The sequence below is a fragment of the Bombina bombina genome, chromosome 9 (genome assembly GCF_027579735.1).
Source record: "Bombina bombina isolate aBomBom1 chromosome 9, aBomBom1.pri, whole genome shotgun sequence".
NCBI classification, from domain to species: Eukaryota; Metazoa; Chordata; class Amphibia; order Anura; family Bombinatoridae; genus Bombina; species Bombina bombina.
In genome coordinates, this window is record NC_069507.1 from 70,065,460 (window position 1) to 70,209,638 (window position 144,179).

General features: G+C 37.3%; 1 protein-coding gene across 1 annotated transcript; it reads right to left on the minus strand.

Annotated features, from left to right (window-relative positions):
• Positions 1-13,218: 13,218 nt before the first annotated feature.
• FAS (Fas cell surface death receptor) lies at positions 13,219-108,677 on the minus strand. The gene is made up of 10 exons (XM_053692203.1): positions 108,390-108,677; positions 51,881-52,034; positions 45,914-46,051; positions 45,378-45,501; positions 35,551-35,606; positions 34,390-34,467; positions 34,275-34,303; positions 26,374-26,421; positions 24,317-24,338; positions 13,219-16,596 (listed from the first exon to the last, which is right to left on the minus strand). The coding sequence occupies exons 1-10, from the start codon at positions 108,420-108,422 to the stop codon at positions 16,319-16,321; spliced, it is 960 nt and encodes a 319-aa protein (XP_053548178.1). The 5' UTR covers positions 108,423-108,677; the 3' UTR covers positions 13,219-16,318.
• Between the last annotated feature and the right edge of the window lie 35,502 nt (positions 108,678-144,179).

Below are 144,179 nucleotides of genomic sequence, written 5' to 3' on the forward strand. Positions count from 1 at the left end.
GTGTATGTGCAAGTTTGAGTTTGTGTGTGTGTCCATTGTCTGTTCCTTTTTAGGACATTTTGACCTTACTACTGATTATTCACATCTTTCTACAGACTTTGAGACTAATGAGACCTTTACGGAAGTCACCAATCCACCATTTAACCAATAAATTATTGTTTAGGCAGTTCAGGGCCCTTCCTTTCAGCCACTGCATGCTGTTGTCATCATTTAGTTGGCATCTTCCTTTACAAAAAGATAATCAGAAATCCATATTTTGTTTTCTAAATCTCCTTTTTTTTACAAAACTGTAGTTTACCTCATTACTTGTCAGGTCAATGTAAACAAGTGCTGAGTGTCTGTTTGGGTGTCTGTGTCTGAGTTTCTTTACGTGTCTGCTAGAGTGTCTATATGTGAATCCTTATGTGTGAGTGTGTTTGTATGTTTCAGTGTATGTTACTACCTTTACAACATTTCCAAGTTTAAATATACACTCAAGAATAAAGTGCATATATGTTTCAGTCACTTGGTCAAAAATTGCACATGTCAAAGGGGGGGGGGGGGCCCTGATCAATGGTTAAGTCAGGGGCCCCAAAATTTCTAGTGGCGGCCCTGACCGCGTGCAGCAAGCATGCTGCACCATCCGCTTTTGGGCCTATCTGTTGCCCTTGGTCTACCGCTCACACTGTGCCTTTCACTAGCAGCTCTCCTGAACTGCTGCACTTCATCCACAATACTCTCAGACCTCAGATCAGCACTTTGATTTTTCACCAGTTCACTCTGGCGGGCCATTCTAATAGCCCCATCCAATGTTAAATCAGCCTCCAACTGTAGCTTCAGTGAGATTTCAGCATCTGCAATACTTATGACTATTCTGTCTATGATTTGCTCCTCTTTAGCAACACCAAACTCACAGAATTCAGCTAGTTCATACAGGCTGCGCACAAATGACTCCACAGATTCTCCCACACGCTGAGCACGTTTATAGAAACAGGCCCTCTCTTGAATCACATTTCTTTTGGGCACAAAGTGAGCACTGATTTTTTTCATAACTATTTCAAAGTCAAATTCTTCCCTCTACTTGGAAAGTAAATGCATTGAACACTGGCTCCACATCTTTCCCCATAAAGTATAAAAGAGAATTAACTTGTACTTCACCACTTTCCTTGTCCAGCTTGGAAGCAATCCTGAAGCACTGAAACCGCTGACACCATGTGGGCTAAGCTGCAGGCTGAGAGAAATCAAAAGGCTCAGGTGGGGTAAACTTCAACATCGTCATTAATCAGGAAACAGACGCGCAGGCAAGTACTTCTGACACCATGTCATGAGATGCAGGACACAACATAGAAGGTACAACGCTATTTTATTGCAGAGCATAGAAGTATACAGCTTGTACAACACATCTAACTTGGTAACTGCGACATAGACAATAACGGCCCTAAACCACGCCCTCATCCGGTGACGTCATTTCCCACTCTCATCACAATAACCATTTTAGAATTATATTAATAAACCATTGTCTCCTTAGCCTTTTGAGCGCTTCTCTTTCTTTTATTTGTTTATTTCACCAGAAATGCTTGTGCAATGTTAAATGTCGACTGCGTATGCTGTCGGCATTTAGTGAGGTCAAGCAGAATCATGTCCGCTCGATCATTAATAAATCTAAGGCCTAAGCTTCAAGAGAACAGGATTTAATTAAGAGAACAGGTTTGAAGAGAGCTACAGGCACAGGAGGAAAACGTCTAAACATGGTTACTAGCAGTCATGCTATTGTAGTGGCCCCCAGCAGTTTAATGTCCCTTGTATAAATAATCAGAATTCAATGTCAGACGCAATTCAATGCTTTGGATAGAGTTGAACTTTTAGGATGGAAAGGGGAGCATATATACTATTACATTTTGAAATGTCAATCCCATATGGTCTTCTAAATTTTATCTATCAATATTATTTTGAATTTGCTTATTCCCCAGCTAATTAAGGTATGTTTCTTTAATTTATCATGGAGAGATGACAATCCTAGCAGCTACTGTGGACTTGGCGTGATGACCGGAAGTGACGCCGGCTGCAATACAATATTCCCATAGAGAGCCAACGGAGTGCCGTAGCAGTGGCGAAACCCAGCCACTATACAAGTGCAAGGTAAAGAAGGAAAGCAGGCACTGTTCAAAAGGGTTCCATAAAAGCTTGATCCTTTATTTCAACATCTTTAAAAAGTTAACAGCTTCAAACGCTGAAAGTTGCGTTTTAGAAAAAGGTACAAAAAATGACAAATACAAGGCAGGGGAAGTGTGACACAGATTGTCTGACTAGTTTCGAGTCCTCACAGGACTCTTATTCATAGACATGAGGAGGGAAAGGAGAAGCCTGCATTTAAAGGAAAACCTGTGTGCAGCAGGCAGCTGATTCCTATGTAAATTAATTAGGAAACTCAGTTCATGGTTAACCCCTAAATGTGCAGGTACCTCCTAAACCTCAACCAAAAATTTTTTTATTAAAAACAAAGTAATGAATATCCCAGTAACATAATGCTAGGTTTAACAGTTGATAATCTCATTTACAAACATTTAGCAAGATACATGCACTCAAACAATCACTGTGTGTAATGTATATAAAGGATTATAATTTCTTAGTATCCTTAATTTTGCAAAAAGATAACATAACAAACAATTATCTGTCTATTGGATGTTATGAAAATTATTTATTTAAAAACAAAACTATATTATTATCATGATAGAAAAAAAATTTTGGCAAAAATTTCTAAGTAAAGCAAAGGTCATATATGTATAAATGCACTATGGTGTGGCATTCTGTGTGCAAGTGATTTATTGCAAACATCCTTAGATGAAGATAAGCATTCTTAGATGAAGATAAGCATTCTTAGATGAAGAAAGATATTTATACATTAAGTGTCAATGAAGAAATTTATGTCGCATTCTCGATTCATGCCCCTAGGGGAACGAGTTTGTAATTTTAACATCCAATATAGTTCCTTCTTTTCCAAAGATTTAAATTTATTTCCAACTCTAATGGGTAATTTTACTATATCAATTATTTTTATGCTTATGTTTGCTTCATTTGTAAAATGGAAACTGTTGAAGTGGTTAGCTACTGCAGAGTCTTTATTGTAATTTTTGGTATCTCTTATGTGTTCATTGAACCGCTTTCTAACTTCCCTAGAGGTTTGTCCTGTATACTGCAATTTGCATATGTTGCATGTAAGAAGATATACCACAAAAGTGGTGCTGCAATTTGCATAAAAATCTATAGTGTATTCTTTTTCTGTGCTAGTGCTAAAAAATGCATTGCCTTCCTGAATATGATAACACATATTGCAATTTCGTCTTCCACATTTGTAGTTTCCTTTGTGTTAGCCAGTCATGTTTATTTCCTTTATTTCTCACAACTAAACAAGGGGTATTCTTTGTCCAAAAGTTTTTGATTTTTTAGAAACATATTTCATGTTGTTTATGAAAGGTCTGAGAATGTCATCTCCTGAGAGGATATGTGAATGTTTTTTTAGAATTTTTACAATGTCATTGTATTGTTTGGAATATGCTGTTGTGAAAACTATAGCATCTTTAAAACTGGATTATTTTCTCTTATTTTTATTGTTTTGTGTTCCTGATGTTGTATTGTAATTTTTAATTTCTTTTCTACATTTTTCTAAGCTGTTAGCATTGTATCCTCTACAAATTTATCTTTTTTTCAATTCTAAAGATTGTGTTTCATAAATATTGTCTGATTTTGTATTTCTCCGGATCTAATGAATTGACTACGTGGTATTGCTTTAATTAAATGTGTGGGGTGTTGTGACGTGGCATACAGAATGGTGTTGCCTGCAGCTTCCTTACGATAAGTGATAGTAACAATGCAGTTGTTGATAATTTCTAGTGTGAGATCTAGATAGTTTACAGCCTGTGTGCTAAATATCCCTGTGAATTTCAAATTAAATGGATTAATGTTAATATGATCCATAAAAATTTTAAATTCTACATCATTTAATGGTTTCTTTGCAATGACCAACAAATCGTCTATGTAACGAATGTACAATAAGATGTCCTCGAGCCAAGGATTTTGTGTACTATAGATATGTGACAATTCCCACCAGGAGACATATAAGTTTGCAAATGCAGGGGCAAACTTAGCCCCCATGGCGATGCCACATATCTGATTATAAAAACATCCGTCAAACCAAAAATAATTATGTGAAAGTAAGAATCTTAATACATCTCCAACATATTGTTTTATATGGACACTTATGTTCATCTCTCTCTGAAGGAAAAATTCTATTGCCTGTACCCCTAAATCTTGGGGGATGCATGTATATAAAGAACATACATCAATTACTGCCCATGAGTAACTGTCCTTCCAGCTGACAGTGTCCATAATTTCAATTAATCTGGCACTGTCTTTTAGATAGGAAAGCTGCTTCTTTGCAATGGGTTGCAATACATCATCCAACCATGCCCCCAAGGGCTCAAACAAGGACCAAGGGGTGGGTTCCTTGTTTGAGCCCTTGGGGGCATGGTTGGATGATGTATTGCAACCCATTGCAAAGAAGCAGCTTTCCTATCTAAAAGACAGTGCCAGATTAATTGAAATTATGGACACTGTCAGCTGGAAGGACAGTTACTCATGGGCAGTAATTGATGTATGTTCTTTATATACATGCATCCCCCAAGATTTAGGGGTACAGGCAATAGAATTTTTCCTTCAGAGAGAGATGAACATAAGTGTCCATATAAAACAATATGTTGGAGATGTATTAAGATTCTTACTTTCAGATAATTATTTTTGGTTTGACGGATGTTTTTATAATCAGATATGTGGCACCGCCATGGGGGCTAAGTTTGCCCCTGCATTTGCAAACTTATATGTCTCCTGGTGGGAATTGTCACATATCTATAGTACACAAAATCCTTGGCTCGAGGACATCTTATTGTACATTCGTTACATAGACGATTTGTTGGTCATTGCAAAGAAACCATTAAATGATGTAGAATTTAAAATTTTTATGGATTATATTAACATTAATCCATTTAATTTGAAATTCACAGGGATATTTAGCACACAGGCTGTAAACTATCTAGATCTCACACTAGAAATTATCAACAACTGCATTGTTACTAGCACTTATCGTAAGGAAGCTGCAGGCAACACCATTCTGTATGCCACGTCACAACACCCCACACATTTAATTAAAGCAATACCACATAGTCAATTCATTAGATCCGGAGAAATACAAAATCAGACAATATTTATGAAACACAATCTTTAGAATTGAAAAAAAGATAAATTTGTAGAGGATACAATGCTAACAGCTTAGAAAAATGTAGAAAAGAAATTAAAAATTACAATACAACATCAGGAACACAAAACAATAAAAATAAGAGAAAAGAATCCAGTTTTAAAGATGCTATAGTTTTCACAACAGCATATTCCAAACATTACAATGACATTGTAAAAATTCTAAAAAAACATTCACATATCCTCTCAGGAGATGACATTCTCAGACCTTTCATAAACAACATTAAATATGTTTCTAAAAAATCAAAAACTTTGGGACAAAGAATACCCCTTGTTTAGTTGTGAGAAATAAAGGAAATAAACATGACTGGCTAACACATAAAGGAAACTACAAATGTGGCAGACGAAATTGCAATATGTGTTATCATATTCAGGAAGGCAATGCATTTTTTAGCACTAGCACAGAAAAAGAACACACCATAGATTTTTATACAAATTGCAGCACCACTTTTGTGGTATATCTTCTTACATGCAACATATGCAAATTGCAGTATACAGGACAAACCTCTAGGGAAGTTAGAAAGCGGTTCAATGAACACATAAGAGATACCAAAAATTACAATAAAGACTCTGCAGTAGCTAACCACTTCAACAGTTTCCATTTTACAAATGAAGCAAACATAAGCATAAAAATAATTGATATAGTAAAGTTACCCATTAGAGGTGGAAATAAATTTAAATCTTTGGAAAAGAAGGAACTATATTGGATGTTAAAATTACAAACTCGTTCCCCTAGGGGCATGAATCGAGAATGCGACATAAATTTCTTCATTGACACTTAATGTATAAATATCTTTCTTCATCTAAGAATGCTTATCTTCATCTAAGAATGCTTATCTTCATCTAAGGATGTTTGCAATAAATCACTTGCACACAGAATGCCACACCATAGTGCATTTATACATACAGGTGGCCCTCGTTTTACAACGGTTCAATTTACACCGTTTCAGAATAACAACCTTTTTTTCCAGTCATGTGACTGCTATTGAAAAGCATTGAGAAGCAGTGCATTTATTAAAATAGCCAATAGGTGGAGCTGTCCGCTTGTGTTGCAGCAAAGCCAAGCAAGCTGAAATGAATCAGTTTAACCAGACCTGAGCTATCGAGCAGATTTCAAAGGAACAAGATCTTCCTGTCTATAAATCAGTCCATATTGGAATGCATAGAAAGAACTGTTTGCAGAAAAATGCAAGTGAAGTCTGTGTTGTGATTATTTTATTAGGTTTATAATGCTGTTTAGCAAATGTTTTTGTTCATTTAACTTAGTTTAATTATATATTCTGTGTTGTGTGATTTTATTAGGTTTATAATGCTGTTTAGCATTTAAAGTCTTCATTTCAAAGCTTTAAAAATAATGTATTAGGTGTTACTTATGACAATTTTGAGAGGGGCCTGGAACCTATCTCCCTCACTTCCCCTTGACTTACATTATAAATTGGGTTTCAATTTACAACGGTTTCGATTTACAACCATTCCTTCTGGAACCTAACCCCGGTGTAAACTGAGGGCTACCTGTATATGACCTTTGCTTTACTTAGAAATTTTTGCCAAAAAAATTTTTCTATCATGATAATAATATAGTTTTGTTTTTAAATAAATAATTTTCATAACATCCAATAGACAGATAATTGTTTGCTATGTTATCATTTTGCAAAATTAAGGATACTAAGAAATTATAATCCTTTATATACATTACACACAGTGATTGTTTGAGTGCATGTATCTTGCTAAATGTTTATAAATGAGATTATCAACTGTTAAACCTAACATTATGTTACTGGGATATTCATTACTTTGTTTTTAATAAAAAAAAAATTTGGTTGAGGTTTAGAAGGTACCTGCACATTTAGAGGTTAACCATGAACTGAGTTTCCTAATTAATTTACATAGGAATCAGCTGCCTGCTGCACACAGGTTTTCCTTTAAATGCAGGCTTCTCCTTTCCCTCCTCATGTCTATGAATAAGAGTCCTGTGAGGACTCGAAACTAGTCAGACAATCTGTGTCACACTTCCCCTGCCTTGTATTTGTCATTTTTTGTACCTTTTTCTAAAACGCAACTTTCAGCGTTTGAAGCTGTTAACTTTTTAAAGATGTTGAAATAAAGGATCAAGCTTTTATGGAACCCTTTTTGAGCAGTGCCTGCTTTCCTTCTTTACCTTTCTTTAATTTATCCCCTCATTCCAATATATTGGAAGGGAAACACAGGAGTGTTTTTTTTTTCTTTTAAAGGGTTAGGCAATTCAAAATTAAAATTGAATAATCCAGATTTTAAACAACTTTCCTATTTACTTTTATCATCAAATTTGCTTTGTTCTTTTGGTATTCTTTGCTGAAAGCTAAAGCTAGGTAGGCTCGTAAATTGATTTCTGAGCCGATGAAGACCGCCTCTTATCTCAGTGTATTTTGACAGTTTTTCACAGCTAAACAATACTAGTTCATGAGTGTCATATAGATAAAATTTAGTTTATGTGGAGTTATTTATGAGACTATTGGCTTAAATGCAATAATTTGATTTAAATGTTTAAGCACTCAAGACAAATAATGGAACTTTAAAGTATGTAAATCAGATAACTTGATGATATACTAACCTCTGGTGTAAAACTAACCAAATCTTTCAGATAAAGGTAATAAAAACATCAAATTTTAAACTAATATTACAACTTATTGTTCACAGTGAAAAGTCCTTTCACAGTGAAAACATAAAATGTGCACATAAACTATGCTCTATATATAAACATTGTCACCAGTTGCTGGCAGATAGGTAAAATAGGTAAAAGCCAGAGGAATTCAGTCTATGTCTCCAGTCTTGTAACCAAACCAATTTATAAATATGCTCCTTTCACAAAGTGCTGCATGTAGTAAGGTATCAATGTCAATTAGGAAATGCAAAACACAACCAACAGCGCATCTTCGATTCAAGGTAGAAGTTTGCTTTAATTGTAAGACATTGCTTCTACACGCTTAACAATTGCAATCACATTTGAAAATATAAAAACAAACACTTCAACGGGAGACCCTGTGTTACCCCAGATATGAGGTTTTGTCCTTGTCCTCTGTGTGTTCACCCGTACTCCATTACGTTAGCCGTCTTTCACTACTGTGATGTTCGTCTTTGGTGGGGGTCACATGGGTAATGACGTATACGGACACGTGGGTCTCCACGTCAGTAAAACAGATCGGCTTCTATGCGTTTCGTCTGAAAGACGGTCAGACTTTCTCAAAAAAAGTTTCTCAAGAGGGCAAGAACAAATCCTCATTTCTGGGATAACATGGGGTCTCACATTGAAGTGCTTGTTTTTATATTTTTAAAAGTGAGTGCAATATAAAATGTAAATTCACGTTCCAATTTACTTTGATTATTAAATTTGTTTTCTTGGCATCCTTTGTTGAAAAGCATACCCAGTAGGCTCAGGAGCAGCCATGTACTACATGGAGACAGCAACTGATTGGTGACTGCACATATATGCCTCCTGCCATTGACTCAAATGATGTGTTCAGCTAGAATCCAGTAGTAAAAATTTGATAATAGAAATAAATTCGAAAGTTGAATAAAATGGTTTGCTCTATGTGAATCATGAAAGAAAAAAGTAGTTTTTTTATGTCCATTAAATGTTAAGATATTTGGTCAAATCATCTATTGAATATGGTGACTTGTGCCAAACAATTAATATATTAAGGCACCTATTATATGCAATAATAGTATCTCAAAGTGTTTTCAAATGAGACAATATATTTAATTTCAAACCAGATCATAAAAATATTGGCATATGGCTGTGTCGCATGTTTCTAGATAAAATTGTCTCAGTAAATATTCTGTTGTTTTCACACAAAAAGAGATTAAAGTAGTTGAATAATTCACATAGAGGGTATTATCTCTAATGCTAGTATGCCAAATTCATGTGTGATATTTGAATAAAACGACACTACATGTATTGTACACTATTCATAGTTATTCTTCCAATTGAAGTCCTTTACATTCCCAGTAAATGCTGACAGTCTTTTAAATAGCCAAGAAGAGAAAAGACTATTGGATATAGGTGTAGATAAAACCAATTCCCTAATTTGTCAATGACAGAGCCAATCCCTGAAATTATCGAGGTCCCTGGTAGATTAACCATTCATGTATGTATTTTTTAACTACTATAAAAAGTGGTTCTTTCAGTTCTTTTAAAACTAAAAGTCAATTGTACTTTAGTACATACAACTTTCTTCTACAGCGATGTCAAGTAAATTCCTTAAATCCTAAATTAATCTGGGCTGTTGTTTATCAACAGGTCAATGACCCAAAACACACCTGCAGCTGCTTGAAAAATAAGAGAGCGAGGGTGTCCTTAGTAAAAAAATATGATCTTTCTGGAGTAATTCTAAAGTAATTGATGACTCCAGACTAATCATCAGAAGCCATCCTGAAGTACGCCCACAGGCCAAAATATTTAAATGAGATAACTAGAGTCATTCACTGGCTGCTCATGCTTGTGAAGTAATCAGTAAGGTAATCTACTAATCATCTGAAGTCAGACCAGTCACCCAGATTTTATTACCTTACTTTATGACTTTACAAGGCTGATGATGTCTGATGATGTGCAAATTACTTCTAAAGTAGTTTGATGATCATCAGATGACTCCAGGATGGTCTCTTAAAGGGGCAGTCTAGTCAAAAATAAACTTTCATGATTCAGATAGGGCATGCAATTTTAAACAACTTTCCAATTTACTTCTATTATCTAATTTGCTCAATTCTTTAGATATCCTTTGTTGAAGAAATAGCAATGCACATGTGTGAGCCAATCACACAAGGCCTCTATGTGCAGCAACCAATAAGCAGCTACTGAGTATATCTAGATATGCTTTTCAGCAAGTGATATCAAGAGAATGAAGCAAATGAGATAACATAATTTATGCTTACCTGATAAATTCCTTTCTCCTGTAGTGTAGTCAGTCCACGGATCATCCATTACTTATGGAATATATCTCTTCCTAACAGGAAACTGCAAGAGAATTACCCAGCAGAGCTTGCTATATAGCTCCTCCCCTCACCTATCATACTCAGTCATTCGACCAAAGCATATGAGAAAGGAGGAACCATAGGGTACAGTGGTGACTGGAGTTTAATTAAAATTTAGACCTGCCGTAAAAACAGGGCGGGCCGTGGACTGACTACACTACAGGAGAAAGGAATTTATCAGGTAAGCATAAATTATGTTTTCTCCTGTTAAGTGTAGTCAGTCCACGGATCATCCATTACTTATGGAATACCAATACCAAAGCTAAAGTACACGGATGAAGGGAGGGACAAGGCAGGAACATTAAACAGAAGGAACCACTGCCTGAAGTACCTTTCTCCCAAAAACAGCCTCCGAAGAAGCAAAAGTGTCAAATTTGTAAAATTTTGAAAAAGTGTGAAGCGAAGACCAAGTCGCAGCCTTGCAAATCTGTTCAACAGAGGCCTCATTTTTTAAAGGCCCAGGTGGAAGCCACAGCTCTAGTAGAATGAGCTGTAATCCTTTCAGGAGGCTGCTGTCCAGCAGTGTCATAGGCTAATCGTATTATGCTACGAAGCCAAAAAGAGAGAGAGGTAGCCGAAGCCTTTTGACCTCTCCTCTGTCCAGAGTAAACGACAAACAGGGAAGAAGTTTGGCGAAAATCCTTAGTTGCCTGCAAATAGAATTTCAGGGCACGGACTACGTCCAGATTATGCAAAAGTCGTTCCTTCTTTGAAGAAGGGTTAGGACACAGAGATGGAACAACAATCTCTTGATTGATATTCTTGTTAGTAACTACCTTAGGTAAGAACCCAGGTTTAGTACGCAGAACTACCTTGTCTGAATGGAAAATCAGATAAGGAGAATCACAATGTAAGGCAAATAACTCAGAGACTCTTCGAGCCGAGGAAATAGCCATCAAAAACAGAACTTTCCAAGATAACAACTTGATATCAATGGAATGAAGGGGTTCAAATGGAATGCCTTGAAGAACATTAAGAACTAAGTTTAAGCTCCACGGCGGAGCAACAGACTTAAACACAGGCTTAATCCTAGTTAAAGCCTGACAGAAAGCCTGAACGTCTGGAACTTCAGCCAGACGTTTGTGTAGAAGAATAGACAGAGCAGAAATCTGTCCCTTTAACGAACTAGTAGATAAGCCCTTTTCTAAACCCTCTTGTAGAAAGGACAATATCCTAGGAATCCTAACCTTACTCCATGAGTAACTCTTGGATTCGGACCAATGTAAATATTTACGCCATATCTTATGGTAAATTTATCTAGTTAGGCTGCAAGAGAATGACTGAGTATGATAGGTGAGGGGAGGAGCTATATAGCAAGCTCTGCTGGGTAATTCTCTTGCAGTTTCCTGTTAGGAAGAGATATATTCCATAAGTAATGGATGATCCGTGGACTGACTACACTTAACAGGAGAAAATAGAAGTAAATTAGAAAGTTGTTTAAAATTACATGCTCTTTCTAAATCACAAAAGAAAAAAATTGGGTTTCATGTCCCTTTAAGTAATTTGTTTGTCTTGGGTGTGCTACATCCAATCACCTGGCCTTAAAGGGCCACTGTAAGTAAATATTTTCTATGCCTGTTACTAACTAACTACCCCAAATACGCTCTTTATCAATAGCATTTCATTAACATATCTCTACCGTATATCAGAAATCTTGTCTGCAAATTTAATTGTTTTCCAAACCCACGCTGTGGGTATCCTTTGCTCTGTACCAATCCGCTTACAATACCTAGGTTTCAAAATGGCGCTTTAAACACAAAGTTATTGGTTTAAGTATTTTGAACACTCAGTGCTTAAAATAGTGGGCAGGATAACGTGACATCATCTGCGAATAAAAGATATAACTTTTATAACGTTATGAAACTTTGTTCTGGAGAAAATATAGGTCAGTAGGTTTTAATTAATGTTTATTAACTTTAATATGTTAGTTGTTTAGCTTAAAAATTATAACAGAAAGTAATCCTTTAAGTCACTTGAAGGACAAGAGGCTCACAAGTTCCCAGCATATATAGGAAATCCTTCAAACCTATTTGAAAAGCATTTAATGGGCAACTGTATAAAGTTGGTTGAAAGAATGCAAAAAGTGTGCAAAGCCGTTATCAAGGCAAAGTCCATCTACTTTGAAGACTCTAAAAATATCAAATAGTATTAATTTGTGCAACAGTGTTTGGTCACTTCAATTTGTATTTTTTTAATAGTTTTGATTATTCATTATTATAAAGAAAAGCTCTTATATCACTGAGTCTGTCAAGACTTTTGAATGGTACTATGATTTTTTTATTGATTTTTTTATTTTGACTTCCATATGCTATTAAAGCAAAGTAAACAGATATTAAAATTAGAAAGACGTATAGTTGTGCATATTGATACTAAAGTTAAGTATATATTGCTCTCTTGCTGTCACAGCTTTAGTGGTTGACAGGAGCAAGCCAGCTCCAACATAAAATCCCAGATTAGAAACTTTTAAGAAGTTTTCAGAAAAATAAATAAAACTAAACTCTTTTAGAAGCAAAAAAGGAAAATATTGACTTAACAGTCCTTTTCTAAAGGACAGTAAAGTCAGAATCGAAAATGTATGTGTTGCATAGAGTATGCAATTTTAAACAACTTCCCAATGTAATTCTATTATCTAATTTGCTTTATTCTCTAGGTATCCTTTACTGAAGTAGGCTTAGGAGCCGCAATGTACTACTGGTAGCTAGCTGATGATTGGTGGCTGTACATATATCATTAGCTCACCTGACATTATCAACTAGCTTCTAATAGAGCATTGCTGCTCCTTCAACAAATGATATCAAGAGAATGAATCAAATTTGATAATGGAAGTAAATTTGAAAGTTATTTACAATTATATGGTTTATCTGTACCATGAAAATAAGGGTTTCATATTCCTTAAATTATTAAAATTAATATAAACACACAGGCTTTCTTTATATTTCAAGTATATTTTAACATTTTATAGGTGAATAGAACTGTATGTTACAACAATTGGTAAATTATAAGCACAGAACATAATATGAAGACTTTCAAGTTTGAACCATTGCACCTCTTATGTAATAATAATATAAGCAATTATTTTTAATGTGCACATCTGCATTTACACAATACCGTGCAAGCTTCTCAATGCAAACTGCTCCACATTGTAGTCAGCAGGATTAATCTTAAAGATACTACGTTATCTTCATTCTTGAGAGAAACACACAGAAAATTTAGAGCGTACATCACACTGAGAGTACAAAGTAAATGTGTTGCTGAGGCAGGGAATAAATGCACCAAATGCTCTAAAGAGGACCTGGATTTTCTGCACCTTGTTTGGGTCTGCCCCAAGATTAGAGTTATATGGGGTAAAATCAGGTTCTGGTTGAGTAAAATGTGTAAAACCTATATTTATTTTCACAGTCTATTTTTACAGAAGGACAATCTACCTGTACGGCAAAGTAGACTATGGGGTAGATTTATTAAATGCCGGGCGGACATGATTTGCTGTAGCGAATCATGTCCGCCTGACATCGCTAAAAGCCGACAGCATACACTGTCGGCATTTAACATTGCACAAGCATTTCTTGTGAAATGCTTGTGCAATGCCGCCCCCTGCACATTTGCGGCCTCAAACAGGGGGTGTCAATCATCCCGATCGTATTTGATCGGGATGATTGCTATCCGCCATCTTAAAAGTGCTGGACAAGTTAATAAGCAGTGGTCTTACAACTATGGCTGCTTAACTTTAGTTTCCGGCCAGCCGGAAACTTCGGGCGGAGACAGCAGCATCCGCGGCTTGTTAAATCTAATCCTGCAGATCCCACAATTTTTTTCTTGACAACTAAAAGGTGTCAAGCTTTTCTCAAAACACTATAAATACTTATAACCCTAATAGAAAAACACATGCATACGAAAATATAGACAATTGTAAGATGATATACTCAGAAATCAGCATAATATGATTTATATTGGCTGTGGGATTTCATTTTTAAAGTGCGCCCCCTACTCACTGCTAACTTCGCTTTAAGTAGTGAAGTGTCCATGTCCAGCGAGCTCCATTACTTTCAATAGGAGCTATCTCGCCACTCGCAGGGACTGCCCCTTTTTTACGATCATTCCACCTGGGCAGCTCTTGCGAGAGTCGGACAGAAAAACTAGGATTGATCTGGCGAGGCTTAGATCATGAAGCCCTGAGTGGGAAATGTACCTACATTATCTCCCTAGAAATGTTAAATCCAAAATAATTGCACCATTTTGTAAGTCTGAATATGTACTTTAAGAACAAAGGAGATGTATATTGGATTAAGGGCAGGTTTCTTGATCTGGGTATGGTTTTGTGATAAGGATTTTTGGCTCCACATTTTCCTTTTTATTCTGCAGTCTTTATTATGGTTGCAACCTATGTATTGCCTTAACTTGTCATGCTTGACACATGAGCTGAGATATTGCTATTAGACTTGAACTGTTGAGAGAAGTTTGTTATGTTCAAGGGTGGGTGTTACATGTTGGTATGTTGGTATTTATAATTTAAAAAATACTTGACCAGCATGCAGATGTCTCTGTATGGATTTGCTGCAATTTGATTTCTCTATATTTGAGGCTTCTGTATGTATGGTTAAGTGCTAAATAAAAAACTTTTTTTTTTTTTAAATAGTCATAAGGGTTCAGTCTTTCTCTGCAATGTAGGAGTATACTGTGTAGTCAGGGCCATCTCTAACACAGGGCAAAAGGGGCAGCTGCCCAGGGCCCAGTTTCTGTTGAGGGGCCCAATAGTCCTTATGACATGTCCTTTTGACATGGGGAACACACACATTCAGTCCTAATACTGTCACAGTCAAAAGTACTCTGTTTATAAAAAAAAAAATTTAAAACTGTGCCAGACCGTGCCGGTGTCATGTGACATGCCAAGCTATTGCCATGTGCTGTTTTAGATGTGCACTGTGCAGCACTGAATGCAAAGCCCTAACTCGGCATCCAGCCATTCCCACTGCATCAGAAAAGGTCCTACTGGGGTTACCACTGTTAGGTCACTGCTCTAGTGGTGGGGATTTTTTCTGGGTAGGGCTGACTGTAGGCGCATGCAGCAGAAAGCTGGAGCGGCAAGGACGTGAGGATTTGATCATCTGTGCAGCTGCATACACTGCTCTCTTCAGTCTTGAGGCTGTGTGACTCATCTCACACTATCCATGCAGCCTTGGACAGACAGCATCCAGTCTGCTGGTCCCCTTAGCCCTGCTCTTTCTGCTGTTGCCCTAAGATCAACTAACTGAAGTTTGTTAGGGGAACAGTGCTTTGTAGGAAGGTGTCAGTGGGAAGAATAAGTGAGTGCACACACTACCCTCCCCATGCAGCATTGTCTAGTGCAGGGTGAGAGGGAACTTGTTCCTAGCAAAGAAGTGGCATGTACTGCTGTGGCTGATGTATACTGTCATGCTGATAGTTCACACATTAATGTAAGGTTTATTTTTATAGTTTTTGTTTTCTCTCTGTCTCAGATTTTACAGCTTCTCATAGTAGTTCTGCTGTTCGAGTGACTAAACTTATATTTGTCTGCACCTCTATGCTTCCTCCTCAGTCTTTACCTTGCTTTGCTCCTGTTGGCTGCCCTAAATCTCTTTAACCAGCTAACCTCACACCAGATTCACATTCAAAAGAATATTAAATTAATCCACAGTGGAGGAATTTATATATTTATTTACTTATTAGTACTGCTTAGGTCCAGTTTCACATATTGCAATCTATTTAATTTTTTTTTAAATGATTAGCCCAGCAGTGGATGATCCACTGCTGGGCTAATATTTTTTTAAAAAATTGATTTAGTTGTTTTTTGGGATGTTGGGGTGGGGAGCAAAAATGCATGGGGGGGGCCCAAGAAAATTTTTGCCCAGGGTCCAGTCAATATTAAAGACGGCCCTGTGTGTAGTATTCATGGTTGACAGAGCAAATTAATTTGGATGCTCCTATTTTAAGCACAGACAGGTTTAGATGGTCCAATTTTTTTTTTTTTGTAAACAGATATTACTAATACAAAAATTATTTAAACAAATCATTTAACAAGTTGTTGTATTATTCTTTCTGCTTCAGCTTTGTTTCCAATCTTCTGAAGAGTTTCCATAAGTCTTTTAAATGCTCCAGATCTTCCATTACTACTATACCAGTCTTTAAGCAACGCACGCTTCTGTTCCTGAGCATTCCCAGGGTTGTTATTTTTAATTTCATCAATTCTGACATCACTGACACCCAGTTTAAGCACACAAGATATCACAGTTTGCAATGTAAGTTCATTTGCGATTTCTTGTAGCAGAACATCTTTTAAGTCAATGTCTAAAGAGAAAAATAAAGGAAGTTATAGGGGTTATACTATAGATTACAGAGGCCTCATTGTGCAGTACAGAAATAAAAGCACTTTTTTTTCTTGCAAGGTGTTCACTGTTACCGCAGTGATCACCTGACTATACAGACAAAATTCATATATTTATTTAAGAGAGGGACTTGTCTAATAGAAAAAAAAAACTTTCGGCTAGATTACGAGTTTTGCGGTATGAGTGAAAAAGCAGCGTTATGGCTCTTTTTCACTAACGCTGGTATTACGAGTCTTGCAGGTTTAGCTGCACCGCACACTTTTTTGGCCGTAACGCAACGTAACTACCGCAGCTTTCAAAAAGACCTTTTTCAATGGGAGTTCCACAGCGCCGGTATTACGAGTTTGCCTGTACGGCCAAAAAGTGAGTGGAACAGCCTATACCGTCAAGATCCATACCGTAAACAGAAAGTGAGTAGTTATGGCTTTTATGTTAGAAAGCTGTAGCATAAAACTCATTACTAAAGTGCTAAAATGTACACTAACACCCATAAACTACCTATTAACCCCTAACCCGAGGTCCACCCGCATTGCAAACACTAAAATAAAATTATTAACCCCTAATCTGCCGCTCCGGACATTGTCGCCACTATAATAAACATATTAACCCCTTAACTGCCACACTCCCGCATTGTAAACACTAGTTAAATATTATCAACCCCTAATCTGCAGTACCTAACATCGCTGCAACCTACATTACTGTTATTAACCCCTAATCTGCTGTCCCTAACATCGCCGCCAAAATACAAAAGTTAAAAACTGCCAAACCTAACCCAAAGTCTAACCCTAACACCCCTTACTTTAATATAATTAAAATAAATCTAAATAAAACTTACTATCATTAACTAAATAATTCCTATTTAAAACTAAATACTTACCCGTGAAATAAAACCTGAGCTAGCTATAATATAACTAATAGTTACATTGTAGCTAACTTACGGCTAGATTTAGAGTTTTGTCGGTAACGACCCGCGTAGCTAAAGCTGGCTTTTTTCTGGCCGCACCTTTTAAATAACTCTGGTATTGAGAGTTCACAGAATGGCTGCGTTAGGCTCCAAAAAAGGAGCGTAGAGCATATTTAACACAACTTCAACTCTCGATACCAGAGTTGCTTACGGACGCGGCCAGCCTCAAAAACGTGCTCGTGCACGATTCCCCCATAGAAAACAATGGGGCTGTTTGAGCTGAAAAAAAACCTAACACCTGCAAAAAAGCCGCGTTCAGCTCCTAACGCAGCCCCATTATTGTCTATGGGGAAACACTTCCTACGTCTGCACCTAACACCCTAACATGTACCCCGAGTCTAAACACCCCTACCCTTACACTTATTAACCCCTATTCTGCTGCCCCCGCTATCGCTGACCCATGCATATTATTTTTAACCCCTAATCTGCCGCTCCGTAAACCGCCGCTACTTACATTATCCCTATGCACCCCTAATCTGCTGCCCCTAACACCGCCGACCCCTATATTATATTTATTAACCCCTAATCTGCCCCCCACAACGTCGCCTCCACCTGCCTACACTTATTAACCCCTAATCCGCCTCACTCCCGCCTCAATAACCCTATAATAAATAGTATTAACCCCTAATCTGCCCTCCCTAACATTGCCGACACCTAACTTCAAACATTAATCCCTAATCTGCCGACTGGAGCTCACCGCTATTCTAATAAATGTATTAACCCCTAAAGCTAAGTCTAACCCTAACACTAACACCCCCCTAAGTTAAATATAATTTAAATCTAACGAAATAAATTAACTCTTATTAAATAAATTATTCCTATTTAAAGCTAAATACTTACCTGTAAAATAAATCCTAATATAGCTACAATATAAATTATATTTATATTATAGCTATTTTAGGATTTATATTTATTTTACAGGTAACTTTGTATTTATTTTAACCAGTTACAATAGCTATTAAATAGTTAAGAACTATTTAATAGCTAAAATAGTTAAAATAATTCAAAATTACCTGTAAAATAAATTCTAACCTAAGTTACAATTAAACCTAACACTACACTATCAATAAATTAATTAAATAAAATAACAACAATTACCTACAATTAAACCTAACACTACACTATCAATAAATTATTTATTTAAATACAATATCTACAAATAAATACAATGAAATAAACTAACTAAAGTACAAAAAATAAAAAAGAACTAAGTTACAAAAAATAAAAAAATATTTACAAACATTAGAAAAATATTACAAAAATTTTAAACTAATTACACCTACTCTAAGCCCCCTAATAAAATAACAAAGCCCCCCAAAATAAAAAAATGCCCTACCCTATTCTAAATTACAAAAGTTCAAAGCTCTTTTACCTTACCAGCCCTGAACAGGGCCCTTTGCGGGGCATGCCCCAAAGAATTCAGCTCTTTTCCCTGTAAAAAAAAACATACAATACCCCCCCCAACATTACAACCCACCACCCACATACCCCTAATCTAACCCAAACCCCCCTTAAATAAACCTAACACTAAGCCCCTGAAGATCTTCCTACCTTATCTTCACCCTGCCAGGTTCACCGATCCGTCCTCGGAAGTCTTGATCCAAGCCTCGGAAGTGTTGATCCAAGCCCAAGCGGGGGGCTGAAGAGTGACGTCCATCCTCGGGCTGAAGTCTGGATCCAAGCGGCGACTGAAGAAATCCATCCTCGGGCTGAAGTAGGAAGTCCATCATCGGGATGAAGTCTTCTATCAAGCCGCATCTTCAATCTTCTTTCTTCTGGAGCGGAGCGGAACCATCTTCTTCCAAGCCGACGCGGAACATCCTCTTCAACCGACGACTAGACGACGAATGACGGTTCCTTTAAATGACGTCAGCCAATCGGAATTAAGGTAGGAATATTCTGATTGGCTGATGGAATCAGCCAATCAGAATCAAGTTCAATCCGATTGGCTGATCCAATCAGCCAATCAGATTGAGCTCGCATTCTATTGACTGTTCCGAGTCTCTAGCGCTGGTTTTCACGGCTACCGCCAAACTCTAAATCTAGGCCTTAGGTTTTATTTTTATTTCACAGGCAAGTTTGTATTTATTTTAACTAGGTAGACTAGTTAGTAAATAGTTATTAACTATTTACTAGCTACCTAGCTAAAATAAATACAAATTTACCTGTAAAATAAAACCTAACCTGAGTTAAACTAACACCTAACCTTACACTACAATTAAATAAATTACATTAATTAATAAAATACTATCTAAAAAAACCTAAGCTCCCCATTGCCCTGAAAATGGCATTTGGATAGGCATTGCCCTTAAAAGGACATTTAGCTTTTTTTCAGCCCAAACCCTAAGCTAAAAATAAAACCCACCCAATAAACCCTTAAAAAAACCTAACACTAACCCTCGAAGATCCACTTACAGTTTTTGAAGATCGGACATCCATCCTCAACGAAGCGGCAGAAGTCCTCAGCGAAGCCGGCAGAAGTCTTCATCCAAGCGGGCCAAAAAAAAGTCTTCATCCAGACAGCATCTTCTATCTTCATCCATCCGGTCGCAGAGCAGCTCCATCTTCAAGACATCTGGTGCGGAGCATCCTCTTCTGATGACGGCTAATAAGGTGAAAAAATCCTATTGGCTGATGCAATCAGCCAATAGGATTGAGCTTCAATCCTATTGGCTGATCCAATCAGCCAAAAGGATTGAGCTCACATTCTATTGGCTGTTCCAATCAGAATTCAAGGGACGCCATCTTGGATGACGTCCCTTAAAGGAACCTTCATTCTTCGTTAGCCGCAGAACGAAGAATGACGTCATCCAAGATGGTGTCATCCAAGGGATGTCATCCAAGATGGCGTCCCTTGAATTCCCGATTGGCTGATAGAATTCTATCAGCCAATCGGAATTAAAGGTGAAAAAATCCTATTGGCTGATGCAATCAGCCAATTTTATTTTTTCGCCTTTAATTCCGATTGGCTGATAGAATTCTATCAGCCAATCAGAATTCAAGTGACGCCATCTTGGATGACGTCCCTTAAAGGAACCTTCATTTTTCGTTAGCCATCGTTAGAAGAGGATGCTCTGCGCCGGATGTCTTGAAGATGGAGCCGCTCCGCGCCGGATGGATGAAGATAGAAGATGCCGTCTGGATGAAGACTTCTGCCGGCTTGGATGAAGACTTCAGCCCGCTTGGATAAAGACTTCTGCCGCTTCATTGAGGATGGATGTCCGGTCTTCAAAAACTGTAAGTAGATCTTCGGAGGTTAGTGTTAGGTTTTTTTTAAGGGTTTATTGGGTGGGTTTTATTTTTAGCTTAGGGTTTGGGCTGAAAAAGAGCTAAATGCCCTTTTAAGGGCAATGCCCATCTAAATGCCCTTTTCAGGGCAATGGGGAGCTTAGGTTTTTTAGATAGGTTTTTATTTGGCGGGTTGGTTGTGTGGGTGGTTTTACTGATGGGGGGTTGTTTGTATTTTTTATTTACATGTAAAAGAGTTGATTTCTTTGGGGCAATGCCCAGCAAAAGGCCCTTTTAAGGGCCATTTGCCGTTTAGTTTAGGCTAGTGTTTTTTTATTTTGATAGGGCTATTAGATTAGGTGTAATTAGTTTAAATATTTGATAATTTATTTTTTATTTTGTGTAATTTAGTGGGGGTTTTTTTTTGTAATTTAGTTAATTGTATTTAATTAATGTAATTTATTTAATTATAGTGTAAGGTTAGGTGTTAGTGTAACTCCGGTTAGGTTTTATTTTTATTTTACAGGTAGCTTTGTATTTATTTTAACTAGGTAGCTAGTAAATAGTTAATAACTATTTACTAACTAGTCTACCTAGTTAAAATATATACAAACTTGCCTGTGAAATAAAAATAAAACCTAAGCTAGATACAATGTAACTATTAGTTATATTGTAGCTATCTTAGGGTTTATTTTATAGGTAAGTATTTAGTTTTAAATAGGAATTATTTAGGTATTAATTGTAATTTTTATTTAGATTTATTTTAAGTATGTTAAAGTTAGTGGGTGTTAAGGTTAGGGTTAGACTTAGGGTTAGGTTTAGGGGTTTATAACTTTAGTATAGTGGCGGCGACGTTGGTGCGGCAGATTAGGGGTTAATAAGTGTAGGTAGGTAGCGGTGACATTGGGAGCAGCAGAGTAGGGGTTAATAAGTGTAGGTAGTTGGCAGCGATGTTAGGGGCGGCAGATTAGGGGTTAATAAGTGTAATGTAGGTGGCGGCGATGTCTCGGGTGGAAGATTAGGGGTTAATAAGTATAATGTAGGTGGCAGCGATGTCAGTGGCGGCAGATTATGGGTGTTTAGACTCAGGGTTTATGTTAGGGTGTTAGGTGTAAACATAACTTTTCTTTCCCCATAGGAATCAATGGGGCTGCGTTACGGAGGGTTTACGCTCCTTTATTGCAGGTGTTAGGCTTTTTTTTAGCCATCTCTCCCCATTGATGTCTATGGGGAAATCGTGCACAAGCACGTAAAACCAGCTCAAAGCAGCTCTGGTATTTGTGTGCAGTATGGAGCTCAATTTTGCTCAACGCTCACATATTGCCTGCTAACGCCGGGTTTATGAAAACCTGTAATAGCAGCGCCATAGGGAGGTGAGTGGTGGAAATAACTTGCATGTTAGCACCGAGCCGCTCATACCACAAAACTCGTAATCTAGCCGTTTATTAGGGCCTCTAGACATACCAGATTTTTTTTTATTGTATATATATATATATATATACACTATAAACCCTGTGTGTTTTGTTTTTACTTTATTTTTAAAGCTTTTCTTTTTTAAAAGATCATGTGATTATCTTTCAAATGAGGGGTCTTGGAGGTTTGTAGCTGCTATGGGAGCTGAGATTGAGGGGTTTGAAGATCCTCCCCCTATCCAGTTCCCTAGCAGCTACACTGAGCTTCCTGGTTCAGTCCCTTTGTGATGTCACCACATATGTACGTGGTGATGTCACTGGCACTCCAATGAAGCCTTGAAGTGCCACCCACTAGGACACCAGCCTGTTCTACCGGGGATAGCTGAAAACAGTGTTTTAACGACGATTCCCCTGCATGATAAAGAGGCATCATCATGCGCCTGCAGGCTGCGATATGCATGACGAACATAGTTTATCATGTGCATCGAAGGGGCTAAACAATTTTCCAAATTACTTCAATTAACAAATTTGCTTAATTCCTTTGGCATTCTTGGATCAAGGAGCAGCATTGCACTACAGGAAGCTAGCTGAAGACATTGGATGAACCAATGAGAATATGCATATATGTGCACTGTGCAGCCACCAATAAGCAGCTAGCTCCCAGTAGTGCTTTGCTGCTCTTGAGCCTACAGACATATTCTTTTCAATAAAGGATACCAAAAGAACAAAGCAGATTAGATAATAGAAGTAAAATGGAAAGTTGTTTAAAATTGGATGCTCTGTCTTTTGGGGTTTAATCCATTTCCAAATCTACCGCAGGACTCATTATGCGAGTCCTATTACAGTGGGCTACCTCTGTAAACTTGGGTCAGGACCTGCAGGAGTGCACATGTACCCACATAATGGTACAGCACATGCTGTTCCATGTATCCCCAATGTTCGTGCATTTGGGAACGTGCTCTGACCTCATAAATATACAAATCAATAGGACTTTGATTAATTAGTCTTAAGACCGCTGCTCCTTAACTAGTCTGGTGCCTCTGAGGCTGCGGACATTAATCCGCCCGATATCATACGATCGGGTTGATTGACACCCCCTGCTAGCAGCCGATTGGCCGCAAATCTGCAGGGGGCGACATTGCACAAACAGTTTACCAGAACTGCTTCTGCAATGATAAATGCAGACAGCGTAGCTGCCAGCATTCAGCAATGTCTGGCGGACATGATACGCTACAGCGTATCATGTACGCCAGACATTGATAAATCGGCCCCAAAGTGTTTAAATGAGGATTCATGGAGCATGCACAGGATATATGTTGCCAAAAGAGCAAAAATACTTCTTTTACAAGCTATCACTAATACAAGAATATTGCAAAAAAAAAAAAAAACTATTAAAAATTGAAATGCACCTATGCATATGTACATTTTCAGTATTATTGCACTTAAACCAAGATCTCCGCCCCCCTTCATTTCCAATGCACTTCAATATGTGTCTGTATATGTGTACATATGTATTTATGTGTTTATATGTGTATACTGTATATGTCTGTAAATACATATATACACATATAAATACATATGTATACACATACACACACATATATATATATATATATATATATATATATATATATATATTGTGTTTACTTTCAACTTGTAATACCAGCGGTAAGTGGGCACTTGTGATAAACCCCTTATAGCTTTTGCACTCCACTAATAATCTGGCCCATAGTTTTTTAAATAAGATTACATATTTGGCATTTGATTAGCTAAAGTTTACCATCACTTTAATTCAGTTCTTCATGATAACTGCCTAATGTGTGTGAATATTTTTTTTTTACTTATCCAATAGAACCAATTAATGGCTTATTCAATTAACAATTTCATATTATTTTTAGTAATTTTATAAAAATCATTGTTAAAGGGACATTTCTCATGCATTCCAAACACATGCAGACTGTCTCAACAAACATTTCCTAATCAGAACCCTATTGGACCTTAGCTTTTTTATTACATATAATAACTTCCTCATGTACTCATTCTTAGATTTTGTGTATATTTTTATATAGATACATTACCTTCAAGTTCTTGCGGAATAACCTGAAAAAAAGAAAAAATGTAGTCAAATGCTGTATAATCAGCAGTAAACTATATGTGTCATAGTATTGAATTTTTTTAATTAGTGGTTGGCAGCTTTAGTTCTCAAATCCCTACAAAAAGATATTACTTAAAAAGTAAAGTCAAAATTAAAAGAATACTGAACCCAAATTTTTTCTTTCATAATTCAGATAGAGCGTGCAATTTTAAGCAACTTTCTAATTTACTCCTATTATCAATTTTTCATCCTTCTCTTCGTATTTTTATTTGAAAAGCAAGAATATATATTTAAATGCCGGCCCATTTTTGGTTCACAACCTGGGTTGTTCTTGCTGATTGGTGGATAAATTCACCCACCAATAAACAAGGGGCTGTCCAAGTGCTTGTCTGACTCCTTAGCTTAGATGCCTTCTTTTTCAATTAAAGATAGCAAGAGAACGAAGAAAACTTGATAATAGGAGTAAATTAGAAAGTTGCTTAAAACTGCATGCTCTATCTGAATCATGAAAGAAAAAAATTGGGTTCAGTATCCCTTTAAATTTAAATGGGTTGGATAGGGCATGCAATTTTAAACAGCTTTCCAATTCACTTCTATTATCAAATGTGCATAGTTCTCTTGGTATCTTGGTAAATGTGCATAGTTCTCTTGGTATCTTGGTAAATGTGCATAGTTCTCTTGGTATCTTGGTAAATGTGCATAGTTCTCTTGGTATCTTGGTAAATGTGCATAGTTCTCTTGGTATCTTGGTAAATGTGCATAGTTCTCTTTGTCGAAGAGTAATTGTAGGAGAGCTCAGGAGTGTGCACTTTCTCCAGCCAGCAGTGTTTGCAACATTGTTTAAAGACAGCTGCTCCTTAACTCGTCCGTCACCTCTGAGGCGGTGGAGAGCAATCAGCCCGATTAGATACGATCGGGATGATTGACACCCCCTGCTAGCGGTCGATTGGTCGTGAATCTGCAGGGGGCGGCATTGCACAAGTATTTCACAAGAAATGCTTGTGCAATATTAATTTATTAATATACATTATGTCGGGTACAGCGGATCATGTCCTCCCGCATTTTAATAAATCGGCCCTATAGACTGAAACACTGCTGCCATAGATTGCTAAAGATATGTGCACGCTCCTAAGCTCTTATCAGCCTACCTAGGTTTACTCTTCATCAAAGGATAGCAAGAGAACAACACAAAATTGATAATAGAGTTGGAAAGTTGGACCAGGGGGGAACTGGGGTCAGGGGGGCTGTGGGACAGTCTTCAAAAATTTCCAGGGTCAGTCTGATTTCCCAGTCCAGCCCTGGGAAGAAGAGGTAAAAATTTTAGAAGATTCTAAATTGCACATTGTACATGGTTAAGGTTAGGATTAATTGGTCAGGAGTTACTATGTAAAATGTTCGTTACAGAGAGCCTCAGTGTACTGCAACACAATGCAATGTAAGACACAGCAACGTACAGATAGGCCAGCAACATGCAATATTTCACTGTTATTAGTAGTCAGATAATAGATATTGTGCACTGGTGACTACCTGATACTAGGGGGTCTATTTATCAAGCTCTGAATGGAGCTTGATGCTCCGTGTTTCTGGCCAGCATTCTGGTTTGCTAGAAACACAAGTTATGAAGCAGCGGTCTAAAGACCGCTACTCCATAACCTGTCCGCCTGCTCTGAGGCGGCAGACAGAAATCAACCTGATCGAATACGATCAAGTTGATTGACACCCCCTGCTAGCTGACGATTGGCCGCAAATCTGCAGGGGGCGGTATTGCAGCATATGCTTTCGGCATTTATCGATGTGCGGCGGACATGGTTCGCTATAGCGGATCATGTCCATCCGCACAATAATAAATAGACCCCCATGACTAAGGAGAATTACACTGGAAAAGGCAATAAATATAAATTATTTTGCTGGTTCAAAGACAACTTCATATAACAATTTATTAGGGTTTCAAAATGAAATATAGAAATGCAGATATTTTGACTATAATCTGAGACAAAAATAACCACACAGCTAATAAGAACAGCTTAAAGAAATAGATACCAATAGTGGAGTCTCCTCATCTGTGGGTTTCTTTGTATCTTGCGTATTCTTTAAAGGAAGAAAAAATAGTACAGTAAATATGTAGCATTGTTGATTGTGGAGACAGCAATTACTACAGGAATCCCATTACCTCCTGAATGAATGTCTTAAAGGGATACTAACCTCAAATTGTTTCTTTAATGATTCAGAAAGAGCATGCAATTTTAAGCAACTTTCTAATTTACTCCTATTATCAATTTTTCTTTGTTCTCATGTTATCTTGATTTGAAAAAGCAATAATGAAAGGTTAGGAGCCGGCCTATTTTTAGTTCAGCACCTGGGTAGCGCTTGCTGATTAGTTTGCTACATTTAGCCACCAATCAGCAAGTGCTACCCAGGTGCTGAACAAAAAATGGTCTGTCTCTAAAGCTTACAGTACTGCTTTTTCAAATCAAGATAGCAAGAGAACAGAGAGAATTTGATAACAGGAGTAAATTAGAAAGGTGCTTAAAATCTCATGCTCTATCTGAATCATGAAAAAAAAATGGGTTTAGTATCCCTTTAAAGGGACATGAAACCCTCATTTTCTTCTTTCATGACTTAGATAGTGCATACGGTTTTAAGCAACTTCCCAATATACTTCTATTACCTAATTTGTTTAGTTCACAAGATATCCTTTGTTGAAAAGGATACCTAAGTAGACTTAGGAGCTGCTGATTGGTGGCTACACATATATGCCTCATCTTATTGGCTCACCCAGTGCATTCAGCTAGCTCCCAGTAGTGCATTGCTGCTTCTTCAATAGAAATAAATTGAAAAGTTATTTAAAGTTATATTCTTTATCTGAATAATGAAAGAAAAAATTGGGGTTTCATGTCCTTGAGAATATATCAGCTACAGTGGATATAAAAAGTGTACACACCCTTATGAAATTGCAGGTTTTTGTAAAGACTGAAATAACAACAATGTAAATGTCACAATTATTCCATCTGCAATGTGATTCTTCCAACAAACAAAAATCCTGAGAAAAATAGTTCATTATTAGGAACATTTTATATAAAAAAAATACCCAACCAACCTCTAACCCATGCACATATGGACTATAGCTTTATTACTGACTGGCCTGATGTGCCCCAATCACTCCTGGTCCTGAAATTTAAAACATTGGGAAAAACACTGTATCACATTTATTTATTCCCTTGGAAACCATCAAACCGCCCTGCAGCACCTCAGTCACTCCCACACCCTCATAAAGCCTCAGATCAGACCCCTGGCTGCCATGTTGGAATCTAAGTTTCACTGCATTCCAGTGCTTAATCATTCTTCAGACACCTGCAGTGAAATCTAGGTTCCAATATGGCAGCACCCATAATAAGAGAGAGGCACATGAAATGTATTTAGTACTAAATTACAAGTGGAGCGGCAACGTTAGTGCAGGCACGATATAGCAATATCGAGACCGCACTAACACGTTCATATTACAAGTTGAAAGTTGCACTAAACACAACAAAAAAGGAAAATAAAATATTCTGACATATACAATTTAAATCCCTACACTATTTAATTCCTAAATCACCGCAATCCCAATCACAATTAACCCCTACACTATTAACCCTACATTTCCACAAACCCCATCGCAATTAACCCCCTACACCACTAATTCCTAAACCACTACAATCCCCATTGCAATAAACCCCCTAAACTATTAACCCCCTAACAGCGAACGCCTCATGACCTCTAACCTAACCTCCTGAGTTACAAAAAATTAAAAAAAACACTGCCAGTTAAAAAAAAAAGAAAAAAGACACAAAATGTAAAAAGCCCTATACTAAAACTAAAATACCCTAAAAAAATAAAAAAGCCCACCTAAAAAAAAACCATGATAAAACTAAAGAACCCCCCCCCCCCCAAAAAAAAAGTTTCCTAAAGTTCCTATCCTAAAAAAAACACCCTCAAAAAACCTCTATAATAAAAATAAATTCCGCCCAAAAATGACCTAAAAGTTTTAACTCACCATCTTGAATCTGGTTTCTTAGGGGGTCAGTGGCAGGGCCACAGCTGTAGTTCTCTTCTTCCATTGCAGCGACAGACCTCTTCTTCCATGGCGGTCCTCTTCTTTTCTTCCACCCGATCAGCATTTATGCTGTCCCTGCGAAATACTGACGTTTAAAAGCAGGTTCCCCCTTTTTATAGGGGTGTCCTAACATTTCTATTGGTTGATTTTTCAATTCAAATTCAAATCAGCCAGTAGAATGAATTGAAAAATCAGCCAATAGAAAGGCTATAAAAAGGGGGTACCTGCATTCAAACTTCAGTGTGCTACTGGGCCAGCATGAAGACAGATCGATGGGCAGAAAAGGACAACCGGAGAGGACCATTCCGGAAAACCACCATAGAAAAAAAGGACCCCACCGCCATTAAAGAAGAGGACCAAAACCTCCTTGGAACAAGAAGACCACCGCCATGAAAGAAGAGGACCACCACCGCCATGGACCCCCTGCTGCAGTAGACCTGCCACTGTTCCACTAAGGAGCCAGATTCAAAATAGTGAGTTAAAACTTGGAGTTCTAGCATTAGGGTTTTTTTTGGGGTGGTATTTTTAGTATAGAGGTTTTTTAAAGGATATCATTGTTTTTAGGATAGGATTTTTTTTTTAGGAAAGAGTTTTTTTTTGGGGGGGGTTAATTTAGTTTTAGGATAGGGTTTTAAGGTGGGATATTTTTTTTTACGGTACTAATTTTAGTAAAGGGCTTTTTTATTTTTGGGTGTTTTTTTTATTTTTTTTTAACTTAAGGGGTCTTAGGTAAGTGGTCTCGAGGGGTTAGTTGTTAAGGGGTTAATTGCGTAGGGGTTAATTGTGGGGCGGTTGTGACGATTTAGGGGTTAATTTTGATGGGGCTGTGGCAGTTAAGGAGTTAAGTAGTTTAGAAGGGTAATGTGATCACGATATTTGAAGTTTAGCTTTTTGCGTGCATCAGGTTTTACGAGAGAGCAAAGTTTAACTTTCAAAAAGATAGCGTGAGCGCTAAATACAGCTCCACTTGTAATCTAGTCCTTACTGTTTAATGTCTCTTTAAAGGACACTAAACACATTTCATGCACCTCCCTTTGCATAAATGTTTTGTAGATGATCCATTTATATAGTCCATACAGGTTTTTTTGTTTTTTTAAATGTATAGTTTTGCTTATTTTTAAATAACATTGTGCTGATTTTCAGACTCCTAACCAAGCCCCAAAGTTTTAGCTGTATACTGATGTATACAGACTTCAGACTGCTTCTGTTTGTATAATGGATCTATTCATATGCAGGGGTTGGGGAGTGGGTTGGGTCTGCTCTCCGTCCCTTTCAGTGGGTGTTCCAGACTAATCTCATCAACAGTGCTACATTCGGTGCTTCTAAGTACGTTTTTAAACGGTTTTATACTGGATTTTTATATCAGTATCTGTGCATGTTATTCTTTATAGTAGTGTCTATTACATGCAGTTAAATTAAAATTGGTGTATACTGTCCCTTTAATGTCCCTTTAACATATTGCAGTTAGGGAGAATGGCCAATGCTTGTTCAAATGTAAGAGTGTGAATTTGCTGCAGGATGCAATTCAAGTCCAGTAGATTTACATCACATTTCATACAAAATATAACAAATAATGACCACTTTATACTATCTCTGCACCCAATAGAGTTTTAGTGATGATTTGTATAAAAACATATAAAATGTTTATCTTTCTTTTGGTATCATAAGGCAGGGATATGAGTGTGCACGTGGCAAGATTCATAACATTGTTACAAGCACTGTTCCCATATAGAGCTCTATGTGCACCATCTTGAGCCTACCTATATATGCTCTCATAGAAAGGAGCAAAGGGCCAGGTGATCTAGCCTCTCCACAAGATTATCTAACAAGTCTCGTCAGTGCTGCGAGGTACCTTAAAGAATTTTAGAAATGTAAATTGTAGCTTCAGAGCTGTTTATCTATCTATGCAGAGTTCTGGATGTGAAGCATAGAAACATAAATTACAATATAATGCTCAGAAATAAGCCCAAAGATTTTGCCAGATTTCTCTTTGTGCCGGCAAGTTTTTGATGATTAGCCCATTAGGCCCTATGTTTAAAAAAAATAAAAACAAAACCAAGAAAAATATGTATATCATAAAATAAGTCAGTTGGAAAGTTTTTTAGATGTGTACACTTTATCTCACTGGTTTTCAAACCTGTCCTCATACCTCCCTAAGAGGCCAGGTTTTGAGGATATCTAAACTAGAGCACAGGTGAATTAATCAGCTGATTAGTAAACATGCGGCTAGATTACGAGTTTTGTCGGTAAAGCTGTGCGGTGCTAACGTGCAGTTTCTGCTCACCGCTCACCTACAGACAACGCTGGTATTACGGGTTTTTACAAACCTGGCGTTAGCCGCAGAAAAGTGAGCGGAGAGCAAAATTTAGCTCCACGTCTCACTGTAATAACAGCGCTGCTTACGGTAGCGGTGAGCTGGCTAAACGTGCTCGCGCACGATTTCCCCATACGAATCAATGGGGGAGAGCCGGCTGAAAAAAAACCTAACACCTGCAAAAAAGCAGCATTCAGCTCCTAACGCAGCCCCATTGATTCCTATGGGGAAATACATTTTATGTCTACACCTAACACCCTAACATGAACCCCGAGTCTAAACACCCCTAATATTACACTTATTAACCTCTAATCTGTCGCCCCCAACATCGCCGCCACCTACATTATATTATTAACCCCTAATCTGCCGCTCCGGACACCGCCACCACCTACATTATATGTATTAACCCCTAATCTGCTACCCCCAACATCGCCGCCACTATATTAAAGTTATTAACCTCTAAATCTAAGTCTAACCCTAACACCCCCCCCAACTTAAATATTATTTAAATAAATCTAAATAAAATTACTACAATTAACTACATTATGTGTAATACTTACCTGTAAAATAAATCCTAAAATAGCTACAATATAACTAATAGTTACATTGTAGCTATCTCAGGCTTTATTTTTATTTTACAGGCAACTTTGTATTTATTTTAACTAGGTAGAATAGTTATTAAATAGTTATTAACTATTTAATAGCTACCTAGTTAAAATAAAGACAAATTTACCTGTAAAATAAAACCTAACCTGAGTTACAATTACACCTAACACTACACTATAATTAAATTAATTCCCTAAATTAACTACAATTAATTACAATTAAATACAATTATCTAAAGTATGGAAGAAAAAACACACTAAATTACAGAAAATAAAATAATTACAAGTTTTTTAAACTAATTACACCTAATCTAATCCCCCCAAAATAATAAAAAGCCCTACCCTATACTAAATTATAAATAGCTCTTAAAAGGGCTTTTTGTGGGGCATTGCCCCAAAGTAATCAGCTCTTTTACCTGTAAAAAAAAGTACAATACCCCCCACCCCAACATTAAAACCCACCACCCACACACCCAACCCTACTCTAAAACCCACCAAATCCCCCCTTAATAAAACCTAACACTAATCCCTTGAAGATCACCCTACCTTGAGAAGTCTTCACCCAACCAGGCAGAAGTCTTCATCCATCCGGCGCAGAGTGGGTCCATCTTCAAGACATCCGACGGGGAGCATCCTCTTCCATCAACATCGACTGTAGAATGAATGTTCCTTTAAATGACGTCATCCAAGATGGCGTCCCTTCAATTCTGATTGGCTGATAGAATTCTATCAGCCAATCGGAATTAAGGTAGAAAAAATCCTATTGGCTGATCCATTCAGCCAATAGGATTGAAGTTCAATCCTATTAGCTGATCCAATCAGCCAATAGGATTGAGCTTGCATTCTATTGGCTGTTCTATTGGAACAGCCAATAGAATGCGAGCTCAAACCTATTGGCTGATTGGATCAGCCAATAGGATTTTTTCTACCTTAATTCCGATTGGCTGATAGAATTCTATCAGTCAATCGGAAATGAAGGGACGCCATCTTGGATGACGTCATTTAAAGGAACCTTCATTCTACAGTCGACGTCGATGGAAGAGGATGCTCCACGTCGAATGTCTTGAAGATGAACCCGCTCCACTCCGGATGGATGAAGATAGAAGATGCCGTCTGGATGAAGACTTCTGCATGTCTGGAGGACCTCTTCTTCCCGGCTTGGATGAAGACTTCTGCCCGTCTGGAGGACCACTTCGCCCGGCTTCTTTGAGGACTTTGGCCCGGTTGGGTGAAGACGTCTCAAGGTAGGGTGATCTTCAAGGGGGTTAGGTTTTATTAAGGGAGGATTGGGTCGGTTTTAGAGTAGGGTTGGGTGTGTGGGTGGTGGGTTTTAATGTTGGGGGGGTATTGTACTTTTTTTTACAGGTAAAAGAGCTGATTACTTTGGGGCTATGCCCCGCAAAAAGCCCTTTTAAGGGCTATTTGTAATTTAGTATAGGGTAGGGATTTTTATTATTTTGGGGGGCTTTTTTATTTTATTAGGGGGATTAGATTAGGTGTAATTAGTTTAAAAAACCTGTAATTATTTTATTATTTTCTGTAATTTAGTGTTTGTTTGTTTTTTCGTACTTTATATAATTGTAGTTAATTGTATTTAATTGTAGTTAATTTAGGGAATTCATTTAATTATAGTGTAGTGTTAGGTGTAATTGTAACTTAGGTTAGGTTTTATTTTACAGGTAATTTTGTAATTATTTTAACTAGGAGGTTATTAAATAGTTAATAACTATTTAATAACTATTGTACCTAGTTAAAATAAATACAAAGTTGCCTGTAAAATAAAAATAAACCCTAAAATAGCTACAATGTAACTATTAGTTATATTGTAGCTATCTTAGGGTTTATTTTATAGGCAAGTATTTAGTTTTAAATAGGAATAATTTAGTTAATAATAGTAATTTTATTTAGATTTATTTAAATTATATTTAAGTTAGGGGGGTGTTAGGGTTAGACTTAGGTTTAGGGGTTAATACATTTAATATAGTGGCGGCGACGTTAGGGGCGGCAGAAAAGGGGTAAATAAATGTAGGAAGGTGTTGGCAATGTTAGGGACGGCAGATTAGGGGTTAATAAAATGTAACTAGTGTTTGCGAGGCGGGAGTGCGGCGGTTTAGTGGTTAATATATTTATTATAGTGGCGGCAATGTCCTGTTCAGCAGATTAGGGGTTAAAAAATGTATTTTAGTGTTTGCGATGTGGGGCGATCTCGGTTAAGGGGTTAATAGGTAGTTTATGGGTGTTAGTGTACATTTTAGCACTTTAGCTAAGAGTTTTATACTACGGTGTTAGCCCATAAAACTCTTAACTACTGACTTTAAAATGCGGTACCAGGCTTGACAGGAGAGGGTGTACCGCTCACTTTTAGGAAGACTCGTAATACCGGCGTTAGGAAAATTCCATTGAAAATATAGGATACGCAATTGACGTAAGTGGATTTGCGGTATTTTCGAGTCTGGACGAAAAAGTGAGCGGTACACCTGTACCTGCAAGACTCGTAATACCAGCGGGCGTTAAAAAGCAGCGTTAGGACCTCTCAACGCTGCTTTTTAACCCTAACGCAAGACTCTTAATCTAGGCGACGGTAATTTTACCTGCTCTCATCCAAGGTAATCCTGAAAGCCTGGCTTGTTGGGGAGGCCTGGGGATGGGTTTGAAAACCAGTGATCTATCCGAATCATGAAAGTTACATTTTGACTTATCTCTTTAAAGATTTTAATTGATTAAAGCAACTCAATTGATCATTCTAACATGTTGCATATTTGCAATCATATAGTTGCAATCTTTTAACTTTATTTTTTTCTTCTATTTACCATTAAAGTCTTAAGTCCTTACATTCACTAGAAAGACAATAGAAGGTTACTAATGTTTTAAAGAAGCCAAGATACCTAATTTTTACACTTACTTTGATACACAAGTTAAATATACTTACTTTTCTTTGGTTAGCTTTGAATATAAACCCTATAAAATGACAAATAGAAATGAGCATTTTTATTTTACAAGAAAAAAAACAGTTTAATTTGAAAAATGACGTTATTGATACTTACGCAAACTTAATATTAGTGCTACCACAAACAGCAATGCCGACAGTATTATAATAATCCGAAAAGTTCTGTAAGATGTCACTAAAAAAACATAATACAAAGAAAAAAAATGTATCTAGACCAGCAACATCAGAGATAACAGAAATAAATGTGTAATAAATAGCATTGAAATTGAAAATATTTCAGAAGGTAAAACTATCTATAAATATTTTTTCACTTTAAACCTATGCATGCCATGAAAAATATATATTACAATCCAGTTGTAATTAAGAATTCTAGTGACAATAGATTATAAGAATTCACTGTTATCTATTTAAAAAATAAAATAAAAATCGCACTTATTAAGGGTCAGTTAACAAGTGGAGCACAAACGATATAGGGTTTTCGCAATCGTTTCCACGCAGGTTAATTACGAGTTAAAAGTTATTGTGATTGCGTGAGCACAAACGCGATTTACGCTAGAATGAAAACCGTGACTTCAGAGCAGTGGTTAACTATTTTGCGAAAATAAAAAGTATCACAAAACACATAAAAAATGCATTAAAAAGTACAATTACACATAACACTATTTAGATATTTGTGTAAGAGTAGGGTTTTAGTATTTTTTCCACTTTTTTTCTCTCCATTGACTTCTATGGGGGAATAGGTTATCGTTTGTTTTTGCCGGATAGTCTAATTGCACTTAAAGTAAGCTATTTACACTTGTCGGGTTAGAGCGAGAGCACAAACTTTTTACCTTCATAATATGAGCGCAACCCAACGGGCCCAAAAAGTTTTCTTATAGCGCAATTAGCGCTCCAGCATAAACGCGAAATAGAGCACCACTTGTAATCTGGCCCTACATACAGTATATATATTCTTACACTGATAACAAAATCCCTAGAATTTTAACATTATAAAACATTATTTTTTTAAATCTGAAAAGGAGCCCCTTGCAAAACTGTGCTCCAAACACATACACACCTAAGCCTACCTACCTGCTTTTCAACAAAGGAAATAGAGAAAATTGCTCTATTTGAATAAATTATTATGCCTCATATATTAATACTAATAAATATATTCTCACAACCAGGGACCATAATGAGTAGCAAGACTTGGTACTAGACAGATTTTTCGGCCTTTCATTCTGAGAAATAGAATAAAATTGAATACAATTGCAATTACCTTTGCATACAGTATTTTTTCTATCCGTGCAATTTTCAACAATGCCATGTTCACATCTAGAATAAACGTACAACGTTTGGTAATTGTCCTTTTCATCTGCAAATAACTGTCAGTTATATATACTGTAGGTTCACACAATACACAGACATTTATAGGAGAAATATGAAATACCATTTATATTATGTATATATCCTAACTTGCGAGAAATCTACAACAAAAAGTGCAAACAAATGCATATTTTTTTATTACAATTTCAGTAAACAAGATTGCAAACAATAGTCTGTGTTCAGACCTTACAAAATAGGTGGCTAGATATTAGGGACTCATGAGAATGACGAGGGGCTTTGCCTTTTTGTGGGTGGAGCTGTGTTGGGTGTGGGTTTCGTTGTTCGGTGGGCGTGTCTAAACAGTTAATGGGTGTGTCTGTGTGGTCTATGGGCGGGGCTAAGGGAAACTATGCAAATAAGAATAAATGGCAATCTCAGAGGGCAGAGCTCAGAATTAGGGACTGCCTCTCAAATAGAGACAGTTGGGAGGTCTGTGTGTGTGTGTTCAGAATAATCCCTTCTTTTGAAGTGTTTAGAAGGACTGCAGGTATTGAAAATATTGCTAGCAAACCACAGTTTAAATGTTTTCTGAGCACTCTCTGTTTGTGCTGGTTTTTTTTTATTTTTTTTCTTCATTCTATTCAGCATATATGATATTGTAGAAGGCTGTGTTTTTAAAGAATTTTTAGATATAGGAGAATATATTTTTATTATATACTTTTTATTTTTATTTAAAAGGGCACCCTAAATGGTTACAATTTGTAGCCAGTTTTGAGGGAGATTACAAGTTGTGCGGTACGGCTATACCGATGAAAAATTGGCCTTTGAGCGTGCAATGGCAGGTTGCGCGTATTACAAGTGGCAGCGGTACTGCTATACCACTAGCGTTTTAGCCTGTACCCCAACTCTCTATTCCGCACTGGAATTTTCAGGTCTCCTCTATTACAAGTTGTTCAGTCAGGCTATTACGCTAGAGTTATAGCTTATACTGCAACGATCCATTCCGCGATCAAAGACCAGTAGTTATGGATTCTGCAAAACAAAAATGTTTCACAAAACTCAGAACAAAAATGTTACAAAGTACATTTTTTAAAAATATTAATGTTAGGTTTTTGTTTAAGCTTAGTTTTTTTTATTTCACAGGTAAGTTTTATTTATTTTATGGTAGTTATATTGTAAGTTTAATTTAAAGTTAGGGGGTGTTAGGTTTAGGGGTTAATAGTTTAATTTAGTGTGTTGCGATGTGAGGGGCCGGCGGTTTAGGGGTTAATAGGTTTAGTTTAAGATTAGAGATGTGGGGGGCCGGCAGTTTAGGGGTTAATAGCTTTCTTATAGTAGTTGCGATGTGTGGGGTGGTCAGCTTAGGAGTTAATAGCTTTATTATAGTAATTGCCATGTGGGGGGCTGGCAGTTTAGGGGTTATTTGGCTTTATTATAGTAGTTGTGATGTGGGGGGCCGGCGGTTTAGGGGTTAATAGGTTTATTTAATGTCGGCAATGTCAGGGGCGGTGGTTTAGGGGTTAATAGATTAATTTAGGTGTTAGCGATGCGGGGGGGGCGGTGGTTTAGGGGTTAATCACTTTATTTAGTGTTGGCGATGTCGGGGGGGGGCGGCGGATTAGGGGTATTTAGACTAGGGGTTTATGTTAAGGTGTTTTTACATAACAGAAGAATGAAGGAGGCAGCACACAGAAATATCCAGATAAAAACTGAGCTTTATTCCAGCATTACAGAAAAAAGACAAACACAAGGAAAAAAAGGGTGCGTGTCCTTACGTGTTTCGTGCTGTGCGGCACTTAGTCATAGGATCATGTTTTTACATAACCTTTTTCCCTTAGACATCAATGTGGAATGCTTTATAACGATCGCCATTCCTTAATCGCAGGTGTTAGTTTTTTTCTAACACTTTCTCTCCATTGATGTCTATAGGGGAAAATGTGTACGCGCACGTCAAGTCAAGCCTTGGCTTTTGTGCGGTATGGAGCTTATCGCACAATACCGCACAACAAAAGAATTTTTTTCTGTAACGTGTAATGGCAGCGCTATGGAAAGTGCGGTACCGCTAAATTTTTGCGCTATTTACGCACCGGGTTTAGCGCACAACTTGTAATCTTGGTGTTTGTTTGTTGTAGGTTATCTTTAATGCAATGCAGGGTTGGTGCTGTGTTAATTAGTGATAGAATATAAAGTAGGGAAGATAGACTGAAGAACAGATCTAAGTTTTCTAATAGGAAAATGTAACTAATATTGTTTCAAAACATAATGAAGATAAAATACCTGAAAAAATATTTTGGAAATCAGAGGATCTCTTAAAAAAGGAAGCTAGACTTAAAGGGACAGTTAACACCAGAATTTTTGTTGTTTAAAAAGAAAGATAATCCCTTTATTACCCATTCCCCAGTTTTGCATATCCAACACAGTTATAATAATACACGTTTTACCTCTGTAATTATCTTGTATCTAAGCCTCAGCAGACTGCCCCCTTATTTCAGTTCTTTTGACAGACATGCAGTTTAGCCAATCAGTGCTCACTCCTAGGTCACTTTACGTGCATTAGCTCAAGGTTATCTATATGAAACATGTGAACTAATGCCCTCTAGTGGTCAAAATGTATTTAGATTAGAGGCAGTCTTCAAGGTCTAAGAAATTAGCATATGAACCTCCTAGGTTTAGCTTACAACTAAGAATACCAAGAGAACAAAGCAAAATTGGTGATAAAAGTAAATTGGGAAGTTGTTTAAAATTGCATGCTATATTTAAATCATGAAAGTTTTTTTTGGAATTGACTGTCCCTTTAAGTGCACATTACATTTCCTAAAGAAATATCATTAAATAAAACAAAGCCCTAGGGGTTTAAGGATTTTTAAAGGAATGTTCTTTTAAAAGGATTCAATTGCTAATTTCACATAAAGAATCCTTGGTAGAAAAAAATACGTATTGAAATAGATCAAGTTCAGGGAAAGTTAGACTATTTTAGAGACAGTCTAGTCAAAAATTAAATTTTCATGATTCAGATAGGGCATGCAATTTTTAACAACTTTCCAATTTCCTTTTATTATCAAATTTGCCTTGTTCTCTTGGTATTATTTGTTAAAAGCTAAACCTAGGTAAGCTCATATGCTAATTTCTAAGACCTTGAAGGCCGCCTTCTATCTCAGTGCATTTTCACAGGTTTTTTAGAGCTAGACAGCATTAGTTCATGTGTGCTATATGGATAACATTGTGCTTACTTCCGTAAAGAGTTACCTAGGAGTCAGCACATGATTGGCTAAAATACATGTCTGTCAAAAGAACTGAAATAAGGCAGTCTGCAGAGGCTTAGATTATGATACAAGGTAATCACAGGAGGTAAAAAGTATATTAATTTAACCACATTGGTTATGCAAAACTGGGGAATGGGTAATAAAGGGATTCTCTTACTTTTTAAATATAAATTCTGGAGCAGACTGTCCCTTTAAATCAATGGAAGAGTGTTTTTTACAAGAAAAAAAAGAGAGAAGAATTTTTGGTTAAAAATAAAAAGACTTTTAGGGATAAAGATGATTTATCTTAAAGGGAAGTGTTTCATTTAATAGGATGAAATCAAATGTATTTGAACTATTTACTGATCTAAATAGATTGGTGGCTACATTTAGGCACCAATCAGAAAGTGCTACCTAGGTGCTGATCCTAAAATGGGCCGGCTCCTATGCTTACATTCTAGCTTTTTCAAAAAAAGATACCAAGAGAATAAAGGAAATTGAAAATAGGAGTAAATTAGAAAGTTGCTTAAAACTGCCTGCTCTATCTGAATCATAAAAGTTTATTTTTAACTAGACTATTCCTTTAAGTTTTCTTTTTTTAAGAAATTGCATTGTAACAATTTCATTTAAGGTTTTATAGTAATCATTTGTATAAATGGAAATAAAAAGACAAATAATTTATTTCATAGAAGAAGAAATTGCAATTATGTGAGATAATTACATTAATGTTTTGAAACAGATATTTTTTAAAAAAGCAAAAAATATCAATAGATCTATTTTTTTCAAGTAAAAAAAAGAGAACTTGGTAATACGAGTCGAGATAGGGCAAGTTGTGTTTTTAAAACTACCCCACAATTAAGAAGAAATTGGCACCAAATAAAGTAGTTTCTTCTAAATTATTATTTTTTTTAAAATAGACTACAAAGCAATGTTTTTAATTTCTAAATGTGGAAAGAATATATATATTCTTATATATGATTACGAATGTATTTGTTTTGTAAACCAGGGTTTTGCAATATTATAGTAGTTAAAGGGACTTTTAAAGGGACTTAATACTCATATGCTAAATCACTTGAAAGTAATGCAGCACAACTGTAAAAAGCTGACATGAAAATATCACCTGAGCATCTCTATGTAAAAAAGGAAGATATTTTACCTCATAATTTCCTCAGTTTACCAGAGTAAGTGCTGTGTAAACAGTTATACTTCAGCTGCTGTCCAGGGAAAAGGAAGAAATGAACAGCAGCCAATCAGCATGAGTTCATGAACTGTGATGTCATGAGATTTCATAGTAAACGTCCTTAAACTAAATAAGGAAATAGCATGAGTGCATGAGGTAAACTCCCTTGCAGGTCCTGGGACAGGCAAACTGATTTGCTGCTTAAAGTCCTTTACAATGAGGTGTTAATTCTTAGGACATTTTGAGGTAAAATATCTTTCTTTTTTACATAGAGATGTTCAGGTGATATTTTCTAGTCAGCTTTTTACAGTTATGCTGTATCACTTCCAGGTGTTTCAGCATTTGGGTATCATGTTCCTTTAAGTGAGGAAAATAAATGTTTTAATATGTTAAAACATCTTAGTATTGATTATATTGTCACCTCCTAGCTGAAAACATCTGGTGAGTCAATGACAAGAAGCATATGTGTGTAGCCACCAATCACCAGCTAGATCCCATTAGTACATTGCAGCTCCTGTGCCTACCTATATATGCTTTTCAACAAAGGATACCAAGTCAAGAAAGTACATTTGATAAAGAGAAGTAAAAATTGAAAGTTTGATTTTGTCTTTCAGATTGCTTTAAATATCATTTTAATGTGTGGTGCTGGTGAAAAGGTTGCAAAATCCCAAGCTTCAAGAGCAACAAAAATAAATCAGTGTGATATAAAACAAAAATATGTGTCACGTATCCCAAGAGTATGTCAGTCCTTCAATTCTTGTAACTCAGTCTTACATGGGGAATGGAAAATAAACTATATATGCCCAATTCTGCTTTTCACAGAGGAACTTTCAACAAAGGATACCAAAAGAACAAAGCAAATTTGACAATAGAAGCCAATTTGAAAGTTTTTTTTTTTAAATTGGTTGCTTTATTTGAATCATTTAACCTCTTTAACCTCTAATGTGTGTGGTTCTATATATAAAATTAAAAACGATGGCAAGCACAGTCAGATTAGGAGGACTTGATTAGCTAAATAACCCTAAGTAACATAGTAACATAGTATATGAGGTTGACAGAAGACAGAAGTCCATCAAGTTAATCCTATAAGTAACCTTTAGGTGTTACTATATTTTATTGTCTTTAACCCCTTAACGACCGAGGACGTGCAGGGTACGTCCTCAAAAAAAGGCAGTTAACGCCTGAGGACGTACCCTGCTCGCTTGCAGCTGCTTTGCAGTTATTGCAGTGATGCCTCGATATGGAGGCATCTTGCAATAACCTTTTTAAGCCATCTGGTGCAGAGAGAGCCACTCTGTGGCCCTCTCTGCACCGGAGATCGGTGGTTTACTGCGTTGGTGGGTGGGAGCCGGACCGGGAGGCGGGTGGCGGCCATCGATGGCCCTCGTCATGTGGAAGGGGGCAGGATCGTGGGCGAGAATGCCAGGGGGCATGCACTGACGTGCGCACGTGCATGGGAGGGCGGGGGCAGGCGCGGGCACAGGGAGGGAGCGGGTGGGAACCGCTACACTACAGAAAAAAAAGTGTAGGTAGTGTTGAAAAATGTAAAAAAGTAAACAAATTAAAAAAAAAACATCAGTTAGGTGGTGGGGGTTGGTCTGTGGGGAGGGGGAAGCTACACTACAGAAAAACTGGGTAAAAAATAAAAAAAACATATTTTTTTGCAAACTGGGTACTGACAGACAGCTGCCAGTACCCAAGATGGCACCCAATAAGGCAGAGGGGAGGGTTAGAGAGCGGTTTTGGGGGGGATCAGCGAGGTTGGGGGCTAAGGGGGATCCTACAAAGTAGCATATGTAAATGCTAATTAACCCCTTCACTGCTAGCCATAATACACGTGTGAGGCGCAGCAGCATTTAGCGGCCTTCTAATTACCAGAAAGCAACGCCAAAGTCATATATGTCTGCTATTTCTGAACAAAGGGGATCCCAGAGAAGCATTTACAACCATTTGTGCCATAATTGCACAAGCTGTTTGTAAATGATATCAGTGAGAAACCTAAAATTGTGAAAAATTTAATTTTTCTTTTTTAATCTGATCGCATTTGGCGGTAAAATGGTGGCATGAAATATACCAAAATGGGCCTAGATCAATACTTTGGGTTGTCTACTACACTAAAGCTAAAATTAACCATACAAGCTCCCTACAAGCTCCCTAATTAACCCCTGCACTGCTGGGCACAATACACGTGTGGTGCGCAGCGGCATTTAGCAGCCTTCTAATTACCAAAAAGCAATGCCAAAGCCATATATGGCTGCTATTTCTGAACAAAGAGGATCCCAGAGAAGCATTTACAACCAGTTGTGCCATAATTGCACTGTTTGTAAATGATTTCAGTGAGAAACCTAAAATTGTGAAAAATGTAAAAAAAAATTTAATTTGATCGCATTTGGCGGTGAAATGGTGGCATGGAATATACCAAAATGGGCCTAGATCAATACTTGGGGTTGTCTACTACACTACACTAAAGCTAAAATTAACCCTACAAGCTCCCTAAAAGCTCCCTAATTAACCCCTTAACTGCTGGGCATAATACACTTGTGGTGCGCAGTGGCATTTAGCGGCCTTCTAATTACCAAAAAGCAATGCCAAAGCCATATATGGCTGCTATTTCTGAACAAAGGGGATCCCAGAGAAAAATTTACAACCATTTATGCCATAATTGCACAAGTCGTTTGTAAATAATTTCAGTGAGAAACCGAAAGTTTGTGAAAAAATTTGTGAAAAAGTGAACGATTTTTTGTATTTGATCGCATTTGGCGGTGAAATGGTAGTATGAAATATACCAAAATTCGCCTAGATCAATACTTTGGGATGTCTACTAAAAATATATATATATACATGTCAAGGGATATTCAGGGATTCCTGAAAGATATTAGTGTTCTAATGTAACTAGCGCTAATTTTGAAAAAAAAAATGGTTTGGAAATAGCAAAGTGCTACTTGTATTTATGGCTCTATAACTTGCAAAAAAAGCAAAGAACTTGTAAACATTGGGTATTTCTAAACTCAGGACAAAGTTTAGAAACTATTTAGCATGGGTGTTTTTTGGTGGTTGTAGATATGTAACAGATTTTGGGGGTCAAAGTTAGAAAAAGTGTGTTTTTTTTTCATTTTTCCTCATATTTTATAAAAAAAAATTATAGTAAATTATAAGATATAATGAAAATAATGGTATCTTTAGAAAGTCCATTTAATGGCAAGAAAAACGGTATATAATATGTTTGGGTACAGTAAATGAGTAAGAGGAAAATTACAGCTAAACACAAACACCGCAAAAATGTAAAAATAGCCTTGGTCCCAAACGGACAGAAAATGGAAAAGTGCTGTGGTCATTAAGGGGTTAAATAAATGATACTTTTACTAACCAATCACTCCTTTGATTGCTTCTTAACTTAATGGGACATTAAACCCAAAAACTGTATTTCATGATTCAGACAGAGACTACAATTTTAAATAACTTTCTTATTTACTTCTATTATCTAATTTGATTCATTCTTTAGATATCCTTTGTTAAAGAAATAGCAATGCACATGGGTGAGCCAATCACATGAGGCATCTATGTGCAGGCACCAATCAGCAGCTACTGAGCCTATCTAGATATGCTTTTCAGGAAAGAGTAGCAAGAGAATGAAGCAAATTAGATAATAGAAGTAAATTAGAAAGTTGTTTAAAATGGTATTCTCTATCTGAATCTTGAGAGAAAATCTACGGGTTTAATGTCCCTTTAAGTTTCTGACGAGCCAGAAACTTCGGGAGTAGATTGCAGCATCCGTTGCTTGATAAATCTACCCCTCTGTGTACGAATTGAAGAGAATAAGGACTAACATACTGTGGGGATATATTAACAAAAGTGTATCTAGAAAAAGGAGTTTCCACTAGGGCGCTTTGTGAACATGGGTATTTTTGGGCTACCCCTAATAGTTGTGTATAGGGCGGCATATGTAGTTACATTTTTTAATAACAACACATCCCTAGATTGGGATGAAGAAGAAAGAAATGCCTCTAAACACAAGACTAGGATTGTAGGAAGATTTAAGGAAATAATGTTTAAAATGTAACCTTTATTGTTTCATAAAGATAAAAAGACAGCTCCATGCAAATGGATACCCTGTTAGCTGCCCACATACAAAGACAAATTAAGAACACTTCAACACTGGTACAAGTAAATAATAACTCCAAATTATATTAATTGTGGTTATCGTTGATAGTCAAAATACCGATAAATGTGTGAGAGTTTGCTTTGTATACACAGGTTCATGTAGGTCCCCCACAAAAATCAGGGTTAGCCTGTATATTATTGTATTATAATATATTAATGTGATATTGCTATAGCTGCAGTAATGGTCTAATAAATGAATATCTATATTAAAGGGACAGTCTACACCAGAATTTTTATTGTTTTAAAAGATAGATAATCCCTTTATTACCCATTTCCCAGTTTTGCATAACTAATACAGTTATAACAATATACTTTTTAACCTCTGTGATTATCTTGTATCTAAGCCTCTGCAAACTGCCCCTTTTTTCAGTTCTTTTGACAGACTTGCAGTCTAGCCAATCAGTGCCTGCTCCCTAACTTCTCGTGCACGAGCACAGTGTTATCTATATGAAATACGTGAACTAACACCCTCTAGTGGTGAAAAACTGTTAAAATGCAATCTGAAAGAGGTGGGCTTCAAGGTCTAAGAAATTAGCATATGAACCTCCTAGGTTAAGCTTTCAACTAAGAATACCAAGAGAACAAAGCAAAATTGGTGATAAAAGTAAATTGGAAAATTGTTTAAAATGACATGCTCTATCTGAATCATGAAAGTTTATTTTGGCCTAGACTGTCCCTTTAAGGCTAAATCAGTCGTGTCAGAAGTCAGCAATACCTATATAATATCTCATTGTATCATCCTTATGGACATAATTGTCATTAAGGTTATTGCCTTATTGTTGTAAAGATTTCTAGCCTATTGTGGGTCACCATGTATACGTATATATTTACTCTGATCAGGCTGATTGCTGTCCGCAGCCTCAGAGGTGGCGAACGAGTTAAGGAGCAGCGGTCTTATGACCGCTGCTTCTTAACTTAAGTTTCTGGTGAGCCAGAAACTTCGGGAGTAGATTCCAGCATCCGCTGCTTGATAAATCTACCCCTCTGTGTACGAATTGAAGAGAATAAGGACTAACTTACTGTGGGGATACTTGCCACATATTCTTGACACTTATTTTTGTTTTATGTCGCATTGATTTCATTTTTTATTTCATAATTTGTGATTATTGTTGCACCAAGTTTTTACATTTAGGAACAATCAGAATTCTGTCATGTCACTATAATGCCATAAGAGGTTCAAATAAAAATATCGCTTACCTGTCACATGGCAGACATTCTATGCAGTGACCTGGAAACGCTTTAGTCTTGTTACAAAAATAACCTTCTATACATTTGCACAATGTATCTTGAACAGGTGTGCAGTCTATAAGTACTGCCTCACCTGTAATGCACAAAAAGGTATATTATAAATATCAATATAAGTATTATGAGCAAAAATAGGTTAACACTAAGATTGGGCTTCAAGTATTGTGAAGTTCTCAGATAGTATTATAGTATTCAGGGTATATTTTGGCCTAGGCCAACAAGGACTACACCAAGCACAGCAAGATTTAGAGGGGGAGGGCGGAATGTATTTTCCAAAATGGCGTCGTCCATTACTTTATAGAAGCTCATTGAAATTGAGAATACAACTAAATAAATAATGAAAGTATATTGCAAAGTTGTTGTTTTTTTGTTTTTTTTACACATAATTGGTTTATATTTCAACCTTAAATGGTTTGATGCCTCTTTAATAGTTGATCTATGCCATTTAAACTGAATCTATAAATGAACAATTATTGAACCTAACTTACCTCTTACACTGTCACAGTGTGAGCACTTTAAACATTCAGAATAACCATTGGGATAATCCATATAATCCTTTCCTTTAGTGCATGGGCCACATTGAGGATTTCCATGTTCTTCTGGACAATCTGAAACTTTATACTGTCCTACATAACCAAAATAATAAAACATTTGACAGCAATACATACTCTGTTATCTTACACACTAATACATACATTTTAATTTAGTGTAAATGTTCATTACAGTACCAAAAAATAAACAATCATAAAAATAAACCAGGAATGGTCAACTGGCGACTCGAGTGCTACACGTGAGCGGCAGCATTTTTATGGTCACAGGAAAAAGCAGAAATAAAAATGTACTCTTTAGGGTCGTCAAAACTCAAAAAAGTCCTTTGAAGGGGAGAACAGCAGACAGACAGTGGGTACCATGAAACCATATATAAATAAGTCTCAGTGCTACTTGAAATTTGTAGGAAATATATTAATATTTGTGTGTTTAATAGTCATAAAGTTATATACCGTCCTTAGAGCTACGTAAATATTGATCTTTGACCCCATGTTTTAGAAAGTTGGGTATCACTGAAAAAAATGACATTTAGGGCCAGATTACAAGTGGAGCGCTATTTTAATGTGCACCCATAAAGGGGCAAATGTGTGGGAGCACTTTGCACATAGGGCAATTTACCAGAGGTCAGACCTCTGGTTATTTAAAAAAATGTGCCCCAATTGCTACCCAAATAAAGTGGAAAGTAGTTAATAAATAAAAAATATTAGTATCTTTATCTTTTTTAATAAAAAAACTGCACAAAGCAGATATAAAGGGTTACATTGAGGGGATGTGGGGTGTTTGGGAAAAAACGGCACTGAAAGTGCCTTTATATTGAGGTGAATGGGGACTATGTTTAAACTGTAAATATAGATATGTATATGCTTATACACATATATATTTATGTTTTAATAGTGTATATACACATATAAACACATAAATAAATGTGTAAATATACATATGTATATGCTTATATACATATATATTTATGTTTTAATAGTGTATATACACATATAAACACATAAATAAATGTGTAAATATACATATGTATATGCTTATATACATATATATTTATGTTTTAATAGTGTATATACACATATAAACACATAAATAAATGTGTAAATATACATATGTATATGCTTATATACATATATATTTATGTTTTAATAGTGTAAATACACATATAAACACATAAATAAATGTGTAAATATACATATGTATATGCTTATATACATATATATTTATGTTTTAATAGTGTATATACACATATAAACACATAGATAAATGTGTAAATATACATATGTATATGCTTATATACATATATATTTATGTTTTAATAGTGTATATACACATATAAATACATAAATAAATGTGTAAATATACATATGTATATGCTTATATACATATATATTTATGTTTTAATAGTGTATAAACACATATAAACACATAAATAAATGTGTAAATATACATATGTATATGTTTATATACATATATATTTATGTTGTAATAGTGTATATACACATATAAACACATAAATAAATGTGTAAATATATATACATATATATTTATGTTGTAATAGTGTATATACACATATAAACACATAAATAAATGTGTAAATATACATATGTATATGCTATATATACATATATATTTATGTTTTAATAGTGTATATACACATATAAACACATAAATAAATGTGTAAATATACATATGTATATGCTTATATACATATATATTTATGTTTTAATAGTGTATATACACATATAAACACATAAATAAATGTGTAAATATACATATGTATATGCTTATATACATATATATTTATGTTGTAATAGTGTATATACACATATAAACACATAAATAAATGTGTAAATATACATATGTATATGCTTATATACATATATATTTATGTTTTAATAGTGTATATACACATATAAACACATAAATAAATGTGTAAATATATATACATATATATTTATGTTGTAATAGTGTATATACACATATAAACACATAAATAAATGTGTAAATATACATATGTATATGCTTATATACATATATATTTATGTTTTAATAGTGTATATACACATATAAACACATAAATAAATGTGTAAATATACATATGTATATGCTTATATACATATATATTTATGTTTTAATAGTGTATATACACATATAAACACATAAATAAATGTGTAAATATACATATGTATATGCTTATATACATATATATTTATGTTGTAATAGTGTATATACACATATAAACACATAAATAAATGTGTAAATATACATATGTATATGCTTATATACATATATATTTATGTTGTAATAGTGTATATACACATATAAACACATAAATAAATGTGTAAATATATATACATATATATTTTTAATTTGCTGCTTAACGCTGAGTGAATTGCCCCCTGCACTGGGCTAGGTGCATTGCCGTGTCTCACGGAATGAGAACAAAGCTCCCATTGGAACCTATGGAAATGAGCTCTCATGAGCGAAAGGCTTCCCGGAAATGCGAATGTGAGGTTGTGAGTGGAGTGCAAATATTGCGCTCGCAAAATCGCAATTTTGCACTCCAAACATAATCTAAGCCTTAGGGGCCCATTTATCAAGCTCCATATGGAGCTTGAGGGCCCGTGTTTCTGGCGAGCCTTCAGACTCGCCAGAAACACAAGTTATGGAGCAGCAGTCTAAAGACCGCTGCTCCATAACCTGTCCACCTGCTCTGAGGAGGCGGACAGACATCGCCGCAATTCAACCCGATCGAATACGATCGGGTTGATTGACACCCCCTGCTAGCGGCCGATTGGTTGAAAAACAGGTATCTAAGTTTAGGAGTCGGCCTATTTTTGGTTCAGCACCTGAGTAGCGCTTGCTGATTGGTGGCTAAATGTAGCCACCAATCAGCAAGTGCTACCCAGGGTCTGAACCAAAAATGGTCCGACTCCTAAACTTAGATACCTGCTTTTCAAATAAAGATAGCAACAACAAAAAAAGGAAATTTGATAATAGGAGTAAATTAGAAAGTTGCTTAAAATTGCATGCTCTGTCCTATAAGCTTGGCTCATTGTGAACCAAAAGGCCTACCACCAGAAATCAAGAAATTTAAAACAATTTTAAACCCTATTAGAGCATGGTGGAAGATTGGGACCATCTTAAAAATTAACTGCAGTGTTTCACAACACTTGCCTATTAGGGGAAATCCTGATTTCCTCCTGGGATTAGAGTCGGCAATCTTTGATAGATGGCACACTAAGGATCTAAGGAGGGTTCTACAATTTATCCGAAAAGATGTACATTGTGTAAAAACATTTGAGGAACTAAAAAATGAGTTTAAATTAGAAAATAGTGAATTTTTTGCATATCTTCAAATGCGGCATTTTATTTCAGAAAAGGTTAAAAAGGCAGGATGGGATTGAGACATGGGCAAGGTGGAAAGCTGGCTGGCATTAATAAAGGGAGGTCACATGTCCATCACCTTTTGCTATACAGTACATCTCTGAATAATATCAAGGGAGTTTTATTCTTAAATCAATTAACAATGGAGTGGAACAGATTAATCGTCCCCAGTAGCATAGATTCAAAATTTCTCCAAAAATCTATAAGAAAAGTATCTCAGGCAACACTTTCAGCAACTTGGAGAGAAGCTCATACTAAACTATTACACAGAGCATACTTTACCCCACAAAAGGGATATAAATTACATAATGACAATTTTGACAAGTGCCCAAAATGCTCCTTAGTAGCAGCAGATCTAAAACATATGTTCTGGAGTTGCCCGAAAATCTGGCAATTCTGGCATAAACTTGAATACTGGCTCAATAATATAATAAAAGTCTCCCCTCTGGGTCTCACCTTCATACAAGTTATATTTTGTATTAAACAGGGAGAATTGCAACACCCTCAAGAAAAACTAGTAATACTCTCAATATTAGCAGCTAGATATTTAATTATCAAATGCTGGAAGACCCACAGGGCCCCCACAATATTAGAAGTCAAAAACTGCATAAAAAAACAATGCATGTTAGAGCAAAGAGACACTAATATAAATGAGGAAAAAGATATTAAAGCATTCTTCAAGAAATGGTCAGTTTTCATCAAAAGTTTCCCAGAAAGTGAAATAGAGCATATAATTTTTCCTTTTAGAAATTCAGAATTGGTACAATTAAATATTTGGTAGCAGAAGTAAGAATTTAAAATTCCCTCCCCCTTTTTTTTCCCTTTTTTTTTTTTTTTTTTTTGTTTGTTTTTAATAGAATTGTTTTGTTCTGCCAAACAAGTAGGTAGATATTGGGGATTTTTTTTTCTTCTTCCTTCTTCTTTTCTTTACACAAATTGAAAAAAAAAAAAGCAGACTGAATTTAAAAGTTAAGAACTTTCTATGTAAAAGATAACTAAAAATTTTTGTCTTGATCTCTGTTCATTATGTACTTTTCAATGCATGTAATCTGTCTGCTGGTGTTGTAAATAAAATATATATAAAAAAAAAATTGCATGCTCTGTCTGAATCATGAAAGAAAAAAAATTGGGTTTACTATCCCTTTAATGTCCATTCTCAATAAAAATCAGTAATGGTGAGCTTCATGGAAAGTTATGTAGTTATATTACCACTAGAAGTCACTGTTGAATTGTACGTCTTGTTTTTAGGTTTTGCTTTATTATCATGTCTTTCAAACACAAATATGTCCACATTTTTTACAATGAATAATCATATGAAACCCTTTTAAAGTCTTTTTTGGCCAGTACATAAAATGTTAGGAGTTAGGTGTGATTTTTTTTATTTTTGTTTATATCCTTATCGGACATATTTTTGAGTATCAGGGTTTGAGAAGACATATCATACATTACAGCTGTAAAAGTTGTCTACATCCTACTTTGTGGATATTTTTTTGTTCAGTTATAGGTCATTGACTGATTGGTACATCCTATTAGTGTTTATTGGCTGATAGGTACTTCATGTTAGCACTCATTGGTTGATATCTACTTCCTTCCAATTTTATCTAAGCATTAGTAGGAAGCCAATTCAATTAATTGGAAGTATCTGCTACAGGTATATTAGTTTAAATGTAACTGTAAACAACATATTTATATACTGCTCTATAATATGGATGACAGGATTTTTTTATCTATTGTCTATTAAATTTACTTACATCCAGGTAGTGGACTTTATTCTGTTTATTGTAATTCCAACAAGTAGTGTGAAGGTATGAAGCCTTGTTGTGGTGTTAATGATCACATGTATACTGTGTACACATGTGCTAATTCAACCCAACTGAGTATATAAAATTGTTTTACAAGCCCTGGTGAAAGTTTACTTTGGATATGCCATGAAAAAAAAGAAGTCCCATTACACCCTGGCCAAAAAATATTATTGCCAAAAAAGGCCTAAAACCTGGGGAGAGGGGGGGGGGCAGCAGAATTTTGAGTGCATAGGACAGCACAAGACCTAAATACACCACTGATACTGGGCATATATCTTGTTATATTATGCCAAATGTACACAGTGTGCCCTCTTAAAGAGCTTGATATTAAAACAAATGCTGAATATGACAGTCACTAAAATGTGCTAACAATGACCATGCTCCGACACCACTTTATACCAGTTGTTTGCTCACAAAGTAAAAAAAAGACCAGATATATGGCCTAGCTACCTTTTGAATACCAGCAATATACTCCTATCATCCCACAATATATGCCAACACCACTGTCATCTATAATATAAAAAATTCAGATGTCGCTTTGGAAGCTGGACATTTATATTTGAAAAATTGGAATGCCAACTTCTGATTGGTTACTGTGTAAATGATCTAATTAGATCTAATTTGAGTTGAGACTGGAACTTTGATAAAAGACATTGATCAGAGGTATTTTTATGGCAACAGAAATAGATAGAAAAAATACACAAATTATGTACATACCAGGTGGACATGTCTTACAGCAATGATTTTCTGCAGGATATTCATTTTCTGAACAGTTACTTTGTTGTTTAAATGACTTCAGTGAAGATAACTGGCGGTCGTTCATAGGATTGTGCTCACTTTCGCTGGATAATACACGCTTCCATATTGTTATCTTAAAAATGTTAAAAGAGGATTTCAAAATTAGATTATTTAGAGGATTGTGGATCTGTTATATTAATTAAAAAATATTGGTATGAAACAAAAAAAGAGGGCACCACAAAAGTTTGATATTGTAGGAAATAGAAACGAAAAGGAAAATAAAAAAATACTCAGCACACCAAAATACTTCAAAAAGTAATAGTTATGTTTAATGCTAACAAGAATGTGAATAGATCATAACAACAGTAGTATGAATACCATCAGGAAATGTATACACTACACCAATATGGTGAGAGGTCCCTAACCTATCCTCATTCAAACTTGCATACAGCATACACCTGCATACATAACTCTAAGGAGAAGAAAAACAAAGGTGTCTTTTCCCCAAAAAAAATCACAGTACAATGATGTGAATAAGTAACTTGGGGGCTAAAAAAGCGATACTTTGTAATCCACATGTATTGTAACAGTATATCAAGTTTGATTGTAGCTCATTAAGGGCTCAAAAATGATAACTTTCTATTCCACATGTATTGTAACAATATGTCAAGCTTGATTGTAGCTCATTACAAAAAGTTCACTGCCCAGCAGAAACCATATAAAACCACCAAATATCTAGGGAACACCTCTCCTTCTAGGTCTCACACCCCTTGTAGGCAAGATGGACACCAGAGACCTATCCCATATACCAAAATCCCCAGTCCGTAAAACTAGTGACCTTGTCACCGGACTATGGCCTCTAGTTATCAACGTGTCTACTTACCTGCATTTGCCGGCCCCAATACGCTCGCCTAAGCTCGCCTAACATCGCCGCCGTGGACCTGAATACGTTCGCCAAAGTTATCAAGAAAGCTGTCAAAAAGCCGCGCACCAAATTCTATCAGCCAATCGGAATTAAGGTAGGAAAAATTATGTAATCAGCCAATCGGATTGAACATCAATCCGATTGGCTGATCCAATCAGCCAATAGAATGCTATTGAATCGGAATTCGAGGGACGCCATCTTGGATGACGTCATTTAAAGGAACCTTCATTCTTCGTTAGGACTTCGATTGAAGAGGATGGCTCCGCGTCGGCTGGATAGAAGATGGCTCCACTCTGCTCCGGAAGGATGAAGATAGAAGATGCCGCATGGATAAAGATTTCTACTGTCTGGAGGACCTCTTCTGCCCCGATCGGATGAAGACTTCTGCCATATGGAGGACCACTTGTGCCCGGCTGGGTGAAGACGTCTCAAGGTAGGGTGATCTTCTAGGGGTTAGTGTTAGGTTTTTTTAAGGGGGGTTTGGGTGGGTTTTAGAGTAGGGTTGGGTATGTGGGTGGTGGGTTTTAATGTTGGGGGGGAGTTGTATTTCTTTTTTTTACAGGTAAAAGAGCTGATTACTTTGGGGCAATGCCCCGCAAAAAGCCCTTTTAAGGGCTATTTGTAATTTAGTATAAGGTAGGGAATTTTATTATTTTGGGGGGCTTTTTATTTTATTAGGGGGCTTAGATTAGGTGTAATTAGTTTAAACTTCTTGTAATTTTTTTTTATTTTCTGTAATTTAGAATTGTTGTTTTTTTGTACTTTAGTTATTTTTAGTTAATTTTATTTAATGTTAGGTAATTGTAGTTAATTAATTTAATTTATTTAATGATAGTGTAGTGTTAGGTGTAATTTTAACTTAGGTTAGGATTTATTTTACAGGTAATTTTGTATTTATTTTAGCTAGGTAGCTATTAAATAGTTAATAACTATTTAATAGCTATTGTACCTAGTTAAAATAAATACAAACTTGCCTGTAAAATAAAAATAAACCCTAAAATAGCTACAATGTAACTAATAGTAATATTGTAGCTATTTTAGGGTTTATTTTATAGGTAAGTATTTAATTTTAAATAGGATTAATTTATTTAATTATAGGAATATTTATTTAGATTAATTTAAATAATATTTAAGTTAGCGGAATGTTAGGATTAGGGTTAGACTTAGGTTTAGGGGTTAATTCATTTAATATAGTGGTGGCGGTGTAGGGGGGTAGATTAGGGGTTAATCAATGTACTGTAGGTGGTGGCGGTGTAGGGGGGCAAGATAGGGGTTAATAAATGTAATGTAGATGGCGGAGGGCTCCGGGTGCGGCAGTTTAGGGGTTAAACAATTAATTTATTTGCGACGGGGTCCAGGATCGGCAGGATAGGGGTTAATAACTTTATGTAGGTGGCGGCGGTATAGGGGGCAGCAGATTAGGGGTTAATAGGTATAATGTAGGTGGCGGCAGGGTCCGGGAGCGGCGGTTTAGGGGTTAATAAATTTATTATAGTTGCGGCGGGGTCCGGGAGCGGCGGTTTAGGGGTTAATAAGTATAAAGTAGGTGGCGGCGGTGTGGGGGGGCAGATTACGGGTGTTTAGATTCAAGGTACATGTTAGGGTGTTAGGTACAGACACTTCCCATAGAAATCAATGGGATATCGGGCAGCAGCGAACATAAGCTCTCGCTGCTGTCAGACTCCCATTGATTCCTATGGAATCTGCCGCCTACAGGGCGGCGGATTGAACACCAGGTATGCTGGGCCAGAATAGTGGCGAGCGTACCTGGTTGTTCTTTGATAACTTCCAAAAGTAGTCAGATAGTGCCGAACTTCGGAACATCTGGAGTGACGTAACTATCGATCTGTGTCGGACTGAGTCCGGCGGATCATAGGTTACGTCACTAGATTCTACTTTTGCCGGTCTGTAGGGCTAGATAACTATGGAGAATCAGCCCCACCACAAATATGCTGCGGAATTCCAGCGTATTTGCGATTGACGGCTTGATAACTAGAGGCCTATATGTTAGCCTCTATACACAGTTAGTGTGTGGTGCAAATATTGTTTAAACGTATTTCCTAAGCAAATCACAGTTCATATTGTAACACAAGATTACAAGTCATCTGCACGAATGAACATGTATATTATGTAGGCTTGTAATATCACAGTTCCTGTAGTAAACAGAGATTATACTTGCTGATACTCTGTCAGGCTTCCTGTAGGATAACGCTCAGTAACCGTGAGATTCTGCACCACAGGAGACACAGGACAAATAGCAGGGAGATCCATTAATATGGTGAATTTGAAAAAGATCGCCTTGGTAACACACTCCGATGCGCGTTTCGGGACTCTGCCCTTTCTCAAGGAGTATGTCACGTCATAGAGTTCACTGCCTCTTGTAGTTCATGTTTCGCTTGTGATTGGATCACAAGTAACACACCTTTCATTCGTATGTGTCATACACGCAATTACTCTAGCTTAGTGAACACTAATATACACCACCCTATATATAAAAACTAAGTTTATGGCAATAAAAAATTAGCAAAACAGAAGTGTATCTCAGATATATTGTTGCAAAATCTCATGTCTCATTCTCAAATTTATCTCAATATGATACACAATATCTGCTAATAGATATCTATACCTATATTCAACTAGTGATATTCCCAAAACAGAGAATCTATCCATATAGTGTTCATCTACACTTGACAGCTTTTTAAGGGTACTGCCCCAGTGACAAGCCCTTTGTACCTCATGATGGCAAATTTGTACTCAACACAGCATATTACAAATGTTGTTCCATTAAATTTATCATATAACATTTCAAATATGCATTCAATGTGTACTTTTTCAGGCAGTATTACAATAGCCACACTGCTACTTTAAAATAAGTTTGTATACTTAACTGTAGCCATGTAACAATTTCAAAGACTGCTACAGAATCACCTGAAAAAGTAAGGCTAAACAACCAGTTCCAAAATTAACTACTTAATGTGTTTTATATCACTCTGTACTAGACTCTAAAAACACCCCATTTAATTTAGGGTGACATGCCACATAAAACATAAATATATAGAAAACATATAGAAAACAACATAATAATAAAATATAACTCTAACGAAAAGAAGGGGGATTCGGGGGAGGGATAAATGATAAAACTCACAACCATACATTGAATTGTCACTCTATGCAAAATATATGCAAATTAGTCTATTTTCCTAGTACACACTTTGGTGATGAACTTGCTACCAATAGATGGAGCTGTGTTACACATGTCAAGGAACTTTCAACCAACAGATGGCGCTATGGCATGTCACACAATGTCCATGTATGTGACTGGGGAACGGTTACAATTTTATTTTATTTAAAAAAAAAACTGGTTCTTAAACAGCTCTTGTTTATTTTATAGAGTTTAAAACAAAAAAATTTCTTTGTAATTTTAGTTAATACATTTGCTTTATGTTTAAGAGTTAACATCTTGATGCTCTAAATATAAACATTAAAATGTTAAGTGCTTGTTTGCCATTTAGAACCAGCAACACAGTATCATTGAATATATGGGTTATTAAAGGGACAGTCTAGTCAAAATTAAACTTTCATGATTCAGATAGGGCATGAAAATTTAAACAACTTTCAAATTGACATCACTAAATTTGCTTTGTTCCCTTGGTGGTATTTTTAAAAAGCTAAACCTAGGTAGGCTCACACTGATTTCTAAACCGTTGAAAACTGCCTCTTAGCTCAGAGCATTTTGAAAGTTTTTCACAGTTAGACAGTACTAGTTCATGTATGTCATATAGATAACAATATGCTCACTCCCATGTAGTTATTTAGGAGTCTGCACTGATTGGCTAAACTGCATGCCTGTCAAAAGCACTGAGATAAGGGGGCAGTCTGCAGAGTCTTAGATACAAGGTAATCACAGAGGTATAAAGTATATTAATATAACTGTTGGTTATGCAAAACTTTGGAATGGGTAATAAAGGGATTATCCATCTTTTTAAACAATAACAATTCTGGTGTAGACTGTCCCTTTAAGTATTTTTTTTGCTTTGCAAACTTCTTGTATATTACCAACAACAATTGAACATAATTATTTTGCTGTACAACATGTATGTTGCATTCATTTTGGGTGACTGACAGTTATGTGAATATGAATAATTGAGGTGTACAAATGATATGGACTTGCAGCGTTTGGCAGCCTTGATTGAACCACCCATCTCCCTCAACCTTTTAGTCACACAAGTGATTGTACCTTTTTGGGGGGATTAAATGGTACAGACATGGACCCTTTGACAGCTGGAAACATATTTGTACCTTATTTACCGCTAAATGGTACATATTAGTTCCTTAAGGTGTAATTATGATCCATTGAGGGTACAACCACAGCAGTTGTACCCTAAGTATTCACAAACGGACCCCAACCGTACCCTTTTTTCTGACAGTGTAAGGCAAATTGTTATGTATGCGGGTGTATGCAAGTTTGAATGAGGATAGGTTAGGGCGCCACACAGTGTGATATTGTAGGAAATAGAAACAAAAAGGAGGGCGCTACAACAGTGTGATATTGTAGGAAATAGAAACAAAAAGGAGGGTGCTACAACAGTGTGATATTGTAGGAAATAGAAACAAAAAGGAGGGCGCTACAACAGTGTGATATTGTAGGAAATAGAAACAAAAAGGAGTGCGCTACAACAGTGTGATATTGTAGGAAATAGAAACAAAAAGGAGGGTGCCACAACAGTGTGATATTGTAGGAAATAGAAACAAAAAGGAGGGCGCTACAACAGTGTGATATTGTAGGAAATAGAAACAAAAAGGAGGGCGCTACAACAGTGTGATATTGTAGGAAATAGAAACAAAAAGGAGGGCGCTACAACAGTGTGATATTGTAGGAAATAGAAACAAAAAGGAGGGCGCTACAACAGTGTGATATTGTAGGAAATAGAAACAAAAAGGAGGGCGCTACAACAGTGTGATATTGTAGGAAATAGAAACAAAAAGGAGGGTGCCACAACAGTGTGATATTGTAGGAAATAGAAACAAAAAGGAAGGCGCTACAACAGTGTGATATTGTAGGAAATAGAAATAAAAAGGAAGGCGCTACAACAGTGTGATATTGTAGGAAATAGAAACAAAAAGGAAGGCGCTACAACAGTGTGATATTGTAGGAAATACAAACAAAAAGGAGGGCGCTACAACAGTGTGATATTGTAGGAAATAGAAACAAAAAGGAGGGCGCTACAACAGTGTGATATTGTAGGAAATAGAAACAAAAAGGAGGGCGCTACAACAGTGTGATATTGTAGGAAATAGAAACAAAAAGGAAGGCGCTATCACAATGTGATATTGTAGGAAATAGAAACAAAAAGGAGGGCGCTACAACAGTGTGATATTGTAGGAAATAGAAACAAAAAGGAGGGCGCTACAACAGTGTGATATTGTAGGAAATAGAAACAAAAAGGATGGTGCCACAACAGTGTGATATTGTAGGAAATAGAAACAAAAAGGAAGGCGCTACAACAATGTGATATTGTAGGAAATAGAAACAAAAAGGAGGGCGCTACAACAGTGTGATATTGTAGGAAATAGAAACAAAAAGGAGGGCGCTACAACAGTGTGATATTGTAGGAAATAGAAACAAAAAGGAGGGCGCTACAACAGTGTGATATTGTAGGAAATAGAAACAAAAAGGAAGGCGCTACAACAGTGTGATATTGTAGGAAATAGAAACAAAAAGGAGGGCGCTACAACAGTGTGATATTGTAGGAAATAGAAACAAAAAGGAGAGCGCTACAACAGTGTGATATTGTAGGAAATAGAAACAAAAAGGAGGGCGCTACAACAGTGTGATATTGTAGGAAATAGAAATAAAAAGGAGGGCGCCACAACAGTGTGATATTGTAGGAAATAGAAACAAAAAGGAGGGTGCCACAACAGTGTGATATTGTAGGAAATAGAAACAAAAAGGAGGGCGCTACAACAGTGTGATATTGTAGGAAATAGAAACAAAAAGGAAGGCGCCACAACAGTGTGATATTGTAGGAACTAGAAACAAAAAGGAGGGTGCCACAACAGTGTGATATTGTAGGAAATAGAAACAAAAAGGAGGGTGCCACAACAGTGTGATATTGTAGGAAATAGAAACAAAAAGGAGGGCGCTACAACAGTGTGATATTGTAGGAAATAGAAACAAAAAGGAGGGCGCCACAATAGTGTGATATTGTAGGAAATAGAAAAAAAAAGGAAGGCGCTACAACAGTGTGATATTGTAGGAAATAGAAACAAAAAGGAGGGCGCCACAACAGTGTGATATTGTAGGAAATAGAAACAAAAAGGAAGGCGCTACAACAGTGTGATATTGTAGGAAATAGAAACAAAAAGGAGGGCGCCACAACAGTGTGATATTGTAGGAAATAGAAACAAAAAGGAAGGCGCTACAACAGTGTGATATTGTAGGAAATAGAAACAAAAAGGAGGGTGCCACAACAGTGTGATATTATAGGAAATAGAAACAAAAAGGAAGGCGCTACAACAGTGTGATATTGTAGGAAATAGAAACAAAAAGGAAGGCGCTACAACAGTGTGATATTGTAGGAACTAGAAACAAAAAGGAGGGCGCCACAACAGTGTGATATTGTAGGAAATAGAAACAAAAAGGAGGGTGCCACAACAGTGTGATATTGTAGGAAATAGAAACAAAAAGGAGGGCGCCACAACAGTGTGATATTGTAGGAAATAGAAATAAAAAGGAGGGCGCCAGAACAGTGTGATATTGTAGGAAATAGAAACAAAAAGGAGGGTGCCACAACAGTGTGATATTGTAGGAAATAGAAACAAAAAGGAGGGCACCACAACAGTGTGATATTGTAGGAAATAGAAATAAAAAGGAGGGTGCTACAACAGTTTGATATTATAGGAAATAGAAACAAAAAGGAGGGTGCCACAACAGTGTGATATTGTAGGAACTAGAAACAAAAAGGAAGGCGCTACAACAGTGTGATATTGTAGGAAATACAAACAAAAAGGAGGGTGCTACAACAGTGTGATATTGTAGGAAATAGAAACAAAAAGGAGGGCGCTACAACAGTGTGATATTGTAGGAAATAGAAACAAAAAGGAGTGCGCTACAACAGTGTGATATTGTAGGAAATAGAAACAAAAAGGAGGGCACTACAACAGTGTGATATTGTAGGAAATAGAAACAAAAAGGAGGGCGCTACAACAGTGTGATATTGTAGGAAATAGAAACAAAAAGGAGTGCGCTACAACAGTGTGATATTGTAGGAAATAGAAACAAAAAGGAGTGCGCTACAACAGTGTGATATTGTAGGAAATAGAAACAAAAAGGAGGGCGCTACAACAGTGTGATATTGTAGGAAATAGAAACAAAAAGGAGTGCACTACAACAGTGTGATATTGTCAGAACTATAAACAAAAAGGAGGGCGCTACAACAGTGAGATATTGTAGGAAATAGAAACCAAAAGGAGAGCGCTACAACAGTGTGATATTGTAGGAAATAGAAACAAAAAGGAAGGCGCTACAACAGTGTGATATTGTAGGAAATAGAAACAAAAAGGAGGGCGCTACAACAGTGAGATATTGTAGCAAATAAAAACAAACAATATAAATAAAAGTAACTGTAGAGAAAATACTGTCAGTTCACTAGGTCACTTAGATACCCTAGTCTGTGTATAACACACAAGGAGGCACACAACTTTTGTGAGTGAATTGCCTCTACATTTACGTTTATTCATATTTTCTGAGAAATAACACCATTGCAGCATCCTCCTCTTTGTCTCAGTTGTATGGATAATTGTCATGATTGGATCCTTGATGAGGAGCGGAACCTTTGTTATGTTATATATTGTTTTGATATATATATACATATTTTTCATATTTATAAAGTTTACATTTATATTGTAATATTCATATTGTCTTGTTCAATTTGAGTGTTCCCTATTATTTGATCACTTACTGCCACTGAATTTTAGCAAAAGAAACAAAAAGGAGGACGCTACAACAGTGTGATATTGTAGCAAATAGAAATAAAAAGGAGGGCGCCACAACAGTGTGATATTGTAGGAAATAGAAACAAAAAGGAGGGTGCCACAACAGTGTGATATTGTAGGAAATAGTAAAAAAAAAGGAGGGCGCCAGAACAGTGTGATATTGTAGGAAATAGAAACAAAAAGGAGGGCACTACAACAGTGTGATATTGTAGGAAATAGAAACAAAAAGGAGGGCGCTACAACAGTGTGATATTGTAGGAAATAGAAACAAAAAGGAGGGCGCTACAACAGTGTGATATTGTAGGAAATAGAAACAAAAAGGAGTGCACTACAACAGTGTGATATTGTAGGAAATAGAAACAAAAAGGAAGGCGCTACAACAGTGTGATATTGTAGGAAATAGAAACAAAAAGGAAGGCGCTACAACAGTGTGATATTGTAGGAAATAGAAACAAAAAGGAAGGCGCTACAACAGTGTGATATTGTAGGAAATAGAAACAAAAAGGAAGGCGCTATCACAATGTGATATTGTAGGAAATAGAAACAAAAAGGAGGGCGCTACAACAGTGTGATATTGTAGGAAATAGAAACAAAAAGGAGGGTGCCACAACAGTGTGATATTGTAGGAAATAGAAACAAAAAGGAGGGTGCCACAACAGTGTGATATTGTAGGAAATAGAAACAAAAAGGAGGGCACTACAACAGTGTGATATTGTAGGAAATAGAAACAAAAAGGAGGGCGCCACAATAGTGTGATATTTTAGGAAATAGAAAAAAAAAGGAAGGCGCTACAACAGTGTGATATTGTAGGAAATAGAAACAAAAAGGAGGGCGCCACAACAGTGTGATATTGTAGGAAATAGAAACAAAAAGGAAGGCGCTACAACAGTGTGATATTGTAGGAAATAGAAACAAAAAGGAGGGCGCCACAACAGTGTGATATTGTAGGAAATAGAAACAAAAAGGAAGGCGCTACAACAGTGTGATATTGTAGGAAATAGAAACAAAAAGGAGGGTGCCACAACAGTGTGATATTATAGGAAATAGAAACAAAAAGGAAGGCGCTACAACAGTGTGATATTGTAGGAAATAGAAACAAAAAGGAGGGCGCCACAACAGTGTGATATTGTAGGAAATAGAAACAAAAAGGAGGGTGCCACAACAGTGTGATATTGTAGGAAATAGAAACAAAAAGGAGGGCGCCACAACAGTGTGATATTGTAGGAAATAGAAAAAAAAAGGAGGGCGCCAGAACAGTGTGATATTGTAGGAAATAGAAACAAAAAGGAGGGTGCCACAACAGTGTGATATTGTAGGAAATAGAAATAAAAAGGAGGGTGCTACAACAGTTTGATATTATAGGAAATAGAAACAAAAAGGAGGGTGCCACAACAGTGTGATATTGTAGGAACTAGAAACAAAAAGGAAGGCGCTACAACAGTGTGATATTGTAGGAAATAGAAACAAAAAGGAGGGTGCTACAACAGTGTGATATTGTAGGAAATAGAAACAAAAAGGAGGGCGCTACAACAGTGTGATATTGTAGGAAATAGAAACAAAAAGGAGTGCGCTACAACAGTGTGATATTGTAGGAAATAGAAACAAAAAGGAGGGCGCTACAACAGTGTGATATTGTAGGAAATAGAAACAAAAAGGAGTGCACTACAACAGTGTGATATTGTCAGAACTATAAACAAAAAGGAGGGCGCTACAACAGTGAGATATTGTAGGAAATAGAAACCAAAAGGAGAGCGCTACAACAGTGTGATATTGTAGGAAATAGAAACAAAAAGGAAGGCGCTACAACAGTGTGATATTGTAGGAAATAGAAACAAAAAGGAGGGCGCTACAACAGTGAGATATTGTAGCAAATAAAAACAAACAATATAAATAAAAGTAACTGTAGAGAAAATACAGTCAGTTCACTAGGTCACTTAGATACCCTAGTCTGTGTATAACACACAAGGAGGCACACAACTTTTGTGAGTGAATTGCCTCTACATTTACGTTTATTCATATTTTCTGAGAAATAACACCATTGCAGCATCCACCTCTTTGTCTCAGTTGTACGGATAATTGTCATGATTGGATCCTTGATGAGGAGCGGAACCTTTGTTATGTTATATATTGTTTTGATATATATATACATATTTTTCATATTTATAAAGTTTACATTTATATTGTAATATTCATATTGTCTTGTTCAATTTGAGTGTCCCCTATTATTTGATCACTTACTGCCACTGAATTTTAGCAAAAGAAACAAAAAGGAGGACGCTACAACAGTGTGATATTGTAGCAAATAGAAATAAAAAGGAGGGCGCCACAACAGTGTGATATTGTAGGAAATAGAAACAAAAAGGAGGGTGCCACAACCGTGTGATATTGTAGGAAATAGTAAAAAAAAAAGGAGGGCGCCAGAACAGTGTGATATTGTAGGAAATAGAAACAAAAAGGAGGGCACTACAACAGTGTGATATTGTAGGAAATAGAAACAAAAAGGAGGGCGCTACAACAGTGTGATATTGTAGGAAATAGAAACAAAAAGGAGGGCGCTACAACAGTGTGATATTGTAGGAAATAGAAACAAAAAGGAGTGCACTACAACAGTGTGATATTGTAGGAAATAGAAACAAAAAGGAAGGCGCTACAACAGTGTGATATTGTAGGAAATAGAAACAAAAAGGAAGGCGCTACAACAGTGAGATATTGTAGGAAATAGAAACAAAAAGGAAGGCGCTACAACAGTGTGATATTGTAGGAAATAGAAACAAAAAGGAAGGCGCTACAACAGTGTGATATTGTAGGAAATAGAAACAAAAAGGAGGGCGCTACAACAGTGAGATATTGTAGGAAATAGAAACACAAAGGAGGGCGCTACAACAGTGTGATATTGTAGGAAATAGAAACAAAAAGGAGGGCGCCAAAACAGTGTGATATTGTAGGAAATAGAAACAAAAAGGAGGGCGCTACAACAGTGTGATATTGTAGGAAATAGAAACAAAAAGGAGGGCGCTACAACAGTGTGATATTGTAGGAAATACAATCAAAAAGGAGGGCGCTACAAAAGTGTGATATTGTAGGAAATAGAAACAAAAAGGAGGACGCTACAACAGTGTGATATTGTAGGAAATAGAAACAAAAAGGAGGGCGCTACAACAGTGTGATATTGTAGGAAATAGAAACAAAAAGGAGTGCGCTACAACAATGTTATATTGTAGGAAATAGAAACAAAAAGGAGGGCGCCAGAACAGTGTGATATTGTAGGAAATAGAAACAAAAAGGAGGGCGCTACAACAGTGTGATATTGTAGGATATAGAATCAAAAAGGAGGGTGCCACAACAGTGTGATATTGTAAGAACGAGGGCGCTACAACAATGTGATATTGTAGGAAATAGAAACAAAAAGGAGGGCGCCAGAACAGTGTGATATTGTAGGAAATAGAAACAAAAAGGAGGGCGCTACAACAGTGTGATATTGTAGGAAATAGAAACAAAAAGGAGGGCGCTACAACAGTGTGATATTGTAGGAAATAGAAACAAAAAGGAGTGCACTACAACAGTGTGATATTGTAGGAAATAGAAACAAAAAGGAGGGCGCTACAACAGTGTGATATTGTAGGAAATAGAAACAAAAAGGAGGGCGCTACAACAGTGTGATATTGTAGGAAATAGAAACAAAAAGGAGTGCGCTACAACAATGTGATATTGTAGGAAATAGAAACAAAAACGAGGGCGCTACAACAATGTGATATTGTAGGAAATAGAAACAAAAAGGAGGGCGCCAGAACAGTGTGATATTGTAGGAAATAGAAACAAAAAGGAGGGCGCTACAACAGTGTGATATTGTAGGAAATACAAACAAAAAGGAAGGCGCTACAACAGTGTGATATTGTAGGAAATAGAAACAAAAAGGAGGGCGCTACAACAGTGTGATATTGTAGGAAATAGAAACAAAAAGGAGTGCGCTACAACAGTGTGATATTGTAGGAAATAGAAACAAAAAGGAGGGCGCTACAACAGTGTGATATTGTAGGAAATAGAAACAAAAAGGAGTGCACTACAACAGTGTGATATTGTCAGAACTATAAACAAAAAGGAGGGCGCTACAACAGTGAGATATTGTAGGAAATAGAAACCAAAAGGAGAGCGCTACAACAGTGTGATATTGTAGGAAATAGAAACAAAAAGGAAGGCGCTACAACAGTGTGATATTGTAGGAAATAGAAACAAAAAGGAGGGCGCTACAACAGTGAGATATTGTAGCAAATAAAAACAAACAATATAAATAAAAGTAACTGTAGAGAAAATACAGTCAGTTCACTAGGTCACTTAGATACCCTAGTCTGTGTATAACACACAAGGAGGCACACAACTTTTGTGAGTGAATTGCCTCTACATTTACGTTTATTCATATTTTCTGAGAAATAACACCATTGCAGCATCCTCCTCTTTGTCTCAGTTGTACGGATAATTGTCATGATTGGATCCTTGATGAGGAGCGGAACCTTTGTTATGTTATATATTGTTTTCATATATATATATACATATTTTTCATATTTATAAAGTTTACATTTATATTGTAATATTCATATTGTCTTGTTCAATTTGAGTGTCCCCTATTATTTGATCACTTACTGCCACTGAATTTTAGCAAAAGAAACAAAAAGGAGGACGCTACAACAGTGTGATATTGTAGCAAATAGAAATAAAAAGGAGGGCGCCACAACAGTGTGATATTGTAGGAAATAGAAACAAAAAGGAGGGTGCCACAACCGTGTGATATTGTAGGAAATAGTAAAAAAAAAAGGAGGGCGCCAGAACAGTGTGATATTGTAGGAAATAGAAACAAAAAGGAGGGCACTACAACAGTGTGATATTGTAGGAAATAGAAACAAAAAGGAGGGCGCTACAACAGTGTGATATTGTAGGAAATAGAAACAAAAAGGAGGGCGCTACAACAGTGTGATATTGTAGGAAATAGAAACAAAAAGGAGTGCACTACAACAGTGTGATATTGTAGGAAATAGAAACAAAAAGGAAGGCGCTACAACAGTGTGATATTGTAGGAAATAGAAACAAAAAGGAAGGCGCTACAACAGTGTGATATTGTAGGAAATAGAAACAAAAAGGAAGGCGCTACAACAGTGTGATATTGTAGGAAATAGAAACAAAAAGGAAGGCGCTACAACAGTGTGATATTGTAGGAAATAGAAACAAAAAGGAGGGCGCTACAACAGTGAGATATTGTAGGAAATAGAAACAAAAAGGAGGGCGCTACAACAGTGTGATATTGTAGGAAATAGAAACAAAAAGGAGGGCGCCAAAACAGTGTGATATTGTAGGAAATAGAAACAAAAAGGAGGGCGCTACAACAGTGTGATATTGTAGGAAATAGAAACAAAAAGGAGGGCGCTACAACAGTGTGATATTGTAGGAAATACAATCAAAAAGGAGGGCGCTACAAAAGTGTGATATTGTAGGAAATAGAAACAAAAAGGAGGATGCTACAACAGTGTGATATTGTAGGAAATAGAAACAAAAAGGAGGGCGCTACAACAGTGTGATATTGTAGGAAATAGAAACAAAAAGGAGTGCGCTACAACAATGTGATATTGTAGGAAATAGAAACAAAAAGGAGGGCGCCAGAACAGTGTGATATTGTAGGAAATAGAAACAAAAAGGAGGGCGCTACAACAGTGTGATATTGTAGGATATAGAATCAAAAAGGAGGGTGCCACAACAGTGTGATATTGTAAGAAATAGAAACAAAAACGAGGGCGCTACAACAATGTGATATTGTAGGAAATAGAAACAAAAAGGAGGGCGCCAGAACAGTGTGATATTGTAGGAAATAGAAACAAAAAGGAGGGCGCTACAACAGTGTGATATTGTAGGAAATAGAAACAAAAAGGAGGGCGCTACAACAGTGTGATATTGTAGGAAATAGAAACAAAAAGGAGTGCACTACAACAGTGTGATATTGTAGGAAATAGAAACAAAAAGGAGGGCGCTACAACAGTGTGATATTGTAGGAAATAGAAACAAAAAGGAGGGCGCTACAACAGTGTGATATTGTAGGAAATAGAAACAAAAAGGAGTGCGCTACAACAATGTGATATTGTAGGAAATAGAAACAAAAACGAGGGCGCTACAACAATGTGATATTGTAGGAAATAGAAACAAAAAGGAGGGCGCCAGAACAGTGTGATATTGTAGGAAATAGAAACAAAAAGGAGGGCGCTACAACAGTGTGATATTGTAGGAAATACAAACAAAAAGGAAGACGCTACAACAGTGTGATATTGTAGGAAATAGAAACAAAAAGGAGGGCGCTACAACAGTGTGATATTGTAGGAAATAGAAACAAAAAGGAGGGCGCTACAACAGTGTGATATTGTAGGAAATAGAAACAAAAAGGAGGGCGCTACAACAGTGTGATATTGTAGGAAATAGAAACAAAAAGGAGTGCACTACAACAGTGTGATATTGTCAGAACTATAAACAAAAAGGAGGGCGCTACAACAGTGAGATATTGTAGGAAATAGAAACCAAAAGGAGAGCGCTACAACAGTGTGATATTGTAGGAAATAGAAACAAAAAGGAAGGCGCTACAACAGTGTGATATTGTAGGAAATAGAAACAAAAAGGAGGGCGCTACAACAGTGAGATATTGTAGCAAATAAAAACAAACAATATGAATAAAAGTAACTGTAGAGAAAATACAGTCAGTTCACTGAGTCACTTAGATACCCTAGTCTGTGTATAACACACAAGGAGGCACACAACTTTTGTGAGTGAATTGCCTCTACATTTACGTTTATTCATATTTTCTGAGAAATAACACCATTGCAGCATCCTCCTCTTTGTCTCAGTTGTACGGATAATTGTCATGATTGGATCCTTGATGAGGAGCGGAACCTTTGTTATGTTATATATTGTTTTGATATATATATATATACATATTTTTCATATTTATAAAGTTTACATTTATATTGTAATATTCATATTGTCTTGTTCAATTTGAGTGTCCCGTATTATTTGATCACTTACTGCCACTGAATTTTAGCAAAAGAAACAAAAAGGAGGACGCTACAACAGTGTGATATTGTAGGAAATAGAAACAAAAAGGAAGGCGCTACAACAGTGTGATATTGTAGCAAATAGAAATAAAAAGGAGGGCGCCACAACAGTGTGATATTGTAGGAAATAGAAACAAAAAGGAGGGTGCCACAACAGTGTGATATTGTAGGAAATAGAAACAAAAAGGAGGATGCCACAACAGTGTGATATTGTAGGAAATAGAAACAAAAAGGAGGATGCCACAACAGTGTGATATTGTAGCAAATAGAAATAAAAAGGAGGGCGCCACAACAGTGTGATATTGTAGGAAATAGAAACAAAAAGGAGGGTGCCACAACAGTGTGATATTGTAGGAAATAGAAACAAAAAGGAGGATGCCACAACAGTGTGATATTGTAGGAAATAGTAAAAAAAAAGGAGGGCGCCAGAACAGTGTGATATTTGTAGGAAATAGAAACAAAAAGGAGGGCATTACAACAGTGTGATATTGTAGGAAATAGAAACAAAAAGGAGGGCGCTACAACAGTGTGATATTGTAGGAAATAGAAACAAAAAGGAGGGCGCTACAACAGTGTGATATTGTAGGAAATAGAAACAAAAAGGAGGGCGCTACAACAGTGTGATATTGTAGGAATTAGAAACAAAAAGGAGGGCGCTACAACAGTGTGATATTGTAGGAAATACAAACAAAAAGGAGGGCGCTACAAAAGTGTGATATTGTAGGAAATAGAAACAAAAAGGAGGGCGCTACAACAGTGTGATATTGTAGGAAATAGAAACAAAAAGGAGGGCGCTACAACAGTGTGATATTGTAGGAAATAGAAACAAAAAGGAGGGCGCCACAACAGTGTGATATTGTAGGAAATAGAAACAAAAACGAGGGCGCTACAACAATGTGATATTGTAGGAAATAGAAACAAAAAGGAGGGCGCCAGAACAGTGTGATATTGTAGGAAATAGAAACAAAAAGGAGGGCGCTACAACAGTGTGATATTGTAGGAAATAGAATCAAAAAGGAGGGCGCTACAACAGTGTGATATTGTAGGAAATACAAACAAAAAGGAGGGCGCCACAAAAGTGTGATATTGTAGGAAATAGAAACAAAAAGGAGGGCGCTACAACAGTGTGATATTGTAGGAAATAGAAACAAAAAGGAGGGCGCTACAACAGTGTGATATTGTAGGAAATAGAAACAAAAAGGAGGGCGCCACAACAGTGTGATATTGTAGGAAATAGAAACAAAAACGAGGGCGCTACAACAATGTGATATTGTAGGAAATAGAAACAAAAAGGAGGACGCCAGAACAGTGTGATATTGTAGGAAATAGAAACAAAAAGGAGGGCGCTACAACAATGTGATATTGTAGGAAATAGAAACAAAAAGGAGGGCGCCAGAACAATGTGATATTGTAGGAAACAGAAACAAAAAGGAGGGCGCTACAACAGTGTTATATTGTAGGAAATAGAAACAAAAAGGAGGGCACTACAAAAGTGTGATATTGTAGGAAATACAAACAAAAAGGAGGGCGCTACAAAAGTGTGATATTGTAGGAAATAGAAACAAAAAGGAGGGCACTACAACAGTGTGATATTGTAGGAAATACAAACAAAAAGGAGGGCGCTACAAAAGTGTGATATTGTAGGAAATACAAACAAAAAGGAGGGCGCTACAAAAGTGTGATATTGTAGGAAATAGAAACAAAAAGGAGGGCGCTACAACAGTGTGATATTGTAGGAAATACAAACAAAAAGGAGGGCGCTACAAAAGTGTGATATTGTAGGAAATAGAAATAAAAAGGAGGGCGCCACAACAGTGTGATATTGTAGGAAATAGAAATAAAAAGGAGGGCGCTACAACAGTGTGATATTGTAGGAAATAGAAACAAAAAGGAGGGCGCTACAACAGTGTGATATTGTAGGAAATAGAAACAAAAAGGAGGGTGCCACAACAGTGTGATATTGTAGGAAATAGAAACAAAAAGGAGTGCACTACAACAGTGTGATATTGTAGGAAATAGAAACAAAAAGGAGGGCGCTACAACAGTGTGATATTGTAGGAAATAGAAACAAAAAGGAGGGCGCTACAACAGTGTGATATTGTAGGAAATAGAAACAAAAAGGAGGGCGCCACAACAGTGTGATATTGTAGGAAATAGAAACAAAAAGGAAGGCGCTACAACAGTGTGATATTGTAGGAAATAGAAACAAAAAGGAGGGCGCTACAACAGTGAGATATTGTAGGAAATAGAAACAAAAAGGAGGGCGCTACAACAGTGTGATATTGTAGGAAATAGAAACAAAAAGGAGGGCGCTACAACAGTGTGATATTGTAGGAAATAGAAACAAAAAGGAGTGCGCTACAACAGTGTGATATTGTAGGAAATAGAAACAAAAAGGAGGGTGCTACAACAGTGTGATATTGTAGGAAATAGAAACAAAAAGGAGTGCACTACAACAGTGTGATATTGTCAGAACTATAAACAAAAAGGAGGGCGCTACAACAGTGAGATATTGTAGGAAATAGAAACCAAAAGGTGAGCGCTACAACAGTGTTCTATTGTAGGAAATAGAAACAAAAAGGAAGGCGCTACAACAGTGTGATATTGTAGGAAATAGAAACAAAAAGGAGAGCGCTACAACAGTGTGATATTGTAGGAAATAGAAACAAAAAAAGGAGGGCGCTACAACAGTGAGATATTGTAGCAAATAAAAACAAACAATATAAATAAAAGTAACTGTAGAGAAAATACAGTCAGTTCACTAGGTCACTTAGATACCCTAGTCTGTGTATAACACACAAGGAGGCACACAACTTTTGTGAGTGAATTGCCTCTACATTTACGTTTATTCATATTTTCTGAGAAATAACACCATTGCAGCATCCTCCTCTTTGTCTCAGTTGTACGGATAATTGTCATGATTGGATCCTTGATGAGGAGCGGAACCTTTGTTATGTTATATATTGTTTTGATATATATATACATATTTTTCATATTTATAAAGTTTACATTTATATTGTAATATTCATATTGTCTTGTTCAATTTGAGTGTCCCCTATTATTTGATCACTTACTGCCACTGAATTTTAGCAAAAGAAACAAAAAGGAGGACGCTACAACAGTGTGATATTGTAGCAAATAGAAATAAAAAGGAGGGCGCCACAACAGTGTGATATTGTAGCAAATAGAAATAAAAAGGAGGGCGCCACAACAGTGTGATATTGTAGCAAATAGAAATAAAAAGGAGGGTGCCACAACAGTGTGATATTGTAGGAAATAGAAACAAAAAGGAGGGTGCCACAACAGTGTGATATTGTAGGAAATAGAAACAAAAAGGAGGGCGCTACAACAGTGTGATATTGTAGGAAATAGAAACAAAAAGGAGTGCGCTACAACAATGTGATATTGTAGGAAATAGAAACAAAAAGGAGGGCGCCAGAACAGTGTGATATTGTAGGAAATAGAAACAAAAAGGAGGGCGCTACAACAGTGTGATATTGTAGGATATAGAATCAAAAAGGAGGGTGCCAGAACAGTGTGATATTGTAGGAAATAGAAACAAAAAGGAGGGCGCCAGAACAGTGTGATATTGTAGGAAATAGAAACAAAAAGGAGGGCGCTACAACAGTGTGATATTGTAGGAAATAGAAACAAAAAGGAGGGCGCTACAACAGTGTGATATTGTAGGAAATAGAAACAAAAAGGAGTGCACTACAACAGTGTGATATTGTAGGAAATAGAAACAAAAAGGAGGGCGCTACAACAGTGTGATATTGTAGGAAATAGAAACAAAAAGGAGGGCGCTACAACAGTGTGATATTGTAGGATATAGAATCAAAAAGGAGGGTGCCACAACAGTGTGATATTGTAAGAAATAGAAACAAAAACGAGGGCGCTACAACAATGTGATATTGTAGGAAATAGAAACAAAAAGGAGGGCGCCAGAACAGTGTGATATTGTAGGAAATAGAAACAAAAAGGAGGGCGCTACAACAGTGTGATATTGTAGGAAATAGAAACAAAAAGGAGGGCGCTACAACAGTGTGATATTGTAGGAAATAGAAACAAAAAGGAGTGCACTACAACAGTGTGATATTGTAGGAAATAGAAACAAAAAGGAGGGCGCTACAACAGTGTGATATTGTAGGAAATAGAAACAAAAAGGAGGGCGCTACAACAGTGTGATATTGTAGGAAATAGAAACAAAAAGGAGTGCGCTACAACAATGTGATATTGTAGGAAATAGAAACAAAAACGAGGGCGCTACAACAATGTGATATTGTAGGAAATAGAAACAAAAAGGAGGGCGCCAGAACAGTGTGATATTGTAGGAAATAGAAACAAAAAGGAGGGCGCTACAACAGTGTGATATTGTAGGAAATACAAACAAAAAGGAAGGCGCTACAACAGTGTGATATTGTAGGAAATAGAAACAAAAAGGAGGGCGCTACAACAGTGTGATATTGTAGGAAATAGAAACAAAAAGGAGGGCGCTACAACAGTGTGATATTGTAGGAAATAGAAACAAAAAGGAGGGCGCTACAACAGTGTGATATTGTAGGAAATAGAAACAAAAAGGAGTGCACTACAACAGTGTGATATTGTCAGAACTATAAACAAAAAGGAGGGCGCTACAACAGTGAGATATTGTAGGAAATAGAAACCAAAAGGAGAGCGCTACAACAGTGAGATATTGTAGCAAATAAAAACAAACAATATAAATAAAAGTAACTGTAGAGAAAATACAGTCAGTTCACTGAGTCACTTAGATACCCTAGTCTGTGTATAACACACAAGGAGGCACACAACTTTTGTGAGTGAATTGCCTCTACATTTACGTTTATTCATATTTTCTGAGAAATAACACCATTGCAGCATCCTCCTCTTTGGCTCAGTTGTACGGATAATTGTCATGATTGGATCCTTGATGAGGAGCGGAACTTTTGTTATGTTATATATTGTTTTCATATATATATATATACATATTTTTCATATTTATAAAGTTTACATTTATATTGTAATATTCATATTGTCTTGTTCAATTTGAGTGTCCCCTATTATTTGATCACTTACTGCCACTGAATTTTAGCAAAAGAAACAAAAAGGAGGACGCTACAACAGTGTGATATTGTAGGAAATAGAAACAAAAAGGAAGGCGCTACAACAGTGTGATATTGTAGCAAATAGAAATAAAAAGGAGGGCGCCACAACAGTGTGATATTGTAGGAAATAGAAACAAAAAGGAGGGTGCCACAACAGTGTGATATTGTAGGAAATACAAACAAAAAGGAGGATGCCACAACAGTGTGATATTGTAGGAAATAGTAAAAAAAAAGGAGGGCGCCAGAACAGTGTGATATTGTAGGAAATAGAAACAAAAAGGAGGGCACTACAACAGTGTGATATTGTAGGAAATAGAAACAAAAAGGAGGGCGCTACAACAGTGTGATATTGTAGGAAATAGAGACAAAAAGGAGGGCGCTACAACAGTGTGATATTGTAGGAAATAGAAACAAAAAGGAGGGCGCTACAACAGTGTGATATTGTAGGAATTAGAAACAAAAAGGAGGGCGCTACAACAGTGTGATATTGTAGGAAATACAAACAAAAAGGAGGGCGCTACAAAAGTGTGATATTGTAGGAAATAGAAACAAAAAGGAGGGCGCTACAACAGTGTGATATTGTAGGAAATAGAAACAAAAAGGAGGGCGCTACAACAGTGTGATATTGTAGGAAATAGAAACAAAAAGGAGGGCGCCACAACAGTGTGATATTGTAGGAAATAGAAACAAAAACGAGGGCGCTACAACAATGTGATATTGTAGGAAATAGAAACAAAAAGGAGGGCGCCAGAACAGTGTGATATTGTAGGAAATAGAAACAAAAAGGAGGGCGCTACAACAGTGTGATATTGTAGGAAATAGAATCAAAAAGGAGGGCGCTACAACAGTGTGATATTGTAGGAAATACAAACAAAAAGGAGGGCGCTACAAAAGTGTGATATTGTAGGAAATAGAAACAAAAAGGAGGGCGCTACAACAGTGTGATATTGTAGGAAATAGAAACAAAAAGGAGGGCGCTACAACAGTGTGATATTGTAGGAAATAGAAACAAAAAGGAGGGCGCCACAACAGTGTGATATTGTAGGAAATAGAAACAAAAACGAGGGCGCTACAACAATGTGATATTGTAGGAAATAGAAACAAAAAGGAGGGCGCCAGAACAGTGTGATATTGTAGGAAATAGAAACAAAAAGGAGGGCGCTACAACAATGTGATATTGTAGGAAATAGAAACAAAAAGGAGGGCGCCAGAACAATGTGATATTGTAGGAAATAGAAACAAAAAGGAGGGCGCTACAACAGTGTTATATTGTAGGAAATAGAAACAAAAAGGAGGGCACTACAAAAGTGTGATATTGTAGGAAATACAAACAAAAAGGAGGGCGCTACAAAAGTGTGATATTGTAGGAAATAGAAACAAAAAGGAGGGCACTACAACAGTGTGATATTGTAGGAAATACAAACAAAAAGGAGGACGCTACAAAAGTGTGATATTGTAGGAAATACAAACAAAAAGGAGGGCGCTACAAAAGTGTGATATTGTAGGAAATAGAAACAAAAAGGAGGGCGCTACAACAGTGTGATATTGTAGGAAATACAAACAAAAAGGAGGGCGCTACAAAAGTGTGATATTGTAGGAAATAGAAATAAAAAGGAGGGCACCACAACAGTGTGATATTGTAGGAAATAGAAATAAAAAGGAGGGTGCTACAACAGTGTGATATTGTAGGAAATAGAAACAAAAAGGAGGGCGCTACAACAGTGTGATATTGTAGGAAATAGAAACAAAAAGGAGGGTGCCACAACAGTGTGATATTGTAGGAAATAGAAACAAAAAGGAGTGCACTACAACAGTGTGATATTGTAGGAAATAGAAACAAAAAGGAGGGCGCTACAACAGTGTGATATTGTAGGAAATAGAAACAAAAAGGAGGGCGCTACAACAGTGTGATATTGTAGGAAATAGAAACAAAAAGGAGGGCGCCACAACAGTGTGATATTGTAGGAAATAGAAACAAAAAGGAAGGCGCTACAACAGTGTGATATTGTAGGAAATAGAAACAAAAAGGAGGGCGCTACAACAGTGAGATATTGTAGGAAATAGAAACAAAAAGGAGGGCGCTACAACAGTGTGATATTGTAGGAAATAGAAACAAAAAGGAGGGCGCTACAACAGTGTGATATTGTAGGAAATAGAAACAAAAAGGAGTGCGCTACAACAGTGTGATATTGTAGGAAATAGAAACAAAAAGGAGGGCGCTACAACAGTGTGATATTGTAGGAAATAGAAACAAAAAGGAGTGCACTACAACAGTGTGATATTGTCAGAACTATAAACAAAAAGGAGGGCGCTACAACAGTGAGATATTGTAGGAAATAGAAACCAAAAGGTGAGCGCTACAACAGTGTGCTATTGTAGGAAATAGAAACAAAAAGGAAGGCGCTACAACAGTGTGATATTGTAGGAAATAGAAACAAAAAGGAGAGCGCTACAACAGTGTGATATTGTAGGAAATAGAAACAAAAAAAGGAGGGCGCTACAACAGTGAGATATTGTAGCAAATAAAAACAAACAATATAAATAAAAGTAACTGTAGAGAAAATACAGTCAGTTCACTAGGTCACTTAGATACCCTAGTCTGTGTATAACACACAAGGAGGCACACAACTTTTGTGAGTGAATTGCCTCTACATTTACGTTTATTCATATTTTCTGAGAAATAACACCATTGCAGCATCCTCCTCTTTGTCTCAGTTGTATGGATAATTGTCATGATTGGATCCTTGATGAGGAGCGGAACCTTTGTTATGTAATATATTGTTTTGATATATATATACATATTTTTCATATTTATAAAGTTTACATTTATATTGTAATATTCATATTGTCTTGTTCAATTTGAGTGTCCCCTATTATTTGATCACTTACTGCCACTGAATTTTAGCAAAAGAAACAAAAAGGAGGACGCTACAACAGTGTGATATTGTAGCAAATAGAAATAAAAAGGAGGGCGCCACAACAGTGTGATATTGTAGCAAATAGAAATAAAAAGGAGGGCGCCACAACAGTGTGATATTGTAGCAAATAGAAATAAAAAGGAGGGTGCCACAACAGTGTGATATTGTAGGAAATAGAAACAAAAAGGAGGGTGCCACAACAGTGTGATATTGTAGGAAATAGAAACAAAAAGGAGGGCGCTACAACAGTGTGATATTGTAGGAAATAGAAACAAAAAGGAGGGCGCTACAACAGTGTGATATTGTAGGAAATAGAAACAAAAAGGAGGGCGCCACAACAGTGTGATATTGTAGGAAATAGAAACAAAAACGAGGGCGCTACAACAATGTGATATTGTAGGAAATAGAAACAAAAAGGAGGGCGCCAGAACAGTGTGATATTGTAGGAAATAGAAACAAAAAGGAGGGCGCCACAACAGTGTGATATTGTAGGAAATAGAAACAAAAAGGAGGGCGCTACAACAATGTGATATTGTAGGAAATAGAAACAAAAAGGAGGGCGCTACAACAATGTGATATTGTAGGAAATAGAAACAAAAAGGAGGGCGCCAGAACAATGTGATATTGTAGGAAATAGAAACAAAAAGGAGGGCACTACAACAGTGTGATATTGTAGGAAATAGAAACAAAAAGGAGGGCACTACAACAGTGTGATATTGTAGGAAATACAAACAAAAAGGAGTGCGCTACAACAGTGTGATATTGTAGGAAATACAAACAAAAAGGAGGGCGCTACAACAGTGTGATATTGTAGGAAATACAAACAAAAAGGAGGGCGCTACAAAAGTGTGATATTGTAGGAAATACAAACAAAAAGGAGGGCGCTACAACAGTGTGATATTGTAGGAAATACAAACAAAAAGGAGGGCGCTACAAAAGTGTGATATTGTAGGAAATACAAACAAAAAGGAGGGTGCCACAACAGTGTGATATTGTAGGAAATAGAAACAAAAAGGAGGGCGCTACAACAGTGTGATATTGTAGGAAATAGAAACAAAAAGGAGGGCGCTACAACAGTGTGATATTGTAGGAAATAGAAACAAAAAGGAGTGCACTACAACAGTGTGATATTGTAGGAAATAGAAACAAAAAGGAGGGCGCTACAACAGTGTGATATTGTAGGAAATAGAAACAAAAAGGAGGGCGCTACAACAGTGTGATATTGTAGGAAATAGAAACAAAAAGGAGTGCGCTACAACAATGTGATATTGTAGGAAATAGAAACAAAAACGAGGGCGCTACAACAATGTGATATTGTAGGAAATAGAAATAAAAAGGAGGGCGCTACAACAATGTGATATTGTAGGAAATAGAAACAAAAAGGAGGGCGCCAGAACAGTGTGATATTGTAGGAAATAGAAACAAAAAGGAGGGCGCTACAACAGTGTGATATTGTAGGAAATACAAACAAAAAGGAAGGCGCTACAACAGTGTGATATTGTAGGAAATAGAAACAAAAAGGAGGGCGCCAGAACAGTGTGATATTGTAGGAAATAGAAACAAAAAGGAGGGCGCTACAACAGTGTGATATTGTAGGAAATAAAAACAAAAAGGAGGGCGCTACAAAAGTGTGATATTGTAGGAAATAGAAATAAAAAGGAGGGCGCCACAACAGTGTGATATTGTAGGAAATAGAAATAAAAAGGAGGGTGCTACAACAGTTTGATATTATAGGAAATAGAAACAAAAAGGAAGGCGCTACAACAGTGTGATATTGTAGGAAATAGAAATAAAAAGGAGGGCGCTACAACAGTTTGATATTATAGGAAATAGAAACAAAAAGGAAGGCGCTACAACAGTGTGATATTGTAGGAAATAGAAATAAAAAGGAGGGCGCTACAACAGTGTGATATTGTAGGAACTAGAAACAAAAAGGAAGGCGCTACAACAGTGTGATATTGTAGGAAATAGAAACAAAAAGGAAGGCGCTACAACAGTGCGATATTGTAGGAACTAGAAACAAAAAGGAAGGCGCTACAACAGTGTGATATTGTAGGAAATAGAAACAAAAAGGAGGGCGCTACAACAGTGCGATATTGTAGCAAATAAAAACAAACAATATAAATAAAAGTAACTGTAGAGAAAATACAGTCAGTTCACTGAGTCACTTAGATACCCTAGTCTGTGTATACCACACAAGGAGGCACACAACTTCTGTGAGTGAATTGCCTCTACATTTACACTTATTCATACTTTTAGGGAAATAACACCATAGCAGCGTCCTCCTCTTTGTCTCAGATGTATGGATAATGGTCATGGCTGGATCCTTGATGAGGAGCGGACCTTCGGTATGTTATATATTGTTTTGATATATACATACTTTTCATATTTATAAAGTTTACTTTTCATGTTGTGATATTCATATTGTCTTGTTCAATTTGAGTGTCCCCTATAGTTTGATCACTTACTGCCACTCAGAATTTTAGCAATATTGCTGCTATGTGCAGCTCCATTTGTTTCCCTTTCTTAGTCACAGTAGTACCAGACAATAAGGACAACAAGTGTAAAAAATATATATAAAACTTCTACATGATAAGAAAACACTGTTATCCTGATTCTATATTTATTATTTACTCTAAGCTTGTTAATGGAAATATTCTTACTCACATGGACAAAAGAAGTCAAATGTCTGTATTTATGTGCCTATGGCCAATTCTCTAAATCTTGATGACCTGGAGTTAAATGCCATGCCAACCCTTGCCTGGGCAGATGATGTCACTCAATTGGCTAATAAAGGGAGCTGCACCTGGAAGTTCCATCGAGTTGCAAAAAGCCCCCCATAGAAAGTAATTAAGTTTCCTACAAAGTGTCAAGGAGCACCCGGCATTGAACGCACCTGTTTTTTTCTTCCATTATAAGTGCATTGTGTATTTTGGAACACAATTGCCAGCTTTTGTTTAGCAAGATAACAGAGCAAGACCTGAAAATACAGTTACCACCCAGCTAGTATTTTACCGACATATCCAATATTTTTAAGGTACTGTAAAAATTAAATAAATTAAATATAGAAATAAAGATGCTGTCATGAAACTTCTAAGTGTGTTAGAATATAATTATAAATTAATAATAATAAATTAAAATCACTCCTAGCAGTCTTAGGCCTAGATTTAGAGTTTGGCGGTAGCCGTCAAAACCAGCGTTAGAGGCTCCTAACGCTGGTTTTTACCGCCCGCTGGTATTTGGAGTCAGTCAGGAAAGGGTCTAACGCTCACTTTGCAGCCGCGACTTTTCCATACCGCAGATCCCCCTACGCCATTTGCGTATCCTATCTTTTCAATGGGATCTTTCTAACGCCGGTATTTAGAGTCGTGGCTGAAGTGAGCATTAGAAATCTAACGACAAAACTCCAGCCGCAGAAAAAAGTCAGTAGATAAGAGCTTTCTGGGCTAACGCCGGTTTATAAAGCTCTTAACTACTGTGCTCTAAAGTACACTAACACCCATAAACTACCTATGTACCCCTAAACCGAGGTCCCCCACATCGCCACCACTCTATTAAAATTTTTTAACCCCTAATCTGCCGCTCCGTAGACCGCCGCAACCTACATTATACCTATGTACCCCTAATCTGCTGCCCCTAACACAGCCGACCCCTATATTATATTTATTAACCCCTAATCTGCCGCCCCCAATGTCGCCTCCACCTACCTACAATATTAACCCCTAATCTGCCGACCGGACCACACCGCTACTATAATAAATGTATTAACCCCTAAAGCTAAGTCTAACCCTAACACTAACACCCCCCTAACTTAAATATAATTTAAATCTAACGAAATAAATTAACTCTTATTAAATAAATTATTCCTATTTAAAGCTAAATACTTACCTGTAAAATTAACCCTAATATAGCTAAAATATAAATTATAATTATATTGTAGCTATTTTAGGATTAATATTTATTTTACAGGCAACTTTGTAATTATTTTAACCAGGTACAATAGCTATTAAATAGTTAAGAACTATTTAATAGCTAAAATAGTTAAAATAATTACAAAATTACCTGTAAAATAAATCCTAACCTATGTTACAATTAAACCTAACACTACACTATCAATAAATAAATTAAATAAACTACCTACAATTACCTACAATTAAACCTAACACTACACTATCAATAAATTAATTAAATACAATACCTACAAATAACTACAATTAAATAAACTAACTAAAGTACAAAAAATAAAAAAGAACTAAGTTACAAAAAATAAAAAAATATTTACAAACATTAGAAAAATATTACAACAATTTTAAACTAATTACACCTACTCTAAGCCCCCTAATAAAATAACAAAGACCCCCAAAATAAAAAAATGCCCTACCCTATTCTAAATTTAAAAAGTTCAAAGCTCTTTTACCTTACCAGCCCTGAAAAGGGCCATTTGCGGGGCATGCCCCAAATAATTCAGCTCTTTTGCCTGTAAAAAAAACATACAATACCCCCCCCAACATTACAACCCACCACCCACATACCCCTAATCTAACCCAAACCCCCCTTAAATAAACTTAACACTAAGCCCCTGAAGATCTTCCTACCTTATCTTCACCATGCCGGTTCACCAATTCGTCCTCCGAAGTCTTCATCCAAGCCCAAGCGGGGGCTGGCGATCCATAATCCGGCTGAAATCTTCTATCAAGCGGCGGCTGAAGAGGTCCAGAAGAGGCTCCAAAGTCTTCATCCTATCCGGGAAGAAGAGGAGATCCGGACCGGAAACCATCTTGATCCAAGCGGCATCTTCTATCTTCATGCGATGACGAACGGCTCCATCTTGAAGACCTCCAGCGCGGATCCATCTTCTTCTTCCGACGTCCAACTGAAGAATGAAGGTTCCTTTAAGGGACGTCATCCAAGATGGCGTCCCTCGAATTCTGATTGGCTGATAGGATTCTATCAGCTCAGTGTTAGGTTTAATTGTAGGTAATTGTAGGTAGTTTATTTAATTTATTTATTGATAGTGTAGTGTTAGGTTTAATTGTAACTTAGGTTAGGATTTATTTTACAGGTAATTTTGTAATTATTTTAACTATTTTGCTATTAAATAGTTATTAACTATTTAATAGCTATTGTACCTGGTTAAAATAATTACAAAGTTGCCTGTAAAATAAATATTAATCCTAAAATAGCTACAATATAATTATAATTTATATTGTAGCTATATTAGGATTTAATTTACAGGTAAGTATTTAGCTTTAAATAGGAATAATTTATATAATAAGAGTTAATTTATTTCGTTAGATTTAAATTATAGTGTAGCGGCGAGATCCGGTCAGCAAATTAGGGGTTAATAATTGTAGGTAGCTGGCGGCGACGTTGTGGGGGGCAGATTAGGGGTTAATAAATATAATATAGGGGTCGGCGGTGTTAGGGGCATCAGATTAGGGGTACATAGGGATAATGTAGGTTGTGGCGGTGTAAGGAGCGGCAGATTAGGGGTTAATAATAATATGCAGGGGTCAGCGATAGCAGGGGTGGCAGATTAGAGGTTAATACATATAATATAGGGGTCGGCGGTGTTAGGGGCAGCAGATTAGGGGTACATAGGTATAATGTAGGTTGCGGCGGTGTACGGAGCGGCAGATTAGGGGTTAAAAAAATTATGCAGGTGTCAGCGATAGCGGGGGCGGCAGATTAGGGGTTAATAAGTGTAAGGTTAGGGGTGTTTAGACTCGGGGTACATGTTAGAGTGTTAGGTGCAGACGTAGGAAGTGTTTCCCCATAGAAAACAATGGGGCTGCGTTAGGAGCTTAACGCTGCTTTTTTGCAGGTGTTAAGTTTTTTTTCAACTCAAATGGCCCCACTGTTTTCTATGGAGGAATCGTGCACAAACACGTTTTTGAAGCTGGCCGCGTCCGTAAGCAACGCTGGTATTTAGAGTTGCAGTGGCGGTAAATATGCTCTACGCTCCCTTTTTTGGAGCCTAACGCAGCCATTCTGTGAACTCTAAATACCAGCGGTATTTAAAAGGTGCGGGGGAAAAAAAGCATGCATAGCTAATGCACCCCTTTGGCCGCAGAACTCTAAATCTAGCCGTTAGTTTCTAAATTATGCAGTGTAATTATGTATGCAAATTTATGGTAATGATAATGAACTGTATTTTTTTCCATAAATTGTGCAACCCTACCTACAGATGGAACAAGCTTAGAGAATGTGAGACATGTGGGAACATTTCAGACACACCCAAGGAACCCTTCTGTTCAGCCCACCCAAGCTCAATTATCAAAACCTTGCCAGATCCGACGTGGTCTTTCGTTGACCCTCGCAGGGGCTGCGCTGGTGGAATGATCAATAAAAAGGGGCAGTCCCTGTGAGTGGTGAGATGGCTCCTATAGAGCAAAGTTAGCAGTGAGCGCACTTTCAAAATTAAACCCTGCAGCCAATATAAATCACATTACACTGCTTTCTGCATATAGCATCTTACATTTGCTTATATTTTCATACTTATGTCTTTCTATTAGGGTTATAAGTATTTTGAGTGTTTTGAGAAAAGCTTGTCACTTTCTAACAGGCGAGAAAAAACTGAGATCTGTAGTGCAAAAATCTTTACAGAATTACACTGGGATTAGAGAGACAATTTCAAATACGCCCATGAACAGCCCATTTTACGTAAAAACAACAATTACGCTTAGTTTTTTTGTATTTATAGGTACGAATTTCTTTGTGGTTTTTGAGCATCCAGTGTACTAAAATTAAGATTTACACTGTGCATATGCAGTATGATTTATTCCTGTGTAATTTACATACAATTTTACATTTTTGGTAAAATACGATTTTTGCTGAAGAATGTTGTTAAGGTTTTTGATGCACCTTAATACAATTTTTTCTGCTCATTTTTGTGTGAACAGTTAAATTATTAGTTTTGTATGATGTTTAAAATACAAATTTTATTATGTATTTTTCATACAAAAATGCAATATATACCCCTTAAAGAGGCACCCTGTTATCATGGTAAAAAGTGTCTTTAGATCATTCCAGCAGGGAAATAGAACTGACGAGCATTCTTTAATAATCTCGCCAGCTGTATAATCAAAAATAAAGTACCCTTTGTATTTTGTACTCTTTGGTATGATTTTAACTTCGTATTTTGACATTGCATTGTGGGTTAAATATGATCTTTACAGTGCACATTAAATGTTGTTATTTTTTTTATTTTATTTTTATTAAATACAAATTTTACTGCCCAATGTAAAGTTGCATTTTGCTGCATATTTTTCATACAATCTCAATGCTAGAAGTAAAAAGAAAGGCTAAATGAAAGAACTAGAAGGGTGTATTTTGTCTATGAATAAGCGCCACTAGGGGGTGCACAACGCTTCAGCCTGTGATTACCTTGGACTACCTGCCATGTCTGTATGTACTTTTAAAGTTTTGCAATAAAGACTTTTTGCTGTTTTTAACCGTTTCCTCATATAGGATTTTGTAACCCCCATAGAGCCCATAGAGCTGTGACTGCGGGCATGACTAAAGTTTTTCATACGAGTTAGAAAAATATTTGCCAGATTAAAGGGCTATAATAGTGAACATGTTAAATACTCTAATTTGCTAGAGCATTTAATTTTAACACTAGCAACATTGCAAGTCTATATGTATAACCCTCACAAATATGTTAAAAACATAGTTAAAGTATCACTCAGGAGCCACAAGGAGCACCCCTGCTCCCAAGTTGAAATCGGTGGTAACCCAATCAGCAGGGGTAGTCGCGTGACAGAGCTGTGCGCTCTGTTGTCGCTGATCGGGTCAGCAGCAGTTCTCTGTGGATCCCAAGTGGTACATTTGCAGGGGTTAAACACAGAGTGGCAGGGTTGCTAGTGATAAATTGATGTGCTCTGACAATTTAGAGCATCTAATTGTTTCACTATAATGGCCCTGATGATTCACATAGAGCAGATAGAGTCTATAAGAGACTTTTTCATTTAGATCTATTACATTATTTTATTCTCTTGGAATCGTTTCTTGTAGGCGCAAATGCAGCAAGGCACTACTGACTGGTGACTACACACATACATCTTTTTTAGTTGGCTCACCAGATGTATTCGGCTAGCAACCAGTAGTGCATTGCTGCTCTGGAGCTGCCTTGGTACAGGTTTAAAAGACAGTAAAGTCAAAATTAAACTTTCATGATTCAGACAGAGAATATCATTTTAAACTACCTACCCATTACTTCTACTATCAAATTGCATTGTCCTCTTAGTATCCTTTGTTGAAGATTACGCTCAATAGCAGCAGTGCACTGCTGGGAACTAGCTGAAACCACCGATGAGCCAATGACAAGAAGCATATATGTTTAGCAACCAATCATCAGCTAGCTCCCAATAGTGCACTGCTGCTCCTAAGCATATCTAGGTATACTCTTCAACAAAGGATACCTGGAGAATGAAGCAGATTTGATTATAGAATTAAACTGGAAATTTGTTTAAAATTGTATGCTCTTTTGAAACATGTAAGTTTAAAGTAACTTGAAACCGAAATTGTCTAGGTAAATAATTATGAAATATAACCTGTTACAGAGTTTACCAGAAGGTTACTATATCTCCGGGGAGGCAGATTAAAGGGACAGTCTAGGCCAAAATAAACTTTCATGATTCAGATAGAGCATGTAATTTTAAACAATTTTCCAATTTACTTTTATCACCAATTTTGCTTTGTTCTCTTGGTATTCTTAGTTGAAAGCTTAACCCAGGAGGTTCATATACTAATTTCTTAGACCTTGAAGCCCACCTCTTTCAGATTGCATTTTAACAGTTTTTCACCACTAGAGGGTGTTAGTTCACGTATTTCATATAGATAACACTGTGCTTGTGCACGAGAAGTTATCTGGGAGCAGACACTGATTGGCTAGACTGCAAGTCTGTCAAAAGAACTGAAAAAGGGGCAGTTTGCAGAGGTTTAGATACAAGGTAATCACAGAGGTAAAAGTATATTATTATAACTGTGTTGGTTATGCAAAACTGGGAAATGGGTTATAAAGGGATTATCTATCTTTTAAAACAATAAAAATTCTGGTGTAGAGTGTCCCTTTAACTGATTTCTACTCAAATAGCCAGTAATTTAGGTTCAAGCACTTTTGAAGACAAATTTATACTTTCCTTTTTTTATAGCTATATGTGGTATATGTGGTAAGATAGCTACAGTATATGTGTTATGAGAAGGGGAGGTACTTTTTTTTTTGTTCTTTAAAGCTGAAAAAGTACCTTCATTCTTCATAGGAAACTATTATATAGGACACACAAGCATGTGTACAAAGAACTACTTTTAATTAATATAACTGCTGTATAAATTAGTCATCAAATTTCCCCTTAATGTTCGCTATTACTGAACTGCTACTTTTAAGAATTCCTTCAATCTATTTGCAACTAGTGTGTTAGTATATACGTTTAACCCTTTAATGACCGCAGCACTTTTCCATTTCTTTCATGTAATTAGCAAGAGTCCATGAGCTAGTGACGTATGGGATATACATTCCTACCAGGAGGGGCAAAGTTTCCCAAACCTCAAAATGCCTATAAATACACCCCTCACCACACCCACAAATCAGTTTTACAAACTTTGCCTCCTATGGAGGTGGTGAAGTAAGTTTGTGCTAGATTCTACGTTGATATGCGCTCCGCAGCAAGTTGGAGCCCGGTTTTCCTCTCAGCGTGCAGTGAATGTCAGAGAGATGTGAGGAGAGTATTGCCTATTTGAATTCAATGATCTCCTTCTATGGGGTCTATTTCATAGGTTCTCTGTTATCGGTCGTAGAGATTCATCTCTTACCTCCCTTTTCAGATTGACGATATACTCTTATATATATATACCATTACCTCTGCTGATTCTCGTTTCAGTACTGGTTTGGCTTTCTACTACTTGTAGATGAGTGTCCTGGGGTAAGTAAGTAAGCTTATTTTCTGTGACACTCTAAGCTATGGTTGGGCACTTTTATATAAAGTTCTAAATATATGTATTCAAACATTTATTTGCCTTGACTCAGGATGTTCAACATTCCTTATTTCAGATAGTCAGTTTCATATTTGGGATAATGCATATGAATTAATCAATTTTTTTCTTACCTTAAAATTTGACTTTTTCCCTGTGGGCTATTAGGCTCGCGGGGGCTGAAAATGCTTCATTTTATTGCGTCATTCTTGGCGCTGACTTTTTTGGCGCAAATTTTTTTTTCTGTTTCCAGCGTCATACGTGTCGCCGGAAGTTGCGTCATTTTTTTTACTTTTTTTTGCGCCAAAAGTGTCGGCGTTCCGGATGTGGGCGTCACTATTGTCTCCACATTATTTAAGTCTCATTATTTATTGCTTCTGGTTGCTAGAAGCTTGTTCACTGGCATTTTTTCCCATTCCTGAAACTGTCATTTATGGAATTTGATCAATTTTGTTTTATATGTTGTTCTTTCTATTACATATTGCAAGATGTCTCCGTTTGTCCCTGAGTCAGAAGCCACTTCTGGAAAAATGCTTAACTGAGTTTCAGTTCTACCAAAGCTAAGTTCATTTATTTTAAATGTTATAAATGTTTATCTTTAGCTATGGTTTGTAATAAGTTATTATGATATACTTTTACATGCAGATTCCATTAGTATTTATGCTTTATACATTTCCATTCTTAAGTGCAAGAAATGTTTAGAAGATTTATAAGAAATATTTTTTCTGATTAAGGCTATGTCTGACTTCGTGCCTTCTAATACGATTTTTAGGTCTTTTTCACTTCTTTTTTAATTATTGAAGTTTCAAATGACCAACAACATACTGATTTATCCTTCTCTGATGATGTTTTTTTTTCTCTTTCAGAAATTCTCTTCATCAGATATTGACACTAACAAATCTACTTTTTTATATAATTTTTTTATTATTAAAGTACATTTGTTCTTTGTTGAAGAGGTGTTGATTATTTTGGATATTAAGGTAACTAGTTCTTTAAGACTAGCTGACACTATTTCTGCCTTTTTATTCTTCCTTTATTTCAGAGGTTTTCTTTCCAATTCCCCATACTAGGGAATGGAATAGGCTGAGAATTTTCTTTCTTTTTTTTTAGCTATATTCTTTGTCAGCAGTTAAATTCAATTTGGAGGGTTCTCCAATTTATTGGAGCTATCTCTACTCCTACTAATTATGCTATTGTTTTTATAGCAAAATAGTATTTATTTTCCTTTATATAGTTGTATCTTATTTTTGGAAAATTATTTAGTTTCAGGTACTTTTCTTGGTCCTGTGATATTGCAATTGCTTCATTTTTTCTGTTTACTTTAAGATCAAGTATCAGATCATGATTTATTTTAGCATTGTTAAGGGACAACATTTACTAGACTAGGTGCCGTTGCATTTGTCTTGTTGTTTTGCATTTTGCAAGTCCTCTGTTTTGACTGGTCCTTTAAACTGGACTATCATGCTAATGATTTCATTTGTGTCTTCATTTTATTGAATATATTCGCAAATGAGGGTTAATCTATGTCTTTAGCTATTTTAGCTAGAAGAATTCTGTGATTTTTAAAAAAAAAAAAAAAAGAAAGAAAATCCATATTTCTTTTGTTCTAAGATAATCAATTATAATTGGATTCAATTCTTAACTGTTACTATGGGCTTCAAGATTGAGTTCTAAGACTAAAACTTTAAGCTTATACTAGTTTGGTTGTTCTTATTAATGAACGAATCCTGAGTTCTTTCCCAAGTAACATGTTTTTAATTCGGGTTCGAAATTAGCTCCCTAATGTTGCGATGCACGTGCCGTATTCCAGCTTGGCTGGTAAGGAGCAGGTTAAGACTTCTTTGAAATTTATTTGGTTCTATTTTGTCCAAATTTCTTTGATTTTATTCCAGTAAGGCTAACACTTTCTTTCAGTGTGTTTCTGTCCTATATATTTTGGATACTGATGAAGCATGGCTGGGTACCCATGGGGTTCAAGCGCTGCTCAGACCTGGAATCTTCTGGGGTTTTTATTCCAGTTCCTTTTCTAGGAACTGGGTTTTGGAGTTTTATTCAAACTATTCTGCCTTTTTGTGGTCATTGATAGCATTATTTGTTTTCTTTAGATACAATAAATGCATATTCTTCTTTTTTGTGTTTTCATTCAGATTATTTCCTGAGGATGCGGATTCTCATATGTTTCACTTGCTCTTCACGATATAGTTAGAGGATCTTTTTTCAAAAACTCTTGATTCCTCACGCAAGGGTCACCTTTTTTTAGGTTTCCAGATGGTTTATGTCACTATCTTTGTCTCTATCAGACAAGGGACAATTTGTATTGGGTTCCGTCTGTCGGTACCTTTAGTCTCTATTATTTCCTTCAGTTGCTATATATGCATAGAAGTTTTAACAGCATTGGATTCAATTCCCTTTGCTCATTTTCAATGGAAAGATCATTTTCAGCTTTTTATGAGTGTTGTTTCTTCAAGAACATGGTTGGAGGATCAATTAACCAAAAAGTTTGTTGATTCCTCAGACAAGAGTAACCTTTTTTAGATTTCCGGATAGATTCAGTGTCCATGACTCTGTCTCTGTTGGACAGGAGACGTCTGAAATTGGTTTCAGCTTATCGAAACCTTCAGTCTCAATCATTCCCTTCGGTAGCCTTATGCATGGAAATTCTAGGTTCTTATGACTGCTGCATTGGACGTGTTCCCCTTTGCTCATTTTCACATGCGACCTCTTCAGCTCTGTATGTTGAACCAGTGGTGCCGGGATTATACAAAGATATCTCATTTAATTTCTTTAAAACTGATTGTTCGACACCCTCTGACGTGGTACAGACCACCATCGTTTAGTTCAGGGGGCTTCTTTTTTTCTTCCAACCTGGACTGTGATCTCAACAGATGCAAGTCTGACAGGTTGGGGAGCTGTATGGGGGTTTCTGACAGCACAAGGGGTTTGGGAAATCTCAGGAGGTGAGATTACCAATCAATATTTTGGAACTCAGTGCAATTTTCAGAAGCTCTTCAGTCATGGCCTCTTCTAAAGAGAGAATCGTTCATTTGTTTTCAGACAGACAATGTCACAACTGTGGCATATATCAATCATCAAGGAGGGACTCACAGTCCTCTGGCTATGAAAGAAGTATCTCGAATACTGGTATGGGCGTAATCCAGCTCCTGTCTAATCTCTGCGGTTCATATCCCAGGTATTGACAATTGGAAAGCGGATTATCTCAGTCGCCAAACGTTACATCCGGGCGAGTGGTCTCTTCACCCAGAGGTGTTTCTTCAGATTGTTCAAATGTGAGGACTTCCAGAAATAGATCTGATGGCTTCTCATCTAAACAAGAAACTTCCCAGGTATCTGTCCAGATCCAGGGATCCTCAGGTGGAAGCAGTGGATGCATTGTCACTTCCTTGGAAGTATCATCCTGCCTATATCTTTCCGCCTCTAGTTCTTCTTCCAAGAGTAATCTCCAAGATTCTGAAGGAATGCTCATTTTTTCTGCTGGTGGCTCCAGCATGGTCTCACAGGTTTTGGTATACGGATCTTGTCTGCATGGCTTCTTGCCAACCGTGGACTCTTCCGTTAAGACCAGACCTTCTGTCACATGGTCCTTTTTTACCATCAGGATCTCAAATCCTTAAATTTAAAGGTATGGAGATTGAACGCTTGATTCTTAGTCAAAGAGGTTTCTCTGACTCTGTGATTAATACTATGTTACAGGCTCATAGATCTGTATCTAGGAAGATATATTATCGAGTCTGGAAGACTTACATTTCTTGGTGTCTTTCTCATCATTTTTCCTGGCATTCTTTTAGAATTCCGAGAATTTTTCAGTTTCTTCAGGATGGTTTGGATAAAGGTTTGTCTGCAAGTTCCTTGAAAGGACAAATCTCTGCTCTTTCTGTTTTTTTTCACAGAAGGATTGCTATTCTTCCTGATATTCATTGTTTTGTACAAGCTTTGGTTCGTATAAAACCTGTTATTAAGTCAATTTCTCCTCCTTGGAGTTTGAATTTGGTTCTGGGGGCTCTTCAAGCTCTTCCTTTTGAACCTATGCATTCACTGGACGTTAAATTACTTTCTTGGAAAGTTTTGTTTTCTTTTGGCCATCTCTTCTGCTAGAAGAGTTTCTGAATTATCTGCTCTTTCTTGTGAATCTCCTTTTCTGATTTTCCATCAGGATAAGGCGGTGTTGCGAACTTCTTTTAAATTTTTACCTAAGGTTGTGAATTCTAACAACATTAGTAGAGAAATTGTGGTTCCTTCATTATGTCCTAATCCTAAGAATTCTAAGGAGAGATCATTGCATTCTTTGGATGTAGTTAGAGCTTTGAAATATTATGTTGAAGCTACTATGAATTTCCGAAAGACTTCTAGTCTATTTGTTATCTTTTCCGGTTCCAGGAAAGGTCAGAAGGCCTCTGCCATTTCTTTGGCATCTTGATTGAAATCTTTAATTCATCATGCTTATGTCGAGTCGGGTAAATCTCCGCCTCAAAGGATTACAGCTCATTCTACTAGGTCAGTTTCTACTTCCTGGGCGTTTAGGAATGAAGCTTCGATTGATCAGATTTGCAAAGCAGCAACTTGGTCTTCTTTGCATACTTTTACTAAATTCTACCATTTTGATGTGTATTCTTCTTCTGAAGCAGTTTTTGGTAGAAAAATACTTCAGGCAGCTGTTTCAGTTTGATTCTTCTGCTTATAATTTCAGTTTTCTTCATTATAAGATTTAAACTTTATTTTGGGTGTGGATTATTTTTCAGCGGAATTGGCTGTCTTTATTTTATCCCTCCCTCTCTAGTGACTCTTGCGTGGAAGATCCACATCTTGGGTAGTCATTATCCCATACGTCACTAGCTCATGGACTCTTGCTAATTACATGAAAGAAAACATAATTTATGTAAGAACTTACCTGATAAATTCATTTCTTTCATATTAGCAAGAGTCCATGAGGCCCACTCTTTTTTGTGGTGGTTATGATTTTTTTGTATAAAGCACAATTATTAAAAATTCCTTGTTTTTTATGCTTTCGCACTTTTTTCTTATCACCCCACTTCTTGGCTATTCGTTAAACTGATTTGTGGGTGTGGTGAGGGGTGTATTTATAGGCATTTTGAGGTTTGGGAAACTTTGCCCCTCCTGGTAGGAATGTATATCCCATACGTCACTAGCTCATGGACTCTTGCTAATATGAAAGAAATGAATTTATCAGGTAAGTTCTTACATAAATTATGTTTTTCTGACCGTTTGGGACCAAGGCTATTTTTACATTTCTGCGGTGTTTGTGTTTAGCTGTAATTTTCCTCTTACTCATTTACTGTACCCAAACATATTATATACCGTTTTTCTCGCCATGAAATGGACCTTCAAAAGATACCATTATTTTCATCATATCTTATAATTTACTATAGAAAAAATGATAAAATATGAGGAAAAAATGGAAAAAACACACTTTTTCTAACTTTGACCCCCAAAATCTGTTACACATCTACAACCACCAAAAAACACCCATGCTAAATAGTTTCTAAATTTTGTCCTGATTTTAGAAATACCCAATGTTTACATGTTCTTTGTTTTGTTTTGCAAGTTATAGGGCCATAAATACAAGTAGCACTTTGCTATTTCCAAACCACTTTTTTTCAAAATTAGCGCTAGTTACATTGGGACACTGATATCTTTCAGGAATCCCTGAATATCCATTGACATGTATATATTTTTTTTTAGAAGACATCCCAAATTATTGATCTCGGCCCATTTTGGTATATTTCATGCCACCATTTCACCGCCAAATGAGATCAAATAAAAGAAATTGTTCACTTTTTCACAATTTTTTTTCACAAACTTTAGGTTTCTCACTGAAATTATTTGCAAACAACTTGTGCAATTGTGACACAAATGGTTGTAAATGCTTCTCTGGGATTCCCTTTGTTCATAAATAGCAGACATATATGGCTTTGGCATTTTTTTTTGGCAATTAGGCCGCTAAATGCCACTGCGCACCACACGTGTATTATGCCCAGCAGTGGAGGGGTTAATTAGGGAGCATGTAGGGAGCTTCTAGGGTTAATTTTAGCTTTAGTTTAGTGTAGTAGACAACCCCAAGAATTGATCTAGGCCCATATTGGTATATTCCATGCCACCATTTCACCGCCAAATGCGATCAAATAAAAAGAAATTGTTAAATTTTTCACAATTTTAGGTTTCTCACTGAAATTATTTACAAACAGATTGTGCAATTATGGCACAAATGATTGTAAAAGCTTCTCTGGGATCCCCTTTGTTCATAAATAGCAGACATATATGGCTTTGGCATTGCTTTTTGGTAATTAGAAGGCCGCTAAATGCCACTGCGCACAACATGTGTATTATGCCCAGCAGTGAAGGGGTTAATTAGGGAGCTTGAAGGGAGCTTGTAGGGTTAAGTTTAGCTTTAGTGTAGTGTAGTAGACAACCCAAAGTATTGATCTAGGCCCATTTTGGAATATTTCATGCCACCATTTCCCCGCCAAATGCGATCAAATAAAAAAAAATCGTTCACTTTTTCACAAACTTTAGTTTTCTCACTGAAATTATTTACAAACAGCTTGTGCAATTATGGCACAAATGGTTGTAAATGCTTCTCTGGGATCCCCTTTGTTCAGAAATAGCAGACATATATGGCTTTGGCGTTGCATTTTGGTAATTAGAAGGCCACGAAATGCCGCTGCGCATCACACGTGTATTATGTCTAGCAGTGAAGGGGTTAATTAGGTAGCTTGTAGGGAGCTTGCTGGGCTAATTTTAGCTTTAGTGTAGAGATCAGCCTCCCACCTGACACATCAGACCCCCTGATCCCTCCCAAACAGTGCTCTTCCCTCCCCCACCCCACAATTGTCCCCGCCATCTTAAGTACTGGAAGAAAGTCTGCCAGTACTAAAATAAAAGGTATTTTTAAAATATATATATATATTTTGTTAGCATATTTACATATGCTGATGTGTAGGATTCCCCCCTTAGCCCCCAACCTCCCTGATCCCCCCCAAACAGCTCTCTAACCCTCCCCCTCTACCTTACTGGGAGCCATCTTGTGTACTGGCAGCTGTCTGCCAGTACCCAGTTTCTGCAAAAAAAATTGCTTTTTTATTATTTTTTCTTTTTTTTTCTGTAGTGTAGCTTCCCCCCCCAAAAGAACAAACCCCCTCCACCTCCCAGATCACTTCGATTTTTCAAAAAATTTATTTTACCCACCTTTTATTTTCAATTGTTTTCTGTAGTGTAGCCGTTCCCACCCGCATCCACCCCATGCACGCGCCCGCCCCCCATGCACGCGCGCGCCCGTGCACACCTCGGTGATCCCGCCCACGATCCCGCCCCCCTCAGCGTCATATGGCCCATCGATGGCCGCCCACCCACCTCCCACGTAAGCTCCCACTCACCAACGATACCGGCCATCGATGTCCGGTGCAGAGAGGGCCACAGAGTGTCTCTCTCTGCATCGGATGGCCAAGGGGGGTTATTGCAGGATGCCTCGATATCAAGGCATCACTGCAATAACCGGAAAGCGGTTGCAAGCGACCAGGATCGCTTCCACCGCTTTCCAAGACCAAAGACGTACGCCATACGTCCTCGGTCATTAACTGTATTTTTTTTTGAGGACGTATGGCGTACGTCCTTGGTCGTTAAGGGGTTAAAGAACCACTATATGCAGTAGAGTTGCATAAATAACAAGTGCATAATAAAAAGACAATTATTTAACGCACTCTGAATTTCAAATAAGTAGTAGATTTTTTTTTGGATAAATTAATTTTTTCTCCCATTTTCCGGCCCCCTGTATCATGTGACAGACATCAGCCAATTACAGACTAGTATACGTAAACCCTGTGAGCTTGTGCACATGCTCAGTAGGATCTTGTTCCCAGAAAGTGTGAGTATAAAAAAACTGTGCAAAATTTGATAATGGAAGAAAATTGGAAAGTGTCTTAAAACTGTTTCTCTATCTGAATCATAAAAGTTTATTTTGACTTGAGTGTCCCTTTAAATAAACATCTGTCACTATGACATTGTGTCAGACATTATTTGAACTGCCTTTTTCTGAATATACTAATGTGACACTGGTGTGCATACAATATATGGCCAAAAGTATGTGGACACAACCCTTCTAATTAGTTCAGCCACATCCTTTGCTAACAGGTGCATACATTTCAAGAATTGTGCTTTGGAAGCTTTGTGAAATGGGTTTCCATGGCTGGGCAGCTGTACATAAGCCTGACAACAAAATGCCAAATGCCAAGCTCATATAGGTGTGATGGTTAGATGTCCACATACCTTTCGTCGATATATTTAAAAAAACAAAAATATAAAAAATTCATCTGCCCCAAAAAAATCTGATAATTGAAAAATTGAATTATAAAAGTGGGTTTGCGACTTTACATTTATTTATCAATATTGCCTTAAAAATGTTTTACACTTCTTTAAGTATATAATTAGATTTGGTAAATTTGGTAATTTTAAGGCTATTTATACTCTCCAATGAAAATTTAGCAAGGAATGTATATTTGAGCTAAAAAGGGGGTAATTAAAACTTCTATTAATACTTTAAAGTGATGATAAATTTCAGTCTTTAAGAATGTTACAATGAAAAATATTTTAGTGTACAAGCAAAACTGCATAATTATTTTCTTTAAAAAGTATATATATATATAAAAGATTTATATTCATTCTTGGTATCTTCTTCTCCCCCCCCCCCCCCCCCCACTTCATTTCCTCTTTTGGCTGGGCTGTGACATAGAGAGCATTTCTACCCACTCTCTAAGGGCTTTCAAAGGTATGGACTTCAAGTGTCATATGACACCCACACTGATTGGATGTTCATTGGAATTGTCATAAAATAAAGAGTTCATCCCAGTGGGTAAGCATAACATTGTAATAGAAGCATTACCATAGACACTGATTTAACCCTTTTCATGGATAGATTAAAAAAAAACATATAGACACATACTTTTTTAAAGGCAAAGATTACATGTATGGCATTTGATTAGATAAAGTTTACCATCACTTTAACTGAAAACCATGTGTATGCGCTGTGTATAAATCTAAATTAAAATCGATCGGAAAGTTAATAATAACCTTGCATAAATCAGACAGAGCATGTAATTTTGAGACACCTATAAATTCACTTTTTTAAAATGTACTTTGTTCTCTTGGCATCCGTTGTTGAAAAAGAATATATACATATCCTACACTACTGAGGGCTCGCTAGTGATTGGTGAGTACTCACATTTGTCTCTTGTGACTGGCTCAATAGGTTCCCAATGATTTATAGCTCTCTGCTCAGGTGAGATTTTCTAAGAATCGTAGGAGATCAGGCGGATTAATGTCCGCAGCCTCAGAGGCGGCGTATGAGTTAAGGAGCATCGGTCTTAAAACCGCTGCTTCTTAACTCCTGTTTCTGGTAAGCCTGAAGGCGCATGCCGAAACAGGGGCATTCAGGGCCATTCGGCCTTTAATAAATCGGCCCCATAGTCTTAAAAATCCCAAAGGTTTTCTGTGATTTTCTCTCCGTGGTGGCGAGTTTTAGATCATTGGGCCCTAAATATGTTCAGCTAGCTCTCAGTATGCATTACTGATCCTTCAGCAAATTATACCAAGAGAATGAAGCTAATTTGATAATAGTAAATTAGAAAGTTGTTTAAAATTGCATGCCCTGTCTGAATCATGAATAAAAATTGAATTTTATGTCCCTTTTATGTCCCTTTAAGCTTTCATATAGTGTAAAAAAAAAAGCAATAAAAAACAATATCTGAAATGTTGTACTACATCTCTGTTAGAGCATTTAACCCAGTTATGATCCTAAAAATCCTGACAGGTAGCAGGTACCTTGTGAGTCAGAGATCAAATTGCAGTTTTTCTCCTGTGTGATAACCGAAACACAGTGATTATCAACACATACACATTTAAGCAGATAATTTATTAGACAATAGGGCATATTTATCAAGCTCCGTATTGACCCTTGTCTAAAGACCGCTGCTCAATAACTTGTCCGCCTGCTCTGATACGGCGGACAGAAATCAACCGATTGAATACGATCGGGTTGATTGACACCCCCTGCTAGCGGCCGATTGGCTGTGAATCTGCAGGGGGCAGCATTGAAACAGCAGTTCACAAGAACTGCTGGTGCAATGATTAATGCAGACAGCGTATACTGTCGGCATTTATCGGTGTGCAGAGGACATGATACGCTACTTCGCACATTGTTAAATATGCCCCAATGTCAGCAAACAAAGGGCGGTCCTTACACGCTACTGGCTTTAAAAACAACTATATGATCATTTGATACTAAGATATCATCTCTAAATGAGGGAAAGGTATACCAATTTATTTATTCCCATGGATTGCTTTCCTAACACCAATTAAATGGCTTCAAATGTGTGTTCATCCATTTAGCAACAACAGACAATTGTGGCATTTTTTCTGGGTATTGGAAACAGACAAAATGCACTAATAAACAGTTCAAACCATTTGTCAGTGTTTAACTAGACATTGTTCTCCCAGGACCTATTTAGGGCTAGATTACGAGTGCAAACTAGCGCCCCTGCTTGCTCGTTAACTCCCATAGGCAGAGGCTTTTTGAGCGCGTCGGGTTGTGCTCATATTACAAGGTGAAAGTAAAAAGTTTGCACTTTTTTTCTCCTATAGAAGTCAATGGGGAGCAATAAATTAAAAAAAAACTCCCATACTCCCGAGCTAACCTAACTGTGTATATTCAAGAGTGCTAAACCCAACATGAAATATTATAATACAACCCCAATTCTGAAAAGGTTGGGTCAGTATGGAAAATGTAAAAAAACAAACAAAAATAGTCATAAGAAAAATCCTGCAACTATTTAAAACAAAAAATATATATTTTTAAATAAGTTCAATATAATTAATAAACATATTTACTTGTTATTTAGGCAACCACAGGAAGTATTGTATAACATTAGACACAAAGAGGAAATTATCAAGAATTAAAGGAAGCAGCTGTTTTTCGTTTGTTTTAATGTGAAAGTCTTACAAGCTATTCCTTATGAAACACAAACCTGCATTATTTTTCTATTTAAAGTCAAAAACAAAATGTATGCTTACCGAATAAATTTCTTTCTTTCCGGATATGGTGAGTCCACTGTGTCATCATTTACTGTTGGGAACATCACTCTTGGCCAGCAGGAAGAGGCAAAGAGCACAACAACAAAGGTGTTAGGTATCACATACCTTCCCATAACTCCCAGTCATTCAACCAAAAGGAAATGGAGAAAAAAGGAGTAATACAAGGTGCATAGGTGCCTGAGTTTTAGTCAAAAAATAATTGTCTTAAAATAAGGACGGGACTGTGAACTCACCATATCGGAAAGAAAAAAATATATCAAGCATACATATTGTTTTCTTTCTTAAGATATGGTGAGTCCACGGTGTCATAATTTAATGTTGGAAACCAATACCCAAGCTAGAGAACACAGATGACTAGGGAGGGACTAGACAGGTAGACCTAAATGGAAAGCACCACCGCATGAGGAATCTTTCTCCCAAAAGAAGCCTCAGCTGAGGCAAAAGTACCAAATTTGGAAAAAGTATGCAAACAGGACCAAGTTGCAGCCTTGCAAATCAGTTCCACAGAAGCTTCATTTTTGAAAACCCAAGAAGAGGAGACAGCTCTCGTGGAATGAGCCGTAACTCTCTCAGGAGGCTGCTGACGAGCAGTCTCAAAAGCAAAAACAAATTATACTTCTCAAGCAGAGAGAAAAAGAAGTAGCAGAAGCTTTTTGACCTTTACGATTCCCAGAGAAACAAACAGGGCAGAAGACTGGCGAAAATCCATAGTCACCTGTAAATAAAATTTAAAAACATGACATGACATCCAAGTAGTGCAACAAACCTTCTTCGTGAGAAGAAGGACTAGGACATAGAGAAGGAACAACAATTTTCTGATTAATATTTCTATCTGAAACCACTTTAGGAAGGAAACCTAACTTAGTACGAAGAACCGCCTCAACTGCATGAAAGATAAGATAAGGTGAATCACACAGCAAGCTTAGAGTTCCGACACTCTCCGAGCAGAAGAGATAGCAATAATAAAACAAAAACTTCCAAGATAATATCTATGGAATGCAATGGCTCAAATGGAGCCAGCTGCAAAACATTAAGAACAAGGTTAAGGCTCCAAGGAGGAGCAACAGACTTAAACACAGGCCTGATTCTGACCAGGACCTGACAAAAAGATTGCACATCTGGCACATCCGCCAGATGCTTATGTAGCAAAATAGATAATGCAGAACTATGACCCTTCAGGGTACTGACTGACAAACCCTTATCCAGACCTTCCTGGAAAAAGACAAAATCCTAGGAATCCTGACTCTATTCCAAGAGTAACCCTTGGATTCACACCAATAAGATATTGACGCCATATCTTTCTAGTAACTTGCATGAGAGCCTGAATCATGGTCTCAATGACCGAATCAGGAAAAGGAAGGTACCCTGAATAAGAAGGTCCTTCCTCAGAGGCAGTCTCCAAGGTAGGAGAGACAACATCTCCACTAGGTCTGCATACCAGATCCTGCAAGGCCAGGCAGGGGCTATTAGAATCACTGATGCTCTCTCCTGTTTGATACAAGTAGTGATTCGTGGAAGTAGAGCAAACAGAGGAAATAGGTATGCAAGACTGAAATCCCAAGAAATCCACCAGAACATCAATCAGGGCGGTCTGCGGATCACTTGACCATGACCTTGGAAGCTTGGCGTTCTGTCGAAATGCCCTCAGAAGTCCACTCCAGAATCCCTCATTTGAGGGTTTACCTAGAAAACGCCTCCGGATGGAGAGCCCACTCCCCGGGATGAAATATCTGTCTGTTCAGAAGTCCGATTCCCAATTGTCCACCCCTGGAAAGTGGATGACAGACAGCAAATGTGAGCTTCCGCCAACTGAAAAATCCAAGTAATCTCTTACATGGCTAAGGAACTCCAAGTTCCTCCATGGTGGTTGATATAAACCACTGAGGTGATATTGTGCTACTGGAACCAAGCTAAGGACGACTGAAGCCAAGCCATCAGAGCATTGGAAATCACTCTCAACTCCAAGATGTTAAAGAGGAGAGCAGACATTTCCGAGACCATAAACCCTGTGCCTTAAACAAGTCCCAGACTGCTTCTCAGCTCAGCAGGTTGGAGTTCATGGTCACATCACCCAGGAATGTCTCCAGAAGCACCCACCCTGAGACAGATACTCCTGAAAAACCACTGAGACAGATCCGGATGTTATCCATTTTATGGAAAATAGCATGTCAATGGTAACCATCAGATCAATTCACTCCATACATTTAGTCACTGAAAAGTGAAGGTAAAATCAGCTGCAGTTAGATACAAACTCCCAACCTTCTGGTTGCAAGATGGCTAAACTGGACCACTAGAGCTTGCTGTTGGCCGGACAGTAGACTGCAGAGAGAGGAAAATGAATAAATCCTTGATTATCTGACCTCTGTTAGAAAACCTCTAGAGATTTCATCCTCAGAAACTACCGGCAACTCATCCTCACCAGACTTACTAGAGGGCCAAAAAAAAAAAAAGAGTGAGGAGAGAGACAGACAGAGGTATTGTGTGGCACACTTAGGATAAGAGCCCAGAAAAAATAATTATTGGAGAGTAAGCTCGGAGGACTGATACAAATTAAAATATAACTTTTATTAGTTCAATTATAAAAAATGGTTAGAACATCACTATTGGTAAAATTCTATTATATATTATGTATGGCAAACAGAAGGATATAAGGATTTATCCAATAAACAACAAATACACAACAGGTCTAGGGGTTCAATGTTCAATCAGAGTAGATAGAGATCTATTAAGGTCCTCAAATAAATCACCCTTTTAGAAGGAACAAGGGAACTCTTCTGCAGATTCATTTCCCATCCATGGGAAAATAGATTGGACAAGATCTCTTGAAAGAGAGTTTGCTCGAAGGGAGGATGACACCTGAACCATATATTGTCCATAAAAGCACCCTCACAATACCCCAAGACCAATAAGTCTTTCTAGGATGACGAAACTCGGAAACTTGAGAAGATCCCGAATCATGGGAACAAAAAAATACACATCCTTCCGGTCTATGTTCGTTATAAACAGGCCCTGTTGAACCAAAGGAGAATGGATACTACTTTCAAGGTCAGAACCTGAGAAACTTGAGGTAAATACCTAAATCCTGTTCCATGACTGGGACTGGTACTATCACTCCCAGAGAGGAAGGTCCTGAACCCAGTTCAAGGAAAGCCTCTCACCATACCTGGATTGCAGATACTCTAGAAGGAGAAATCCTTGGAGGAAATCTTAGATTAGCCTAAATTAGAGATTCCAAAAGACATAACTGACCTTGCAGAAAGAGGAAAAGGAAAACCTCCCTTTAGTCTTACTCTCTTGACGAGTGGCAGAAAAACCTTTTCTTTCTTTTTTTCGTAAAGCCAGAGGAAAATTATGCCAGACCAAGTCCAAACAAGGTTTCATCCTTGAAAGGAAATGTCAGAAGCGTGGATTTGGAGGAAACATATATTGAACCTGCAATTGAACATTTCCAAAAAACATTACTAACGTACTTTTTATTATATAGCAGGAAGAAGATTATGTAATACACTCCTACTTAAATCGGCATCTCAAAATATATAGCTCTTTAGAAGTTCCTACCACTAGGCTAACAAAGTATCTTGTAAATAACACCACACAGCAGAAAAAAAATGCAGCTCCGCTCTAAGCCTGAGAACGAGGCGGTGTTCATCTGCCGACACAGCAATCCCATAAAATGGCGCTGCTCTTCACTGAAAAGAAGGAGGCAGGGCCAAACATTGTATGGGGATGAGATGCGCTAAATCGCACTTAACTTATTTTAACAGATGCCAAAACATAAAATGTAAGAATCCCTAGAGTCATCTGCTGACACCAAAAGGGAATAAACATATGGGTCAGGGATAAAAATAGTCACGGTACCGCTCTGCTTTTATAGATAGCGGAAGAAAATGGCATATTAGCCCCATAGGAATGGTGCCTAATATGAGAACGCACTCTCCTAAATGACTCTATTCAAGATCTCATATTGGAAGCCTTGAGCTAATCTCATATCATAAGGCCTCTCTCAATAAACAGAGATCTTGCTAAGATTTTAGGTTGAATAAGGCAGACTCTCTGTCCCTGAATAAATTAATACAGGGTCCAATACTGGAGAGTAGACCCTAGTCTCCATATCACATGTCATAGTGCCTGCTCACTGCCATAAAAACCTTCCCCCTGAAGGATTTTGAGTCCCAAAGTAATTGCAGGCTTAAGTCTTAACCTATTTAGTGCCAGCCTCCTAGCCCCAGAAGACAAAAGGCACTTACTGGCTTATCCAGCCGTCCGGCAGGAGGACAGCTCACACAGTATGAAAGGACGCTGCTCCTTACAGAGACCTGTGGAACAAAGAAAGAACAGAGTAAACCTTCCCTGGCTTTCTATACAAGGACAGCAACATCTTAGGAAAATGCAGTGAGGCCCACCTCACAAGTTCTTAACTGCTTTAAAGCCACCACTGCCCTACTGAAGAGACTAACGTGGAGTACGGCTACACCCAGTCTTGAAAAGGAAAGATCAGAGTAAACCTACTCTGGCTTTCTAACTAATTAAAATCTTGCTTGCAGCAAAAGAAATCCAATTTTCTTCAGACACCAAAACTTCACCTCCTCCATGTACAGAGGCAAAGAGAATGACTGGGAGTTGTGGGAAGGGAAGTGATACTTAACAACTTTGCTGTGGTGCTCTTTGCCTCCTCCTGCTGGCCAGGAGTGATATTCCCAACAGTAAATGATGACACGGTGGACTCACCATATCTTAGGAAAGAAATAAACTTTTATAATTCAGATAGAGCTCAAGTTACTCTAGAATATTTATGACATGAAGCTAGATATGCCTTCCTGTAGAGATTCCAGCCCCCTTGTAGGGCTGTGACAGGAAGTTAAAAAGGAGATAAAAGGTAAAATCCTTTTAAATTGATGAATACATATAGCAATGATAACCCACTGCTCGATAGAGCTATTATCTATTTAAGTAATTTGTTATCACAAGGTGCAGTTTTGTGTAAATTTTGCAAATCATCACTAAAGTGAAAGTCTTAATTCTTTTCAAACACTTATTTTGTATGTCGGACTGGAGTACTTCAGTTGAGTTATTATACAAACATACAAATTACTTTAATGTCCCTTTAAATTTGTTTAACTGTTCCTTTCTTATGTTATATGTAATAAAATTGACATTTTATTTCTCAACCAGGAAGTTACAGATCAGCAACGTGCTGTGTTCCTTATGCTCACAATAAAGAGATTATAGTGAGTCAAACAAGACACTGATATATTTGTTTTATCATCCAAACTGAAAGATAAAGCATAGTTATAGGGACATTGCATTTAAAGGGAAATTAAAACCACAATTTTTCATGATTCAGATAGAATATACAATTCTAAATGCCTTTTCAATGTACTTCTATTATCTAATTTGTTTTGTGCTTTTTGTATCCTTTGTTGAAAGGTGCAGGAGCTGATTAATGGCTCCACATATATTCCTCGTCTTTGGTTCATCCAATGTTCAGTTTGCTCCCAGTAGTGCATTGATTGGTCCTTCAACAAAGGATACAAAGTGAATGAAGCAAATCTGAAAACAAAAGTAAACTGGAAAGTTGTTTAATAACAATTTACTTATTTTATCTAAATTGCTTGATTTTCTTGGTATCCTTTGTTGAAGGTTCATAATGCACTACTGGGAGCTAGCTAAACACATATGGTGAGCCAATGAGAAGAGGCATTTATGTGCAGCCACCAATCAGCAGATAGCTCCCGGTAGTGCCCACCTAGGTATGCTTTTCAACAATGAATATAAAGAGAAAAAAAGCAAATTAGATAATAGAAGTAAATTGGAAAGTTATTTAAAATTGTATGGAATATCTGAATTATAAAAGAAAAAAAAATGTTTCATGTCCATTTACAATGGTATTTTAACATGTATTGCATTTTTCTTTATCAGAAGATATTCCCGTTTTAGATTTGTGGAGGATCTTCCTGCCTAATATACAAATAATCCTGAGTTGTGCACAAACATGCATTTCCTATCCTTTTCAACAGAAAATCAAAAAAAGTTTATCATGTTTAATGCAAAACCCAGGGGTCAAGTCCAGTGGGAACGCATGGGAACGGAGTTCCTGCACTATTTTTGCAGGTAGAACTAAGTTCCTCCTGTACAGAGAATAGGAATGCTTCAGTAAACACTGCTGCTGCTGGTAGTGATAGGAGCTGGAGCACAGTCTGGTTAGAGGGATAGTGAGATCCTCAAATAATGGTCAGTAACACGTCCTACAATACACTAAATGTAAGTCTGTCAGCGGTCCTGCTGTGTGATCACCCCGCAATATGTGAAAGTGTGTGTGTATATAAAACAATATTAATTGTGATTGGGTGGAAGTCTTGGTGAGTTCCCACACCTTTTTTGTAGGACTTGACCTCTGCAAAAATACCTATTCAACATGTACAGTTGCTGCTCTTCCTTGTACATTATAGAAATGTTTTCATCTTCGTGATTTCTTAATCAAAAAAGATATAATCATGTAAGTCATCTTAAAATGAAAGTACAAAGTTAAATGGTTGTGAAAGGGTAAATACAGTAAGTGCCTGGCAGCAGGTATTACTCATCGTCATTTATAAGAAATGTGAAGACAAAGGGGAACTTCTTCTGGCAACTGCTCAATCATAGCATTAGATTTTTGCCATTTAGTAAACAACATCTTCTCTATGTGGTCTATTACAGGGATGGACAACTAGCGACCCAGGGCTACATGTGGCCCTTTGCACTGGTTTTTGGGGCCCCACAAGGGAAAAAGCAAAACTAATAATGTATACCAAAGTCTGTATGTCCTTAGAAAAAAAAGCAAAACTAATCGCCCTTACCTAATTCTAGGTTTTTGATAGAATATTACATGTTTGTTAAATAGTGATACATTTATATGTGGCCTTTAAAGAAACATGAAACTCAAAATGATTCTTTCATGATTCAGATAGAGAACTCGATTTTAAACAACATTCCAATTAACTTCTGTTATCTATCTGTATTCTTTAGATATCCTTTGTTGAAAAAATAGCAATGTAAATGGGTGAGCCAATCACACAAGGCATCTATGTGCAGCCACCAATCAGCAGCTACTGAGCCTATTTAGATATGCTTTTCAAGGATATCAAGATAATAAAAGTAAATTGGAACGTTGTTTAAAAGTGCATGCTCTTTCTAAATCATGAAAGAAAAAATATGGGTTTCGTGTCCTTTAAAGGCTTCTAAAATATTGCTATGAAGCCTTTATTTGATAGCTTAGTTGGCCATCTCTGGTATAGTATATCCTGATTCTACTTATTGATATTAAAAGAGCTATTGGTTATTGAAGTGCAAATTGAGAGGTTTTTGATGTCTGGCATGTACCCATATTAAAGGGACACTCAAATCAAAACAAACTTTCGTTATTCAGATACAGCATGCAGTTATAAGACACTTTTTAATTTACTTCCATTATCAAATTTTTCAAATTTTGCACAGTCTTTTTATATTCACACTTTCTGGGGAACAAGATCCTAGTACTGAGCATGTGCACAAGGTCACATTCCTCACAAGGTATACCGCTATACTAGTTTGTGATTGGCTGATGTCTATCACATAATACAGGGGGGCAGAAAATGGGAGAAAAAAATAATTATTATTCAAAATTCAAAGTAAGTGTTATTGCATTGTTTTTTTATTATGTACTTGAGAATTATGTAATTCTACTGCATTGAGTAGTGTAACTTTTCTTCCATCTTTCACACATAAACAAGAGATACTAGACTTCACACTTGTACTACTAAATGTGTTGCTTGTTTGTTAAACTGCTTGAGTGGGTTATTTTACATTGGGAGATGCTTGGATGACGCTAGAAAAAATCCTGAGATTCTTTGACTATTTATTTCCTCTATGTGGGTTGGAGATAAAGCACAGAAGTTGCTTCAGTTTGAAATAAAATGGATCTATAGGCTAAATAGTATTATTTCCAGTGTTTTTGTAAGCACTTTTTGCAAAACAAGTTTTTTGATTTATAAAGAACCAAAAGTGTATATTTTTATTTTGAATTTTTTTTATAAAAAAAATTGCTTAAACTTTAACCCTCAAAACACAAACCATTTGAAAGAGCAGGTGATAAGTTTTCAAACTGTGGGTGGAAATTTCTAGAACTTAAAGGGACACTAAACCCACAGATTTTCTTTCATGATTCAGGTAGAGAATACAATTTCAAGCAATATTCCAATTTACTTCTATTATCTAATTTCCTTCATTCTTTAGGTATCCTTTGTTGAAGAAATAGCAATGCACATGGGTGAGCCAATAACATGAGGCATCTGTGTGCAGCCACCAATCAGCAGCTACTGAGCCTATCTAGATATGCTTATCAACATAGGATATCAAGAGAATGAATCAAATTAGATAATAGAAGTAAATTAGAAAGTTGTTTAAAATTACATGCTCTTTCTAAATCATAAAAGAAAAAATAGGGGTTTTATGATCCTTTAAAGAAACCTCCTTGGACTTCTGGGCTTAGTGACATCACCAACATCCTCGGGTGATGCCACAGGTCTAGGCCACCAGGGATGTGGGGGGCTGGGATGATCTCCAAAAGCACTATATAGTATGAGGATGACGACCATTCTCACTTAAAGGGTTAATATTAATCTAGCACTGTGTACCAGGAGATTTATAGGGAAATATATAATTGTGTGTTTTAAAAATATGTATGTGACCCTTAAGGATTCAACTATATTTATCTGTACCCCCCCCCCCTCCAAGTGTTAAAGTTGCAAATTATTGTTTAAGGTATTCTTTTGAAATGGCAGAGAATTAATGTTGGCACTCAAATTGCTGCTTTAAAATGTCACCTATGCTGGAATTTTGACCTCTCTGGCAGCTAGAGGGTTAACCATGAGTTATGGTTAGGGTTTGGTTTTATTATTAGGGATATTGTTACGGTCAAGGTTACTTTTAACCCATTAGCTGCCAGAGAAGATCACAGCACATTGTTATAATTTTACTAAACTGCAAAAAGCCGAACTTAGAATATCACGTTCACGTATTCCTCCATAGAAGTCAATAGAGCAAAAAAAGTGGGGGAAAACCACTCGCTCGTAAACATGCGCTAACCCAACATGAAAATATGAATATTTCACATTCCAGTGTTCTGCACATACAAGAATATGTTCTATTTATTCATAAATACCTACGATGATTAAATATAGGTATAGATATATACAGATATATCTAGGAATGTATATTTAGAAATTAATAGAACATTCTGTAAATATGTATTTATGTGTTTATTTGTGTAATATATATATATTTACACATACAGCTTTAGAAATGTAAATGTATGTATCTCTATGTTACAACCCTTTGCCTGACTTTATAACTTGTGTGCAATATTTTATATTAATAATTTTATTAGACAGTGTGATTATGAGTGTAACTGTACTTTGTAATGTATTTTTGATGTGTTATGTGACACTTTTTAGTTTCGCAAAACAGTTAACCGGAGCTCTGAGGAATTCTTGCAGGTAAGTGAATACATGCTGCATATTTCATCAGGATGAGCAACAGAATTTTTACATTTTTATTACAAAATTGATATAAAGACACTATGGGATAGATTACAAGTGGAGCACTAAATTATCGCACGTCCACAAATGGGCAAATTTGCCCATTTGCAGGTGCGTGATAATTAATTAGCCATTACAAGTGGCTGGTTATTACTACCGCGAGCTTGCGGTAGTAATTAGCGCTTATAAAATTAACCAGAGATCCGATCTCTGTTTCATTTGATAAATCTGCCCCGAATGCCCCTCAAATACTGTCTAGTGTATTTTATTAAAAAATAAAGATAGCAGCATCTTTATTTTTTTTTAATAAAAAAAAACTGCACTAGGCAGTATTTTGGGGTTAATGTTGGTGGGGTGTTAGAAAAAAAAAGGCACTGAAAAGTGCCTTTAGATTGTGGTCTATGGAAACTGTGTGTTCCCAGTAAATATATATGTATATGCTGATATACATATATACACATATTAACACATGAATAAATATGTATATCAGCATATACATATAAATTTACTAACTGCTGCCCATCGCTGAGCTACTTACACCCTTTGCTGCGCTTAGGTTCTGATGCTGTCTCTGACGGCATCAGAACAAGGTTTCTATAGGAGCCTATGGAAGCGCGCTCTCATGAGCGCAATACTTCCCAGCAATGCGAATTGATATTTAGCGCTCTACTTGTAATATGGCCCTATTTGTTTTAAGAAGTATACCTGCAATTACAGTACAGAGTATACTGTATATATATATATATATATATATATATATAGACACACACATTTAAAATTTAAATAACTGCATTATTATTGCCTAAACTACAGTAACTTTAATATCAATTAGATAATTCAATTAGTTTACATATGTTGCAATTCTAAAGTTAAAGGGACAGCCAACACCAAAATTTTGTTGTTTAAAATGATAGATAATCCCTTTATTACCCATTCCCCAGTTTTGCATAACGAACACAGTTATATTAATAAACTTTTTACATCAGTAATAACCTTATATCTAAACCTCTCCAGACTGCCCCCTTATCTCAGTTCTTTTGACAGACTTGCATTTAACCAATCAGTGTTCCCTCTAGGGTAACTTCACGTGCATGAGCTCAATGTTATCTATATGAAACACATGAACTAATGCCCTCTAGTGGTCAAAATGCATTCAGATTAGAGGTCTTTAAGGTCTAAGAAATAAGATTATGAACCTCCTAGAATTAGCTTTCAAATAAGAATACCAAGAGAACAAAGCAAAATTGGTGATAAAAGTAAATAGGAAAGTTGTTTAAAATTGCATTCCTTATTTAAATCATGAAAGTGTTTTTTTGGACTTGACTGTCCCTTTAAGTCTCTTCACTGAGATTAACAGTAAAATCAGCTTAGTTTAACAATTTATATTTCAGACATTACTGCTGGTATACATCATAGGCTCCTTTCACTGAAACAAACTAACAAGGGAACTCAATGACAGTGCATTTTCTTTTACTGTAAAACTATTTACAAATAGTTATATAAACTAGTTCACATTTCAAAAACTCATGAACGGTGTCAGACAGAACATAGATCCTATACATTTAATGTTAGACATGAGAGAGAATTTTAATTTGAATTGAAAACGTTTTTGGGTTTGTTTTTTTTGTCTGTCACAGTGTTTTCATTACATAAAGCCTTAAATATCTGCATAAAGTGTGCAAACATGAGATAAAGTTGTTGTTTTTTTGCTTTTAAACATGCAATACTCTTTTATGTAAACAACACATAACAGATAACACAATAAACAACATATACATTAATCTACAAGTGACCTACACTTATGTGTTAGACAAAGCCTTACCAGAAATAAAAGAAGAAGGGGTTTCAGCTTCATTTTAGGGTACGAGGCTCCGACAAGCACAAGTCCTCACATGTCTAAACACAGAGCAAAACAGCAGAACAGTTTTCATAGTAAATCTATCTTTCATTTTGGAGCTGTGCTTAGAGGAGGGGCCTTAAGCCAACGCCTTTTCCAGGAACCTTGACAAGAAAACGTGTATAAGCTGTTTTCATATTTGGCTGCCTGTTGCTTAGTTACTATTACAAGCTGTGAGTAGAATTCGAATATATTGTGCTGTCGTATTTTATGACAAGACAGGAGGCTCCTATTTTCCTTTACTTTCTAAACTCCATCAATAATACAAGTACAAACATAAAGGAAACATAGTATATCTGGACAACCAATCAGATAACAGTACACGATTCTGGACACCCACTCCCTCTTTCTTTACTGCTCCAGCAGCAAGGTGATGTAAACTTGTTCTGAATATTTTCTACAGCATTTGAAAAACTTAGCTCTTTTGAGATCTTTATCTATCTTTTCTTTACCACTCATTAATTGAGAGTGGATTCTTTTCTTATCTATCTATATCTTTCTATCAATTTATCATTTCTATTATATTGTCATCACGTTTTTGAATTAACAGTAATCGTTAAAGGGACACTGTACCCAAAAATTTTCTTTCGTGATTCAGATTGAGCATGACATTTTAAGCAACTTTCTAATTTACTCCTATTATCAAATTTTCTTCATTCTCTTGGTATCTTTATTTGAAATGCAAGAATGTAAGTTTAGATGCCGGCCCATTTTTGGTGAACAACCTGGGTAGTCCTTGCTGATTGGTGAATAAATTCATCCACCAATAAAAAAAAGTGCTGTCCGGAGTTCTGAACCTAAAAAAAGCTTAGATGCCTTCTTTTTCAAATAAAGATAGCAAGAGAACAAAGAAAAATTGATAATAGGAGTAAATTAGAAAGTTGCTTAAAATTGCACACTCTATCTGAATTACAAAAGAAAATTTTTGGGTTCAGTGTCCCTTTAACTCGCTAAATTGTACTATCTAAATATCGCTTAATTATATTCTAAATATCGTTGGTAGCATAGTGGAAAAGAAGTACTCAATCTTAGATCATCCTCCAGGTGCAATTTTTACCGCCTCGTGGTGCCCCAGCAGCCATCTTGGTTGGGGATTTTTTTTTTCTGTATACACTGGCTTGCATTCAACGTCATACCATGTGACCGCTGCCATCTTGGATTTTTATTTTTACGCTATATCACCAACGATTAACGCTTCTAGCACAATATATAGATATAACAAAATGCTGATGATGAGGAACAAACCCCTGTTGACATACAATCACTGGTTAATACCTTTGTATCACAAGCAGTATCCTCTGCTTTACCAGATATTTCATCTATGGTCAAAAACATTATACAAGAGACCCTTAAGCCCTCGGCCTCCACGCAAAACCCCTCTGAACCAGAGACCTCAAAAAAGCATATCTCAAAATCCAAACACCAAGGGGAACCCCCCTTACTATGAAAACTAAGCCTGCCATAATCCCTACCCCTGGGGTAATAATAAGGGAAGACAATGAAAATGATACCTCTGAAAATATCCCCACGTACTACCCAGACGGGTATCTATCTAATCATGAGTCAGAGGAAGAATGGCCTGAGAAGCCTCATGAAATTCCCTGTCCCCAGGAGGACACAGAAACCTACCCCGGCCAAAATATTATAGACCCCTTAGTTCAGCCTATTTTTGACCATGACCAACTAAGACACCCACGGTCATCTGAATGGTCCCCTTCACCACACATAATGCAATTCGTACAAAAATGGTTAAGAAAATCTCTTCCTTCCCACGAGGAATAAATTAAGGGCAGAATGCCCACGTCCCGTGCTCCCAGATAGGGAATCTTCCACCCCTAAATTTGACTCCACTATGGTGACTTTCCTCACCAGGGGTGGGAGAGACCCTAGAAGGGGCTTAGACAAATCACTTACATCGGCCCAAGATAAATTACTAGATATGATGGGCCCCATTACCCAAATTCTACAATCTGCCTTCTGGGCAACACTAATGTAGCGCTCTCTACTGAGAGACGTAGGACAGCTCTTGCCAGATTAGACCCTAAATTGGCTGATATGGCAAAGACAGAAGGTGGATCCTCAGCCAAAGGATTACTCTTTGGAGAATCCTTCATAAGAGATCTGAATAGATTTGTCTCCACATTTACTTCTTTAGACAGAGCTCAGTCCAACATGCGCACAGTGCTTCCGCCAACAATACGCTCCACAAATTAGACCCTTGTTTCCCGCAAGAGGCCAGCCCTTCCGAGCCAGAGGTCATCCTCAAGCACCTCCAGCCCCCACTAATCAAGGTGAGTCCTTCACTCCATCATGCTTCTCCAATAGAGTTAGCGGGCAGACTTGCACACTATTTCTCAATGTGGAACACCATAACCTCAGACCAGTGGGTTTTGCAAACAGTCTTAGGATTCCAGATAGCATTCTTTCAGCTCTCATCACAACCCCTACCTCCCAACCCTATTGCGTTCCCTCCTGCTATGCAGGACCTTATAAACATGTAAATGCAACAGCTTCTCAAAAAAAGGGCTATAGAACAGTCCTCAGTCCAAGGGTTTCTAATCAATAAGTTCTTAGTCAAGAAGAAGGATGGAGGCTTTGCCCTGTCATCAACTTAAAAACACTAAACCTATTCCTTGTCTATCGTCATTTCAAAATGGAAGGCATACATCTGCTCAGGGACACCCTGCAAGGGCAGGATTGGATGGTTCGCCTAGATTTAAAGGATGCATACTTGACAGTGCCCATGCACCCTGCATTCCACCATTACCTACAGTTCCTCTGGACCGGAGAGCTTTTGCAATTCACGTGTCTCCCCTTCAGCCTCAGCTCAGCTCCTTGGTGCTTCACCAAGATTATGAGACCGGTTGCAGCCTTCCTTCAAACCAGGGGCATCAGACTCATCCTTCATCTAGACAATATTCTTATTCTAGCACAGGACAAGAACCTGTTGCTCAATCATTGAGAGTGCACAACAAACCTTCTCCAACGCCTAGGTTTCGTGATCAATCACGACAAATCTCTCCTCTGCCCTGCCTAAACACTAGAGTTCCTAGGTTTCACAGTGAATTCACTGTCAGCTACCCTGGCCCTCCCGCAGTCCAAACTGTTCACTATTCAGAAGGAACTCAGATCCTCTCTGAGGAAACCTCAATTGCCATTACGACAACTTGCAAGAATTATATGACTACTACCCTCCTCCATTCAGGCAATTTTTCCAGGCCCCTTATACTACAGGGCCATGCAGAGACTGAAACACTCTTATCTTCACAAGGATTCCTCCTTTGCCCAACCGGTAACTCTGTCCCTAGAGGTCAAACAAGAAATATTGTGGTGGCTTCACAATATGGAGGCCTGGAACGGCTGGGCCATTTTCGGTTCCTCGTCGGACTTTATAATAGAATCAGATGCCAGCCTGATTGGCTGGGGCGCATCCTCCGACTTTCAGGCCACCAGGGGAAAATGGACTCCCGAGGAGTCCTTGCTCCATATCAATTGTCTGGAAATCATAGCAGGTTTCTTTGCCATCCAATCCTTCAAGGATTCATTGACCAATTGCTGTGTACTACTCCGTATGGACAGCATTTCAGCCGTACAGTATATCAACAAACTGGGAGGCACCAGGTCACTGACCCTAGCGAATTTAACTCGACAATTTTACCAATTTTCTTTGAGAACAATATATCTGTGATGGCGGAATATCTTCTGGGCCAATCCAACGTTGTAGCGGACTGGTTTTCCAGATACTGGAGAGACGCCAGCGACTGGAAATTGAACAGACGTATATTTCTCAAAATTCAAGCCCTCAGGGGACCTTTTTTAATAGACCTATTTGCGTCCCGCACCACTTACCAGCTCCTGACATACTTCAGTTGGCTACCAGACCCAGGAGCCCGGGCCACAGATGCCTTCCTCCAGAAGTGGCCCCCGTATGGCACTTATGCCTTTCCCCCATTCTCCATGATCTCCAGGGTTTTAGCCCTTGTCCGCAGACTCCAGGTCAATATAGTAATAGTCACTCCCCTGTGGCCAGCTCAAGCCTGGTTGCCAGCCCTATTAGAACTATCTTGTCAGTACCCTCTACTGATATCTCCCTTTCCAAACCTCCTAAGGAGCATGGAAGGCGATTATCAACCATTAATCCTAGACAAATCTCTCTGTCTCCTAGCTTGGACAGTTTCAGGGGTTCCCGGGACCCCTCAGGCCTTTCGCACACAGCTCAAGGTCTCCTCAAAGATTCCTGGGCCCCTGGAACTCGACGGTCCTACCAATCCGCATGGTCAATCTGGGTTCGTTGGTGCTTGGCAGAAGGTACTGATCCCTTTTCAGCACCTCCGGTAATCATAGCTAATTTCCTCGTTCATCTATATGAACAAGGAAAAGCGTATTGCACATTCAATCTCTTTCGCTCTGCCATATCAGTGGCTCATCTTCCAGTTAATGGCTTACCAGTAGGTAAGGATATTCTCATCTCTTGCCTACTGAGGGGTATCCGTCTCAGGATTCCCCCTCAGTCTCGTTATAACTCCCTTTAGGAGGTCTCAAAACTTCTGTCTTTATTTCAGTCTTTGCATGATAACCCCTCCCTATCCATAAAACAATTGTCAGCTAAATTGGCTTCCCTTCTCTGTCTACTCTCCTTTAGATGAGCCTCAGATGTACAGGCACTCGATGTAGATGGGTTTTCACTATCCCCATCAGTTCTTCTGTTTCATATTAATAGACGTACCAAAACATTTTCATCCTCTCTAACTTATCCTTACCTGGATGCGGAGCCTCTACTATGCGTAGCAAGATGCCTTAAAGAGTACTGCTCTCGCACAGCTCCTCTACGGACATCAGACAAAGGCCCTTTATTGATTTCATACGTTCAACCCTTTCATCCCTTATCAGTTCCTACTATTGCTAGATGGATACGATGGGTCATTTCCCTAGCCCACATCTTAACCTCTTTTGGAGCTCACTCAGTTAGAGGGGTGGCAGCTTCTTGTGCCTTTAGGAAGGTTTGCTCTTTGCAAGACTTACTAGCTGTGGCAGACTGGTCTTCTGACTATATTTTGAAAAAATCTATTTCAAACCTATTTCTCAAGCTGCTCTGTCACTGTTAGATACTTAAGCTTTAAAAAAGCAAAATAGGAGCCTCCTGTCTTGTCATAAAATATGGATTATGATAGCCTTGGTGACTCTATAGTTCCAATTTTATTAAAGACAGGAGGCGAGTATTTTGCCCCCCCCCGGGTAAACCTCTCTTTTCCCTCCCTGATATATTGTCATGACCTATAATGATTCACTGTCTCTTTAAGCTTCAGATCTCCACCTCCAATTACCTCAATAAAAGGAAGATCGTTCCCATACTACCTTGCTTGATTATTGAAGTTGTCTAAGTATTTCCTTTGCAGGACCTCTGAAGCTTATTCCTAATTTTGAGCCTTTTAATCTACATTAATATCAACCCCAGATCTATTCTACACTAAATAATCTGACTCACCATCGATGCTAACATCAAAGAGCAAATCTTCTCTAAACTTTAAGTATAACAACGCAGCTGCTTGCATTTATCAGCTGTGTAACGCTCCTTCTATCAGACACAGAACGCTGACCGGAGTGACGTCACTTTGAATTTACCTTCTACCAAGCAAACGGAGGACTTTAATAAGTCAGGTATGTGGATTCATTATAAAGAAACAGTTAAAGCCTACGATCTACTATCGCTATAACTCGCAAATAGCGTAACAACTTTTCAACCTCATCTGATGTAATGTTATGTATATAAAACGTCACTGCATAGTTACTTTGCTACTAGATATCCGATATTTAATAGATATTATATTTAACCTATCATTGGATACCAAAGGTGGAAAAGTTCACTTAGGAAATGTTCTATTTATAGCAATTGCTTTCTCATATTTTAGATTTAAAACTGCAGTATCATCAAGAGTCCTACACAAATTAACTAATTGTTAACTTTGTGTACTAATATTTGTTCCTTCACTTGCTGTATTAATCTGCTATTATTCTTTTGCCTATCACTTTAAATCCTGAGTAATAGGTTGAATTGTATAGCAAACACTTATACTATGACAACAGTATTTTTCCTTACTAGTTGTAAAGAGATATTACATATATATATATAATTTAAAAAAAAAGTTAATTTGTGTTACTTTTATGTATTATTTGTTTTTCCTAGTGTGAATACTCTGATTTCAAGTTCAGGACATTGTCCTGGGAGTTTCGTTAAGGAATCATGTTCCGGTTCCGTTGAAGACTTGTTGGTCTTATACTCTACAGTTCCTGAGGATTGGTTCGGTCCAGACCAGTAAAGAAAGAGGAAGTGGATTGTTCAGAACCTGGCTTTAATACCGTGTACTGTGATCTGATTGGTTGTCCAGATATACTATGTTTCCTTTTTTCTTGTATTACTGCTGGAGTTTAGAAAGTAAAGAAAGTAAAGCAAAATACTCGCCTCCTGTCTTTAATAAAATTGGGACTATAGAGTCACCAAGGCTATCATAATCCATATTATACGGCCAGACTGCAACGTAAATATGTAGCATATCATTTTTACTAGAGTGCAGCTTATGCCAATATCAACTTCTTAGAATGACAAGCTATTTAAAGGGATAGTAAAGTCCAAATTAAACTCTCATGATTCAGCTAGTGCATGTAATTTTAAACAACTTTCTAATTTACTTTTATCATCAAATTTGCTTTGTTCTCTTACGGCTAGATTTGGAGTTTTGTCGGTAACGACCCGAAAAACTAACGCCGGCTTTTTTCTGGCCGCACCATAAAAATAACTCTGGTATTGAGAATCCACAGAATGGCTGCGTTAGGCTCCAAAAAAAGGAGCGTAGAGCATTTTTAACGCAGCTTCAACTCTCGATACCAGAGTTGCTTACGCAAGCGTCCAGCCTCAAAAACGTGCTTGTGCACGATTCCCCCATAGGAAACAATGGAGCTGTTTGAGCTGAAAAAAACCCAAACACCTGCAAAAAAGCCGCGTTCAGCTCCTAACGCAGCCCCATTGTTTGCTATGCGGTAACCCTTCCTACGTCTGCACTTAACACTCTAACATGTACCCCGAGTCTAAACACCCCTAACCTTACACTTATTAACCCCTAATCTGCCGCCCCCACTATCGCTGACCCCTGCATATTATTATTAACCCCTAATCTGCCGCTCCGTAAACCGCCGCTACTTACATTATCCCTATGTATCCCTAATCTGCTTCCCTAACATCGCCGACCCCTATATTATATTTATTAACCCCTAATCTGCCCCCCCCAATGTCGCCTCCACCTGCCTACACTTATTAACCCCTAATCTGCCGAGCGGACCTGAGCGCTACTATAATAAAGTTATTAACCCCTAATCCGCCTCACTAACCCTATAATAAATAGTATTAACCCCTAATCTGCCCTCCCTAACATCGCCGACACCTAACTTCAATTATTAACCCCTAATCTGCCGACCGGAGCTCACCGCTATTCTAATAAATGGATTAACCCCTAAAGCTAAGTCTAACCCTAACTCTAACACCCCCCTAAATTAAATATAATTTTAATCTAACGAAATTAATTAACTCTTATTAAATAAATTATTCCTATTTAAAGCTAAATACTTACCTGTAAAATAAACCCTAATATAGCTATAATATAAATTATAATTACATTGTAGCTATTTTATTAATATTTATTTTACAGGCAACTTTGTAATTATTTTAACCAGGTACAATAGCTATTAAATAATTAAGAACTATTTAATAGTTACCTAGTTAAAATAATTACAAAATTACCTGTAAAATAAATCCTAACCTAAGTTACAATTAAGCCTAACACTATACTATCATTAAATTAATTAAATAAACTACCTACAATTACCTACAATTAAACCTAACACTACACTATCAATACATTAATTAAATACAATATCTACAAATAACTACAATGAAATAAACTAACTAAAGTACAAAAAATAAAAAAGAACTAAGTTACAAAAAATAAAAAAATATCTACAAACATAAGAAAAATATTACAACAATTTTAAACTAATTACACCTACTCTAAGCCCCCTAATAAAACAACAAAGCCCCCCAAAATAAAAAATGCCCTACCCTATTCTAAATTACTAAAGTTAAAAGCTCTTTTACCTTACCAGCCCTGAACAGGGCCCTTTGCGGGGCATGCCCCAAGAAGTTAAGCTCTTTTGCCTGTAAAAAAAAACATACAATACCCCCCCCCCCCAACATTACAACCCACCACCCACATACCCCTAATCTAACCCAAACCCCCCTTAAATAAACCTAACACTAAGCCCCTGAAGATCATCCTACCTTGTCTTCACCTCACCAGGTATCACCGATCCGTCCTGGCTCCAAAATCTTCATCCAGCCCAAGCGGGGGTTGGCGATCCATCATCCGGTGGCTGAAGAGGTCCAGAAGAGGCTCCAAAGTCTTCATCCTATCTGGGAAGAAGAGGCGATCCGGACCGGCAACCATCTTGATCCAAGCAGCATCTTCTATCTTCATCCGATGACGACCGGCTCCATCCTGAAGACCTCCACCGCGGACCCATCTTCTTCCGGCGACGTCCAACTGAAGAATGACGGTTCCTTTAAGGGACGTCATCCAAGATGGCGTCCCTCGAATTCTGATTGGCTGATAGGATTCTATCAGCCAATCGGAATTAAGGTAGGAATATTCTGATTGGCTGATGGAATCAGCCAATCAGAATCAAGTTCAATCCGATTGGCTGATCCAATCAGCCAATCAGATTGAGCTCACATTCTATTGGCTGATCGGAACAGCCAATAGAATGCGAGCTCAATCTGATTGGCTGATTGTATCAGCCAATCGGATTGAACTTGATTCTGATTGGCTGATTCCATCAGCCAATCAGAATATTCCTACCTTAATTCCGATTGGCTGATAGAATCCTATCAGCCAATCGGAATTTGAGGGACGCCATCTTGGATGACGTCCCTTAAAGGAACCGTCATTTTTCAGTTGGACTTCGCCGGAAGAAGATGGGTCCGCGGTGGAGGTCTTCAGGATGGAGCCGGTCGTCATCGGATGAAGATAGAAGATGCCGCTTGGATCAAGATGGTTGCCGGTCCGGATCGCCTCTTCTTCCCGGATAGGATGAAGACTTTGGAGCCTCTTCTGGACCTCTTCAGCCACCGGATGATGGATCGCCAACCCCCGCTTGGGTTGGATGAAGATTTTGGAGCCAGGACGGATCGGTGATACCTGGTGAGGTGAAGACAAGGTAGGATGATCTTCAGGGGCTTAGTGTTAGGTTTATTTAAGGGGGGTTTGGGTTAGATTAGGGGTATGTGGGTGGTGGGTTGTAATGTTGGGGGGGGGGGTATTTATATTTTTTTTTACAGGCAAAAGAGCTGAACTTCTTGGGGCATGCCCCGCAAAGGGCCCTGTTCAGGGCTGGTAAGGTAAAAGAGCTTTTAACTTTAGTAATTTAGAATAGGGTAGGGCATTTTTTATTTTGGGGGGCTTTGTTGTTTTATTAGGGGGCTTAGAGTAGGTGTAATTAGTTTAAAATTGTTGTAATATTTTTCTTATATTTGTAGATATTTTTTTATTTTTTGTAACTTAGTTCTTTTTTATTTTTTGTACTTTAGTTAGTTTATTTAATTGTAGTTATTTGTAGATATTGTATTTAATTAATGTATTGATAGTGTAGTGTTAGGTTTAATTGTAGGTAATTGTAGGTAGTTTATTTAATTAATTTAATGATAGTATAGTGTTAGGTTTAATTGTAACTTAGGTTAGGATTTATTTTACAGGTAATTTTGTAATTATTTTAACTAGGTAACTATTAAATAGTTCTTAACTATTTAATAGCTATTGTACCTGGTTAAAATAATTACAAAGTTGCCTGTAAAATAAATATTAATCCTAAAATAGCTACAATGTAATTATAATTTATATTGTAGCTATATTAGGGTTTATTTTACAGGTAAGTATTTAGCTTTAAATAGGAATAATTTATTTAATAAGAGTTAATTAATTTCGTTAGATTAAAATTATATTTAATTTAGGGGGGTGTTAGTGTTAGGGTTAGACTTAGCTTTAGGGGTTAATCCATTTATTAGAATAGCGGTGAGCTCCGGTCGGCAGATTAGGGGTTAATAATTGAAGTTAGGTGTCGGCGATGTTAGGGAGGGCAGATTAGGGGTTAATACTATTTATTATAGGGTTAGTGAGGCGGATTAGGGGTTAATAACTTTATTATAGTAAAGCTCAGGTCCGCTCGGCAGATTAGGGGTTAATAAGTGTAGGCAGGTGGAGGCGACGTTGTGGGGGGGCAGATTAGGGGTTAATAAATATAATATAGGGGTCGGCGGTGTTAGGGGCAGCAGATTAGGGGTACATAAGGATAACGTAGGTGGCGGCGCTTTGCGGTCGGCAGATTAGGGGTTAATAAGTGTAGGCAGATGGAGGCGACGTTGAGGGGGGCAGATTAGGGGTTAATAAATATAATACAGGGGTCGGCGGTGTTAGGGGGAGCAGATTAGGGGTACATAAGGATAACGTAGGTGGCGGTCGGCAGATTAGGGGTTAAAAAAATGTATTCGAGTGTCGGCGATGTGGGGGGACCTCGGTTTAGGGGTACATAGGTAGTTTATGGGTGTTAGTGTACTTTAGAGTACAGTAGTTAAGAGCTTTAGAAACCGGCGTTAGCCCATAAAGCTCTTAACTACTGACTTTTTTCCTGCCGCTGGAGTTTTGTCGTTAGATGTCTAACGCTCACTTCAGAAACGACTCTAAATACCGGAGTTAGAAAAATCCCATTGAAAAGATAGGATACGCAATTGACGTAAGGGGATCTGCGGTATGGAAAAGTCGCGGCTGAAAAGTGAGCGTTAGACCCTATTTTGAGTGACTCCAAATACCGGCGGTAGCCTAAAACCAGCGTTAGGAGCCTCTAACGCTGGTTTTCACGGCTAACGCCAAACTCCAAATCTAGGTCATAGTATTCTTAGTTGAAAGCTAAACCTAGCTAGGGTCATATGCTAATTTCTAAGCCCTTGAAGGGCGCCTCTTATCTGAATGCATTTGACAGTTTTTCACAGATAGAGGGTGTTAGTTCATGTGTTTCATATAGATAATATTGCTCTTGCGCACGTGGAGGTTTTTAAGAGTCAGCACTAATTGCCTGAAATGTAAGTCTGTCAAAAGATCTGAGATAAGGGGGCTGTCAGCAGAAGCTTAGATACAAGGTAATTACAGAGGTAAAAAGTATATTTCTATAACAGCGTTTTTATGCAAAACTGGGGAATGGCAAATAAAGGGATTAACTATCTTTTTAAACAATAACATTTATGGTGTCTACTGTCCCTTTAAAAGGACATAAAAGTGCAAAATTAAAATGCTCTGTTGTGTTAGAGCATTAATATTGCACTATTGCTTACATATCACTAGAGGGTCTATCACAATCCTTTAGAAAAGCTTCTGAAATAATCAACAAAAATCCACTAGACTTTCATGGGGAATCTTGTAGAAAAATCATTAGCTACATTTTTCTAAAGGTTTGATATTGAGTGTGTAACCCCTGTACATGCATTATTAGAAATGGCACGAAGCATATGTGTGTAGCCATCAATTAACAGCTATCTCCCAATAGTGCATTGCTGCTCCTGAGAATACCTAGGTATGCTCTTCAATACGGGCTACCAGGAGAACAAAGTACATTTTATTATAAAACTACATATAAAGGGACACAAAACCCAAAATCTTTCTTTCATGATTCAGATAGGGCATAAACAACTTTCCAATTTACTTCTATTAAATTTGCTACAATATATACAGTGAACCCTTTGGAATGATATGGATTTCTGCACAAATTGTTCATAAAATGTGATCTGATCATCATCTAAGTCACAACAATAGACAATCACAGTCTGCTTAAACTAATAACACACAAAGCATGAAATGTTGCCATGTTTTTATTGAACACACCATGTAAACATTCACAGTGCAGGTGGAAAAAGTATGTGAACCCTTGGATTTAATAACTGGTTGAACCTCCTTTGGCAGCAATAACTTCAACCAAACGTTTCCTGTAGTTGCAGATCAGACGTGCACAACGGTCAAGAGTAATTCTTGACCATTCCTCTTTACAGAACTGTTTCAGTTCAGCAATATTCTTGGGATGTCTGGTGTGAATCGCTTTCTTGAGGTCATGCCACATCATCTCAATGGGGTTGAGGTCAGGACTCTGACTGGGCCACTTCAGAAGGCGTATGTTCTTCTGTTTAAGCCATTCTGTTGTTGATTTACTTCTATGCTTTGGGTCATTGTCCTGTTGCAACACCCATCTTCTGTTGAGCTTCAGCTGGTAGACAGATGGCCTTAAGTTCTCCTGCAAAATGTCTTGATAAACTTGGGAATTCATTTTTCCTTTGATGATAGCAATCCGTCCAGGCCCTGACGCAGCAAAACAGCCCCAAACCATGATGCCCCCACCACCATACTTCACAGTTGGGATGAGGTTTTGATGTTGGTGTGCTGTGCCTCTTTTTCACCACACATAGTGTTGTGTGTTTCTTCCAAACAACTCAACTTTGGTTTCATCTGTCCACAGAATATTTTGCCAGTACTGCTGTGGAACATCCAGGTGCTCTTGTGCAAACTGTAAACGTGCAGCAATGTTTTGTTTGGACAGCAGTGGCTTCCTCTGTGGTATCCTCCCATGAAATCCATTCTTGCTTAGTGTTTTACGTATTGTAGATTCGCTAACAGGGATGCTAGCATTTGCCAGTGACGTTTGTAAGTCTTTAGCTGACACTCTAGGATTCTTCTTCACCTCATTGAGCAGTCTGCGCTGTGCTCTTGCAGTCATCTTTACAGGACGGCCACTTCTAGGGAGAGTAGCAGCAGTGCTGAACATTCTCCATTTATAGACAATTTGTCTTACCGTGGACTGATGAACAGCAAGGCTTTTGGAGATACTTTATAACCCTTTCCAGCTTTATGCAAGTCAACAATTCTTAATTGTAGGTCTTCTGAGAGCTCTTTTGTGCGAGACATCATTCACATCAGGCAATGCTTCTTGTGAAAAACAAACCCAGAACTGGTGTGTGTTTTTTATAGGGCAGGGCAGTTGTAACCAACACCTCCAATCTCATATCATTGATTGGACTCCAGTTGGCTGACATCTCACTCCAATTAGCTCTTGGAGATGTCATTAGTCTAGGGGTTCACATACTTTTTCCACCTGCACTGTGAATGTTTACATGGTGTGTTCAATAAAAACATGGCAACATGTCATTCTTTGTGTGTTATTAGTTTAAGCAGACTGTGATTGTCTATTGCTGTGACTAAGATGATCATCAGATCACATTTTATGACCAATTTGTGCAGAAATCCATATCATTCCAAATGGTGCACATACTTTTTCTTGCAACTGTAGGTATCCTTTGTTGAAGAAAGGAATATTGCACTACTGGGAGCTAGCTGAACAAATCAGTTAAGCCAGTGACAAGGAGCATATATGTGCAGCCAGCAGCTAGCTCCCATTAGTGCATTGCTGCCTACCTAAGTAAATGCTTTTCAACAAAGGATACTAAGAAACAAAGCAAACTAAATAACAGAAGTCAATTAGAAAACTGTTTGCAATGTCATGCTCTATCTGAACCACAAAAGAAAAATACTGGGTTTATATAAACAAAGAAAAGGAAAGCACCAACAAAATAAGGCTCCGCTGTGTGGGATAAAAATAATATTTATTTATACAATAAGAGAATAAAATGAAAAGTAACACTCTCTCCCAGAGAAAAATGTATGCACATATATCACAATTTACCACAGGGGTACAGTTTATCTTTGCAAAGACAATTGTGTATGTAATAGTACAAAAATATGTGTTAAAAATAATAAATCAATGTGCTAGAAAGAAAAAACTATATTGAACATATTTTATGATATTGTCCAAAAGTTCATAAGATAATAATCTTTGTTGTGTAGGAGATATCTTCCTATGTGTTTCCAATTTACCTCAAAGGATAATACACCAAGCTGCAAGGTCAATAGCGCAAAATCAGAATAACCTAAAAAAAAAAGTGCGCTATGTTAGTTACTTTTTTTAGGTTATTCTGATTTTGAAAAGATTTATCTTGCACAATGAAGATATTCTCTTATGATATTTTTATTTAGAATCTTTTTTTTTTTTTATTATCACATCGCAATATAACCCCACTACTATTAATTCCTAAATTGCCACTACCCCATCGTAATATAACCCCACTACACTATTAACCCCTAAACACAACTAACCCCATCACAATGTAAGCATTCTACACTATTAACCTCTAAACCGCCACAACCCCCATCTGTCTGTAAAACTCCTACACTGCGAACCCCCCCAGGCTAAAAGCCTAAGACCCCTAAGTTAAAATGAGCAGTATACTGTTAACAAAAAAGTGCCCTAAAAAAAAGGCCCCCTAAAAAAAAACTATCCTAAAGTAGTACTATAATAAACATAATAGTATTCTAGATACAGAATAAAATAATAATAAAAAACATTATCAAAATTACATTGTTTACATACCAACTGCTATTGTTTGTTTTGAAAGTACCCATTTCCTAAATCTAAACTAACCTAAAAAATCCCCCCTAAAACCCCTATCCTAAAAAAAGCCTATGCTAAAAATAAAGCACCCCCCCAAAAAAAAAAAAAAAAACTAACAGTAAACCTGAATGCAAAATTTCTATTACTCACCAGTCACCATTTGAAGTCTTCTCTTCATTTCTTGATCTGACATAATCCATAAAGCTAAAGGGTAATCCCCAAAGTTAAAAGGGTTATTTTCTTGATCCAAAGTAATCAACAAAGTGAAAGGGTAATCCACAAAGCCCAAGGGGTCCTGTTCTTTTCTTGATCCACTGTAATCCACAAAGTCTAAGGGGTCCAGCAGCAGCTCCTCCTCGGTGGCGGAGGCTTCCCTTAGCGGCGGTGGCTCCTTGGGTGTCAACTCCTCCACTTCTTCTTGGGTCCTGTCTTCATGCTGATCGTTCATCGTTGGGCGCCAGTTTCCCTTTTATATGGGTGTCCTGACCGTTCTATTGGCTGATTTTTAAAACAATATCAAATCAGCCATTCAAAGCAGCTTTTTTGTTCTTTAAATCAGCCAATAGGAAAAAAGCTAATTCTATTGGCTGATTGCTTTTCAAAATCAGCCAATAGAATTAGCTTTTTCCTATTCGCTAATTTTGAATATCAATCAGCAAATGGAATTTTGCTCAAGCTGCCTTACAGATGGTTAACACATACTGCATCCTCCTTGTTTGTTTGGGGTGGGTACATATTATACATTGACTCTTTGTTCACTTTGTGTGTGTGTTTTTACATGTCTATTTGTGGATGTGTATTCATTGTTATTATTTTGTTTGTGTTTATGTATCTGTATGAATATTTTTGTTACTATATATTTGTGTGTATTTGTGTGAGGGTCAATCTTAAGTAATAACATGATAGTTATGAATCATGTTGCAGTTAATTGCATATTTTTGAGGTTTTTATATATAGATTAGGTACTTTTCCATGATACTTTCATTTGCAAAATGCAGAGGTGTAACAATTCACAGTGCTGTATGTGTTTGTTACTGGGTGCAGATTGAGGACATATAATTTGAGAACATGTAAATCTTTAAAAATAATTCTTAACAACAAACCATTGACACAAGAAGAGTCATACCCACATAGAAGAAAGATCTGAGAATGTGAGAAATATTCCAGATTATTAAAGGGACAGTCTAGTCAAAAATACATTTTCATGATTCAGATAGGGCATGTGATATTAAACAACTTTTCAATTTACGTTTATTATCAAATGTGCTTTGTTCTCTTGGTATTCTTAGTTGAAAGCTTAACCTAGGTAGATTCATATGATAATTTCGAAGCCCTTAAAGGCCACCTCTTATCACATGCTTTTTTATTTGCTTTTCACAGCAGGGGAGTGCTAGCTCATGTGAGCCAAATAGATAACATTGTGATCAAGCCTGTGGCTTGTGGCAGACACTGCACTAATTGGCTAAAATGCAAGTCAATAGATAATAAATATAAAGTCATGTGATCAGGGAGCTGTCAGAAGATGCTTACATACAAGGTAATCACAGAGGTAAAAAGTATATTAATATAACTGTGTTGGTTATGCAAAACTGGGGAATGGGTAATAAAGGGATTATCTATCTTTTAAAACAATAAAAAAATCTGGTGTAGACTGTCCCTTTAAGGAGACGTGTTTCTCACAAAATTTCTGCTGTGTATATAAAAGAGCAGCAATTTAACATGTTAAAACATTATGTGATAAAGGGAGCTGTTTGGGGGAGTAAGTATAAAAAAGGGGCACATTTTCTGTGTCTTCAAATTAAATATAATGTGTAGTGTGTAAAATGAGCTAAAAAAACAATAATAAAAAAGGCAATTCCAAATAGTAGCAAGTGAAACAGATCTCAATGGTAAAATGATGTATGCTTGCAGCTGTCATTCACAAATATACTGGACAATTTGAAGGCTCGATAGCCATTGGGATCTTACAATGTAAACCAACACAGCTCTACCTTATTTTTCACAAATAAGCAGACATTTTACCCCTTAGTTGCCAGTAACATATGAAATCAATAATTGTACCTTTGGATGCCAGCAGAACACATAAACAGTAGAGATTTGACCCCCTTGAGTGCCCTCTCTTCTTTCTTTTCCATATGTGTAATGCATTGAGCAATACGATGTTTCAGGGACTTTAAAGGGACATTGTACTCTAGATTTTTCTTTGCATAAATGCTTTGTAGATGATCCATTTATATAGCCCATCTGGGAGTGTTTTTGTAACAATGTTTAGTTTTGGTTATTTTTTTAATAACATTTTGATGATTTTCAGACTAGCGTTTACAGACCACTGCTTTTCATATGCAGGGAAGAGGGGGATGGTCTGATCTTCTTGTTTTTCCATCCCCTTTCAATGGGTGTCCCAGCCTAACCTCACCAACAGTGCTAAACTGGGAGCTTCTAAGTAAGTTTTAAAAGGTTTTACACTGCATATTCAGATCAGTATCTGTGCATCTTATTCTTTATAGAAGTGTCAATTACATGCAGTTATATGAAAATTGGTGTACACTGTACCTTTAAACAAAATGGACAGTTAAAGGGACACTGAACCCAATTTTTTTTCTTTCGTGATTCAGATAGAGCATGCAATTTTAAGCAACTTTCTAATTTACTCCTATTATTACATTTTCTTCATTCTTTTGGTATCTTTATTTGAAAAGCAAGAATGTCAGTTTAGATGCCGGCCCATTTTTGGTGAACAACCTGGGTTATCCTTGCTGATTGGACAGCACCAATAAACAAGTGCTGTCCAGAGTCTGAATCAATAATTGGCTGGCTCCTTAGCGTAGATGCCTTCTTTTTCAAATAAAGATAGCAAGAGAATGAAGAAATATTGATAATAGGAGTAAATTAGAAAGTTGCTTAAAATTGCATGCTCTATATGAATCGCAAAAGAAAAAATTTGGGTTCAGTGTCCCTTTAAGTGTCCAGTGTTTTTGTGAAAATTTTTCTGGACGGCCTACTTAAAGGGACAGTCAAATCAAAATTAAACTTTTATGATTCAGATAGGGCATGCAATTTTGAACACTTTCCAATTTACTTTTATCAACAATTTTTCTTTGTTCTCTTGGTATTTTCTGTTGAAAGCTAAACCTAAGTAGGCTTATAAACAGGGGCGCGATCCAATATAGATCGCAGTTTGCGGCGCAAGCGAGGGAACCAGCGTCGCTCGCAGTTTCAGCTTGCAACTCGAGCTATCCAATATGCGGCGCCGTCACTTGCTAAAGTGGCGCAAGTCTCACAAACCAGCGATGTCCAGAAATCTGCGTAAGTACAGATTTTTGGAGTCGCCAGTGACTTGCGCCACGTTAGAAACTGCCGGCGCCTATAAAACCTGACTAAAGTCTAAATCACCCGCACTGTCTAACACGCCTCCTAAACATAGCCCGACACGTCTAACCCTCTATCCGCTATCCCCCCTCACTAGCCTAACAATAAAAAAAGTTATTAACCCCTAAACCGCCGCTCCCGTACCCCGCCGCAACCTAATAAAGTTATTAACCCCTAAACCGCCGCTCCCGTACCCCGCCGCCAGCTATATTAAATCTATAACCCCCTAAAGTGAGCCCCTAACACCGCCGCTATCTCTATTAAAATTATTAACCCCTAATGTAAGCCCCTTACACCGCCGCCATCTCTATTAAAATTATTAACCCCTAATTTAATCTACCTACCCCGCCGCCAGCTATATTATCTATATTAACACTAAGTATATTATAGTTAATATAGTTATTACATTATATATATTAACTATATTAACCCTAATTATATTAGGGTTAATATAGTTAATATAGTTACTATAGTATTTATATTAACTATATTAACTCTATCTAACCCTAACACCCCTAACTAAATTTATATTAAATTAATCTAATTCATATTATAAACTAAAATATTCCTACAGGGAGTGCAGAATTATTAGGCAAGTTGTATTTTTGAGGATTAATTTTATTATTGAACAACAACCATGTTCTCAATGAACCCAAAAAACTCATTAATATCAAAGCTGAATATTTTTGGAAGTAGTTTTTAGTTTGTTTTTAGTTTTAGCTATTTTAGGGGGATATCTGTGTGTGCAGGTGACTATTACTGTGCATAATTATTAGGCAACTTAACAAAAAACAAATATATACCCATTTCAATTATTTATTTTTACCAGTGAAACCAATATAACATCTCAACATTCACAAATATACATTTCTGACATTCAAAAACAAAACAAAAACAAATCAGTGACCAATATAGCCACCTTTCTTTGCAAGGACACTCAAAAGCCTGCCATCCATGGATTCTGTCAGTGTTTTGATCTGTTCACCATCAACATTGCGTACAGCAGCAACCACAGCCTCCCAGACACTGTTCAGAGAGGTGTACTGTTTTCCCTCCTTGTAAATCTCACATTTGATGATGGACCACAGGTTCTCAATGGGGTTCAGATCAGGTGAACAAGGAGGCCATGTCATTAGATTTTCTTCTTTTATACCCTTTCTTGCCAGCCACGCTGTGGAGTACTTGGACGCGTGTGATGGAGCATTGTCCTGCATGAAAATCATGTTTTTCTTGAAGGATGCAGACTTCTTCCTGTACCACTGCTTGAAGAAGGTGTCTTCCAGAAACTGGCAGTAGGACTGGGAGTTGAGCTTGACTCCATCCTCAACCCGAAAAGGCCCCACAAGCTCATCTTTGATGATACCAGCCCAAACCAGTACTCCACCTCCACCTTGCTGGCGTCTGAGTCGGAATGGAGCTCTCTGCCCTTTACCAATCCAGCCACGGGCCCATCCATCTGGCCCATCAAGACTCACTCTCATTTCATCAGTCCATAAAACCTTAGAAAAATCAGTCTTGAGATATTTCTTGGCCCAGTCTTGACGTTTCAGCTTGTGTGTCTTGTTCAGTGGTGGTCGTCTTTCAGCCTTTCTTGTTCAGTGGTGGTCGTCTTTCAGCCAAGGCCATGTCTCTGAGTATTGCACACCTTGTGCTTTTGGGCACTCCAGTGATGTTGCAGCTCTGAAATATGGCCAAACTGGTGGCAAGTGGCATCTTGGCAGCTGCACGCTTGACTTTTCTCAGTTCGTGGGCAGTTATTTTGCGCCTTGGTTTTTCCACACGCTTCTTGCGACCCTGTTGACTATTTTGAATGAAACGCTTGATTGTTCGATGATCACGCTTCAGAAGCTTTGCAATTTTAAGAGTGCTGCATCCCTCTGCAAGATATCTCACTATTTTTTACTTTTCTGAGCCTGTCAAGTCCTTCTTTTGACCCATTTTGCCAAAGGAAAGGAAGTTGCCTAATAATTATGCACACCTGATATAGGGTGTTGATGTCATTAGACCACACCCCTTCTCATTACAGAGATTCACATCACCTAATATGCTTAATTGGTAGTAGGCTTTCGAGCCTATACAGCTTGGAGTAAGACAACATGCATAAAGAGGATGATGTGGTCAAAATACTCATTTGCCTAATAATTCTGCACTCCCTGTATTTAAATCTAAATACTTACCTATAAAATAAACCCTAAGATAGCTACAATATAATTAATAATTACATTGTAGCTATGTTAGGGTTAATATTTATTTTACAGGTAAATTGTTTATTATTTTAACTAGGTATAATAGCTATTAAATAGTTATTAACTATTTAATATCTACTTAGTTAAAATAATTACCCAATTACCTGTAAAATAAATCCTAACCTAAGTTACAAATACACCTACACTATCAATAAATTAAATAAACTACAAATATCTATCTAAAAATACAATTAAATAAACTAAACTAAATTACAAAAACAAACAAACACTAAATTACAAAAAATAAAAAAAAATTACAAGATTTTTAAGCTAATTACACCTATTCTAAGCCCCCCAAAATAAAAAAAATTCCCTGCCCTATTCTAAATTAAAAAAAGTTCAAAGCTCTTTACCTTACCAGCCCTTAAAAGGGCCTTTTGTGGGGCATGCCCCAAAGAATTCAGCTCTTTTGCATTTAAAAACATATACAATACCCCCCCCATTACAACCCACCACCCACATACCCCTATTCTAAACCCACCCAAACCCCCCTTAAAAAAGCCTAACACTACCCCCCTGAAGATCTCCCTACCTTGTCTTCACCACACCGGGCCGAACTCCTCATCCGATCCGGGCGATGTCTTGCTCCAAGCGGCAAAGAAGAATTCTTCCTCCGGCGATGTCTTCCTCCAAGCGGCAAAGAAGAATTCTTCCTCCCGGCGACGTCTTCCTCCAAGCGGCAGCAAAGTCTTCTTCCTTCCGGCAGCATCTTTCATGAAGCGGCATTTTCAATCTTCTTTCTTCGCTCCGCCGCCGCGGAGCATCCATCCCGGCCGACGACTGAACGACGAATGAGGTACCTTTAAATGACGTCATCCAAGATGGCGTCCGCCGAATTCCGATTGGCTGATAGGATTCTATCAGCCAATCGGAATTAAGGTAGAAAAATCTGATTGGCTGATTCAATCAGCCAATCAGATTCAAGTTCAATCCGATTGGCTGAACCAATCAGCCAATCGAATTGAACTTGAATCTGATTGGCTGATTCAATCAGCCAATCAGATTTTTCTACCTTAATTCCGATTGGCTGATAGAATCCTATCAGCCAATCGGAATTCGGCGGACGCCATCTTGGATGACGTCATTTAAAGGAACCTCATTCGTCGGGAAGTCGTCGTGCCGGAAGGATGCTCCGCGGCGGAGGAGCGAACTAAGATTGAAGATGCCGATTTGCTTGAAGACATCGCCAATGGAAGAAGACTCTCTGCCGCTTGCTTCAAGACATCGCCCGGATGGAAGAAGACTTCACTGCCGCTTGCTGGAACACATCGCCTGGATCGGATAAGGAGTTCTGCCCGGGTGGGTGAAGACAAGGTAGGGAGATCTTCAGGGGGGGTAGTGTTAGGTTTATTTAAGGGGGGTTTGGGTTAGATTAGGGGTATGTGGGTGGTGGGTTGTAATGTTGGGGGGTGGTATTGTGTTTATTTTTGCAGGCAAAAGAGCAGTTTTCTTTGGGGCATGCCCCCACAAAAGGCCCTTTTAAGGGCTGGTAAGGTAAAAGAGCTTTGAACTTTTTTTAATTTAGAATAGGGTAGGGAATTTTTTTTATTTTGGGGGTTTATTATTTTATTAGGGGGCTTAGAATAGGTGTAATTAGCTTAAAAATCTTGTAATCTTTTTTTTATTTTTTGTAATTTAGTGTTTGTTTGTTTTGTAATTAAGTTTAGTTTATTTATTGTATTTTTAGATAGATATTTGTAGTTTATTTAATTTATTGATAGTGTAGGTGTATTTGTAACTTAGGTTAGGATTTATTTTACAGGTAATTGGGTAATTATTTTAACTAGGTAGCTATTAAATAGGTAATAACTATTTAATAGCTATTATACCTAGTTAAAATAATTAACAATTTACCTGTAAAATAAATATAAACCCTAACATAGCTATAATGTAATTATTAATTACATTGTAGCTATCTTAGGGTTTATTTTATAGGTAAGTATTTAGATTTAAATAGGAATATTTTAGTTTATAATATGAATTAGATTTATTTAATAAGAATTTAGTTAGGGGTGTTAGGGTTAGATAGAGTTAATATAGTTTATATAAATACTATAGTAACTATATTAACTATATTAACCCTAATATAATTAGGGTTAATATAGTTAATATATATAATGTAATAACTATATTAACTATAATATACTTAGGGTTAATATAGATAATATAGCTGGCGGCGGGGTAGGTAGATTAAATTAGGGGTTAATCATTTTTATATAGATGGCGGCGGTGTAAGGGGTTCACATTAGGGGATAGATCAGTTAGATGGTGGCGGTTTTAGGGGCTCACAGTAGGGGGTTAGTTTATGTAGATGGCGACGGTTTAGGGGTTAAATACTTTATTATGGATTGCGGCGGGGGATCGCGGTTGACAGGGAGATAGACATTGCGCATGCGTTAGGTGTTAGGTTTATTTTAGCAGATCGCGGTTGACAGGGAGATAGACATTGCGCATGCGTTAGGTGTTAGGTTTATTTTAGCAGCCAGTTTAGGGAGTTACGGGGCTCCAATAGTCAGCGTAAGGCTTCTTATGGCTGCTTTTTGTGGCGAGGTGAAAATGGAGTAAGATTTCTCCATTTTCGCCACGTAAGTCCTTACGCTGTATATTGGATACCAAACTGCGCGGGTTTGGTATACCTGCCTATGGCCCAAAAAACTACGGGCGACGGCAGAAATATACGCGCGTAACTTCTAGGTTACGCCGTATATAGGATACCAAACCCGCGCAAATATTGGCGTCGCCGACTTTTGCGGGCGACGATTTTTATCGGATCGACCCCCAGATTTCTAAGCTGTTGAAGGACGCCCCTTATCTCAGTATATTTTGACAGTTTTTCACAGTTAGACACTGCTAGTTCATGTGTGACATATAGATACCATTGTGCTCACCACCCTGGAGCTGATTATGAGTCATCACTGATTGGCTAAAATGCAAGAGATAAGGGGGCCATCTGCAGAGGCTTAGATACAAGGTAATCAGAGGTAAAAATATATTAATATAACTGTGTTGGTTATGCAAAACTGGTAAATGGGTAATAAAGGGATTATCTATCTTTTTAAACAATAAAATAAATACAATTTTAAGCAGACTGTCCCTTTAAATACTGAACTGTTCAGTTGAACACTGGAAACCTAGCAACCCCATGTATGCTTCACCATCAAAGGTCAAAATGAAACAAAAGACAGAGATAAACACAAAAAATAATGCTCTGCTGGTAAATAAAAGGGCTGGAGGATCACAGTTCTCAAGTGAAACCTCCCTACAGCAAACTACTTTTAGAACATCTGTAAATATTTTATACTTGTTAAGGATCCATTATATGTGGAACCATTTAAAGGGTCAGTAAAGTCATAATTAGACATGTGGGGCGCGATCCGATAAACGGCGTAGTTTGTGGCGCAAGCGAGGGAACCCGCGTCGCCCGCAGTTTCAGCTCGCAACTCGAGCTATCCAATATGCGGCGCCGTCAGTTGCTAAAGTGGCGTAAGTCTGACAAAGTAGCGATGTCCAGAAATCTGCGTAAGTACAGATTTTTGGAGTCGCCAGTGACTTGCGCCACGTTAGAAACTGCAGGCGCCTACAAAACCTGCCTAAAGTATGAAATCACCCGCACTGTCTAACACGCCTCCTAAACATAGCCCGACACGTCTAACCCTCTATCCGCTATCCCCCCTCACTAGCCTAACAATAAAAAAAGTTATTAACCCCTAAACCACCGCTCCCGTAGCCCGCCGCAACCTAATAAAGTTATTAACGCCTAAACCGCCGCTCCCGTACCCCGCCGCCAGCTATATTAAATCTATAACCCCCTAAAGTGAGCCCCTAACACCGCCGCCATCTACCTTACCTACCCCCTAAAGTGAGCCCCTATCCCGCCGCCATCTATTTTAAACTATCCCTACCACTAAACCTAAGTCTAACCCTACAAATAGCCCTGAAAAGGGCTTTTTGCGTGGCATTACCCCAAAGTAAACTGCTCTTTTGCCAGCCCTTAAAAGGGCTTTTTGCGGGTTAGGGTTAATATAGTTAATATATATAATGTAATAACTATATTAACTATAATATACTTAGGGTTAATATAGATAATATAGCTGGCGGCGGGGTAGGTAGATTAAATTAGGGGTTAATAATTTTAATAGAGATGGTGGCGGTGTAAGGGGCTTACATTAGAGGTTAATACTATTAATATAGGGGCCGGCGGTGTAGGGAGGGCAGGTTATAGGGCAAAAGAGCTGTTTACTTTGGGGCAAAGCCCCGCAAAAGGCCCTTTTAAGGGCTGGTAATAGAGTTTATTACTTTAGGGGGATTAGATTAGGGGTTAATAATTTTTATATAGGTGGCGGCGGTGTAAGGGGTCAGATTAGGGGATAGATAAGGTAGATGGCAGTGGTGTAAGGGGTTCACATTAGGGGATAGATAAGGTAGATGGCGGCGGTTTTAGGGGTTCACATTAGGCGATAGATAAGGTAGATGGCGGCGGTTTTAGGGGCTCACAGTAGGGGGTTAGTTTATGTAGATGGCGGCGGGGTACGGGAGCGGCGGTTTAGAGGTTAATAACTTTATTAGGGATTGCGGCGGGGGATCGCGGTTGACAGGTAGATAGACATTGCACATGCGTTAGGTGTTAGGTTTTATTTAGCAGATCGCGGGTGACAGCTAGATAGACATTGCGCATGCGTTAGGTGTTAGGTTTATTTTCTAGCTAGTTTAGGGAGTTACGGGGCTCCAATAGTCAGCGTAAGGCTTCTTACGGCTGCTTTTTGTGGCGAGGTGAAAATGGAGTAAGATTTCTCCATTTTCGCCACGTAAGTCCTTACGCTGTATATTGGATACCAAACTGCGCTGGTTTGGTATACCTGCCTATGGCCCAAAAAACTACGGGCGACGGCAGAAATATACGCGTGTAACTTCTAAGTTACGCCGTATATAGGATACCAAACCAGTGCAAATATTGGCATCGCCGGCTTTTGCGGGCGACGATTTTTATCGGATCGACCCCCTATGATTTAGACAGAGCATATCATTTTAAACAACATTTCAATTTACTTCTATTAATTAATTTACTTATTTCTCTTGTTATCCTTTGCTGAAAGGTTTATCTAGGGAAGCTCAGGAGCAGCAAAGAATCTAGGTTCTAGCTGCTGATTGGTGGCTGCATATATACAGAGTGTGATTGGCTCACCCATGTGTTAAGTTAAAAGTCAGTAGTGCATTGCTGCTCCTTCAACAAATGATACCAAGAGAATGAAGTAAATCTGATAATAGAAGTAAACTGGAAAGTTGTTTAAAATTGGATGTTCTACCTAAATCATGAAAGAACATTTTTGGGTTTCATGTCCCTTTAAGAGCTGAACCTTAGTGATACAGACACACATTTGGGAGTTTGTGTAGTTTATATTAGACATATGTTCAGACCAAAAAATGTTCTTAAAAAAATATAGATATTAATTATAATAATATTTTTTCCCAATATTTGTTAGGGGTGTAGTTTTGAATTGTTTTGCTAAAGGCACGGTAAAGTGAAAATGAAACTTTCATGAGTCAGAGATCATATGCAACCTTAACTTTTAACTTTGAATATTTAATTTGCTTCTTTCTCTTGGCAGCAAAGCATATCTAGATAGACTTAGGAGCAGAAATGCACTACTGGGAGCTAGCTGCACTTATTTGCCTCTTGTCATTGACTAACAACATGTGTTCAGCCAGCTCCCAGAAGGATACCAAGAGAATGAAGCAAATAATAAATGTTTAAAATTATATTCTCTATCTGAATCCTGAAAGCAAATAAAAGGTGTTTCATGTCCCTTTAACGAAAATCCATTTGTTCCTTATTTCCTATTTTGCTATGGGCGACGTCTTCAGAGGAACTGCTGGACAGCAGCTTGAATTTAAATAAAGTTATTGAAGAGAGATCATTTTTTTTTATGGAGTCAAGACTTGCTAAGGACGAAAGTGAGGCTTACAATACTGATTGGCTGACACAGCAGTCAATCAGCTGAACTGTTAAAGCCTTCCCCTTCTGCAGAAAAGCCTTTCCTGGCTTCTAGAGTAACATTTTTCGCTGCATAAACTAGTTATTGTTTTGTTGCATTTATATATTTGTTACTTTTTTTATTAAAGGGGATGCTTATAGTTTTCCTACTTATGTAACAAATATGGAAAAAAATAAATCAAAATGTCCAGTTTATATCCTGCATCTCCCCTGTATTACAAATGACTACAAGTGCTTTATAATATCTATCTATCCAGCTATCTATCTATCTATCTATCTATCTATCTATCTATCTGTCTATCTGTCTATATTCTGTTTGTTGGTGGAAGAAACTCGTCAAGTTGGCTGCCAATAGGATTTCAGTAGCTCTCATCCTATTGGCTGATTTGAATTTGAAGACTCAAATCAGCCAATAGGAATGCAAGGTATGCCATATTTAACTGCGTACCTTGAATTCAATCCTCAGTGTGCGGCGTTGATCGTCGCTGGTCTTAAGTTCCGCAGTCGCCAGTCTTCAGTTCCGGGCTCCGCTCTACGCCGGCTTGTTCCTGGAAGAAGATAGAAGATATCGCCGCTTGGAAGAGGACTTCACAGCCGGACTTTAGGAACTATGAGTAGTTTAGGATTTTTTAGTGTTAGTTTTTTTATTTTGGGAGGTTTGGTGGGTGGGGGTTTACTGTTAGAGGGGGGACTTAGTATTTTTTAAGGTAAAAGAGCTTTTTTACTTAGGGCAATGCCCTTCAAAAGGCCCTTCTAAGGGCAATTGGTAGTTTAGCATTAGATTAGGGGGTGTTTTTATTTTGGGGGTCTTTTTATTTTCATAGGGATTAGGTTTAATTTTTTTTATTTTTGATAATTTGGTTTATTATTTTATGTAATGTTAGACTTTTTTATTTTTTGTAATCTTTGATTAATTTAATCTTAGTTTTTTTATTTTTAAGTAATGTTAGCTTTTTTATTTTAATTGTTTTTAATTTTTTAATTTATTGGGGTTAATTTAGGGGGTGTTAGGTTAGGGGGCTTAGTAATTTAATTAGTTATTTGCATTGTGGTTGCTTGGCGGTTTAGGGGTTAATAGTTTTATTAGGATTATTGCATTGTGTGGGTTTTTTGTTTACATTTAACACAGAAAAAAAATGTGAATCAGATTACATGTCTGCAAAAGAAGGTACCCCCTATTACTGTATATAGTGACACTGTTTAACCCACCAGTATAGTGAGATAGGGATACAGTCTGTAATCTGCCGGTGAAACAGTTAATGCAGATTGATCCCTGGTTTATAAACTCTAAATTTATACAATATAAAAAATAATTACTTTAATGTCCTTTTATTAGTATAGTATGCCAAGACTTTTCACTTCCATGTCCCTTTAATGAATGCAGCTGCTCTATTGGCTAACATAAAATTCCAGCAGATCCTTACTAATCCCTATGTCCATAACTGATCTGATGGGGTTAACAAGATCTGTTCTAAAATAATGTTACTAGACTACTGTATTTGTACATAGTGTACCAATAGTGTATTGCAACCTCTCAGTGTGCTCTGCACTGTACAGTTTGGCACAAGGAGACTGATGTCATTTGACTACACAGAACTAAGCTGCTCCTAATGGAAACTGTCAGGATCTGCAGTAAAAAAAAAAAACAGCCAGAAACTGACTATAAAGCTAATAATTTACAACAATAATATAAACCTAAGGCTGGTTATTTGCAAGGGGGCAGGTCTTACACAACAACCACCTTTTCAAAGACCTAACAAAGCAGAAACCGATTTCTTCACAGTCATTTTACTAATGACATAATAATGTTTTCTAAGGAGTCTTAGGGGTTACAGCACAGACAGAACCACTGATTTTGCTCTGATGATAAATAACCATTTGCTTACCTACTTAGAGCTCGCTTCCATTGAGTCGTTAAAAATGGAGCCGTAAGTTATCGAAGCAGCCGACAGCTAAAAGTAATTTACGGCTCCATTTTAGTACCAGGTTTCCATTGAAATATTTTGCGCATTGCGTGCAGTCGCTCTTTTCGTGTAGCTGTGAGTTAACGTTGGGTTAACGCTTCCATCTGATGTCGGATTTCTTGAAAATCAATAAGTTGCTAAGGTAACCTGACCTTACGCTATAGAATTTATGTTTAACGTCCGTGTTCCTTACCTGTGATCACCTCTCAAGAAAAATAAAGATACACTTATCCATATTTTTAATATACAAATACTATTTTTTAATATAATTATATTTTCCACTTCATAAATACAATATGTATTGCTGCCCTAGGTCTAGGCATAGGTCTAGTTTGCATTCTGTAGATATGTTCTTGCATATATTATTATATTTAAATATATACTGATATTTCTATTAGAATAGTTTAACTATTCCTATACATGAGACAACAATAAAAATTACTTATAACAATTTATTTCTACATTAAAACACTTGCATTATGTGCAAGTTTTATAATTTCAATAAAAAATAGGTCTCAAAAAGCACAATTTTCCTCTTTTACACCTAGTTGAGCTGGGTGTAATATTTCTCAATGTATCGACAGCCTCTGACAGTGTATTAACGGTTAGCGCTTTCATTGGAAACCTGGTATAATTTATCGATTAACAGCTTCTATTACTTTCTATGGGACGCAAAGATCTTTTCGGCAGCCGAAGTCTGGCTGCCGATATTGAGGTATAACGCGACATTGGAAACAGTCGATACACGATATTGCTTTCGACAGCATATTTAACGGTTTGCGAGTGCACGCAAACCGAATTACGACTCAATGGAAGCGAGCCCACTGTCAGTTAAAGCAGGAATCGGCACAGAATGAGTTTGCAGCAAACACTTGGCTACCAGGAGGGTTTATCTGTGGGCTGGCAGCCAATTCGTTAACACTCACATTAATATCAGCTGTGCTGCGTGGTTATGGGGTCACACCGTCGCAATGACCAAGTAGATAGCAGCTCCTATGTTTAGCAATGCAATATCTGTGCACTGACTTACCGATTCTTAAGTTCCATTCACTGTCTCACTAGGCTTTAACTGCGGCAGCGTAACTGGCTGCGTTCACGCAGACAGCTCCTGCCTCCTTCTTTCCCGCTCAGGAGCAAATATTTCAGAGCGTTGCAATGGTAACCCGCGGCAACGCTCTGATTTAAAAATGTTAGTGCTCAGCCCCAGCAGCCGCTAAAAAACAATTCTAAAAACAAAACAAGTCTGTTAAAAAAAAAATAAAGTCTGTTTAACCCCTTAATAACCACAGCACTTTTCCATTTTCTGTCCGTTTGGGACCAAGGCTATTTTTACATTTCTGCGGTGTTTGTGTTTAGCTGTAATTTTTTCCTTACTCATTTAATGTACCCACACATATTATATTCCGTTTTTCTCGCCATTAAATGGACTTTCAAAATATACCATTATTTTCATCATATCTTATAATTTACTATAAAAAAAATTATAAAATATGAGGAAAAAATGGAAAAAAACACACTTTTTCTAACTTTGACCCCCAAAATCTGTTATATATCTACAACCACCAAAAAAAACATATGCTAAATAGTTTCTAAATTTTGTCCTGAGTTTAGAAATACCCAATGTTTACATGTTCTTTGCTTTTTTTGCAAGTTATAGGGCCATAAATACAAGTAGCACTTTGCTATTTCCAAACCACTTTTTTTCAGAATTAGCGATAGTTATATTGGGACACTGATATCTTTCAGGAATCCCTGAATATCCATTGACATGTATATATTTTTTTTTAGAAGACATCCCAAAGTATTGATCTAGGCCCATTTTGGTATATTTCATGCCACCATTTCACCGCCAAATGCGATCAAATAAAAAAAATTGTTCGCTTTTTCACAATTTTTTTCACAAACTTTAGGTTTCTCACTGAAATTATTTACTAAAAACTTATGCAATTATAGCATACATGGTTGTAAATGCTTCTCTGGGATCCCCTTTGTTCATAAATAGCAGACATATATGGCTTTGGTTTTGCTTTTTACTAATTAGAAGGCTGCTAAATGCGACTGCGCACCACACATGTATTATGCCCAGCAGTGAAGGGGTTAATTAGGGAGCATGTAGGGAGCTTCTATGGTTAATTTTAGCTTCAGTGTAGTGTAGTAGACAACCCCAAGTATTGATCTAGGCCCATTTTGGTATATTTCATGCCACCATTTCACCGCCAAATGCAATCAAATAAAAAAAAACGCTAAATTTTTCACAATTTTAGGTTTCTCACTAAAATTATTTACAAACAGCATGTGCAATTATTGCACAAATGGTTGTAAATGGTTCTCTGGGATCCCCTTTGTTCAGAAATAACAGACATATATGACTTTGGCGTTGCTTTTTGGTAATTAGAAGGCCGCTAAGTGCTGCTGCGCATCACACGTGTATTATGGCTAGCAGTGAAGAGGTTAATTAGGTAGTTTGTAGGGAGCTTGCAGGGTTAATTTTAGCTTTAGTGTAGAGATCAGACTCCCACCTGACACATCAGACCCCCTGATCCCTCCCAAACAGCTCCCTTCCTTCCCCCACCCAACAATTGTCCCCGCCATCTTAAGTACTGGCAGAAAGTCTGCCAGTACTAAAAAAAATTTTTTTTTTTTTTAAATAATAATACATTTTTAGCATATTTACATATGCTACTTTGTAGGATCCCCCCTTAGCCCCTAACCTCCCTGATCCCCCCCAAAACAGCTCTCTAACCCCCCCTCTGCCTTATTGGGGGCCATCTTGGGTACTGGCAGCTGTCTGCCAGTACCCAGTTTGCAAGAGAAATGTTTTTTTTTAATTATTATGTTATTTTTCTGTAGTGTAGCTTCCCCCACCCCCTGACTAATGTATTTTATATATATAAATACTATTTTTTTTAACTTTTAATACACCTTTTTTTCTGTAGTGTAGCGGTTACAACCCGCTCCCTCCCCGTGCACGCGCCCGCCCTCCCGTGCGCGCCTCCGATCACCCCCTGCCCACGATCCCGCCCCCCCCCCCCACACATCATCAAGGCCATCGATGGCCGCTACCCGCCTCCAGAACCGGCTCCCACCCACCAACGAATTTAGCCGGTGATGTCCGGTGCAGAGAGGGCCACAGAGTGGCTCTCTCTGCACCGGATTGCTAAAAAAGGTTATTGCAGGATGCCTCAATATCGAGGCATCACTGCAATAACCGGAAAGCAACTGGAAGTGAGCAGGATCGCTTCCAGCTGCTTTCCAGACCAAGGACGTACGCCACACGTCCTCGGTCATTAACTGTATTTTTTTTGAGGACGTGTGGCGTACGTCCTTGGTCGTTAAGGGGTTAAAAAAAAAGTTTGTTGTGCTAAAGCTGGGGCCCCATTGAGGGTTGGACCTGCCGGGCCCGGTCGCATCTTACATTGAATGATAAGATAGTACATGTTACCAATGTATTTAAAGTAATCCATGATTGTCTCACAGTGTCAGGCATCACACCTGAAGGGTGAAGCTCCGCGTAGTAGTATTTATGTTTGTTATAGACCTGATTACAACATGCATGAAGGTTTTCAATAAGATGAGACACATTAAGACACAAACAGGTAGATTACGAGTTATGTGCGCCATAGGGAATTTAACAGATGCAACAAAAGTTGCATTATTTCACCCTCTATAGCGCAGCCATTACAAGTTTTGAAACAGCCGGCTTGTACGTGCGATATAGTTGTGTTGAGCTCCATACCGTACAAAATGCAAGCACTGTTTTGACATGCTCGTGCATTCTTTCCCCATAGACATCAATGGGGAGAGCGGGTTAGTAAAAAACCTTACACCTGCGATCACGGAATCAAAAGCTCCGTAATGCAGCCCCATTGATGTCTATCGGGGAAAAAAAAGTAACGTTTAAACCTAACACCCTAACATAAACCCTAAATCTAAACACCCCTAATCTGCCGCCCCCGACATCGCCATCACCTTCATAATGTTATTAACCCCTAATCTGCCGCTCCCGATATCGCCGCCACTATACTAAAGTTATTAACCCCTATTCCCTCGCACCACCCTAAATCTAAACACCCCTAATCTGCCGCTCCCGATATCGCCGCCACTATACTAAAGTTATTAACCCCTATTCCCTCGCACCACAACATCGCCCACACTATAATAAATCTATTAACCCCTATTCCCCCGCTCCCCGACATCGCCGCCACTAAATAAAGCTGTTAACCCCTAAACCTCTGGCCTCCCACATCACTACCACTAAATAAACCTATTAACCCCTAAACCGCCAGCCCCCCACATCGCAACAACGTAAACTATTAACCCCTAAACCTAACCCAAACCTAACCGTAACCCTAAACCTAACACCCCCTAACTTTAACATAATTAAAATAGAGCTAAATTAGTTACAGCAGATCATGTCTGCCCGACATTTGATAAATCTACCACTAAAATTTTCCCAAAAGAGCAGAGCATTTTTAGCATTTTTGCCAGTACCTAGTTTTCTATAATTTTTCCTTTCTATTTAATAAAAAAAAAAAAAAATCTGTAGTGTAGCTGCCCCCCCATAATTTGTTTCCCTACCCTCTATTCCCCCCTCCACTCTAGGATCCCCTTCTTCCTCCTTCCCCTCCCTCCTATTCTTAGCATTTATTTATGCTATAGTGTAGCGGTCCCACCTGTTTCTGCCCCTCCCCCCTCCAGCGATGGGCTGTCCACCCGCCTCCCTCCTAACCCTCCGACACCATCATAATTGGCACCACCTCTACCCAATGCAGAGAGGGGAACAGAGTGTCTCTCTCTGCATTAGTAACTCTGCAATTCTAATTGTGTGATCTCACTGCTGTTAGTGGCAGAGAGAGGCTCCGGATGGCAGCTTCGTTAAGGGGTTAATATAAAAGCAGTTTTATAAAATATATTGCATCTAGCCAATCATGACTGATTTAAACAGAGTGGTAAAGCCCAACACTGGACTGGAAACCAACACACATATCTAACTAATATATAGGGATAGATTTACCAAAGGTCAAGCGGACATGATTCGCTGTAGCAAATTATGTACACTCAACCTCGCTAAATGCCAACAGCATACGCTGTCGGCATTTAAAATTGCACAAGAAATGCCGCCCCCTGCTCACTTGCGGCCAATCAGCTGCTACCTAAATGTTGGTGGAGAAGTTAAGGAGCAGCGGTCTTAACTTCCGTTTCTGGAAGACCAGAAACGATGGGGCGTTGATGCAGCATCCGCTATTAATCGACCCCATATGCACTGGGTGGTAAGAATGTCCCATGCTTTTAATATTGTAGTTAGATATGTGTATGATTTATTGAACCAGTTATATTTTTTCTCAATTTCCAGATCCACAGACACAAACAATGTAATAATTAATACATTTATGTCTAAAAGACAAGATACCACACCCTTTATACTGCCCTGTATGGAGAATTAACAGTCATGTGAGTAGTGGACATTTTGCATTTGTTCCTTCACAGCAATTGTACTGACATTACCTTCTTATACAGTACTGTATATTGATAATAGGTTTGTTTTTGATCATTATACAGTGGCAACAGTGGCTGGTCTATTGGGGCAATGTTATTCTATAGCAACAGATCAGTCTCATAATTACAGGATGTTTGCTGGCCCTTTACCTTGGACTGTCTCTCCTGTACATTTTAATTGACCTAAAAACATTTTTTGTTTATTTACAAGTGAATGGTTAAAAAGAATTACCAGAGAATGTTTGGCGCTAAGCATCACTCAAAGAACAATTTGTGAGTTATGCATGAGTTATGTGTTGTGGTGAGTGCAACACATGACCATGCTAATATAATAAAGGTGTGTGTTCGAGTTTGTATGTGTGTCTGTGTGTTTGTTTCTGTGTATGTATTGTATGTATGAATTTGTGTGTGTATGTATGGATTTGTGTCTGTGTGTATGCGTTTGTATGTGTGTGTGTTTGTTTCTGTATGTATGAGTTTCTGTGTGTATGTGTTTGTGTGTGTATGTGTTTGTTTCTGTATGTATGAGTTTCTGTGTGTATGTGTTTGTGTGTGTATGTATTGTATGTATGAATTTGTGTGTGTGTATTGTATGTATCAATTTGTGTGTGTGTGTTTGTGTATGGAGCTTTTATATGTATCCATGACATATTCATGGTATAAACTTCTGAATGTCTTTCCTGTTTGTAAGTCTGTCGTAAATTTAATAAAATCTATTGCAGGGAGGAGCTCATCTTGAAAGTTTCACTAAAGGGGAGGCCCAGTGTCTAAGACTTTAAAAACCTCTGTTTTAATCTAATCTATCAAAGGTCCGTTAGCCTAAATTATTTTTTGTCTGAAATTTTGATTTGCGGAGCTAATCTGGTTGAGGTGGGTTGGCACCCCATAATGAGTACATAGAGGCTCCTACAATTAATGCCAACTTCTATGTGTAATAAACACTTCATCAAAACTGATATAAACAATATCTATTAGCCTAAATGTTTTTTGTTTGAAATTTTTAAGTGGGGGCTAGGCCCCCTAATTTAATTCCTATTTCTGTTAGATCTAACAAATCAATGGAATAACCATACCTGATATATCAAATGTATATCAAATTGTATACCTTTTTGTTCAATTCTTTGTTATGGGGGTTTGGCACTCAATTTGAATACATATAGGCTCCCACAATATGACTATTAAAGGGACATGATACACAAATGTTAAAGCACTTTAAAGTAATGTATATCTATAAAAATCTACCTAAAAAAAATATTACCTTAACATCTGTACATTAAAAAGGAAGATAAAATACCTCACAATTTCCTCAATAGGGAAATCCCATTGCAAAGGGACTTTAAGCCACCAATCAGGATGCTTGCCCCAGGACTAGATGGATCTTACATCAGGCATGTCATATGCAGCCACAGTCATGTTTACTATGAAATCTCACATTTTAGTGAAATCTCAAGAGATCACAGTAAAGCAAAGTCTGACATGAGCAAGAAAGAAGCTGATTGGCAGTTTTATTTTGTTTGTTTTTTTCAACATGCAGCTGACAGCAGCAGAACGATTACTGGTTACAAAGCACAATTGTAAATTAAAACATTTTTGAGGTAAAACATCTTACTTTTTACATAGAGCTGCTCAAGTTATATTTTCTTGTAAGATTTTTAAAGTTATGCTGCACCACATTCAAGATAATTAGCATATGGGTATTATATCCCTTTGATATCATATTTTGCATGTTAGATCTAACATAAAATATACATGACCTAACCTTAGGTAACAAAGGTCTATTAGCGTGAATTATTTTTTGCCTGGAATTTTTAATTGTGAGGCTAGCCCCATTAATTTAATACCTAATATATCTGTAATAATAACCTAACAAAACACCTGACTGGCCATACCTGACCTACCAAATAGCTATCAAATTTAATAACTTTCTGTTTATTTTTTGTTATGGGGGGCTAGCACCCCCATATTGAATAACTAGTAGCTCCCACGATATGATTATTAATACCAGCTTTTGCTTCTTAGATCTAACATAATAAACACTTGATCTAACCTGATCTAACAAATA

Excerpts from the sequence above, each read along its gene's own strand:
- FAS (XM_053692203.1), bottom strand. The coding sequence starts at position 108,422 with ATGAAGCTGAAACCCCTTCTTCTTTTATTTCTG. Across the intron at positions 24,339-26,373 it reads ATGAGGAGACTCCACTATTG|GTTATTCCGCAAGAACTTGA; the intron begins GTATCTATTTCT and ends TCTTTTTTTCAG. Across the intron at positions 16,597-24,316 it reads TATTCCGCAAGAACTTGAAG|ACATTGACTTAAAAGATGTT; the intron begins GTAATGTATCTA and ends TTTTCTCTTTAG.